This window comes from Battus philenor, unplaced genomic scaffold (assembly GCF_028537555.1).
Source record: "Battus philenor isolate CCGP_79_NKW_IND1 unplaced genomic scaffold, ilBatPhil1.0.hap1 SCAF_16, whole genome shotgun sequence".
Classification (NCBI taxonomy): domain Eukaryota; kingdom Metazoa; phylum Arthropoda; class Insecta; order Lepidoptera; family Papilionidae; genus Battus; species Battus philenor.
In genome coordinates, this window is record NW_027181678.1 from 12977099 (window position 1) to 13121277 (window position 144179).

The 144179-nt window shown below is 33.7% G+C and overlaps 9 protein-coding genes across 11 annotated transcripts in view; 5 read left to right on the forward strand and 4 right to left on the reverse strand.

The window, feature by feature from the left end:
- Positions 1-3327: 3327 nt before the first annotated feature.
- On the reverse strand, positions 3328-44672 carry fab1 (fab1 kinase). Its single transcript, XM_068762632.1, has 33 exons — positions 44316-44672; positions 42159-42327; positions 41639-41772; positions 40973-41133; positions 39317-39400; positions 38363-38505; positions 37701-37799; positions 35627-35683; positions 34257-34415; positions 33360-33480; positions 32118-32226; positions 31215-31467; positions 30048-30732; positions 29364-29514; positions 27758-27875; positions 25484-25673; positions 23840-23971; positions 22706-22796; positions 20449-20651; positions 18951-19069; positions 18436-18570; positions 17270-17395; positions 16142-16198; positions 15450-15485; positions 14355-14443; positions 13102-13226; positions 11488-11605; positions 10486-10618; positions 9621-9728; positions 8050-8169; positions 7290-7487; positions 5394-5549; positions 3328-3564 (listed from the first exon to the last, which is right to left on the reverse strand). Exons 1-33 carry the CDS (start codon positions 44622-44624, stop codon positions 3380-3382), a joined length of 5073 nt encoding a protein of 1690 aa, XP_068618733.1. The 5' UTR covers positions 44625-44672; the 3' UTR covers positions 3328-3379.
- A 638-nt stretch (positions 44673-45310) lies between these two features.
- Positions 45311-49502, forward strand: EMC8-9 (ER membrane protein complex subunit 8/9). Its single transcript, XM_068762375.1, has 4 exons — positions 45311-45604; positions 46069-46218; positions 46822-46927; positions 47476-49502. Exons 1-4 carry the CDS (start codon positions 45392-45394, stop codon positions 47649-47651), a joined length of 645 nt encoding a protein of 214 aa, XP_068618476.1. The 5' UTR covers positions 45311-45391; the 3' UTR covers positions 47652-49502.
- Positions 49503-49860: 358 nt separating this feature from the next.
- LOC137919586 (alanine--glyoxylate aminotransferase 2, mitochondrial) lies at positions 49861-70410 on the reverse strand. The gene is made up of 16 exons (XM_068762703.1): positions 70331-70410; positions 68496-68680; positions 66932-67055; positions 64997-65185; positions 64707-64835; positions 63515-63667; positions 62726-62947; positions 61529-61774; positions 60760-60801; positions 57462-57590; positions 56577-56736; positions 56067-56281; positions 55376-55482; positions 54501-54641; positions 52714-53028; positions 49861-50038 (listed from the first exon to the last, which is right to left on the reverse strand). Exons 2-16 carry the CDS (start codon positions 68579-68581, stop codon positions 49915-49917), a joined length of 2382 nt encoding a protein of 793 aa, XP_068618804.1. The 5' UTR covers positions 68582-68680; positions 70331-70410; the 3' UTR covers positions 49861-49914.
- Positions 70411-72934: 2524 nt separating this feature from the next.
- Positions 72935-77673, forward strand: l(1)G0320 (signal sequence receptor subunit 1 l(1)G0320). Its single transcript, XM_068762702.1, has 5 exons — positions 72935-73110; positions 73804-73995; positions 74583-74860; positions 76198-76438; positions 77286-77673. Exons 1-5 carry the CDS (start codon positions 73050-73052, stop codon positions 77354-77356), a joined length of 843 nt encoding a protein of 280 aa, XP_068618803.1. The 5' UTR covers positions 72935-73049; the 3' UTR covers positions 77357-77673.
- Positions 77674-79142: 1469 nt separating this feature from the next.
- RpS28b (Ribosomal protein S28b) lies at positions 79143-81047 on the forward strand. The gene is made up of 2 exons (XM_068762437.1): positions 79143-79440; positions 80935-81047. The coding sequence occupies exon 1, from the start codon at positions 79239-79241 to the stop codon at positions 79434-79436; it is 198 nt and encodes a 65-aa protein (XP_068618538.1). The 5' UTR covers positions 79143-79238; the 3' UTR covers positions 79437-79440; positions 80935-81047.
- A 9317-nt stretch (positions 81048-90364) lies between these two features.
- bc10 (BLCAP apoptosis inducing factor bc10) lies at positions 90365-91101 on the reverse strand. The gene has a single exon (XM_068762519.1). It carries the CDS (start codon positions 90946-90948, stop codon positions 90709-90711), a length of 240 nt encoding a protein of 79 aa, XP_068618620.1. The 5' UTR covers positions 90949-91101; the 3' UTR covers positions 90365-90708.
- Positions 91102-92008: 907 nt separating this feature from the next.
- On the forward strand, positions 92009-122962 carry LOC137919471 (sodium-dependent neutral amino acid transporter B(0)AT3). Its single transcript, XM_068762558.1, has 5 exons — positions 92009-92695; positions 118495-119166; positions 120298-120659; positions 122371-122634; positions 122776-122962. Exons 1-5 carry the CDS (start codon positions 92009-92011, stop codon positions 122960-122962), a joined length of 2172 nt encoding a protein of 723 aa, XP_068618659.1.
- A 7649-nt stretch (positions 122963-130611) lies between these two features.
- On the reverse strand, positions 130612-133584 carry LOC137919243 (sperm-associated antigen 7 homolog). 3 transcript variants are annotated; one of them, XM_068762261.1, is made up of 3 exons: positions 133369-133584; positions 133181-133278; positions 130612-131834 (listed from the first exon to the last, which is right to left on the reverse strand). In XM_068762261.1, the coding sequence occupies exon 3, from the start codon at positions 131497-131499 to the stop codon at positions 130798-130800; it is 702 nt and encodes a 233-aa protein (XP_068618362.1). In that variant the 5' UTR covers positions 131500-131834; positions 133181-133278; positions 133369-133584; the 3' UTR covers positions 130612-130797. The 3 variants fall into 3 exon arrangements, with proteins under 3 accessions (XP_068618362.1, XP_068618360.1, XP_068618361.1); XM_068762259.1 differs by having other exon boundaries at positions 133181-133291; XM_068762260.1 differs by lacking the exon at positions 133369-133584 and having other exon boundaries at positions 133181-133353.
- Positions 133585-134622: 1038 nt separating this feature from the next.
- The window catches only part of LPCAT (lysophosphatidylcholine acyltransferase), an 87328-nt gene continuing 77771 nt past the window's right edge, over positions 134623-144179 (forward strand). The window contains exon 1 of the mRNA XM_068762520.1: positions 134623-134739. Coding sequence (XP_068618621.1) covers positions 134623-134739 — 117 coding nt within the window. The remainder of the gene's footprint in view (positions 134740-144179) is intronic.

Sequence of the window (144179 nt, forward strand, 5' to 3'; positions counted from 1 at the left end):
AGTGGCCTCTCGAAGTCAGGAAAGGAATTTCATTTCGTCAATACCTATTTATAACACTGCCTATGATATTTATATAGACTGCACACGTTTTTTTTTGCGCCTACCCTTCTTAACAGTAACCAAGCTTTATGCTTCCAACGGGAGCCAGGCCTTTATATAGATATTTCACCAGGTTGTGATGAGGAACAAATACAGTTCTCATATAATAAACAAAAACACGTATAAAGCTTTGGGTAAAATCACAATATTTCGAGAAACAATTATTTCTATATTAAAATAACGTGTAACATCACTAATCTGAAATGATTTTATTATTTATTACACAATCTTATATAAAAGCTATATCATTAACTATCTGCGTTAATAATAACATTTACAGTATCCCGTAAATAATGCACATCGACCTTTAGAAAGAGACAATCGGTTATCTTCGGCTTCATAGAACGCTATCTCTGTCACACAAAATACAAACAGTTCGGTATCTATTAGGAGCTGTTAAAACAAGTATTTTTATTACAATGCCTCATTTTAACAATAGGTATATTGGTGTTTATTATGTACAGTTGTAATTTTCATAAATGACTAAATACGTAAACAATGTGAACATGTTTTTTTTTATTTTACCCCAACCTAAAGTCACCACTTATAGAAAAATTGGTGTATTTTATACAAAGAATAAAAATAATTATTAAAAGAAGCAAATGATACTTGTTTTAACAGCTCCTGATAGATACCGGACTGTTTGTATTTCGTGCGATAGAGATAGCGCTCTACGAAGCCGAAATTACCCGACTGTCTCTTTCCAAAGGTCGATGTGCAATATTTATTGCCGGGTACTGTGTATCTTTGGCGATTATAAACAACCATAAGAAATATATCCTATTTCATATACAGATTGTTCGTTCATCTTACAGTAAGAATGGCGCACATTCTTACAAGATTCCAACTGTAACTCACGTGGTCACTTTTTTCAAGCTAAGTACACATAATTTAAGTTTTTATATAATTATCTGTTACTTAGTTAAATCGGTTCATTTTGATTGTGTTAGCGGACAAAAAAATGAATCCCCTATTACCCACAGTCACGTTACAACGTGAAAACGACTTGACCAATTTCATTCGTCTTTTTGTATAAATTTCCTCATATTTACTAGAAGGTTTATGTCGGAAAAATATTAGAGAATTACAAAGAAATTTGGAATGTTTCAGAAAGTATACTAACTGATACTTTATACATTTGATAGTTAGCTCTGAACTTCACGCGTTTGACTGTCGACTTTGAAATGCCCACGTTTGACAATTGACTTTGAACTTCGCGCGCTTGACAGTTAATTTTAAACTTCATTTGTTTGACAGTAAACTCTGAAATTCGTCCGTTTGAATGTTTACTTTATACTTCGCGCGTTTGACAATTCATTACAAAATTCATGCTGGATTCACTTTGGAATTCGTGTTTCTCAATTCACTTTGAAATTCATGGATTTGACTGTTCACATTATACTTCGCACGTTTGACAGTTCACTTTGAAATTCATGCATTTGATTGTTCACTTTATACTTCGCGCGTTTTACACTTCACTTTGAAATTCATGCATTTGATTGTTCACTTAGAAATTCGCGCGTTTGGCAGTCCTCTTTGAAATTCGCTTTACTCGATGCAGATTCGATTATTGATATCGACATCTGGTCAATTAATAATTAATATTCACCTAAAATATTTTAAATTAATTTATTCTTTTTATTGTAATACGACAGGGCAATAGCTTCTGGTAGTACAAGTCTGTCCATGACAGCCAGTAATGTTGTACTCACTTTCATTAAGTAGATACATTATTTGTAAATATTGAATGTGTTACTGGTGTATTTTTTTAAATAAAAAAAAATCCTTAAAAATCAAAAGGTCACTGTTGCTAGTAATCAATGTTGTATTACATTTTATTTCAATTAGCTGCTAATAAGATTATTGGCCGAATTTTTAAAGCTATCAGATTTCTTTGATCTAATGTAATTTTAAATACGAAATAAGCCATACAAATATATACTAGTGTTATATATTGTTATTGTACAAGCGCCTTAGCTTTTTGCCTAGTTTAAGTGGCTTCACATGAAATGACGCTTTCCTATTTAATATTTAAAAATCTTGGACAGTAACCCTACGCATGCCTCAACATAGCGCCTGTCAGTCTGGAATGATTTTTTTTAAATACAAATGAAATATTATTGTTCATGATCCTATTGTCTGTAGTATACCCAGATCAAGCGATATTAAACTGTATTTTTAAAGTGATTCGATATAATCTAGTCTACTTTATTTTGGGAAAATTTGACCCGTACCCGATGGGTTAGGACAGATATGTCCATAGGCATTCGACGGGTTAAAATTCTGAAGTGAAAACCACGTGTCGATTAGCGAAGCTAAGTTCCTTCACCCAAAAGGTGGACAAACATTGTACATACGCCTCCCCCATAAATGTACAAAAGCCTACTTCCAGCGTCTACCGATGAGTTTAACCCTTAATAGCATGATTTACGAAAGTGATTTTTTTTTAAATATCACTGTGTTTGCTTGAGGGTCTAGATGAAGGGAAAAATAGATTTTTTTTTAATTTCGTTGGAAAGAATATTATACAACAGTAAAATTCGTACAGCCAACTTATAAAAAAAATTAATAGTAATGTAAACATTCGGTTTAAAAGATTGGTATCAAAATTGAAATACTTCGGACCCTTAAAAAATCTATTTTTCCCTTCATCTAGACCCTCAAGCAAACACAGTAATATTAAAAAAAATCAATTTTGTAAATCAGGCTATAAAGGGTTAATAAGCTTAAGTGGTGGTACTTTTTAGTGAAGGTTTTATGCTTCGCTTGCACATGTGTCATCTTCACTCTTAGACCTAAAGATTAATATTTTTTTTTTACAACAAAATAAATACTAAGTAAAAGCGAGTGATATACGTTCAGTGTTTTTGACACACTAAGTGGGATACAGGCGAATTCCAACTGCTCCAATGGAATTTTATGGTGAGACCAATGCCCAGCAGTGAACATCTTACGTTTGAAACAATAAGAGTCTTGTATAAGATTTTTTATTACAAAACTCTGTATAATTTCCATTATGATTACACCTTGCAGTAAAAAAATATAACTGTCAAAATAGCCTGGAACTAATTGAAAACATTATTATATTTATTTTAATTTTATATGTTCTCTGTGAACTTTTGAACGGGGCACCAGCTGAATAAAGAAGAAGCCAATGCAAGTGTAGACCAGTGTAGCTGTCAACTCAAAGACGAGTGATAGTAAGATTAAATGACTTTACGGTGAAATGAGACGATAATGAAAAGTAGGAATAAGATAGAGAAGTGTAAATACTCTGTCTCTACGCGTAAGAGTTGCAGTAGAGATGGTCCCAGTGGGAGGGACACTGCAGGAAGTACTTGCGGCAAGCCGCACAGAACCGCCGCTTGTACTGCTCCGGCGACAACACCGTCGGCTGACCAGACCCGAGGTTCTTCTTCACGAGATGCTCCAACTTCTTATCCCAAGTAAATGTCCTGATGTAATCTATACCACAAAACATAATATACTTTTATTAATAATGGCTGTGTTGTGTTTATAGCTGATATCACCACTGCAAGACATTGGCATTGGTGTTCGGAAGACTGCGCGCAGATTCCGAATGCCGGATGGGCAAAAAGATAGAGGAAAGGAGTATCTCGGCCATCATGCAAAACGAAGGAGAGAGAGAATGCTTCCTCAGCTACTGCAGGAAAGTGGTGATAAATGCCATATGTAAAAATAAAACACAGTAATATATTCAAATAAATTTGAATACGAATAAAAAAGGAAAGCAAACACTAAAATATCGAAATAAAATAAATAAAGTAGTACCAAAAATAGTGCAATAAACAGTATAATATAATATGATAATTATAAAGAAAATATGTGTTAAATGTATGAACAATAAATGTAATGTTGCAAAATAAAATAGGATGGATGTATGGCTAATAGAATGAAAGAGAAAGACTGGGAAAATTGTAGAAAGAAAGAAACAGTACGACAGATAATATGATACATGAAAGAGGAGAATGATAAAAAAATATATGAATTAATTATTAGAAATAAAAAGTCCCTGTCCCACATGAGACAGGGGATCGAGAGGTCCCCAATAGCGGGGACCATAAAGAAAAAAAAGGCATTGGCTTTTTCAAAGATCGTCATGATTACAGGTCTAGCGCTGCTCGCATTCAGCAACTTCTTGCAACCTTTACTATATCGTCGATCTACCTAGCGGGCAGCCTGCCCATGCCGCATCTACAGCCTCCACCACTCTATAACCTTCTAACCCTAAGAGCGTTATATGGCCTTCCAATTTGCTAATCTTCAATGGAATCAGGCGTTATTTTGCGGAAGTCCATTCTAAGTAAATGACCAATATTTAGCCACTTCCGCACATGCAGTGGTAGTCGTGCAACAAAGTGCAACACCCGCCAGCCCGCTGATAAATGCGTATGAGGCAAACAATGCGAATTACACAACTACCGCCGTTAAATCACTCAACACATGTTTCACCCCTCCACGGGGCATCTTCAGGAGTTATGTTACATCGATTACTAATACTAATCTACTTTTTATCTTTTATTTACTTAATTTGCTAATCCGCAGATTTATGTCTATTAGTCTCTTTCTCCTACGAATCTCTTTATTGCTGATTCAATAAAGAAAAGAAATCTCCAGCATAGCTCTTTCAAGATTCATTGTATCACTGTGATAATATGCAGACCACTTCCAACAGATCTTATCTCTCTGGGGAATACTATGCCCAGCACTGAACGTTTTAAAACTGAAATAGAGATGAATTGTACAAAAACTTGGACCTTTGATCCTGACCGATATTAAATATTGTTAAAAAGCACTATTTACAGAACAATTTAAACAATAAACATGGAACTCCAATAAACGCCAAACACAAAAGTGCCGTAAACACGCGTGACCTTGAAATTATTTAAAGATTTTTGTGTGCGATTCTCGGAAAATCTAACAAAGTACTATCGCGATCTTACTAGAACCTTTTCCGTAGTATAAGTAGGTGTACTCCCCACGTCGACAGTTCAGTGTTGTTTTTCAAGTTATAAGATTAAGATCTACGATCAGTGATACAAAGTGACTATTTGGTAAGTTATTTAAACATTGAATTCTTAAGCGATTTGGAAGCGTAGTTTGAACTAAGCGAAAGTATACTTAATTTTTAAATAGAGTGACCATCTGATTAATGAATAAAGGACTCCTTGTGAACCAGTGGTGTTTTATTTCGAGTCAGAACCCACTGTACGTAACGATATTTTAAAAAATAATTGTGGATTAATACTATTAATTGGTTGGAGAATACGCACCGATAACGCCCAGCACGAGGGTGTTGTGATGGACGCCCAGGAGGAGGGAGTAGTCCATGACTCCGTTGGCTGCTAGGAACTGAGTGTCGCGTTCCAGGCTGGCCCACAGCGCGCCGCAAGCCAGCGACGGTACGTAAAGCTGGGTCTCCCACCGCACTACAACCAAACATATCACACTGATCACCAATCACGAGAAGATTTGCTCGTAGGGTGGTGAGTGACACTGTTATTAGAAACAAAACAGTATAGATAAGAAGGTAACAAATAAACTGCACATAAAATAACTAGTCAATTAATAATAGGAAAAATAGAATAAGAAAAGTGTAGTAATGTATTAAGAAAGCACAACCCAAAGAAAACTGTGATAAAAAAATAAAATATGTAAATAATAATAAAAAATGTACCTAGCCACCTAAGAGTAATAAGATGATGGAAGGAAGGCGATGAAAGCAAGGAGGAATGAAAGAACAAAATGAAAGATATTGTGATGGAAATAAGGTAAGAATAAAAGAAATTGAGAAGCATGACAGTGAGTGAAGAATAAAGATGAAAAATCTGAAAAACTTATTTGTAAACAAAGACCCCGATCCCAACTAATTAGGGATACGAGAGGCCTCCAATAGCGGGGGCCATAAAAAAAATCATGAGAAGAATTTCAAAAAAGGCAAATTTGAAAGAAACTAGAATCTTATATCCTTCAACTTGAAGCAAAATTTTAAATTTAAACATTGTCACCTATACAAATAAATAAAATTGGAATGTCTATCTGTAACATTTTTTTAAATTTTTATCTATTTCACTATCTTTCTGTCTTTTTGTTTCTTTATCTGTTCGGCTAATCTCTGAAATGACTGGATTGATTACATCGGGACTCATACTGGTAGGTAGCTGATGTAATAAGCAGTAACTTAGGCTACATTTATTTTTGAAAAATCCTTAAACAATACATATATTCTTCAACAAGAAATTTATGTGTATAAATATACACATTCATATATATATATATATATATATATATATATATATATATATATATATATATATATATATATATATATATATGTTACATAGGGGGGTGTAAGTAAAGGTTGAGTTGGGGCTTAGCACATAAAAAGTTTGAAAATACTGCATTAAGCTATCACTGATTGATCATTATTTATATTTACGAGATATTTTCTTTACTTTTGTTTAGTTATTTCAAATTTCTTTGACATGGGATAATTTGTTATACCATGGATTGACGCAGAAGTCGGGAACGTTGGCGGTGGTTCGTTGGGTGTATATATATATATATATACATATATGTATATACTTATATGTACGCAATGAAATGAATTTAAATATTCTCATTTGAGTTTATAGTTCATTATTTTGGTAATAGATCAGTTAGATTTACTTTTATGAGAGTTGTATCCCTACGACTGTCAAAAAACGATGCACGTCAGGTGAGGTGCTTCCGTGATGTGATGAAGGACAGATGTCATGTTATTTGTAAGAAGAAAATGAAGCATTTTCCCTTGTTAAAGATTGTGATATGCCTCAAATTGAGCCCCATTGCCATATATATATATATATATATATATATATATATATATATATATATATATATATATGTGTGTGTGTGTGTGTGTGTGTGTATGTACATATATATAGCGTAAATCTTTAAGGACAAGAGATTTTGTAAAAATGACCATTGTACACATATGTAAATAAATTTATTTTTTGTGTACTTTAAATGTATTATTTATATATTTTTAATTACTTTTAATGATTAGCTTTAACTACTGTAATATACGTGTATTACACTTACACAGTTCTTTCTTCATTAAAAATCTAATGTTTTAAAAAAAACTTCAAGTCTGTTGTAACATAGTCTGATCAAAAACTGGTACTAACGGTGAAGAAGGTTTAAGTCGACAAGCACGGGCGTGGAGTTAGTGGGATTTGGTGCGTTTGGCGCCTGGTGTGGGGCCAGCCGTGGGCGAGCGGTGCCTTTTAGGTCGAAGCGCGGCCCGCTGGCGCCGTACCACACGTTCTCCATCACCAGCACCCCGCTTCCGCTGCCACCCACGCTGAACACGCCCAGTATTCTTGCTAAAGAAACACCAACTCTTATTAAAATTACTATACTACTACTACTACTACTACTATTACTACTACTACATGTTCAACCTATGTATGATATAGTGTTATACGTATGTATGTGTGATATATAGTAATAGCCCCCAAAACAGATGACCGCTAAAGCCTTATGGCTCTGGAGTTCGCCTGCAAGATGGAGATGACCTTGTCAAGGTCATCTGCAGACGCTGAATGCAGACCACCTCCAACTGGTTCTATTTGAAATCTTTTGTGGAAGCCTATATCCAGGAGTCGATGTCCTATGTTTATGATGAAGAAAAAACGTAACAAATTTCACAGTGGTCACTTTAAATGAGATAATTTTAAATATGTGTAAAAATTTCAAGTTGACAAATGATCTATGTGTTTCCCTTCCAAAGCATCTTCTTCATTTCAAACGATATACCCCCACTGCAAGACATATGCCTCCCCCAAATGTCTATAATGACGATCCTCGAGGGATGCCTATGCATGATGATGATATAGTATTGGCCTAACAGATATAAGTCGTGAGGAATGTGTAACTGATTCTCACCAAGGAGGCTCGGCTGGCCACGTAGGCGGCAGTTGGTGACGTAGCTGAAGTAGTGCGGTGCGAACTCCAGGAACTGCTGCCACTCGGGCTTCGTCATCTCCTTCAGCACATACCGGTCATCTGCACAGATTATAAATATATCATTAACCTGCTCACCTAGCGCCGCCACCGGATCAAACTAAACAGTATGAAAAACAGATAAAAAAAGACAAAATAGAACCAAAATGATACATGAAATTGTGATAGAAAATAATTATAGGATATAAGTAATAAAAATGTAAATTGAAAATGTGAAAAGAAAAAGGGAAAGAATGATAGATGAACAGAGCAAAAGGGAAAGAAAGCAGAAATGTAGCATGAAAGATAGATAATAGACCGAAAGAGAAAGTAAAGTATGAAAGAAGAGAGAGAAAATAAAAAAATTATGTGAAAAAATTAAATTGCCAATAAAGTCCCTGTCCCACCAAAGATAGGGGTACGAGAGGCCCCCAATAGCGGGGGCCAATAAAAAAAACTGTATAAAACTTTTCTTACTAGAAGCTACGCCACATCTATTTCTGCTACTCTTGTACTTTACGGAACTTTAAGAGCGAATTCTTCTCTAAACTGAAGGCTTCTCCATTTTAACTGGTCTGATATTCAACTCGCCTTTAAGACATCGCCACAGCGAGCAACTGCCACAGAGTAATATCATAAAGGGTTCCCACCACATGGCCTCTGGGAACCCTTCATGTTATTATTCCTTCTGATGTATAATATATCAAACAAGACATAGGGAAGCATATCTATAATATAATATAGCACTCTGTGTTTGGAACTAATCGGTGTAACATAACTCCTTGAGATGCCCCGTGGAGGGGTGAAACACGTGTTGAGTGATTTAACGGTGGCAGTTGTGTAATTCGCATTGTTTGCCGCATTTATCAGCGGGCTGACGGGCGGTTGCACTTTGTTGCACGACTACAACTGCATGTGCGGAAGTGGCTAAATATTGGTCCTTTTCTTACTTAGGATGGACTTCCGCAAAATAACGCCTGATACCATTAAGTATATAACATTGTCATAAATAGACATGTAATTGCTACACTAGAGGATTAATATGAAGTTATTTATTTCCAAATTTTCCTTAAAGTTAGTTGATAGTATTTTTTTTTCTTTAATTTGAACTCCACCCCTCTTTGGGTGGAGTCTCCTCCAGCATACTCCATGCATATCTGTCATTTGTCTTCTTCATTTAGTCTCTTCTGCGATTTTTGCCTTTATATGGTCGACTAAGTTCTTTTGCCAATTGGAACTTTTCTATTTCATTGAAGGTTACTTTTAGGTAGCTATACGTACGAGATACGACCGACGGCACGCTTTGAGAGTCGAATCGTCAACTTGGGGTTTACAAATGCCAGGTTTATACCACCACTTCACAAAGCGTTTCGTAAGATTCTTTTTAGATCATTGTTTACGCTTGTGACGTCATTAAACACCAAGATGGTGTGATCAGTGAGAGAAAAATGGTGGGGAACTTTAAAGAAGGTAGCCCCCATGATTGTTCGGAGCTGGTAGAGTGTGATACCAACCTTCGGTCTTGCAGAACGTGGAGCCGGACTTGCCGCCTCGTGCCGCCCAGGGCACGCAGTGTGCCAGCGATCGAATGAACCCCTCCTCGATATCACATAAGCTCTTGCCTGAAGTGTATATTCAAATTTATATATAACACATACGCACACACACACACACACACATATATATATTTATATATTTTTTTTGTTTCTGTAGTCCTGTTATATATATATATATATATATATATATATTTGTATATATATATATATATATATATATATATATATTTGTATATATATATATATATATATATATATATTTGTTTTGAACTTATCATACATTCATACCTTTAAAACTTTTACAACTGTAACCAATTAACCTATACATATACAGTACCCGGCAATAAATATTGCACATAAACCTTTAGAAAGAGACAATCGACTAATTTCGGCTTCCCGTTATCTCTGTCGCACGAAATACAAACAATCCGGTATCTATTAGGAGCTGTTACAACAAGTATCATTTGCTTCTTTTGATAACTATTTTTCCATGAGTGGTGGCTTTAGGTTGGGGTAATATAAAATAAAAAAACACGTTCACATTATGTTTACGTATTTCATTATTTAGGAAAATTACAACTGTACATAATAAACACCTTATACTTATTGTTAAAATGAGACATTGTAATAAAAATAAAAATAGTTGTATTAACAGCTCCTAATAGATACCTGACTGTTTGTATTTTGTGCGACAGAGATAACGCTTTACAAAGCCTAAATTAGCCGATTGTCTCTTTCCAAAGGTCGATGTGCAATATTTACTGCCGGGCACTGTAAGTATGATTGGCATAAGTTGTTTATTTGAGAATTAAAAATTAATTACCATCCTTATCCTTGTTCTGGAGGCAGGTGCAGGTGTCTGGAGCTGGTGAATGTTGCGCAGCGGGGGCAGCTAGTAGTGCGTGTCGCAGCGCGTGGAACTGCACTGCGTAGTACACCCGGCATGCTAGACCCTCCTGTACTCGTGTACAATCATATAAAACGTACTACCCAATCGCGTATATAATTACATACTACATCCCCCCTTTTTTGGAGGGTCGTTTGTGGCAGGGTGTTAAAAGTTCTTGTAAAATGGACTAAAATTTCTTTTTTTATGTTAAATTCACAGCCCATTGCAGAGGCTTCATACACCGGAAAAGTGACATTTAATTTGAAAAATCTTTGTGACGGTTTAAGAATGCCAAATGCGATTTCTTTATGAACATTGCTCCGTCTGTGGAACGAATTCCTATATTTAAGAGGCAAATTGACAAAACGACTGCCGTATGTCAATCTGAATTCAAAGTGCTTTTAAAAAATGCCAAACTGTTCAAAAAGTTCAATTAATTTTTTTTTTTTTTAATATTTGTTTGTGTATATTTTGTCACATAGAAACGTATCTTCTATTATCCCATGTAAATTACCATTCCATATTTGCGGCATATAATAAACATACCCCGCAAATAAAGAGCTTTTACTATATTTCTTCTTTTAGGCTATTTCTGAGAGCTATAAGGAGATAGAGCCACATTTTACCAACAACTAAACTTAGTAAGTAAAAATAGTAAGGAAACCTAGAATGTAGTGGTTAAGGATGGATGTGTGGCTAATGGAATGAAAGAGAAAGACTGGGAAAATTGTAGAATGAAAGAAACAGTACGACAGATAAGATGATATAGAAGAAAGAGAAGAATGATTATAATAAAAAATATGAATAAATTACTAGAAATAAAAAGTCCGTGTCTCACACGAGATAGGGGAACGAGAGGTCCCCAACAGCGGGGACCATAAAAAAAATTAAAAAAAAAACAACTAAACTTTGAGCAATTAAGAAAAGCCAACATACCTTCAGTAGGACTTCAATGTGTTCACTGGACTTAGACGCATTTGTCTTGACTCTCTCTGCGTCAGACCTTTCTCTTCCTGTGGAGTTGTTCGATTCTTCATCTAACTCCGACTGAGTACTGTCAAAGGGAGAAAAAAAAACTGTTTTTTTTTTGTAAATCAAGATGAACTATAACTAATTGCTAGAGTATCCTACAGCATCATGTCCTATGGATTTTTTTTTAAAACCCCCGCCATTGGGGGCCTCTCGTACCCCTATTTGTGGTGGGATAGGGACTTTATTAGCATTTAATTTATTCACTTAATTATTTTATTTTCATTCTTCACATAATCTTTCATTCTGTTCTTTTATACCACAATTCTGCTTTCTTTCTCTTTTGCTCTGTTTTACCATTCTTTCATCCTCTTTTCATTTTACATTTTCTTAACTGTCCTATGGATTGATGCTTTGGTGTAGAAATGCGGACACAGAAGATATATTTGTTTGACAAAAGAAAGTCATCCGAGCTATTTACAACTTCAGGCCGCGAAAGTCCTAGAGAAAGCAATTTAAAGAGGTCAATATTCTTACAGTGACCTCAAAATATATTCATGATAATATTTTGTATGTTTACAATAATATAATTTCAAAAATATGTGAAGTCTAGTGTTGTAATGTCTGTATGAACGCAGCATAGCCAAGTAAGAGCGATAAACTTTTGACTACTTTTTTTGACTATAGCGATACTATCACAATTGTAAAACATATAATTAAAATTACAAATAAAAGTTGTGTTCGTCCAATAAAAATTGTTTAACAAACACAACACTTATATTTACAAGGCACCGTGTAATACTGTCTGTACCAAAAGTGTCGACAACAAAAAATCTATAATTCATTTGTAATAAAATTTCGTAAAACATTATTTAGGCTACCATTTACAAAATTCAAAACGCAAACCAAAAAATAAATTAACAGTAAAAACTTATTATTCAATAAACGAATATTTAAATGATAAGAATACTTGGCAGTGATGTCGCCTGATTATTTTGATTTTATTTAAGCTATATCCGTATTATTAAACTTTATTAAAAGATGTGTTGTTATGAAGTTTCTTCCTACTTCTTCACCACAGCTATACCACCTTGCGAAGCAGAGTAGAGTCATAAATAGAGTTAAGAAGTTGATCACCAATAAGAGTTCTGTTCAAAACTCCAATGTTGAATAAACGAATTTCATCTTTTATTATCCCATCATCTTCACTATTTCAGCTATAGATCGTCTAATGCTAGACCTGGGTTTCCAATAATAACAGTTAAAAGCAGACTTAATCATCAAAAGTTCATCACCGTTTTAAGATCGGACGATATTTTTATAAGTAAAAGGTAGATCAAGTTGCTGTAAAACATGGATGCACAGACCGCGGCCCGCCGGTCGAATACTGGTTGCCCGCCGACAGCAAAAATAATACTCTCGTACATTCGAAAAATATTGAATTCTATTCCAGAATAAAACCAAAAAAAAATATGTTCGCAAAATACCTATACTTCTGGCGGCCGGCCCGCCATCAGTTCATGATTTGCCCGAGTGGCCCCTAGTCTTAATAAGTCTGTGCAACCATGATGTAAAACATACCTGTGTCGTTGGGACTTGAGCGTGCGCTGATAAGTAACTGAAGCGAGGGTTGCTGCGATCACGGAGCCAATATCCCCAGCACGCACCACCATCGGCACAACACCACTCCAGATTATAATCCCACTCTGCACAAAATTTACTTCATAAAAGAACTTATTATTTACAAAAATTTCTTTAATCATCATAACTCACTGTTATGATGATTCCTTTAATCATCATAACTCACTGTTATGGTGATTTCTTTCATCATCATAACTCACTGTTTTGGTGATTTCTTTCATCATCATAACTCACTGTTTTGGTGATTTCTTTCATCATAACTCACTGTTATGATGATTTCTTTCATCATCATAACTCACTGTTATGATGATTCCTTTAATCATCATAACTCACTGTTATGGTGATTTCTTTCATCATCATAACTCACTGTTTTGGTGATTTCTTTCATCATCATAACTAACTGTTTTGGTGATTTCTTTCATCATAACTCACTGTTATGATGATTTCTTTCATCATCATAACTCACTGTTTTGGTGATTTCTTTCATCATCATAACTCACTGTTTTGGTGATTTCTTTCATCATAACTCACTGTTATGGTGATTTCTTTAATCATCATAACTCACTGTTATGGTGATTTCTTTCATCATCATAACTCACTGTTATGGTAATTTCCTTAATCATCATAACTCACTGTTATGGTGATTCCTTTAATCATCATAACTCACTGTTATAGTGATTTCTTTCATCATCATAACTCACTGTTATGGTGATTTCTTTCATCATTATAACTCACTGTTATGGTGATTTCTTTCATCATCATAACTCACTGTTATGGTGATTTCTTTCATCATCATAACTCACTGTTATGGTGATTTCTTTAATCATCATAACTCACTGTTATGGTAATTTATTTCATCATCACAACTCACTGTTATGGTGATTTCTTTAATCATCATAACTCACTGTTGTGATGATTTCTTTAATCATCATAACTCACTGTTATGGTGATTTCTTTAATCATCATAACTCACTGTTATGGTGATTTCTTTAATCATCGTCATAACTCACTGTTATGGTGATTTCTTTAATCATCGTCATAACTCACTGTTATGGTGATTTCTTTAATCATCGTCATAGCTCACTGTTATTGTGATTTCTTTAATCATCATCATAACTCACTGTTATGATGATTTCTTTAATCATCATAACTCACTGTTATGATCCTAGATATGTCTGTTTAAATTAGATTACCTGATTTGCTTGCTGGTTGCTTGACAGCAGCTGCGAGAGGATCTGCTTCACAGTTTTCTTCTCCCCCTTCTCCTCATCTTCCTCAGTACCTGAAGTTATAAAACGAAGCCTTTAAATTCCACGAGGAATGGATTCCAAACCATTTATGTTTGCTCAATTATCATTGCACATGTAAGGCTTTTGTTTTAGGTTATGGCAACGTTATTTTTAGTCGTTTCCTTGTATCTGGCAACTTCTTCATCAAATGTAATTTTGTATAAATTGGGACAATATACAACACTTTGTTACCATATACAAGCTAGTTATAAAAATAGCAGACGTATTATCGCTGAATAATGCGCAAACTAGGCAAGAAGTCTATCTATTTATTATATTAGATATATTTATATTATATATATTTATTATACTACTACTACTACTACTCCGCTGGCTCAGTGACCCAAAGTGGGTCTTGGCCTCCGAAGCGAGAGACTTCCACTTTCCTCTATCTTGCGCCATCGTCTGCCATTGGTTGACATTCAATTCGCGCAAGTCTGCCTCAACGCGATCGATCCAGCGATACCTGGGTCTACCCACTGGTCTTCGACCCCTCGGTTTTTCCAGGTACGCTACCTTCACGCTCTGATCCGATCCCATTCGCTCCAAGTGATTTATTATATTATATATATAATTCTGGACTTTACTTTGCCTAAAAAGTTATCTGCAAAACTATGTAAACATCTAACGTCATTTCCAAGAAACTCAAGAACGTGAGGAAAATCGGATGGTCATAGTGTCAGTTCTGGATTAGGCTCCAGGGAAATAGCTTCTCACCAGAGCACTAGCTCAGACTAAAAGTCTACAAATCGACTCTTAGATAACTTTAAAAATAGAATATGACTTGTATTCTTGTATTAAATTTTAAAAAGTCTCTGATTAACGAAACTTGACTAACTTGTTTTACTTAATAATGTTAATAATAAAATTATATTATTACAAGCAACTTTCAAATTTATTTTAACTTGAGTAATTTAAATATAGAAAAATATTTTTCACGCTAGTGTAAACGCGTCTTAATAAATAGTCGTAAACGAAGATAGCTATATAAATTCTTACTTGGGTGTTCCTTTTCCAACTCCCTGCCGACTCCATCTTTAAATATAGATTATAAATTTATTACCAGTAATTAAAATACTTGGAGATATTTTAGATATTGTTACAAAGCCGAGTTAGAGTACCTTCTAAACAATAAACACGGGTTTCTAGGATCAAGAAGTGCGGTAAACACGCGTGACCTTGAAGTTATTTATAGATTTTTGTGTATGGTTCTTGGAAATTCTAACCACGTAGTATAAATAGGTGTACTCCCCATGTTCACAGTTCAGTGTTGTTTTTTGAATTATAAGATTAAGATCTACGATCAGTGTTACAAAGTGACTATTTGGTAAGTTATATGTACAGTGATTTTTTGAGCGATTTGGTAGCGAAGTTTGAACTGAGCGATAGGATAGTTTATGTTAAGTAGGGTGACCATTTGATTTGCGAATAAAAGACTTTGTAAACCAGTGGTGTTCCATTTTAAATTTTTAAATCCTATCACAGTGTGAAGGATTTTTTAGTTTCAATTAAGCTTTAGAATTAACTACTACTGTAGCGATTTGGTAGCGAAGTTTGGACTAGGCAAAAGTATACTTTGTGTTAAAGTAGGGTGACCATATGATTTGTGAATAAAGGACTCCTTGTGAACCAGTGGCGTTTCATTTCGAGTCAGAACCCACAGTACGTAACAGTATATATAAAAAAATAACCTGAGTTTTCATTTATATTCGCCTCTGCACAGGACTCGTCCGTCTCCTTGTCGTCCTCTGTAAAAGGTGATAAGATTTCAAATATTCATATATTTGTATATATAACACTGTGATAAAAAAATAAGGTGAAGAATCGGGGGACCGGAAAGTAATGTCGTTTCCACACTCGTCATTTTGCACTGTGTTTGGCAGTAATCGGTGTAACATAACTCCTGAAGATCCCGTGGAGGGGTAAAACACGTGTTGAGTGAATTAACGGTGTCAGTTGTGTAATTCGCATTGTTTGCCGCATACGCATTTATCAGCGGGCTGGCGGGCGGTGCACTTTGTTGCACGACTACGAATGCATGTGCGGAAGTGGTTAAATATTGGTCCTTTTTTACTTAGGATGGGCTACCGCAAAATAACGCCTGATTCTATTAAATATTTAATGTCGTTTCCGTCGATACATTTTACAGAAAACGACGAACGACTAATTTTAACCGCTCCGGCATTGATTTTATATACTAAATGACAGAAGGTTGTTGATAAGGAAGGTGAATAAATTGTTGATTAGAAATAAAAACTTGTTAAAAATGCAGTCGTGTGAATTTAACTTCTATAAGCAACATTACTTTCCAGTCCCCCTAATATTTACAAAATATAAATTCTTTATTTATTTTTATAATCAATTACACCCCTTCCATATAATCCTCATCCGATAAAACGCACTTTTTCCAACGCTTTTTCCAGACCTCTAAACAGTCTGAATAGTATTTTCCAACATAGCCTTCAAGGCTTTAGATTCGGTTTTTATCGTCTCAATCGTGTCAGCCATTGACCTTTTGAATTACTTTTTGAATTGATTGAGTTATATTACAGCATGATTGCACAGACTTATTAAGACTAGGGGCCACTCGGGCAAATCATGGAGGGCCGGCCGCCAGAAGTATAGGTAATAAATTTTTTTGGTTTTATTCTGGAATAGAATTCAATATATTTCGAATGTACGAGAGTATTATTTTTGCTGTCGACGGGCCACCAGTATTCGACGGGCTATGCATCCATGTATTATATAATACATTCATGCAATTAAAGTTGTTACACCTATTTCAAATCACCCTGTATATTATTTACTACAGTACTCACGGCTGGGTTCAGGTTGTACTTTATTGTTCTTCTGCGGCGGACTGGACCACTTGTCTTGGGCATCGCGTAGCATCTTCTCTCCAGTTATGATGTTGTCGGACACGCTCCACAAGTTCCTGACGACACCTGTGCCAATTCATACATAATACTCTGTTTACCATAGCATAAGTTCTATCTCTTATTGACGTCAAGTTGGAATATTTTATATTTCGTGTGTAATTCATGAGTAGAATCCTAAAAGATTGTAATTTGATATAAACTAGTACACCAATACCACGCTTTGCGTTTTTTTCGAAGTTGCGTCGCTGCTTAATTAGTACTAATTTTCACTGTGCGTCGTTAGATTTTCGAGGTTGCGTTGTTTTGGGTTTGACTCTTTATTTTTTTTAAATTTTCTTTTTTTTTCCAAAAGATGGCAACACTTTTGTTTCTAATTGCGCCATGCCATCAAAACTCGGGGATTCCCTTTCTAACTAAAAATCAACGCAATTTTAAAACAGTTTTATTTTCACTTTGGAGTTCAGTTTTATTTACGTAGTGTGTTGTGATTTTTTTAAAAAGATGAATAATAAATTTATATAAATTTTAACGTGTTATTTCTGGTTACAAAAAAGGTATATATCTTTCCAATTAATTTATTGGGCAGAGTTATAATATCTTTGTTTTTTAAATGTTTACTTTGTTCAATTTTCTTCTTTGCGGCGTTTCTTTGGAAAGTGACCACGACGCAGTGAAGTATTGGTGTATCAAATGGAACTACTCTTTAATCCTTCACCGTGGGCGTTATTTCACGCCTAAGCAAAAAACTATTGCGGCCAGCGGGCGTGAATTCACGCCCGAGTAACATTATTGATTTTATTTTTAAAGATAAATCCTTTATTTCTTACTGAAATACTATTACAAGTATTTATTATTATAGTTAAGTCTTCTAGAATCCTTTTTATCAATAGTTTATTTATTATCTGTCAAATTCTTGTATTTTTTTTTTGTTGAATTATTATTCTTTATTCGTTATAATCATACGCACGATGACGTCATGACTGCGGGTATTGGCATCTTTTAATCATCCACGATGAAGTTGACTCATTCCTGAGATATAATTACTGTGAAACACACACAAACACATCCCCTCCACAGTTCCACCTATTCTTGCATAAGGTACTTACTGGCTAAAGTTGACTGCTCGTGTAAACTGGCGGAGGTGAGAGCGAGATGAATATGCTCCATGTGTTGCTTGAAAGCTTGATACTCTTTCTCTTTCTCGATCTCTCCTTCCGGGACACTGCTAAACGTTTCATGACCTGAAAAGGACAATCTCAGTTTATATATTCAAGAAAAAGCTTTTTAACAAAATAATCGATATTGTTTTATAGTAGTGTGATAGAACACAATTGACACAACATCGAGTATTACGTTACAACACTCAAGTAAGAAAAAGACCAATATTTAGCCACTCTCGCACATGCAGTGGTAGTCATGCAACAAAGAGCACCGCCCGCCAGCCCGCTGATAAATGCGCATGCGGCAAACAATGCGATTACACAACTACCACCGTTAAATCACTTAACACGTGTTTCACCCCTCCAAGAGGCATCTTCAGGAGTAATGTTTACCCCGATTAGTGCCAAACACAGAGTCTAATAATGAACGGACACAATAATGAAGATCTGGAGTAACTGACCTTTGAGCATCAGGTCGTTGAGTTGGCTGATGAGGGCGTCCCGCATTCGCTTTGTATCGTAGTTGATCGATATCACGTCGGGAGGAAGTTGAATGTCGTACGTCGAAATCTTGCTGTATCTAATATTTTTGACAATTAATATTTTTATTGTAATAAAAATACATTAAATAAACATAATACAATTTCTCTCAAATATGTAAGTATATGCTTAAAAATAAATACAATAACGCGTTGCTCTGAAAACAGAGAAATGACATTTAAATTGTCGATTCCTTTAAAAAGTTTAAAATTATCACTAACATCTTAAGTACCAACTGCTTTACCGACCTGCAATAAACGCCATCATAGCACAATTGTTAACAGCGCCATCTATGAATTGTCAAGGTTAAACAGCCACTGCTTTACCGACATTAAATAAACGCGGCTCAATAAAAAATATAATTAATGAATTAACTATTTTCTTTACATAAATAAATATCTCATTAATTGTACATATGTACAAAGATTTCTTAATTATTTATAATAGGTATTGTAGTAACTTAACTATCGTATTTTATGAATTGCTATAGATAAGGTAAGTATTTAGTTTTAAACTAGTAGCTAATGCTACGCTTTAGTATTTCGATACGTTAAAATCTGGACTTTGTAAAGAATTGGAGGCTTTAATATGAACTAAATTAAATTCATAATTAACTTAGGTACTATTTTTATTTCATGACCTCGGTTTTTCGGAGCCTTTTATTTCCCCTGACTTTAAAAATTTCGGTAAAATGGTATATATATATATATATATATATATATATATATATATATATATATATATATATATATATATATTCTACATTCTTTTTCGTGCTTAACGTTATGTTTTGCTTCACGTTATATCTTCAAAATATTAGATTGAAGAAATATAAAAATGCTAAAGTTATTTTCAACTCTAGAATGGCGATAGACGATAGACCCCCTCCCCCTACCCCACTAGTTGGACCGACGGCATAGTTAAAGTTGCGGGGAGAGCAAGACCGGCCATATTGGCAATCTTTGGAGTAAAATAGTTTTGTTTATTGAAATGTGTGGAACTTGCTTTTATACCAGCGCACTGCCACTTAGGCGACGGGTGGCAGTATTTGACCAACCTACGCCGCCTCTACTGGTATGTGGTAGCCACTTCTTTCTAGAACCTTTCAGTCCCAAATGCCTTCGGTTGCACAATTGATGCCCATCGATTATATTCGTACCAATCTAGGTTGATTACTAAAGAATATCTAATTAATTAAGTCCGTTATTAAACAATATATGGATATATACAGCTTACCTGTAAATAACCACAGATCAATTTGAAAATTCATTGTTTTTCTTTTAATATTTTGTATTATAATTACAAGCGAAGAAGGTATGCCTTATACTACCTACACTAGGTTTAACTTGGTAAGTATCAATGCCTTAATGTCTATTTAAATAAAAAATAATTTGAATTCCAAGTGTAATGTAAGAGTACCTGAAACATGCGGTGGTGAGTCGTGCGACGAATGCGTGCGCGTGTGCGTGCAGCGCATGCGGGCAGAGGCGAGCGCGCGCGTACCGAGTTCCGCTGATGCGCGTGCGCACGTACTGCGCGAGCGAGAGCGACAGCGACGAGCGAGACAAACGCTTTCCGCGCGACGTCGCACCGCACTGCTCGCACCGCGTCCACACGCGCACCTGCACCACTTGCTATTGTAAACTACTATCGCAAGGCAATACATAGACAACGTTTGAGAATAAAACATAAAATCGGAAATTAAAACAGGCTCGGATAAGTAATTTAAACAAGAATGAAAACATAAAAGAGCAATAAAAGTAATAGAAAAAGGTAATAAAATTGAATAAATGAAATAAAGAAAAAGCAAAATAAATAAAAAAATAAAAAAAACCTGTGATAAATATACATCTGTAATATAAATAAAAAACTTATGCTCTAATAAAATAAGAATAGATTGTGATACATTGTTACGGATATATCTAGGCTGTGATAATTGAGGAGACGATGAAAGGTGATGCAAAGAAGGGAACTTAGAATGAATGAAAATGTTAAGATTATGTGATATATGTTGGAAGAGTGAATGAATGATTATGTGTATGTGTATGAAAACCGGAAGAAGAGAACGGAAGTCCTTTTCCCATGATAAACTAGGGATGTACGAAATGCCCCCCCAAGGCATTTCTTCTATATATACATGTATATGTGTGTGTGTAAGTATATATATAAGCGTTCGGGAAGCTCCGAAACATCTCGTCTAAAATACATAAAAGCCTAAAGATGACGGTTTTAGACTATTGTGCTTTGATAATGACATACAGATCCAATACGTGGTCGCTTGAGTCGAGTGAAAAATGGAGTCATGCTTGTAGTTTTAATTACAAATAACGAAAACCCATAGAACAACCAAGGTCACGCCATCAGTGATGCCATTACGTTGTCATATAAATTGCAGATAACCTTTGTATATGTGTAAATATATGGCGTATCGCTTGCGATTAAGTCTTCGATTTTACATACTCGAGAGGTGACTAACTCGATTCATAATACAAGACTTTTTATACAACAATATCAGTATCGGATCAAGGGTGTGCCCCAAGCAGTCCTCGGTCAGGTTCAATAGGTTTCACACCAACGGGATCTCTTGTACCAGGGGTGTTAAGCTGGTAGACCGAAGCCAACGTCGAAGGACGTCAATTTCGGATATGGAGGAACGAAAGTAATCCATACAAAAGCGAGGTTATGCTCTTTTCGAAGCGCGTCCTCTTCCCTGTACCAGCTCCAATCACAATCATGGACCTCCGAATATGATATTCGACTCGAAAAAGTTATCCAGGTATTGTACTGGATGACAAGCTCAATTTTAATGCAACCGTCATAAGCGACCTTCCTCACACACGAAATAAAACCTCACAGTGACATAAAATCACAATCTATAGCCCTAATCAGATCCGTCGTGACCGTTAACCTGACTCCAGGTCATACAGAACAGATTCACTTGGAACTGCCAATAATTAATTACCCAGTTCTTAAAACGCAAATTCACTGACTGTAGCGCCATCTACTATACAATCACATCCGGTACATTCAAACGCCGCATCGTTTTGAAACTGAAACACTTATTGAGATTTCCGAACGACAATAGACAAGCCATATACATAATGTCACCTTCGCTATTAGATCACTAACATGTCTCATAGGAGACGATTGTATATCATAGGGGAAGCCAACTCCCTTCTTTTAACTTAGTCAATATCTGGCTCTCATGGGCACTCAAACTTACCATACTTGAAGCTATAAATAATCATCCAATAACCATACTGCTAAAAAACTTCAAGAAAAAATCTACAGCAGAATCTTTTGATGAGTTGGCCCGGTACGTTGTCCTAAACCTCAAGGCATTTAACGGTCTGTAGGGCTTGGGCAGCGTCTTGAAATAAAATAACGTACCAACTAATACATAATTGAGTAAAACTTCCAAATTGTATTGTTAATATGTATAAATTTTAGCTGTATTTACCCATAAGAGAAAATTGTATAAGAATAATTGTAAATAATCATAAAACGCTGTCGTACCTCGCAGCTGGGAGAAGAAAGATCCGTAACAAATAACGACAACCTTCTCCCAACTGTCTGCGTTTAGAAAAAGGGAAAAAAAAGTGTAAAAAAACACTAGCGATACAAATTAGAATAAAAAAAAAACAAACTGCTAACTAAACTAAAATAGTTACAATACCTCTCTACTTTGATCTTCTTTTGCCTTGTCCACATTGCTATGTCCAATTGTGTTACAGGTGATTGTAATGCAAACGTCGCCGTGGACAAATCTGTAAGACAAATGAGGGTATTCTTAAAAAGTATTGTTGCAAATGGGGGTAGTTGTTGCTTGTCCTTCCCCCTCGCCCCGCACCTAGAGGGCCTGCACCGAGCGTGCACACACGGAACCCCACCACACATCCCACGCTCCAATATCGCCACCACCAGCACACAGGCCCCAGTAAATGAAAGCAGGAACCGGGGTACCGTAACCAATCACGCTCTCTCGGACACGGTACCTAGTAAAATAGCATAGTTAGCTTATAATAATTAGTTGTAACATGTAGTGTAAATACTTAGTTGTTATATTCTTGCGTATGTGTGAATAATCGATAGATGTGTTTGTTTACTTCATCGTTCTGCGTGTTTCTTCTGCAGATCATTAAATGTCAACGTGAAAAACGCCTTCGTTGATCGAGGACGGAGACGCAACAGTAGTCTTGGAAAACTTGGAAAGCTGTTATAGAACTATATATAAAAGGTTTTACGTTTAAAACGTATAATCATCAATATCATCACATACATCTCCCATAGCAGTGGACAAAGTGAACAGATGATCGACATCTCCTATCTGAAATCTCTGAGTGGTTTATGTGCAGCAAATGATGACGATGATGAAGTTATAGTGACATACTTTTTTTTCTCATTTTTTGTTGGCCCAAGCTTTTGGGAGCCTCTCGTACCCCCTATCTAGTTTGGGACAGGGACTCTATTTACACATAATCTTTTCAGAGTTTTATCTTTATTCGACACTCACATTCATACTTCTCAATTTCTTTTATTCTTTCCTTTTATCCTTCACAATATCTTGCAATTTTTTTTTCTTTCATTCCTTCTTGCTTTTATCGCCTTCCTTTCCTCATCTTTTTTACTCTTAGGTGGCTAGGTACATTTATATTTTCCAATCTTTATCTTTATTTTTTTTTGATATTACAGATTTGTTTGGATTTGATGACTTTTTAATACATTGCTAGAATTGTCTTATATTCTATTATTATTTGATAAGTTCGTTTACATGTGCATTTAAGTGATATACATTAGTATCAATACAGACCTTCTGACATGTTTGTTCATAGGAACCTGGCAGTTGGTGGAGGGACAACGGTGATCAGGATCAAAGCAGTGACGTTCCAGGAATGCTCCCAAGGAGATGTCATGACGACCGTACATTTCCATCGTCACTATCCTGAAAACAAGTTTTCATCTCATCATCATGCCACTACAAGCTAAATGCCCCCCCCCCCCTCTCAAAGATCATCACTTTCGCTGCCAGCATCCAGTGACATCCCAACACCTTGACTATTTCGAAGGACTATTTTCATTTGTCCATCCACGTAACATGTAACCCACTATTGGGATATAAATGTCGTAGAATCGTAATCCATCAAAGTGATCTAGTATTATCCATGTTTCTTTTCTCATAACATATGATTCTTTGTCATATTTTCATTCGCCATTAAGCTAAGCACGTACACAAACCACTCAGATAGCGAAAAAGCTAGCGGGTTTTAGGACTTTGAATTGGCACGCGGTTTTTGGATAAGCATGAATTGTGGATCAGCTCTCAGGTTAAGCTGAAATCTAACGATTTTGGATTAGCTCCTAGATTTCGGACAGGCTTGCATTTCGAATGTGCACATATCCTCCGGACTCTTGCATGGATTTTGGTTTACTTTGCGAATTTCGGGATAAATCACGCAAATTTTAAATTTGTCTACGCATTCCGTACTAAATTTGGATTACGATGTGGATTCCGGATTAGACGAGGTATTTGGATATGTCTGTGAATTCTGAACGACTTCTTGCGGATTTTGAATAAACGTACTAATCGCGGATGGGTTCTTGCGGATATTGGAATGGCGTGTGAATTCCGGATGAGTTCTTGCTGATTTTGGATTACCGTACTAATTCCGGACAGGTACTTGTGGATTTTAAATTAACTTGCAAATTCGGGACGATTTATTGCGGATTCTGAATTAGTATGTGGTATGTTTTAGATCCCGTATTTTGTAGAAGAAAAAATGTTACGTTTCAATTAATGTTACTATAAAAACGGCTAAAGTTAAAAAAACTGTAAAAGTTTTAAAAATTAATCAAATACGCAAGCTAAGACGGTAAGCTATGATCTTTAACCACTAGAGCATGGTTGCACAGACTTATTAAGACTAGGGGCCACTCGGGCAAAACCATGAACTGATGGCGTGCCAGCCGCCAGAAGTATAGGTAATTAATTTTTTTTGGTTTTATTCTAGAACAGAATTCAATATTTTTCAAATGTACAAGAGTATTATTTTTGTTGTAGGCGGGCAACCAGTATTCGACCGGCGGGCCGCGGTTTGTGCATCCATGCACTAGACTAATGTTTCCCAACATAGGGCCCACGCCCCGCAGAAAGTAAATTTGAAAGGGTATTACGAAAGTGGACTGGACACAGGTTTAACCCTTTCGCTTTAATGTAAAACATATATATATATATATATATATACACATATATATATATATATATATATACATATATATATATATAGTTACATAGGGGGGTGTAAGTAAACGCCAAGTTGGGGCTTGACACATGAAAAGTTTGAAAATACTGCACTAAGCTATCACTGATTGTTCATTATTGATCTTTACGAGGTATTTTGCTTTTGTTTAGTTATTTCAAATTTTTTTGATATGGTATAATTTGTTTTGGTTTTACCATGGATTGACGCAGAAGTCGGGAACGTTGGCGGACTTATCGCTGTAGCTATAGAGGAGCAGGCTGAGGCGCTGGTGGTTTTCTGGTGCGAGTGGATCCAGGGCTTCGTTCGTCTCGCTCTGCTTCGCACCGGCGTCTATCTCCGTTTCGATTCGCTTAAGCACAGACGGCTTGTACTGAGGGCATTCCGCTAACGAAATTTAAAATTAAATGAAATTTGTAATATTGTACTCGTTTAGATACATTTAATAAGTTTTACAATAACATACAAAAAAGTACAATGGGCGGTCTTATCACACAACGCAATCTCTTACAGACAACCATAGTATGGAAAAGGTAGGAGTATTAATAATGAGTAATTTACGTGTATAAAAAATACATATTTACAAACAAACGAACATAAACATACATACTTAACATACTTAAACACATGTATATAAGATATATACTTATAATAAGGTTTAATACATATTATAAATATAATACAATAATAAATAAAAACATCTAACTGACTTCGATCAGTATTAGTATATAATTAAAGGAGTCATTTTGAAGTGAACGTACTGTACCTGGCGATAAATATTGTACATCGACCTTTGGAAAGAGACAATCGGCTAATTTTGGCTTCGTAGAGCACTATCTCCCACACTATCTGTGTGACGTTTTATCAGTCGTCATATTTCGTGCGACAGAGATAACGCTCTACGAAGCCGAAATTTGCCGATTGTCTCTTTAAAAAAGTCGATTTGCAATATTTATCGCCGGGTATTGTATAGATCATTTGCTGTCAATTAATATATGGTAAATCCTAAGTAAAAGCTTTTTCAAATATCAAATTAGAACATATTAAAATTTATTATTATTAATATCTGTCCCTACAGATGTTATACTGCCAGATGCTCTTAGCCTGTCGCATTCTAATAGGAAAAATGAATCAATGTAACATATTTCAGAGTGATCACTATATACATGATTTAAAACAGGCGTACAAGCTTTAAAACTTTTTGAAAAAATGATTTCTGTATAATTAATCACCCTGTGTAATACACAAAGTATATGTATGTTTAATACCAAGCCTCTACAGGTAGTCGAAAATAAGTGTAAAAGTTTTGTTGCCAAATAGAAATATATTCAGTACCTTAAAAATTTTTACAATTATAACCTATTCTGTATAATGTGAATATGGACTCGAGTAAGGTGCTCGATATTTTCTACCAGCATCCACTGCACCTGCGACACTCTGCACAGCACATCGAGTAATTCATAATAGAACAAAACGCTACTCACTACACTACAACACTTGTTTCTATGGGGCGGCCGCCTGCTCCCTAACCGCGAACAGCGTGGGCGTGCCTTACCTGTGGTCCACGCTGCCGTCCCAAGCCGCATACACAACATCAACACTACACAGCTCTACTCAGGTAGAGCGTTTTACTACGTGCGAACGACGTACTGGAACGCGTCCACGGGGCACGGGGATTTCTCTGAGTACCTTCATAGGTTTAAGCTCAGGGAGGACCCCTCGTGCTTCTGTGAACCGGGCGTGGACCAGACTGCGATTCACCTGGTAGCAGAATGTCCCGCATTTGGAGGGCTCCGATATGAAACGGAATGCCGGCTAAAAGATAGAGGAGGCAACACTTGCCTTCATTATAATGGAAAAGGATGAAAGCGAATGCGTCCTCAAATTCTTTAGGAAAGTTGCACAATACGCAATAGACAGGAACAAAACATAGGTGTATAAAACATTGTAAAGTTATTAAAATAGATTGACTAATATTTAAAAAAAATGTAAAATAAATCCGTGATAAAATTGTACACGAGAAAATAAATAAACCAATTAAAACTGTGATACTGTAATAGAAATAGATAACTGAAGTGTTTGAGGATGTACGAAAGGAATGGAATGATTTAGAAAGTAAGATGGAATTGTAGAATGATAGAAGGAGGAAAAAAAGATATTGTGTACTACGGAAGACGGGAACGAAAATAAAAATTCAAGTGAAAAAATTGTTAAGAAAACATGTTCCTATTCACAATTAAATAGGGGGTGGAAGGAAAAAAAACTGGAACGCGTCTGTCCAGTTTCTGTTTTATTTTTAAGTTCACATACCCTTCCGCTCCGTGTATTCAGTTTCGATGAAGCAATAAAAGCCCCCGGGCTAACAGCATCAACCGAGGATAATACTTCCATTACCGCTTGGCCTAAATGTAGTCTACGCTATAAACCTTAAGAGGCTTCGAATGAAAAGGACAAATGTATATATGTCTCACGTTTGTGTGAACCGTTGGAGAGATGTGCTCCGGTGGCCCGGTAGTGCGCCAGCGCAGCGCGAAGCTGTGGATCGTCGGCCGTGTTCGAAATCGCCATCTTTATGAACGGATGAGTTTCCTGTGACAATAATAGATATATGATTTCAAGGCAGCCATTTGTATTTTTTTATGAAAGTAATAAAAAAAAATTATTATAGTACACTTTGACCCGTTGTCCACGGTACGAAGGCACACCGTAGCTATAGGTCGAGTCATACTTCTTCTTCTTCTTCCTTCCCTTTTCCCTTTATTTTGGGTCGGGTCTCCTTATCAATTTGCACCAGGCCACTCTATCCTGGGTTGTCCCTGCATCAGGTTGAAGGGTTTCCAGTTCCTTTCTGATATTAGACCACCACGTAGCTTTTGGACGCCTTCTCCCTCTGGGAATTCTGGGAGGCTTAAGGCAGTTTTTACCACGTGGTCATCTGGTTTTCGTTGAAAGGTCGAGTCATACGAGAAGGCGATACAAAAATTAAAAAAAAAGAAGCATTATTAAGAAAGAAGCCGTATTATTGAAGATTTTCATTTATGGCTAAATCAAAAACAACTTGCATTTGGTCTATAGCGACAACGTGCCGATTCAAAAGCCGATGAATTTTCAGTTTATTTGTCTAATCCTGTATGCGCTTTAAAAACCAACACATTAGAGGAATTGCAAGATTTAAAAGTTTTATTTCCTATAACATAAATGTACAGTACCCGAAGATAAATATTGCACATAGACATTTGGAAAGAGACAATCGGCTAATTTCGGCTTCGTAGAGCGCCATCTCTGTCGCACAAAATACAAACAGTCCGGTATCTATTAGGAGCTGTTAAAAAAGTATCATTTACTTCTTTTGATAATTGTTTTTTTTTCGTATAGAATTCTGCAAAGAAAATTGATAAGTGTAAGTATTGATTTTATAAGACTTCGACCTCTATTATGAGTGGTCAGTGTCTTTGTTATAATTTTAATTAATTTCCATTCTCATATTTCTCTCTACTCAATGTCTTTTATTCTTTCCACTAATTTCCTTCTTATCTTTCATTCAATACATCGCCTCACTACCTTCGCCTTTGGTCGGGAACTCTACAATATTTACATTTATTATTTTTATCATTAGATTAACAATTTATTTATTTTTCGTTTCTGTTTATTTTCTTATTATCTATGTAAAGAAACTAGTTCCATTAATAATTATATTTTGTGTTGTACTGCGCTTACTTAATGTCGGTAAAGCAGTGGCTGTTTAACCTCGACACTTCATAGATGGCGCTGTTAACAATTCAGCAACAAGCCGGTCGGTAAAGCAGTTGATATTTTATACGTCAGTGACAATTTAAAATATTACAAAATAAACTTTTAAAAGGAATCGAAAATTTAAATAATAAACTTTAAATGTCGTTCCTTTGTTTTTAGAAAACGTATTATTGTTTTTATTTTTAAGCATATACATACATAGTCGAGAGAAATTGTCTTATATCTATATCTCATTTAATGTAGAATTCTAATATCACATCTATTTTATTGCTGTGGTTTATAAACTGGTTTTATTTAATATTCTCTGTTACAAGTTTGTAATACCTTGACGACCAAGTGCGTACGCGGCGGTCGTGTGCTAGTTCGTCGTGGCGGGCGCGGCGTGTGAGGCGCGGGGGGCACCTGCAGCGGCCTCTGTGGCGCCGGGATCACTATGTTTGGGGACATGGACAAAACCGCATCATCCGTTGACCACCTAAAACCATTTTTATACATTTCACTACACATAATTCATTCAATGTAAATAAGTAATTTTATATGACTTGGATTCGAGACACGGTTTCTTAAGATTTGGCTCAATGTCACCCAAAGTGCAATAGAGAGGGATATACTTAGAGCAAGATTTCAAAAAAAAAAAAAAAACTAAAGACTCGAACCCAAAACAACGCAACCTCGAAAATCTAACGACGCACAGCGAAAATTAGTGCTTATTAAGCAGCGACGCAACTTCGAAAAAAAACGCAAAACGAAACGGCGCAAAGCGAGGTATTGGTGTATGTATTCTTCTTTTCAGCCGATAGACGCCCACTACAAGGCCTAGTCCTCCAAAGATCGCCACGATGACTGCTCTTGCGCATCTAGCGAATTCCCGGAACCTTATTTTGTCGTCCCATCTAGTGGGACGCCTACCCACGCCACATCTACCTGTTCGTGGTCACATTTGGTAACAACCTTTCGGCCCCAACAGCCGGTATATATAGACTAAAAGTAAATCAATATATCACTAACCTTTCATTATGAGAATCAGCTTTCAACTCCGCTTCTTCTTTAGGTAGAAACACATCATCTTCCATCGACATCGTCGCACGCAATGGATCACTGAAATCTCTAATAGGCACACCGCAACTTAAATTCTTATCACCATCAACTTTACGACCGTACTGTTTAGGTTTATTCGAATCATCTGTTTCTCTAACATCATCTTTAATTACATCCGATACTTCTTTATCATCAATCACTTCACTTGTAACAGATTTAGTTTCGATTTTATTATTTTTAAATAGATCAATATTTGAATCGTCCATATCGATAACTTTATCGGTTTTATTTACATCGATAAGTTTTGAATCGTTTGATTTTGATTGATCATCACTAAATTTTGTTTCATTGAACAGACTTTCTTTATCATTTGATACTTTATCTTGATGTTTACTTCTGTTTTCTTCTGTATTTGTTTTGTCTGTGTGTCCATCTTCATCGTCGTCACCAAAAGACATGCCGGGTTCTGGTAATACTGCTTCGATGTCTGCGAGGAACGCTTTCTCGAATTTCCAATTATAGAATGCAAGTAGCATGAACTTTGCGACTTTCTTCACTCTTATCAGCTCCGGTAGAGATCCTCCGCGCAGTAAAATGCAGCAGCCCAGGTTCGGTTCGGCACAGCCCTCCAATACCATCAAAGTTTTTCCGGAAACTAAAACAAAAAGCTTAATTTTATTTAACTATGTATTACAGCATGCTATATACATTTTTATTATAATTATTAATAAAACCTGCTAATGATTTGCTTTACTACCAAGAATATTATACAAGTGATCACAAAAATGTCTGAGTTTGATGTGAGCACTTCTCTGATCATCAGTGCGCGTTTACAATCCCGTATCTTTAAGTTTAAGGATGTCATAGAGAGAAGTCAATATTCTTTCATTCAGATTCAAGTTTCTTTCCAATTGTGTTCTTCTGGAATTCTTCTCATAACCTATACAAGTGGTCACTGATCATTGAGTGATCATTTAATCTCATCTGGATGTTAATTTGATTAATCTTAAAGTAACCACGCCAACAGCAGACATTTAAAAATATAGTTAAAGAAATATATAGACATTAACCATCTATGTTAATATAAATATAGATAATTAAAAATCAATAATTGAAGCTATTGTTGTTATTACTTACAGTTCTTGACGTAGAACTCACTGGCGGTGCCCAAGCGTGGGGCTGCGATGCGCGCGTCGACAGAAGCGACGAGGTCTGCGCGTGCGCAGCGGGCGGCACGACGAAGCGCCCGCTCGCGCACGCCAGCCGCTAGCGCTACGCCCGCGCCACGTAAGGCATCCTGGACAGCTCGCGCAGCCCCACCACGAACCAACACCACTCGAGGGCGAAGCGCTGTGATACGAGCAGCGCATCGTACCAAATACTCCTGCTCCTGTACCACAATACCATCATCATCATTTTTGCCATAAAAAAGAGCTATATTGACTAACTATAATTTAAAATCTAGACATTCTCTGTAAGATGATTTTAAAGGATATTGCTTTCGGATGATTCTCTTTCAGATGCTTTTATCTCTTAAACTATACATAAACTAGTAAGAAAATCATAAGAGACAATGAAAATGTGATACATAAGTAAACCAAAGAAAACTTAAATAAGCAAACAGAACTGTATCTATGATGTGAAATTTGTGGAAAAGGTTAAATGAATGACGAATTTGAAAGGTATGTGGAAAATTATAAAGAATGATAGAATTTGTGAAGGAAGAATAAAGAAAATCCGAAATAAAATTGAAACTGAAACAATTATTAATCCTATTAAAATAAAGTTCATGATCATACATACAGGAGTTGAACGAGAGGCCCCAATAACGGAACCATAAAAAACAACTCTCCTTATACCATAAATACGGCTTGTCATTTCTCGCCATACTATAAATTTCTCGAAGTACCCACATCTATATAATGTTGACAATCCTAGTATATAAAAAATAAGTTTCTTATAACTCTGGCAATATCATTTACCATGGCCTGTATAAAATAACATTTTATATTAGAATAACTTTCTACAGTGTAAAGTTACCTGCATTAAAAGTGGCTCCAAAGATGTCAATTTGCCTTCGACCCGTTGGTAGGCGATCGAGCAGTCCAAGAGGAGAATTGTTGGGTTGGAAATCTGTTGTGGCATGCCCCTATATATAATTTATTAATTTAGAAATATCTAGAATTTATTAAACAAAATTATTGTTTCTAAATATAAAAGTTTGAAATGAGTAAATATATAGCTGATTTACTGTCAAATGTATAGTACATCCTATACAAACATGAATTTATTTAATGGAATCAGGCGTTACCTAAGTAAGTAAAGGACCAATATTTAGCCACTTCTATATTGTTATTATGTTATTTATGATTTCTTAACGCATTCGATGCGAACAGCGCCTTTTAGCGCTCGATAGACACTTTCAGTGAACAGCGCCTTCTGGCGTTCGGCTTAACGATTTCTCTCAACGAACAGCGCCTTCTGGTCTCCTACATTTGTTTTATATTATCGTGTCAATAATTGCATTATAATGGTAATTAACTTGTTTGTTAGCAACTCGACAGCTGCATACGCCTTCTGTGCGAATATTTTGTCACGTAACAAGAAATTGATTACACTCTGTGTTTGGCACTAATTGGTGTAACATAACTCCTGAAGATGCCCCGTGGTGGGGTGAAACACGTGTTGAGTGATTTAACGGTGGCAGTTGTGTGATTTGCGTTATTAGCTGCATGGGCATTTATCAGCGGGCTGGCGGGCGGTGCGCTTTGTTGCACGACTATCATTGCATGTGCGGAAGCGGCTAAATATTGGTCCTTTTCTTACTTAGGATGAACTTTCGCAAAATAACACCTGGTTCCATTAAAAAGTCATTACAGTTCATACAGTGCAAATATTTATTTGTTTTATTGAAATATTTGGATAATGGAAATAATTTATTTATCTTGTAAACAAGTAATGCACATGGTAACTTAAACTCGCAGTGTATATTCCAAACAGTAAGTCAACACAAGTTAATTTTTCCTATAGGCACATAAGGTTACTTAATTTTAATTTTTTTTCTATCCATAAAAAGAAATTATGTGGTCTAGTAATCTAAGGTTAATTCGAAAATATATTTGTTAATATAACACCTTCATGTAACTTTTAATAGAATATATTAAACAAACCTTCACGTACCCATGCAAGATGTTATAATACTACATTTATATGAAGTTAAATTAAGCTTTATATTATAATGTAATGATAGACAAGTCTACTAAGTGGAGAAGACTTTCCCACCTGTGGGCGACGTTCTTCGTGAGCACGACACCTTGAACTACACAGCTATCCTGAACATTGTCTCCGGGGACTTTCTTCACCTGAACGTAGTTACGAATGTCTATATCGTTTCCGTACATATCTGTAATCGAAAACCTGAGTGTCAATATCGGCGGTAAGGATGTGTTTACAAGAAATCTGAATGATACCAATTTTGAAACTTGGTAAGAGTTTGCTTTCTAATTTTATCTACTTATATTTGACTTAAGGAATTCGCTACCATTTCAGGAGTTCACAGATTAGTGTAAGTAAATGAAACATGCAAATATAATAAAAAAATTAAAAAGATAAACTTTGTGTATAACGACATAATTATACATACAAAGTAAACAGTCAATAATTTTATTATATGGAGGTTCAAAGCCAACCAGAGAGCAATGGAGAAAGCTATGCTCGGAGTTTCGATGTAAGATCGAATGGGAAATGAGTTAATCACTTGTGTAGCTCGCATTTACGTCTGAATTGGCAGTTTTGAAACAAAAAGGTTCTCATGTGGCAATAAAGAGCCAATAAACGCAGCGTCAGAAAGCGCTCCACTAGGTAGACCGACAACATTGTCAAGGTCGGGGGAGATGGCTGAATGCAGGCGCACTGGTCACCATGTGCTCGTCTGAAATGGCAGTTTCGAGGCCAAAAGGTTTTTAAGTGGCAATCACGTACCAGTAGACACGGCGTGAGAAAGTTTACCACCCTCCTAGGTAGACTGTTGATATGGTCAAGCTTGCAGTGAGGCGGATACGGGTAGCCCTAGATCAGTTATCGTTGCGATTTGGAAAGGCCTTGCAGTGGGCGTCTGTTGTCACACATGATGATTATGATGAAGGAACACCTACAGTATAAGCCCATCTTTCACCACACCTGGCATTATAATGTCGGCTGCCTGTTGGCAGAGTGGATAGAGCACGTCCAGCCAAGCGGGTGCCAGTCCGGCTCGTGCCAGACACTGCCGCATTAGCAGCCGCAGGTGCTCGCTACCGGACTCCTCCACCGCTCGGCACAGCACCGACTCCGAACTACCTGCAATGCAAACCAATGGACATCCTGATGTGTGTGTTCTCCTATCGGTGCAATAAGTAATATGTGTTCACACACACGCACAATTATATACCAAAAGCAAGCACATTGTCTCTTTTTTCTATCATACATTATGTTCGAATAGAAATAAATAACATATAATATAGTGCTCTCTTTACTCAGGATGGTTGTAAATGTATGTAAGAGCCTTAAAACTTTTTGCTAACAAAATTTGCCATACATTTACCTATAAAGTTTTTGCATCTACCGTACGGTATAAGGATATAACTTTAACCCTTAAATTCATAATGATATAAAACTGCATCATACCACTTAAACGTAAAATGAGAGAGTAAATCCATAGTGTTGTATATATGCAACATAAGGTTTTTTAAAAAGTTAGTTTAAAAATATTATATACATTTTAACTTTTTTTGCTCTGCATTTTAGTGTACTTATCTGCAAGATGAATATTTATTTTAAAAGTATAAATAAAAGTCATGCATTTAAGGGTTAAATTATAGTATAGGGTGTCCGGTGGCAGAATTCGAATTTCAAATTCAAATTCTTTCGTAACCGTTAAGCGGGGAGCGGGGTAGAGGTAACGTTGGCTTCGTTGTTCCTGCGGATTTTTTAGTCACGATATCGCATTGGATGAAAAAACAATGCGTTTTCGTATTTAAAAGCCAATAATTCGTTCATCGATACAATAATAAACAGTTTCAAGCTCCAAGTGTAGATCTAATGATTTTGCTTAAAGAATTAAGGTGATGGCTGATAAAACCGAGTGCTCGATGATCTAAATTAGTCGATGATGTAAAATGCTAAAGTGATGAGAAATGTATATAGACTGCATATTAAAAGTTAATTGACGTAAAAAGTTTATTATTCAATAAACAAATATTTAAATGATAGGTATCCTTGGCAGTGATGTCGCCTGATTAATTTCATTTAGGATATATCTGATAAAGTGTATATGTATAAATACACGATAAACTGTATTTTTATTCTGCATCGTCTCCAACTATAACACCTAGCGAAGCAGAGTAGAGTCAAAAATGAAATATAAGAGTTCTGTTAAAAGTTCCAATGTTGAATAAACTAATTTTATTTTTATCTTTATCAATTGTCAATGTATACGTGATAATTCGGTGCGAAATTTTCGCAAATCAAAGCGACTGAAATAGTAAAAATATATGTAAATAAGTACAAACCTTCACTGTTGTCCAAAATCGGCTGCTCCTCTTCACTCGACGGTGAAGATTTATTTTCTGGAAGTGATAATCTTTGTAATTTACAAGTCATAATCTGTCGCTGGCTGCAGGTAGTACAAGGTCCGTCATCTTGACAATTTGGGGGAAGGGGGGGGGGTTATTTCTTGCAGTTGGTGTCTATCGGCTTTTGGACTGGACTATCACTGTTGTCCAAATGGAATTTGTTGATTCCGTTAGTTTAAGCTGGCAGGGCGCAGAGGGCAACTGACAGTACAAGATAAAGTTCACGTAAAACTGAGTGTTGGTATAAGAATAAAATCCTAGCTGAAAAATTTATGCCAGGGGTTTGGAAAGAGCACCCGATCTTCAGAGCCGCGATGCCAAAGACTAAGATCGACCTTTATATGATATCATTTTTGGTAGTCAGGCTTGAGGGCTCCAGGGGGAGACTCGGGTCTTTTACACTACACTACTATATCACCGGATTTGAAAACCGTCAAGCTTTTAGAGTAACTTCGACTGACGCTCCACGGAATGATCACCCCAAAGTTCCTTATGAGGTGACCTTGGTTTAGGCTGTCACTAGTCCTTCGTCTGATATGATGATAATTCTGTTAATTTACACTTCACCATTGGTTTAGACCAGAGTTCCCCAAACTTTTTGTGTCGTAGACCCCTTGCCATGTTTTTCCGTGTAGGGTAGACCCTCTACTTACCTGATATTGATTTCCTGTAAATTTCTAACTGTAGTGAAGTTTAGTGTTCAAAACTTAAAGTAAAAACGCATGTTAATTTATTTATACATTTATTAATTGAATTTAAATTAAAACATCTCAAAATAAAATTTTGTATTGTTAAATATACGTAACATTAAATAAACATAAAATAAACTATAAATAAAATAACATAAGCAATAAGTCAATATTTTTAGTAAGAAGGACGAACCTGATGCTTTAATAATAAATTATCAACATTTGGCGTCAATTTTGTAAGGGTTTATCTTAAATCTCCTCGGCTAATGATGTCCAGTCTGTGAAACCCCATTTTCATTTCATGGACCACCAAATTTTTTTTCGCAGACATATACCCCTTGCAGGTTGTCATAGGCCCCTAGGGGTTGATATAGACCACTTTGGGAATCACTGGTTTAGACACTTGAATGTAATCTTGAAGCATTGATTCCCCTTAACCGTAACCATGATGTTGGTATACCTAGTGAGGAGTATACCCATGGCGCGTCCACCAGCTCGTGGCCACCACTCGAGAACCTTTCAGCCCCGACAGCCTTCGATTGCACGATACCCCCCCCCCCAACTACTGTCACTTCAGACGAGATATTCTTCTAGCTAAGTCCGTGACAGATATTTCAACAGAATAATTAGATATTCATAGATAGAGAATGCGTAAATTAAAATGGATCGTTCGATGTCGTTTCTGCTCGTAGACACCCAATGCAAGACGAGGACCTCGGCCAAAAGATATCTATGGGGAGATATACCTTAACCCTTAAATGCACGACTTTTATATATACTTAAAAAAAATTATCTTGCAGATAAGTACACTAAAATGCAGGGAAAAATAGAAAAAAAATTATAATGCTTTTTATACTTACTTTTAAAAAAAAACTTATGTCGCAGATATACAACACTATGCATTTATTCTTAAGTGTTGTACTCATTTTACGTTTAAGTGGTATGTTGCAGTTTTACATCATTATGCATTTAAGGGTTAATCTAGACGCTTGGTAGGCGGGTTGACGACCACACTATGGTATTATGGTACGCAGAGGTCGCTACTGCCCATGCTCTGGAAACTTGTTTATCAACAGTGGTAATCTTATATAATTAATGCACAGTGTGAAATATATACGATCGCAACGCTAGATTCTCACCGCAAAGAAGAACAAAAAAGAGAAGTGTGAAGGATGAGAAAGAGAGGGTGTATATATGTATACCCCCAAAAACGGGGACCTTAAAAAAAGTTCTGATCACTGTGCTACCACTGAAAAATAAATCGAGGCATGTTATTTAAAAGCGAATGTTAAATTTTATAATTAACAAAATGGTATATTCACCTGTTTTAGTTGCTTTTATAAGCCTGGCGGATTTGTCGTCGAGATTTAGGTCCAAACAGTAAGACGATACGCTTTCAACTAATCTGTTGCAATCTTCGCCTGAAAAAAAAATTTACAGAGGCTTTATAGGGGGCATATCATTTTTGGGAGCCTCTCTTACTACCTCTACCCCCCTATCCCCCTCTACCCCCCATTCCCCGCTACCCCTCCGCTGCGGGGATAACGAAAGGGTTATGCTGCCCTCCTACCGGCTAAAACCTCACGGTCTTCTTGTACGCCTTTTTTTAAAACTACGGGTATGTTTTCGCTTACTATTCTTACTTGCGCTAGATCACCCCAAACACCCACCGACGTCCACGTCTCCAACTGAGGGTGGGGAGCTCATATATCTTTCGAACTCCCCCTATCTAGAGTACATAGATCTCATCTTTCTTCCATCTTAACTCGTAACATATTCTTTCATTCCTTTTAATTATTAATATATTACTTTTAATTAAATGTTAATTAATTATGAACAAAGGTTAAATAAAAATCTGAAAAATTATTTATACTCGAAATGTAACGTCTCTGCCTGCACGTGGCAGGTGAATAAAAAAATTATGATGATAATGATAATGATTCGATTTTATCTATTATATTCTAAAAATGATAATTGTATTTACTGTCAGCGTCGTTGTTGTCCGGTTCGCGCTCATCCCTGGTCATGGGCCGGTAGAGGGCATAGTCCGCGAACTGGGGGGGCTCCGTGACACTTTCCATGTGTCCAGCTGCCAGCAGCGCCTGGCACACGCAGCTCGCCTGTGCCCTGAACAGATTTTAAAACATATAGAACCATCAAAAATATTTTTAATTAAATCTTATCGCAGTATGTAGACCAGTGATTCCCAAAGTGGTCTATATCGACCCCTAGAGATCTATGACAACCTGCAAGGGGTCTACGGCAGCGAAAAAAAATAGGGGGTCCATGAAATCAAAATGGGGCCACAGGACTCTGGACATCATTAGCCGAGGAAAAAAAATTGTAAATAAAGATACCTAGAATGTAGTAGTTAAAAATGGATGTACTGCAAATAGAATGAAAGAGAAAGGTTGAGAAAATTGTGGAATGAAAGAAGTAGAAAGGTAGATTATGTGATAAATGAAAGAGAAAGGTAGTAAAAAAAGAGCGTGAAAAAATCAATAAAAGCAAATAAGCGACCCTATCCTTCCTAAAGATAGGGGTACAAGAGACCCCTAATAGCGGGGGTCATTAAAGTAGTCCGTACTGCTGTTTTGTGCAAAATAAATATAGAAATATCGACGGCACTGTCCCATAATAAAATACCGTAAAACAAAATTCTGTGGTGGTAGCTTAACCCTTAATAGCCTAGAGTGTCAATTTTGATACCAATCTTTTAAACCGAATGTTCACATTACTATTAGTTTTTTATAGGTTGGCTGTACGTATTTGACTGTTATATAATATTCTTTCCAACGAAATTAAAATAAAATCTGTTTTTCCCTTCATCTAGACCCTCAAGCAAACACAGTAATATTAAAAAAATCACTTTCGTAAATCAGGCTACTAAGGGTTAACTTATATCAAGTATATTAGTAACTATTCAAGTAATGTAAACCTTGTCTTATTGTTGGTGTTGTCCATTATCCACTGCATGATATCGCAGCCCCTCCATACTCCACTATACCGGACTAAACGGAACCTTGAACAAAAGAACCCATGGTTACAACCAGCCAAATTGACACCTCAATAATTTACAAAATGTACATTGAATATTACTTCAATTAACAAAGAGTAATTAAAACTTTTACACCCATTTACAATCACCATGTATAAAGATCATCACTTTGAAATATTATTTATATTTTTTTTCTTTTAGAATGCGACAGTAATTTATGCCAGTACATATTTCGCATGGATAGATAATAAATAATAATTAATTTTAATATTATATATATGGGACACCTTTTCTGACCTTACAGTAACACAATTAAAACTACTAAAAAAAACATTTTATTTCACTGCACACTTAGATTACATTGGATTATTTTACATTTTAAAGTTTATTTTGAAGTTCCTTTTGTCATTTATTACTTTTATCAGCCTCTAAAGGGAATTTTTTTTGATAAATCAATACAATGATATATGACAGTCCTGTCAAAATACCACAGTAACTATATTATCATTACATTATTTATTATTTCTGAAGCCCAATGATGTCAGCTCCTAGAAGCTCACTGTAAGGCATGGACCTCACCAAAAGATATCTATATATACCATAATCGCCAAGCTTGGCAGGAGGGTTGGCGATTGCGGTGTGGTATCATGGTACGCAGAGGGCGCTACTGCTCATCCTCTCGGAACTTGTTTGAGAGCAGTGGCAATTCTATATAATTCATGCACAAAGTTTGAATTGTTTATAAGACTATCTTGTGAATCGAATGTGATAGATACATTAGTTGACAGCAAATGAGTACATTCACCGCTCTTAACCATTTACACCTATAAACTTTCACTTATGTAAAATGCGATCCAAATCAGTTTGATGTTTTTATTTATTATTGTATTATATTTATAATACACCTATCCCCCGATTTACACGGTAGATACGTTCCTGAGAAAAACGTGTAAATGGAAAATTAAAAATTTTCAAGTCAAAATCGTGTAAATCGAAAAACCTGCAGAAAATACATAATTTTACTATTTAACAGTTGTGATTTTTTTTTAATATTTTTAGGTGTACACAGAAATAAAAATAAAATGCATTGACAAGTTAAAATATTTAATATTTTACGGAAACACTGTTCTTTTATTTAATTACAATACATTAAACAGAAGAACAAAAAACAAAACCAAACGTGTTTTATTATCCTTTATCACTGTCAGAAATTACTTTTTTTCGGAATCGAAGGTTCGAATTCACTTTCAGCACTCGAAGTTATTTGTGCCGATTCAATGTTTGAAGCAGAAATATTTACATTATGAGAGATGGTAATAAAATCGGTTATTAAAACAAAAAAAAACTTATTTGGAAAACCGTGTAAAAGCGAAAACGTGTAAAACAAGTACCGTGTAAATCGGGGGATAGGTGTATATACCTTATTCATTATACGTATATATGTTATATAAACATGCTATATCATACCATGGTTGTCTCGTGTGATAAGACCGCCCATTGCACTCTTTTGTTTATATTTATAAAACTATTTATTTTTATCCTAGCGTGTACTAAAAGGATATTAAATTAAAAAAAAAATGTGGTACAAATTCTCACCTATGCTGCTGCGTTGGAAGGCTGTAGACGAGCTGACGGAACAGGTCGTGGGGTGACTCCTTCGGTGACACGCGCAGTTCCGACCTCTCGTCCAACTCCCGGGCGAAGACGAAGTTATCCCGACCCTTGGACGACTGCGCCCTATTGTCCGGGAACCTCACCTGGATTTATATATACAAAACACTTTTAGAGCCATATCACTTTTTTAACATCAGTTTATGCGGCGTTTACTCCCTATAATTAAGAATACCAATATGTTATCTGGAATATTGAACCCGGGTATATATATATATATATATATATATATATATATATATATATATATATATATATATATGTGTGTGTGTGTGTGAGATTCGCATTGTTTGCCGCATACGCATTTATCAGCGGGCTGGCGGGCGGTGCACTTTGTTGCACGACTACCACTGCATGTGCGGAGGTGGCTAAATATTGGTCCTTTTCTTACTTAGGATGGACTTCCGCAGGGTAATGCCTGATTCCATTAAATATTTAAGATTGCTTTGTATATCTACAACTGTAAGGTTTAAGAATAAATAAATAAAAAATAAAAATTAATTGTGTCACTTTATAATATTGTAGTAATTATAATATAGTAGTAATTATAATATAGTAGTAAGTATATAGTGTCTATAATATTCCACTAACCTGTAGATTCTCCTGGAGGGTACGAAGGTCAGGAGATATATCTCCTGCAGCGTCGTTCTCGCGGAGGTAGCTCAGCACCACATTGCAGCAGTACGTGCAGACACGGAGTCCACCAGCACACCCAAATATCTGACCTGACCACAAAACATATATACAGGACGATTCATTACAGCTGTATAGCTTTTACAACACCCGGCGATAAATATTGCACATCGACTTTTAGAAAGAGACAATCGGCTAACTATTTTTTATTCTAATTTATCTAAAAATATTCCTGGGTCTAAGGTATCATGCTGTCTCATCGAGTATATGTATCTTCATCAGTAAAAAATAGTAAAATTAGAATTAAAGGAGTAACAAAAGAGTTTTTTGCCTTCGCAATAAAATAAACAATCATAATCTGCCAGTATATGGACAAATAATACTATATCTAAACATATATTTCAATGTAAATAATATAAATGTCTTAAAGGCGTATAGTAAAACTTATTTCAAAGAATAAATAAAACTATAAAGTAACCTGGAACTCGTTGGCTGCAACAACGTGAACAGAAGATCTGTCCACAAACACGGCAATGATGACGACGACGTAAGGTACCGAAGCGTGCAGCGCACTCGTAACATTCACGCGAGATATCGTCTGGCATCCAATAACGAGCTAGTTCAGTGTCAGCATATCTGGTACCACCCTGGAGTTAAATAAGTCTTTAATTATTTTACTGCATTTAAAACTGTGCAGAACACAAGGATAGTTACACAATGGAAAGGACAAATAACAGGCGAAACGGATCTTGGAAGGCCACATAAACGGTGGGGAAATGACATAGTCCAAAACTCCACAGAAGTATTTGATGGACAGGTGTAAGAATATTGAAATGTGGAATCAGTAAGAGAAGGCATTTAACCTGACCAAGATCATATTACATAACTTAATTAAAAACACTAATATCACAAATATGATACTATAACGATATCAACAGGCCACTTAGATTACTGCACTAGTTACATACGTATATATCGATAAGGAATCTTCTTATATGGCAACAATGTGCTATCCATACAGATTCCAACATTCAAGGCATGGGAATGCAAGGCACTAACTACTGAGGGATTTTTAAGAAAGACACCTTATATTCACACTTCAAAGTGGACAGTTAGATTAGTTAACATATAAGTTTCATTTGTAATTTATTCTTACAATAAATAATTATAAGTGTTTTTTTCATCCGGCTGACACAATTGCAATTCATGCTACAAAACTAACAGTATATGTAAATATACCTTTCTCTATCACACACATCTTCCGTCACCCTCACGCAAATGTCACTTGTGATTGGTTATAAAGTAACAATTGTGATTGGTATAAAAAAGTCGGTTCTAGGACTGTAGACCCATCATTGCATGATGGATCCATGAATTGCTGAAAAGTTACATATTTAAAATTTAATTTAAGCCATTGAGATTTTTCACATTACCAACATTTTTCAGGTTCTTAGATTAAGTGATGATAGGCTGGGTACATCATACCTTTTTAAAAAAAAAGGTGGGCATCACTGTTAACAAAATGGAGAGATCCAATCAGGTAAAGGAAATTGGCTGACCTTACATTGAGAGGCATGATTTTCAGAAAAAAGTCAAAGGGATTCATGCGGGAGAAGGTTTAAAAACAAAGAGGTGTCCATATCAAAGAAGAAAATTATTATCAACTATATACTATGATATATATTGAATAGTAAATTTTCAATATCTGAAACTAAATGATTACATTAATTAATTCATTCATAGAGTGGACTTTTTATGCAGTGGACATTATGGCCCCCGTGAGGGCACCTTCACTTGGGTTATAATTAAACAGGTAATCTGGATGTAGTATATATTAACATAATAACAATTATTATTGAAAATATTTCAGCCATTATGTGTACATTTTTGAGGAGTGTATATTAACATATTAGAGGTACCGGAAAGTAATGTAGCTTTCTTAGTTAAATTCACATAACTACATTAACAAGTTTTAACAATTATTTATAAGTTTTCATTTCTAATCAACAAAATATTCACTTTTGTTTTTAACAAAGTTTTGCCATCTAGTATACATATTTTCAATGCCAGAGCAGTAAAAATATATGTTTTTCAGTAAAATATGTCAACAGAAATGACATTTTTCTGGTCCCTCTAAAAATAACAATTAGTGTTCAAAATATTTCAGCCATTACATGTCCACTATTGGGACACAATTCCCTCATTGCAAATAGTAATAATATGCTCCACAATGTTGACTATAAACCACTTCCAAATGGTCATCATGATGGTCTAAGGGATGACCAGAATCAGCAGAAGAAATTATGATGATGATATAGGTCTAGTGGGAATTGGTAAATACCAAAGATAATTAGATTATGAAGTGACATTATTAATGTAATGTTATTTATTAATTGCTTGTAATGTTCACAGACAAAAACATTTTTTTTAAATAAAATTGTAATTCTGAACTTCATTAAATGTAAAGTGTAAAATATTTTAGCATTTCCCTTTACTCTAATTATACAAAAAATTTAGGTACAAATTAGTGTTAAATTATTGGTTTAAAATAAAAAAAAATATTTTAATCATGCACTCAATTTTAAAAGAATCATTTTTTAAGATCATACATCTTTACAGTGAAATTTCCACGTACCCCAGGACCCAGTGCAACCAGACTGCTAATCCTTTTCAGTACGTTAGGCAAACTCCTCGCTTCAAATTCGACCGCATAGCTACCAGCTTCTGTTTTCGTATCCTCATAATTCTGTTTGTTTGCGTCGTCCAGTTTAACGACAGATTGTTTCCTATCGCTAACGCTTTTTTCAGAATCCTCTGTAGTCTCATTAGGTGAAAATAGGGGTAATTTCCATAGTTTATTAAAAAACGTAGTAACACCGCTTTGATTTGATTCAGATTCAAAACGAGGAAATTCAGTTAGTTGAGATATATCGTATTTATCCATGGTAAAAAATGTAAAAAGATTTAATAGTAGGATTAAATATAATTTAACAACATTCCTCCTACTTTGTTTTCCTACATCAGTCGTTTGATGGTGTCAATGCCATTGTCAAATCTAACAGCTGACATGATGACTACATTATTACCATTCGCAATTAATCTTTTAATTTAGGTTTGAATTTAAATTTCTAAATCTGAAAGTATTTAATAGCGAAAAAATAACAAATCTGTAGATAGCTGCCATAGTTGTTTATTAATAATAAGTAAAATAAAGAGACGCCTTAAACTATGGCACAGGGCTGTCACTTTATTCAGGATATTGGATTTGCCAAATATTAGGTCTTTAAGTAGTTTAGGCAGCTCAATGGAAGAACTAGTCTCAGTTAGGATAGGAAAGAATCGATAAGAATGCCAAATGCATGTTGAATAGTATTTAATATGCGTTTAGCATTTCAAATTTAAGCAATGATCCCTTCCGATTAGCCTTTTTACTAATATTTATTTAAAATCAAGTTATCGTCTAGATTCTGGTGAAGTTCCTAAACTTAAAACAAAAAATAAGGTAAACAACTCCTTTGCGGTGCTTTTATTGCCATAAAAATGTAAACTTTTTTATATATATTCCATTGGTCATCTGTAGACATTATTGCTGTAACGCAATGTCATTTATCACTTATAGTGAATTGAAGCTGTCAAATTAATCTTGTAAGATTATTTGTAATATATATTTTCTACATTAAAAATTGAAGATAATATTTTAATTTAATTAAAATGGGTGAGGTTTCCTTTGAAACGACCGCATATGCGAAAATTATCCTGCACGCCGTTAAATATCCTCACTGTGCTGTAAATGGTATACTGCTAGCGGATGGATCGAAAATAAGAGACGGTGTTAAAAATCAAGATTTAGAAATTGTGGACGCGGTGCCACTGTTCCATCACAGCCATTACCTTTCGCCAATGGCCGAAGTCGCATTGACACAGGTTAGTTGATTTTTCAAGTGATATGAAAATTGATGGTCTCTTATTATCGTGTGACTATTGCATCCGAACTTAAATTGTAACTATTTTCAAGTGCCTCTATTTCTTCTTTTTATTTCTAAGTGGCCCTAAAAAAGGGGGCTTTTATCATTGTTTAAAGAAAATTCAGGGTGGAATGGACGTGTTTCCTATCCGGCGTTGAACCTCTTACCACAATATTTTACCATTGAAGGTTAGAATGTAGTCTAGAGACATCAACATATTCCTCACTGCCTTAGTAGTTTAAGTGGGCATAACCTCATAAGTATTAAGGTTTTCTTCCAAAAGCCCTTAATTTGTCCTGCAGAAAATATGTGCTTGTGAAAGCACATATTTTCTGCAAAAACAAAAAAAATGTTTTATTGTTTATGGCAGTATAATAATAAATAAACTATTTTCATTTATTAATTTGTGTGTGTAATGCTCAGATAGACACAGTAGCACAAGCAGATAACCGAGTAATAGCAGGCTATTATGCAGCCTGTGAAAACTTCAAAGATAACACAGTTGAAAAATGCCCGGGACAGAAGATAGCTGAAAAGATTGCAGAACTGTTCCCTTCTGCTGTATTTGTTGTGGTGAGTTCCTTCAGAATTGTCTTTATAACTTTAATAGGATAAACCAAAGACAAATTTTTAAATTCCATAATGTCTCTATTATTTTGTGTTAAATGTTTTATTAGCTTAGGCTGGCCCAGTAGTCAAGAATGCCAACAGACATTTTGTTGTTATTTTAAAAAAGCCTGCATTTCAAAGAAAATAGTAAATTGTTAATAATTACTAGTGCAATTCTGTAATCAAAGAGTAACATGAATTGGCTTACGATAAGTTAATTTTTTATTTATTCTTTCAAATCAATTTCAAACCCTTCAAAGTAATTTCTGTCTGATAGAATATGCCTTTGTCAACTCTTTTTCCAGTCCTCGTAACAGTTTGAATAGTCAATTGTGTCAAAATGATGTCGGACAGTCCTACCAACCTTGGAAAAAAAATACCTGACTTCCTAATGCCTGGGAATTTGAAATAATACTTTAACCTTACTTTATGATAACTGTAGTATATAATGTAGGAAATATATTCTGTGGTATATTATTTATATGGTTTAATGTTCTCTATATACATATATCTTCTTACTAGGGTATGTAATTATAACATTATTTTTTTCCCGGATCAATATTGAAGCTGGACAATAAAAAAGTGATGCTTCATCTTGAGACACCTGCTATGAAAATACACAGGTACAGTGAAGGGAAGTGGAAACTGAAAGATACAAATAAAGTGGTTTTCCGTAAGTACATGTCTAAATACATTAATATTATTTAACTTGATCCAATCCACTATAAGCATATTTTGAAGTTGGACACCACATTATCAGCGGCGGAACCTTTAGTGCAGGGTATGGAATGCACACGGGCGTCGCCATCTGTGTCTGTGAGACAGTTAAGAGCATTGTCTTGGAATCTATTGCGATTCGCTGCTTAGTTTCATAACAGAGGTGTGCTACAGGTTTAAAAACAATGATGTTATTCTGCGGTCATAAGAATAAAGGCAGTAATACCATACTGTAAGCTATATCTATTTATAAAATAGCTTGTTGGAATATGAAAAAACTTTCTTGCTACGACGGCAAAGTTAATAGTTATAGACACAATGGGGTGTCAGGTCTAGGGGGCGCCAGGGTTTCATTGCACACGGACGCTACATCCAATTTTCTTTTAACAGATTGAATGCTTATATTTAAAAATAAGCCAGACTCTTAATAGATATCTATTTACACATAGAAAATTTGTACAAAAGATAGGCTTTGTAACAAATAAAAAATCTTTTCTTTTTCAGAATCTCCGTATGTGTTGGAGACTGTCTCATATCTTTACCATAATAATGTACAAAAGGATCTGGTCGACTTTGACAACTACCTAGATGACCTATCACAGGACTGGACCAATCTAGGCATTGAAAAAGTTATAGCTAGCATCAATGCGTCTAACATTAATGTCCAAAAATATGATTAAGCCTTTTTATAATGAAAATAGTAAAATTAAATGATTCCATTAATTGTACAAATATATGTGAAAGTGATTAATTGTAATTTGGATAGGAAAGGAGGATTATTAGTACAGTACCCGGCATTTAATATTGCACATCAACCTTTGGAAAGAGACAATCGGCTAAATTTTTCTGTAAGTGGTAGCTTTAGTTTGTGGTAAAATAAAATAAAGAAATCATGTTCACATTATGTTTACGTATTTAATTATTAAGGAAAATTACAACTGTACATAATAAACATCATTATACCTATTGTTAAAATGAGACATTGTAATAAAACTTGACCTCTTTGAGAGCACAGATGATGAAATGGAAATAACTGAAAAGTAGAATTATTATTATTTTTTATTTTTCTGGTGTATTTTTTACAAAGAATAAAAATAATTATCAAAAGAAACAAATGATATGTGTTGTAACAGCTCCTAATAGATACCGGACTGTTTGTATTTCGTGTGAAAGAGATAGCGCTATTTGAAGCCAAAATTGCTGTCTCTTTCCAAAGGTTTGATGTGCAATATTTATCACTGGGTGTATATACTTTTTTGTCAAAGGAGAAACTTCAGGATATTCAAGATACCATGCCTCTGGGTGGGAATAGTGTTATGTGGGATTTCTACCCAATTAAACAACCTCTGTGGTCTTTATATGTATATGAGTGTGAAGGACTCTGGTACCAAAGTTAAAGATCACCCACAGTCCTTTGTTCCATGCTATTTTAGATAACCCATCACCGAGTATGCGTTGTTCACATTACCTATGAAACCCTCGTGATGCTATCACAGTGGTTAGGGACCACATCCATCATCAAATTCACCTAAAAGTTACTTAATACTGTGTTAGGATACTTCTATAATTTATTTGATAATAGAAAGTAAACACTTCAATGTAATGGAAAAATCAGAACCAATAAATTCTACAAATTTGCTCTAAACCACTCGACTAATTTATTTTTCTATATTGAGAACCATAGTTGTCCAATTGACATATGCGCTTACTTGAACCATTATGGCGAGATATTGAAATTCTACAGAACAGTGTTGTGTGCTTGGACTAAAGTCTATCTGGTGAAAAGGTAGTATGTAGCAACAGAAGAGGCTCCACTGGGAGTTTTCAAGCTTGGCTACTATCAAAGAATCTTAAACCAGGCGCTTTTTGCATTCTGCCGGTAAAATTGTGTTTTTATTCATACATCAACTACATTTTAAAAAAAATTCTATTGTATTGCTACAATTCTCCACTACAAAAATATTGTTTTTGATGATAAAATTTATATGATGATTAATTTTATTTATGTTCTAAATTTGTAGTTATGAAAATGTTACAAGTTATAAATTATTGATTACCTTTGTACCCTCAAACCTTTTTTTGTATGGTAACATTTTGTATACAATTGACTTAGCGTAAAAGGCACAAGTTATTCACGAAATGAAATTTATATCTGGACCTATATAACAGAATAGCAAAGTAAAATAAATTATTAATTTATTAAATATTGGAACTTTTACATGACTTATTGACTGCCAAAAATTTTAACATATTTTTGACATCACTGCGCAGAAAGAAACTACAAAATATAGCGTTACAACAAAAGTTTACCAATACTGGTTTATGTATATACACATTGTCAGATATATCCTAAATGAAAACAAAATAATCTATTGACATTAAAATATTTCCTTATTGAATTATATACCTTTTTATTTTTATATACTTTAATGTGTTTAAAATTAAATAAATGGTGGTTCAATAACGTTTACGGAATTTTATTAATAAATCTGAGTCCATTTATAAGAAACAAATAAGAGATTTTTTGCAGTTTAATTTTTTTATGATATATATACAAGCATATATTAAAAAAGCAGTAATCCTTAAAATTTATCGCTGTTTATATTTATACGATAATTGAAAAAGTAAAAAGTGCATTTCTTTGTTTATGGATTCAAATTTTTGAAAAAAAGGATTATTATTAAGGTTGTGATTTTCTAGAAGAAAATATCTTTACACAAATATCATATATGAAGTTGTGCGATTTTGATATACAATAACTGTGCTAGCACAAGAAAAGGTTTGATTGTATGTTGTGTGTATATATGTAGTAGATACAATAAAGTATTTACAATTTTATGTTACTAGGAACGAAGGAATGAAAAAAATTTTTTTTTGAAAAGTACCATTGTTTTTATTTTCATCTAGTATCATATGTTAAAACACATGTAATGTCAATTTGTATTACAGATTATTAAAATATTCCTCGACCAGCTTCTTGCATCTATTTATGCCTGACATATCACCCGCTTTACCTTGAAACTTACCATGTTTGAATGCACCTTTCGCTTTCAATAGATCAGTTATTCTGAAAAATTTTAATTAATATCTATATAAAGAAAATTATTTAGTTATTTTTTTGATACCTTTGCTAAGATGATAGCAAGGTTGTTGTGAAGAAAAATAAAGTAAGGCATAAATGAATGGTGAAAAATATTATTTTAATTAAAGGTGTATTTATTATAGATGTAAAAGCTTGTAAATGTGTGAATATATATATCATTGGTTAATAAAAAGTTTTGAAGTTTTTACACCGATTTGCAATAATCCTGTTATGATCACTTAAAAATGTTATAATAATTCAATTTTTATATTGAAATGCTACTGGCCAAATACTTCTAGCTGTACAGTGGGTAGGGACAGATAGTAAACAATAATTATTTTATTGTATTACTATAAAATCTGGATTGTCTTATGTACTCCTTTTCATTGGTCGCCATCTTGGTTTGTACTTTCCCGAAGTGTATGCATATATTTTATTGAAAATTGACAATGTGTTTTTACGTCGTGTTGGTAGGTACCGATAGATGTCGTTATTAGTCGATTGCCTCGCGCTACCGTTTGACGTCGGACAAACTCGAGATTTAATTTCCGAATCTTTCCGTTTCCTGAACTCATTACCGAAGCAGCTGTAAAAGCTTCCATGGCTAACATCTTTTAAGACAATAGTAATAAGGATTAGTTATTTAATAACAATCAACTCGTCATGACACATATGTCAGTGTGATGTTTTTTTTTTATATTATTGTAACGTAGATACATATGTAAAATAATTATTATTGAAGGTAGATGTGTTTATAAATCTTGTTGGTGGGCATAAATAAAGGCGGCATAGAGAGAGAGCTGTCACATGAAACACCAAAGCGCGCGGATCTTTGAAGACATTGTTACACTGTTAGTCATATACACCAATACCTCACTTTGCGTCGTGGTTACGTTCCAAAAAAACACGACGCAAATTGAAACGCCGCAAAGTGAATTAAGATTTTCTATAGCAAACCATGTAAAGATCGAAGATAGGTTCCAGGCTTACGAATACAATTCTTTGAAAAGAAAATTAAACAAAGTAAACATTTAAAAAATAAAAACAATATAACTCTGCCAATAAATAAATTGGAAAAATATTTACCTTTTTGTAACCAGAAACAATACGAAAAAATTTATTATTCTCTTTTAAAAAAAAGCACACTGCGTAATTGAAACTGAACTCTAAAATTAGCAAAACAAAGTGAAAATAAAACTTTATTCAAATTACGTTTTTAGTTAGAAAGGGAATCCCCGAGTTTTGATGGCATGGCGCAATGACAAACAAAATTGTTGCATCTTTAATAAAAAAAAAACGAAAATTAAAGACTCTAACCCAAAACAACGCAACCTCGAAAATCTAACGACGCACAGTGAATATTAGTACTAATTAAGCAGCGAAGCAACTTCGAAAAAAACGAAAAACGAAACGACGCAAAGCGAGGTATTGGTGTACAATATTCTCCGCAACTGTTATAAGTCGGCAAAAGCTCCGGTATATACTTCATTAAAAAGTACAGACTATTTAAGTCACTGTTTCGTCATCATCATTACAAATAGGATGTTAAGCCCTAGACATAAGATACCCATAGATATCCAATAGGAATGACCTGCATCAAGCGTCTACCAATGGCTTATTCGTAAGATGTCATTGCTCTTCTCATGTGATATAGTGGACACATTTTTATATTCTTTATAATAAAGGCTAGAGTATATTTAAATAGTTTCATAATAATAAACAAAAGAGTACAATAGATGATCTTATCACACAAGGCAATCTCTTACAGTATTTAATGGAATCAGGCGTTACCTCGCGGAAGTCCATCCTAAGTAAGAAAAGAACCAATATTTAGCCACTTCCGCACATGCAGTAGTAGTCGTGCAATAAAATGCACTGTCCGCCAGCCCGCTGATAAATGCGTATGCGGCAAACAATGCGAATCACACAACCGCCATCGCCAAATTACTCAATACGTGTTTCACCCCTCCACGGGGCATCTTCAGGAGTTATGTTACACCGATTAGTGCTAAACAGAGTCTCTCTTACAGACTACTATAGTATGGAAAAGGTAGAAGTATAAATAATGTTTAGTTCCCTAGATAGTATGTTTATAGTAATGTAGATATATGAAGATCTATCAAGGTCGTATGTCCACCTTCTTGGAACCCTCCTGAGCTACGCTTACGAATCTGATCTCTACTCCAGAACCTCAATGACCCAGCGGCCATGTGTTCTGAACTTTATGTCCTGCCTATTATCACTTCAACATGCCTATCTCCTAGGCTATATCGGATACTTTCTTTCATCTACGGACCTTCATTTCTAAGCATACCCTCTCCATAACTCTTTGAATGACTAAGTTTTCTAATGAGGCTTGCAGTGATATCACTAATGCCGTGGATCATTACTGGAAACACATTCGTTGACTTTCGTCTTAACCCTTAATAGCCTAGAGTTTCAATTTTGATACCAATCTTTTAAACAGAATGTTCACATTACCATTAGTTTTTTTATAGGTTGGCTGTACGTATTTTACTGTTGTGTAATATTCTTTCCAACGAAATTAAAAAAAAATCTGTTTTTCCCTTCATCTAGACCCTCAAGCAAACACAGTAATATTAAAAAAAATCACTTTCATAAATCAGGCTATTAGGGGTTAATGCACTGAGGATACTCACTGCTGTCCAAGTACACTACATTGTTCTTCCGGACCTTGAATGACAATCTGACCTTCCTTCGGCTTCTCAGGGTCGATGGAGGCGAGGAATATGAACAGGCCATCACCATCTAACCCTTTACAGATTGCACGGTTGAAGTCCGGTGTGGCCTCCTTTTTACACATAAACACATATTTTGGCTTTGGCTGAGTATTTTTAATTCTTTCCACTTCCAACTGAGCCAGCTCTGACAGAACATTCTGGAGGTTTTTGTTGGTTATTTTAAGGTTTTTCTGTAATTTGGAAACTAATTCTTCATGTTTGTTAGGTTCGTTTCTGAAAATATGAAATTTCAAATTATTACTATTTTAATTAAATGTAAGCTGATTGTACATAGGCACTGTAATCTTTTAAGAGATGAACATATATCTCATTAGTAAAATGGTATAAAGCTATTACTCTGATTTTTGTTCAAACTGTACAAAGTGATCATTCTGAAATATTTTACATTAATTAATTTTTTGTATTTGAATGTCACAGGCCGATAACTTTTGGCAGTCAAAGCCTGCAGGGACAGAAGGAAAAAAATAATTAATTTTATTAATATATGTAGTAATCAGAATTTTAAAACTCATTTTTTAACTATATTATCATTACGTTTCTATTTCTAATACCATTAATTTTTGAATTAAGAATATCATACATTAATTGAAAGCAAACGAGTTATACATTCACCCGCCTTTTCGCGCCTATAACCAATCATCCTGTATAAATATTAAAAACCGCCGCAGTGTTCGAATTCCTCAAAACTATCTTGTACTCAGTAAGAAAAGTAATAATATAATGCTACTTCGGCTAGAAAAAAAATGCCGTAGGAAAAACAAAATACAAAGCAGAAGTAGCTATATATTGGTCCTTTTCTTATTTAGGATGGACTTCTGCAAGGTAACGCCTGAATCCATTACATATCTTGTACTCCATAAAATCATAAAAAAATGTCGGCGAAGCTAGTTCATATATTCGCTTAAAAATACTCCCTCTGCTAATTTTCTCTTTTACTTATTATACCCAGTTCTTCGTATTATATCCTGTACATCATCATATTAGCTAATAGACGCCAAATCCAAGACATCAGCCTCCTCCAAAGACTGTCACGATGACCGGTCCTGGGCTGCCCGCATTCAGCGACTTCCCATGATCCTTATGCCTTCGGTCCACCTAGGAGGAAGGCTACCCACGCCGTGTCTACCTGCTCCAAGCGATGTGCTACGCCCACTACCAATTCATAAGAGCAATTCTTAGAGCTACATCAGTGACTGGTTCTTCTACGAATCCATTGCATTGCTCTCTGATTGCTTCATCATCATAAGCGACCACGACACGGATTCGTATGTCATCATCGGCAACAGATATTGGTCTGTGGCGTTCATTAGAACGCACCCAAATTTGCATTTTATATGTCCCTTCTTACACTCGGCACTTCCGCTCTCTTTTTGACGCGCCGCGCTACCGACCGGACGTGTCGCTACAAACGTTGTTCAACAAAGGAAATACTTGTAATTCTTGAGATTTATTGTTCTGTGATATTATATTATAAGTTAACCATCCGGCAAGTGTTTTTCTTTACATCGAATTATCTATTACGGAACGAGGGGCCTGTACTGACGACCACCCCTCAGGTCAAAGACCTTCGTCTTCAAATATTGCGGTATCTTAGACGAAATGTTTCAGTGTTTTACGAAGTTAAATTTAAGTTGAACGTAAGTATCATGTATATTAAGTTTATGTAAATAAAGCATTACACTTACTTCAGCAAACCGGTAAGAAGTTTCTCCCTGTCCAACATCTTCTGGAATGTTTTTGTTACTCTATTGCCGACGAGGAATTTTAAGTTTGTCTTTCCTTTCTTGCCGGGCTCCACGCCGATCAATTTAATTACTTGTAATTGACTGTAAAGTAAGTATTTATATTCTTATAGCTTATATTAAAGTTTTGTTTTTGACCTGACTTGCGCTGCTATCCATGTGACTTTTTCATCGGTGCAGTTTTTTAGGTGATAAGACACCCAAAGAGTGATCAAATTCATAAAAGAAAACTGCTTATACTTGGTAAGAAAAGGACCAATATTAAGCCACTTCCGCACATGCAGTGGCAGTCGTGCAACAAAGTGATGCACAATGCAGTCATGAGTTATTTGACGGCAAATACGAATATCAACTGCTACGGGGAAGTTTATTTTACAATAAAAAAAACTGTTCAGCAAATATTGGACCAAATTTTTGTGTAAAAAAGCCGACTTACGACAAAAGCCACTATGTATTCATCAGAAAGTGATAAATTTTAATTTTATTTCTCATAAAATCCAAATGAATAGTTTGTGTTAATTAAATACGTTTCTTTAGTTTTTTAATTGTTTATTTTTTAAAATTTTGTTTTTAAAAATTATTTTCCTATCTTCGATCTTTAGGTCTTTTGCTATAATTCTTAAATCATTTTGCGTCGTGTTTTTTTTAGAAAATAACGACGCAAAATGTGGGATTGATGTATATCAATGTACGAATCTAATTTCCACTCAGAAAGATGTCTTTTAGTAACATTAAAATATATTTTGTGTTGCCATATTTTTCGTATTTCATATTACCAAATGTCACTAATGAAAGACCTGGAACTACTCAAAACCTACCTTAGATTAGACACATGAGTTCCACAGCACATGTTTTCATCAATACTGCCAATACAAATAATCCTGATGGTGTCCATGCAGTCTTTTGGTAGACCTCTTGTATGTGCCTGGAAATTATAAGTATTAACTGAGTTCGTAACATAACTTCCCACCATACTATTCACGGTTCTAGTGCCTGATCCATCTCGTGGAAGGAAAGGGGCCTGGTACGATGCTTGCTGATGACCCACGTAGCAGGTTTAAAGAAGTCTCAAGTATCTAATGGATTCAGGCGTTATTTTGCGGAAGTCCATCCTAAGTAAGAAAAGGACCAATATATAATAGCTACTTCCGCCAATGCAGTAGTAGTCGTGCAGTAAATCGCACCACCCGCCAGCCCGCTGATAAATGTGACTCTGTGTTTGGCACTAATCGGTGTAACATTACTCCTGAGGATGTCCCGTGGAGGGGTGAAACACGTGTTGAGTGATTTAACGGTTGTAATTGCGCATGCGCATTTGCAGACTTTGTACTGTCAGAAGGTCTGACATATTCCAATTAAAAAATAAATAAGTATTACAATTTTCAGAGTGATCACTTTATACAGGATGTCCGAAAACAGGTGTAAGAGCTTTAAAGTTTTATTTTCTATGTTATACATTCATATTTATAAAGATTTTACACCTAAAATCACCCTGTATATCTATGTTACCTCATCCAAGTCCGGATCATCAGTTTTACAGAACTTCACATTGACTGGAACAGCATCCCGGATGAGATCATTACACCTCGCTTCAGCTTTCTTGATGACATCCTCCCCCACACTTGTTGAATCTAGTTCCACAAAGCTCTCATCAGCACCCAACCACCAGCTGGTGGTTGGTAGTAAGTATTCCTTTTCAAGTATTGCCGATAGAAGGTGTTGCCCTATTGAAAATAATAAATGCTCAATAAAAATATAAAACAATCTTTCCATAAGTGGTATGTGTAAACTAACACATTGTAATAGTAATAAATGTTATGTACAATAAAAGATTTGTTTTCTTTCTAACAATATTTATAGAAACACTAAGTACATAAATTATATATACAAGCAAATTGTGGAATAATTATGGCAATTCTCGCACCAATTAATATGGCTACATTCAAGATATTCAATATCTACAAGTAAAAACTGATTTGTGTTTTAATAAAACCTATATTTTAATTTAAATAGACGTACCAGAATGTTGCTGCATATGATCAAATCTTCTATCCCAGTTTATCTTTTGTGTTACTGATGTACCAATCGGAATTGGTTCTTTTGTGAAGTGGATTGCTTCATCACCTTTACGAATCACTTGGAGCACTTCAATGTGATTCAGCCAACCAACATCATGGGGCTAAAATTAATTATAATTTCTTTGATATAAATTACTCTATATTGTCTCTCTTTCTCTATATCTCTATCTCTACATGTCCAGATATTTTATAATGTCTACACAAAAACTGGATATGCAATGTTTTTTTTGTTTTGATTTTGGATTAAGGCCACTTCTCACAGGCCGCTCTCATAGAGGGCATATATCCAGCAGTTGAAGATGATCAGATGATTTCTATAGTTATCGAATAATGTTCTTAGTTGTGCAGTAAAATTAAAAATGATTTAATAAATGTTTAACATGTAAATAATCAGTAATTTTGGTAGTTTATGGTTTTTGATTAGTAGAGGTAAATACCTTGGTAATCAAATGCCATAAAAATAAAATTTTAGAATGAAAAAGGATGACAGGGAAAAAATTACATTAAATTAAGAGCAATGATTAAATCAGGATCAGTTACAGGATTTTAGGCGCCCAAAGCAAAACAAATTTACTGCAAATAAAACAAAAATAGTGCAAAAATGTATAAATTAACTTTGCACATTAAAAAAGTATAGAAAAAAAATTAAAAAAAAAATGTTACTTACTTATAACTGATGCATAATATATAAGAAATTGCATAGCATGTTTAACTTTAAATGAAATGCTATTCCTGACTAGATTTGCAATGATATTTATGAATAATTTATATATAAAAACATTTAATTTTTATACATGTACAGATATATTCAGAGGATGTTATTTACCTGACCACCCCCAGCAGGAAACAATATTGTATTTTCTAAGACTACTTGATAGCCTTCAAACTTTGTTACTTTGCCATAATCAACAATTGGCTCTTTGGTCTGCTCACATTTCAACACTTTGCTGGTAAACTGTTAATTGAAATTTCAGATAATTTATGTAGAAAGCAATTTATTCAATGAATAGTTGACATAGAAAAGACAAACTAAATATTGTAATAGAAATAAATAAAGATAAGAAATAAATAGTAAGTAGTAGTAGTTTATCATGTATTAAATTAAAAAGTTATAAAAATATATTGAAAGTAAACACATTTTATAGTTTCAGGGATTTCTATGCCCTTATTGGTTGCGACCTCTTAGATCAAGGCACACTTAGAGCTCATGTAGCTTTAATTTGAAGTATGCTTTATAGGGGAGTTCATTCTATGTGGATTTTAACATGTTTAAAATCGACTTTTGGCGACACCGTATTTGTGCATTGAGCACGATATCAAATACTAGTAATGAAAATCGTGTTTGTGTTTATTGAATTAGTTGCGAGTTTCTTTACTTGGTTTTAATATGAATTATGTAACTTATATACTTTAGTTTCTAAATTCGACTGCTCTCCAGACGACGTGCATTTATTTACGGAATTAATGCTATGTTATAACAAACTGATATAATTATCACCGGTGATTAAAAATATTATTAGCAGTTTATTTTTGTAAGTTGGAGGTGGTTATTTTTAAATTTCGCGCATTTTAATTACTGCTTAGTACCTCTTTTAAAAAACTGTCCTCTTGACATTTAAATACCATTTTATCTTCTAGTCATTTAATTAAAATAGTTTTATGATTATGCGTTTTTAGGAAGAAGTCAAATTAATAATATTTTGACATTCTTGGTCTTTGACACTGACAATCACAAATTCTCTTAGAAAGACATAAGGGCGTTCAGAAATTTGGGTAAAAAGTTTTTATGCAGAGATCTGCTTAAGTAAAAACTATTGTATGTCATAAAAAAGATCAAGAACATTTTTAAGACTGTTCCTTTTTGCGTTAACTTTTTAATGAAAGGGATATGAATAACTTTAATTGCGTATTGGTTTTACTGTTGAAAAGTAAAATTAAACACTGAAAAATACATTATTTTTAAAATATTATGTTTAGTATATTATTTTTCGTCCTTTATGCCGTGTTAATATAAGAGTTATTTGCCATTAATCGGCATTTTAAGCATAAAATGGCGTAACCATAAAATAATAATAAATAAGAGATAACAGGACAGCTTTGTATTCATAGCTTTGAAAAAGATTATAACTTAAGCAGCACCAATGAAAGAAATTCGAGGGTCTTCGCAAACTTTATTTAAAATATTAAACTCATTCACCGTCATTCATAATTAAGCAACTAATACACTTATAATAGATTTGCGAAGTATCATTAGTTAGATTTATGACGCTTAAATGCTTCTTAGAGAACAGATACTGCAAAATCCACGTCTTCTTTGTTAATATACACAGGAGGACTTATTCTCAAATTCTGAAAAAACAAATTATTACGACAATATAAAAGTTAAAGCATTAAACAGTCAGTATACTAAAATTTCATCCTAATCGGTTTTAAATTATAATATAAATGAAGGTAGACGACAAAACGAGCAACTTACACAATGTAAAGCTGGATAAAAAGTAATGCTGTTATTTAAAAACAAAACAACGTTTGTTTTTTTTTTGTAATCTTTTCTGGAATAGGTAAAAGGATTTTAAATTTAACCGCCGTGTCATATTTTTTTAAAGTAAAGATGACATATAGAAATGTCAACTTTTTTTGACAAAAGATGTCAAAATAAAATAAATTGTAAGCCAAAGTATCAAGTTGTAATTAAATACGCAATATATGAGCAGTCGTAGCCCATCGATAGAATTATTGAGATTTTCGATCGTAGGTCGCGGTTTCGATATAATGTTATGTTACATTTACGTATTAATTATACCACTGCTTACTAACAAATTTCCACAGGATGGGCAACAGTATTTTCTGAGTACTGTAATACCACACCGCGATCGCCAACGCTAAGCGTGACGATTATGGTATATCAACTCATAAAAGATGCAAGAAGAAAAATAATGAAGAAATCACTGATTAAAATATTTCGTGAACCAAGTCTGTGTCATAGATTACACAGGCGAACGAGAGAAAAAAAAACCTACCAAGCGTAATGATTATGGTATATCCAGAGACGGCTCTAGCTCGTGTAGCGCCCGTCGTGAAACCCCCGCGGCTATAAACATTAACTTTGCCGCGCTGTCTGGCCGCTTCTAAACTTTAATACGTGAAAAAGGGTTTATTTATAGTTGGAACAAAATGTTCGAAAAATAGGACGGCTATAGGGCGCTCGCATTTGATAACTACCGCCACCGCGCTGCTGGCTGGCCGCTTCTGTCATATCATTGTTGTACTAAAATTATAGTATATACTAGATTAAAACAATTTTTAACGAGTTACTCTTCAGTTACAAATTAAAAGTATTTATATATTTTCCTCGTAATCATCGAAAATTTTTATAAATTTTATTTGATCATTAAAAAATTTCCGTTTTTGACGAGAAATGCAAAGAAAACGATGTCGCTATTCGGGATTATGTGTTTGCGAAAAATTGAAAATTTCTAATTAAGGAATTTATGAAAAATAACCACTAATCAAAACTAAATGATACACGACTGGAAAGCTGCATCCTTTACTTACATTTTTAATTATAATTATCAAGTAAAACGTTTTTTTGTTCTTTTACTGTTTTTATTTAATTTTAAAGTTTGTATATGAAATCTATATTTTTCATTAAACATTATATTTTTTTTATTCTGTAATTTATTAAAGATATAGTTCTATAAATTATTAATAAGTGTTAAAATGTGCGGCCCGCCAACATAATTATAAATTTACATTAGCTCGACTAAAAAGGTTGTTCACCCCTGCTTTAATAGAAATTGACAATGTAAAATGCTATATATATTGTAAATGGAATCGAGTGACCATAACGAGGTGGTAGATGCAGCGTGGGTAAGTTCCCCCACTAGGACCGAGGACCGGTTGTCTTGGGTGGCATGATGATGATAAAAAAATCTAAAAAGATCATGAACAACAATTCTTTATATAATTAACATACAAATAAAACTAATTCAAACATGATTACATTTTTATTAAAACAAAACGAACACAATGAATCGAGGAAATACTGACGAAACAATTAAAGTTTATTTTTGGTTTTGATGCCTTTTAAATGCGTCTTCTAGAACTGATATGGTGAAGTCCACGTCCTGCTTGTTAATGCACATCGGAGGCTTTATTCTTAAAACCTGAGGGAAAAAAATACTTATGTCTTTTCTGATCTTATAATAAAATAATAAATTGTTGCTGAAAAAAAAAAAGTTTCTGTTTTAGTACGTAATTACAGTAGCCGGCGATAAATATGGCACATCAACCTATGGAAAGAGACAATCGGCTAATTCTGGCTTCGTAGAGCACTATCTCTGTCTTACACTACCTATGTGACGTTTTGTCAGTCGTATTTCGTGCGACAGAGATAACGCTCTACGAAGCGGAAGTTAATCGATTATTATAGATTAATTTTGCGAAAAATTTTTAGCTTTCAACATTTGATTTTATTTTGGTAATAGATATTTGGTTATATATATTGATTGCAGGACGTAGAGGGCGTTGCTGTGCATCCTCTAAAATCTAATCCTCCTTGTTTGTGATCAATAACAATCCCATATAATTAATGCACACATAAAGTGTGAATTACATAAGATTGTATCCCGGGAAAAGAACCCAGTTCAGTTCTCTACCGCTCGACTACCACTGTCACACTCTACTTTGTATTACCGCGGACTTTGTACTGCCGTAATTTATTACCCTGTCGAATTTCTATAGAAAAACAAATTATCGTTATATATTTCAGAGTGCTCACTTTATACATGGTGATTGGAAATAGATATAAATTCTTTATAGCTTTTTGCTAATAAATGAGCTATAAATTTAGCCGTTTACAGCTTTTACACCTATATAAATGTTTATACATACGTTATTCCATCTTCCACCGCGTCCTATTAATATTCCTAGATCTTTGATGGTTTCGAAAATATTCTGAAAGTCCTCCGCGCACATCGGTTCTTTCGTTCCAGGGATCACCAGCTCCACGGCTAGCATCAGACCCTTGCCCCGCACGTCTCCAATCACAGGGTAGACCTTCTGCAGCTGCATTAACTGCTCGATGAAGTATTTGCCCACGATCTTGTTACTCATTTGAAGACCTTCTTCTTCGATTACCTAAAGTTTTATATCTCTTAAGTTATGATTTTGTATTATGTCTAAAGATCTTTACCTTACTTATCTTAGATCATTTTTATTTTGTTAAATACAAATTAATATATTTTTAGTATCTTCATACCACAGAAGTTACCATACGTGCCTTTATTTCCATAATTTTTTAATTTTGTTTTCGACACCAAAAGAAGAAGGAAGAAGAAGTAGGTGCACGAACGGTTTCACGTCACCCGTGAAACAAGTATAAGTTTAATGTTTTTAAAATAGAGTAGATTCTACATAGACATGATAGGCCAGCGTTCCTAAAATGCTACAGCAAGAGGATGCTATAAAAATAAATAAAACTGAAGGAAGATAAGCAACTGAATAAGGAAGTAGAGAAAAGAAAAATAAAACTGGAATCTAAAGAACTAGGAAGAAATAATAAAAACCCAAAACAATGTTGTGATAATTCGTAAGAAATGATCAGATTAAATAAGAATGTAAAATAGCACAAAATAAATTGAAGTAAAGAAATGTGATATAACCCGGATCTGAGATATTTGAGGAACGAGATGAAGGAAGTGAGGCGATTAATGCACGGAAATAACTGTTAAAAAGATTAAAGATAGAAGATTGTAGAATGAAAGAAGAGGACAGATAGATCATACGAAGAATGATAGAAGAGTACAGGAATAAAAGGAAAAGAAAGTAAAATAATCTTTAAAGAATGTAATATAATAACAAATACATATACAAATACACACACACGCACACACATATATATATATATATATATATATATATATATATATATATATCTATGTGTATGTTGTTATGCATCTAATTAAAAATCTAAACAAAAAGGCAGTTTTGATACCTCAAAAATAAACTAATACTTATATTACATGGCGATTGAATCTATCGAATACAGACGGACAAACACACATTCAGTTATATATAGATTGTACTCACTTCCAAAACAGCTTTTCCAGCGGTTGCCGCGAGTGGATTGCCACCAAATGTATTGAAATACGAAGCCTGTGTGTGAGCAGCAGCGATTTTACTCGTGGTGACCACCGCAGCCATCGGAAAACCGTTTCCTATTCCCTTAGCCAATGTTACTATATCCGGTGTAAAGCCTTGGTTTTCGAAACCCCAAAACGTGTCACCGGTGCGGCCGAACCCAGTTTGCACCTAAAACATTGCATATAAATATATATACAAGGTGTAATTTTAATATTATGCGAAGGTATAGCTTATTTGTAAGACAAAAGCTACGAAGCTTTTTTGAACAACCTGTATGAAATGATCACTCTGGAATATACATTAATTATTTTTTTTTCTACTGGAATACGAAAGACTAAATACTTCTAGTAGTACAAACGCCCACTACTAGGTATAGGCCTCCCCCAAAGATTTATAAGTGGGTTGGCGATTGCATTGTGGTATAATAGTACGCAGAGAGCAAAGTAAATCGGCTCTTTAGGTATTGAATTCATTTTATATTAGTCTAAATCTCTGCAAAAAGTTTATTCGGTTTTAAAATGTTCGCAAATGTATTTTTAAATGAAATGTCTAATTTAAAGTAAAAATCCTGGCCCTGTAGAGTTTGTTGTTAGTTCTCCTCAATAGATGGCGCTTTACGAACTTACCCCAACAATATTAAACTGAAGATTAAAGATTGTAATGATCTTATATAATAAAGATACTTCAACTTGGCTTTGACTTAAAATAAAATAAAGTTTTGAAAGTCAATCTCACCTCATCAGCCACAAACACGCCGCCGTGTTTCCTCACAACTTCACACGCTTTTCTAAGATAACCTTTCGGGAACTGAACAGTTCCATTGACTCCCTGGATGCTTTCCGCGAAGAGGGCGGCCACTCGACCCGAGGGTGTGGAGTTCTCCAAAAGCTAAAAATAATGTACCATCACCATTCAGTTAAAAAAACGTCCACAGCTGGACAAGGCTTTAAAAAAATTCTTTAAATGACGAAGAGAAGAGACTAGAAAAGTAGCGGTAAAAGTAATAAATAGAAACAAAAGTTGGAATATAAAAATAAATGTAGTTAATAAAATAGCAAACGTAAAATAAAAGGAAATGCAAATAGAACAAAATGTGTAAAAAAAATTATAAAAGATAAGGAAATGTAAAATTGAGGAACGAGGTGAGGAATGAAAGGATCGAATAAAAGGGAAAGGTGTAGAAAGAAAAAAGAAAACTACGAAAGAACATAAAATAAATGAAAGAAGAGTGCGGAAATAAAAGTATTATATGATAAAATTCTTGAAAGAAAATAAAAGTCCCTATGCCATAAATAAGATAGGGGTACGACAGACTCCAATAGCGTGGACCATAAAAAGGCTTTATGCTAATAAGCATTAAAAATCGTGATATATATATAAGCGGAAACGTTAAAAAGTAGAGATAGAATATTAAAATAAAAATTGTAAAAAAGCTGTTCAGGATAAAATGGTGAAGGAAAAGTGGTGATATATGAATGGTAATAGAGTAAAAATGAATGAAAGATTACGTAAAAAAAATAGGAATGAGTGAGAGAAATTGAGAAGGACGAGAGAAGAGCGAGAAAATAAAATTAGAAAGTGAATAAATTACTTAATAAATGATCCCTGCGTATCCACGACAGGGTAATGTACGTGAGGCTCCCAATAACGGGGGACATAAGATGTTTTAACAGCTCTTAATAGATACCGGACTGTTTGTATTTCGTGCGACAGAGTTAACGTTCTACGAAGCCGGAATTAGCCGATTGTTACTTTCCAAAAGTCGTGCATTATTTATCACCGGGTACTATATATATACACTTCTACTTCGGACTCCGTGTTGCTATTACCTCAATACCCCAGTGGGTAAAGTTCCTAGGATTAGTATCCTTGGAAGAATCCCACAAAGGTTTCAAACATAAATAAAAAAAACTTGACTTTTCATTACCTCACTTAGTTGATGAACATATTTATCGGAGCTCTCACAGTCTGATGGACAGGAGCAGGAGTTAGGTACTTGCGAGAGAGAGTCCCTGCATCCTCCCCAGATACCTCTGTAAGGGTCTGGTAAGAGAGCCTGAAAGAAAAACGATACCTATTTAACAAATCTGTCATTGGTATCTTTGTGTTAAAATAAACTTCTTACATTAGTTTGACACTGACATTAGTTTGACAGTGACATTAATTTGACAGTGACAAAAGTTTGACAGTGACATTAGTTTGACAATGACATCTTACATTATAGAAGCCCAAAGGTATAACAGCTGGGTTCCTGTAGGCCCGCGTGGAGGTAAGGCCTATGATGCCACTTGAACAGCCGTGGTAGCCGCTCTGTAGAGAGATCACATCTCGATGACCTGTGTACGATCTGGCCAGTATCACTGCTAGATCATTGGCCTCTGTTCCGCTATTCACTAAATAGACCACCTGTTGAAGAATAGTTCCATCACTTTTAAGTCTAAATTAATTTTCTAGGAGTTAAAGATCAGGCAACGTCTTTTGGCAATGTTCACTCTTAAATTTTAATGGTATAGACAGACATGATGCTCAAAGTAAAGTGTATAGCTTAAGATCGTCGTCGTCCACCTTTGTGATAGACGTGGTGACTTTCTATTGAACGATCCCAAACGCAAAACTGAACGCGACTAGAATCCCTGACGCTTCGTCGAGTGCCTCTCGGAATCTCTTCTGAATCTTATTTCTTTGTTCAGGCATTTATTTTAAAAATTATATAACTCAAAATCTCGTTACCAAAAAGGCGCACCGTAAATCGTACCTTTAGTAACGCAAAGATCGCATCTACATTACGCTTATTGCCTGCGCAGGCGCATCGGTTAACTTCGGCTATCTCCGCGCCGGCCGCTCGCCATTATTAGTTATGCACGGACGCTAGACGCACGCTTCTAGCTACCCCGATTTTTGCTAATTCATTTGCAACGACATGCCTTACATTATATTCTTTCGCTTTGCCGTAAAATCGTTTTATTTATTTAATGTTTTTCTCTTTTGCTAAAATTTGTTTCTATCTCTTTCTATATTTTCTGTGCTAAATTCTAAATTAAACCGTTTAATAGTTTATTCATTGTTCTTTCTCATCCAACTAGCGAAGTTATTTGTTAGTGCACAAATAGATATTAATTATAATTTCCCACCAGCGACTCTCTGCATAGGACATCGCGTCATTCACAATAGAACAAAACGCTACTCACTACATCACAACGCCCGCTCTTAGGGGATTACCGCCCGCTACATAATCGCAAACAGCGTGGGCGAACCGAGGTTGGATCCGGATCCCTCTTCGGCTCGCCTGTGGTCCACGCTGCCGTCCTAACCCGCAACCCTAATACTCCAGCAACACACCCTGTCAAAGCTCTAAGCGTCCGCAAAGAGTCTTAACAACGTGGAACGTCCCCGTGCAACTGGCAGGCGCCACATACTTGGCTCGCCTGTGGTGCACGATGCCGTCCCAAGCCGCATACACAACACCAACACTCAGTGGTGTACCAAGAACTTTTGCCGCCCGGGGCGGTCTCCAATTTGCCGCCCCTTCTATTATAATTCAATCAAATAGTGGTTTTTTATAAATTGATACACATAAATAAATTATTAAGTTATTTAATCAATATTAATTAATACACAAAGTAAATTTTTTTAGACATATGTGTATGCACTCGTAAACATATTTATATAATATCTACTCTTCTTTCTAGCTTTCATACTAGAAAAATCGTGTATAATGCTCTCAAAATTAAAATTATTTGTAATTTCTTGTTCTATTGGCAATATTGCAAGAGTTTTTGGTCCTAATTGACTCATTGTAGAACGAAGATAATTTAATTTATTATTCAAGAAAGAAAATAAATATGAAATGAATATGTTGCTTTTTACAACTATAAGTGAATTTAAAAAATGCCGCCCCTAGGTAAGTGCCGCCCGGTGCGGACCGCACCCACCGCCCCCCCCTAGGTACGCCACTGCCAACACTACACAGCTCTACACGGGTAGAGCGGTTTGATACGTGCGAACGTCATCGTGCAACTTGAATACTTCTGTCCCGCTTCTGATTTATTTTTAAGTTCACGGACCCTTCCGCTCCGTGAACTCAGTTCCGATGAAGCTGTAAGAGCCCCCGGGCTAACAGCATCAACTTCAACCGAAACCAAGCAAGTATACCTTCAAGTCTCCCGGGAACTTGGAAGTCAATTTCTCGACGTACTCATAGAGCTTCGGATGACGGTAGATGTTTGTGACGTGCCAAAGCGTGTCGATCTGCTCGTGCAAGGCCGCCGAAACTTTTCTGAAAAAAAAAAACAATATTATATAATTCAGTTCAATTTAATTTCGTTCAATTACCAGTATGGATACATTAGAATAAATACATTTAAAAAACTTTTAAGTTAAACGGTTTTTTGATACCCATATTGTGGTGGTCGTGGAAAAATATGTACCTAGTCCGCCATATTGGAAGCTGTTCCATGGACGCTGGTCCATCTTGAATTTTAAATTTTGACATAATCATCGTGTTTTACTAGTGTAGCCCTTACATTTGATACTCATATTGAGGGGGTTAAGGAAAAATACGTAATCCGCCATTTTGTATCGGCGGCCATCTTAGATTTATAATGTTATTGATTTTATTATATTGTATTGTCATCTAAATTGAATGTGTGTACCAAATTTCAGATCAATCTGACAACGGGAAGGTGCTTAAATTTCAATTTCTAATTTTGATCCAAATAAATTCCGTACGAGTCGAACTAAATAAAACCGTTTAATAATAAAACCGTAATTTATAACGACAAATAAATACTTATATACATTGCCTCCACCACAATACTATAATTGAAGACTCATAACTGACTTCCAATTATTTTTATTATTGATTATCTACAGTAATTAGTCTTCTATATAAATAAATTTAAAAAAAACATGACACTGGCAGCCCTGAGATCGATAAAAAAATGTAGGCCAATAACGTCAAACGATCGACTAAATCATTTATCGATTCTTTTTAATAAATTGTGATTTAACTAAAGAATTTAACACGGTCATACCATTGTGTCGCAAATAAAGTAATTTTCGTGACTAAAATGCAGAAAGATTTACTTATAATGTAACGTGATTGTTATTTGTACTTATATACATGCATGCATACATATATACACGCTTTAAGGGAAAATCAGCCCCGTATGTTCACTCGATTACCAGTCCGATTTGGTCCTGAGTATTGCGAGCATTACCAGTCTCGCTTTGTATTGCTGACCACTACAGCCAACAATACTTTTATGTATAATTTAAAGTTCGAATTCAAATTCGAACGCCGATTTGAATTCGGACGCCATCTTGTGATCGTTGCCGTTGCGTTACTCGTGTAAATTGTAAATAATCTTTGTTCATATATGAATACATCATATTCATCGCACTTGGTTAAGACCTTTCTACACATACTCGGGTGCATTATCATTTTCAATAAAATGTAATTCTGATATATGCACCGTATATATATTCATATGCATGTAGTAAAAAGCTTTAATTTTAATATAACAAACAGACAAACCGGTTTTATTTATTTGTGTAGATAATTAAGATATTAAATTGTAACACTATACAGATGCTCACTTAGGGAAAACTAAAGAAATGTATATTATATCACAATTATTTCCAGCTATAAAACGTCCACTGCTGGGCATATAAAAGAAATATTTCTAAAAGAACAGTAAGTAAATTAAATACATACGGATGGCAGTGTCCCACGGACACGGTGACGATTCCACCGAAGAGGTCCAGATATCTTCGACCTTCGTGGTCGAAAAGCCATTGCATGCTGCCTTGGTTCAATATTAAAGGCTTCTTATATATATCATACACTGCTGGAGGTATATTTTTCGATTTTAACTCATTTGTTTTTGATATAGACGGACCCTGAAAAGATATTATAAATATATCTCTTAAAGAATAATATGATAGTGTAAGAATTATGATAAAACATAGTGAATATATAGCAAACTGAATAGATGACCACTGTGGCCTTAAAGACTTGAAGTGGAGTTTAAGACGTCCAGTTACAATGTGGACAGAAGACCATGTTGAGGTAGTCGGAATACCCTGGAGAAACATGACAGCTTTGAACACTGCCGGCGAGTAGCAAAACTGACAATTTTATTTTGGACAAGGGACTGCCAAACTTCTCGACCTTATTTCACCATTAGTTTCTATCCACCACGTTTGTCTACAGGACGAGTAGGAGCTCAACCCTCTACCAGCTTTACATGATGGAGTTCCCTTGGAGGCGTACTAACTCGATTCCCCGTTTCTGATCCGCACAGCCCAAGTACGGAACAATCAATCCGTGATAAATGTAATGTAAAAATAGGAAACTGAAGAATAAAGGATATATGAATAAATTACATTGAGAAGGAAAAAAGAAGAGAACGCATATATTTGTGAAAAAAAAAATAGTCCCTGTGTACCCAAGACATGGGAAGTACGAGAGTGCCCAAAACAGGGGCCTTAAAAAAGTATGGAACGATCCGCCGGTTTCCTTATTTCCTGAGACAGATAACCCAGGTTTCTTCAAGGTCAGTGTGAACAGGTTCTTACTGAGTCAGTATGCTTCATCTTCGACGACATCGTGGCTTTCCAACAGGCGACTTACTAAATAAAGGCAGACTAGTAACCGTTAAAAAACCCTGCTTTCAATCGGTTCTATTAAAAATCTATAGCGAAGACGTGTTGAGTCGTGTTGTGTTGAACACGTGTTGAGTGATTTGACGGTGGCAGTTGTGTAGTTCGCATTGTTTGCCGCATGCGCATTTGTCAACGGCTGGCGGGCGGTGCACTTTGTTGCACGACTACCTCTGCACGTGTGGAAGTGGCTAAATATTGGTCCTTTTCTTACCATGTCTAGCAGTCATATGTCATGGTATAACTGAAAATGCAAATTCGCGTCGAAAAGGCTAGTGAGACTGATGTATTGTATTGTTTCTGAAGATGTTAATGCTGTTAGCCCTAAGGCTTTTATAGCTTCATCGGTACTGAGTTCACGGAGCGTAAGGGTCCGTGAACTAGATTTAAAACTAGAAATTAAAAGCTGATGGGGCGCCTACCATACCACGGGGACGCTCGCACGTTGTTAAGGCTCTTCGCGGTAGAGCTTTGACGGAATGTGTTGCTGGAATGTGCTTGCGGGTTAGGACGGCAGCGTGGACCACAGGCGAGCCGAAGAGGGATCCGGATCCAACCACGGTTCGCCCACGCTGTTCGCGGTTAGGGAGCGGGCGGCCGCTCACTAAAAACGGGTGTCGTGGCGTGGTGGATGATGTTTTGAGACTGACAATGTCCTGCCTATATATCTCGTTATGGTTTGTTGGCTCATTTACATGGTTGATATTATAATTAAACTTCATTTAAAAAGAGCAACTGTTGAGTTTCTGGCAGCTTACTACTTATAATGTTAAAATTATCGACGATTCAAAAGCGCATGTAAATGCCTACTTAAATAAAGATATTTTGAATTTTTATGTGTCAAATATTTTTATCACGTAAAAAAAAACAAGTAAATATTTCTCATACCTTATATTTTTTCGTAACAAACTCATATTCGGGTACAGCTGTACTGAAACGTCTGATATATTGACTTAAATAATATTTCACTCCTGCAAGGAATAATGATTTCAATATCTGTAACTATTTTTCATTAAAAAAAAACTTCAAATTGACATTTGAACTAGAAAGAAAAATAATATATTTTTAACCTGTGTTAGCCATCGCGTTATCGCGGTTAGAGTACAGAAATAAACTAAATAATTATTGAACATTCAATTGTTAGAACGCGACCGTTGTAACCCTCGTCATTGATTTGCATCGATTATTTACATAAAATTGTATTATATTAGATTTATATGTATATATATTTTAAACTAGCTGTCCGGATAGACTTTTTACTGCCAAGTATTTGCTGTGTGTACACGCGTTCCAAAAAAAAAAGATTGTCACCGCAATATCAGGTCGAAGAAAATCATAAGTTATACATATACACGATAAGTCTAATTTATATATGTAAAGGATAATTTAACCAGAAGGTATTCCACGGTATTCAAAATTACAAATAAATATCAAAGTAAATTTCAGATATAAATCAGTTTTATAATAACTTTATTGCACGACTACTGCTGCATGGCGGAAGTAGCTATATATTGGTCCTTTTCTTACTCAGTTTTATAATTCTGTTTATATGATATATTGTCTTAGGATAATTATGTTTATTTATTTATTTAGGAACCAGTAGTACACATCAGTTTAAAAAACAATAAAAGTTACAATAAAAATAATGATTCTGTTGTGTTCCCTTCAAAGACAGGTCAGACCACATTAAATAAAAAAAGATTGAAGAGAAAAGTAATCGCACGTAAAAGGAAACATATATCTTTTGATTTTATACGCCAAAAGAGTTCTTAATTTAAAAGTGTTTCCTTTGGCGTGCATTCTTCTTCAAGGATGTGAGCTTAAAAATACTCAATTAAATTTTAAAAATCTGTTATGGACGCGAAAAATATCGATGGCACATAATTGTTCAATATAGTTGATGTTGACTCGTGTAAAGTTATCTTAATATATATAAATCTCGTGTCACAATGTTTATACTCAATGGACTTCTAAACCACTTAACCGATTATAATAAAATTCGCACACCATGTGCAGTTCGATCTAACTTGAGAGATAGGATAGTTTAAATCTCAAATTATAGTCGCAATTTTAATTTATTGCTGATTATTGTCTGTTATTATTTGACAGTCACAATTATCTGTTAACTCCAAATGATTCTAACAGATGTCGATACCTTTCGACTGGGTTGAGTAAGTAATCAATAGATGGCGCTGCTATGGTAAATCTACGAACGTGTCATATAAGCTACATTTTAACAGCATAATTACCACGTGTTGTTGACGCTACAAAATTAATTAAATTTATTTTGTAGTGAACGAACTACCGTATAATTCAATTATTTCCACTTTTTAAATTTTCACAGCAACGCGTGGCCGGGTCAGCTAGTATACAATAAAGTCGAACAGCTCAATATTTCCAATGCGAGCTAATTTCAATAAATATATTTTTTAAATATTTGCGTGTTTTTAATGCGTATTAAATTGCGGCTCGCGAAAAATTTTAAATTTCGAATAATGGTTCGAACAATCAAGAAGATTGGCCACCCCTGGCATTACGTATGACCAGAAATCAGCGTCTTCTAACAACCTTAACAAAATCGTGAAAGAACCGGTACTAATGGATTTTTTGGGGGAGACCTTACGGATACCGTACGGTACAGTTACAAAGTACATCTAAAGTTACCAAATGTACGTATATATTCATAGAATGTAAACAAAGTTGTAAACGTCTATTGTATGCAGATATATGACGCGTTTTCATGAATCGCATTATTGAATTGATATATACATTAATGCATTGTCCTTATGTAGATTAATGAAATCATTTACAAATACAAATTTTTAGCAACCTAAAATAATTTACATATGAAATAAATTACGCAATTATATTTTGGACGTTTTATTTATTAATGGATTCTTCTATATCATATACATTAAGTATTGTAAGAAATAATTTGATAACATATTTGTTTTATATATAAAAATGATAAAATGGTATAAATATATTCTATTCAAAAATATTATACTAATGTTAATTCGTCAAATTAAATGTTGATGATCACTCGGGAAGCTGATTATTGTTGCGCACTCTGTATAAAACTATATTTGTATAGAGCAACTGTCGACTTTCTCGCCAGCTCTCAGCAAAATTGCCTTCCGAGCCGGTGGTAGCTTCTTATACGGACAATAATGCCGACTTTATATGCTGATTGATAACTCTTTACAATATTTAAGACAAAAATTAAAGAAATATATTTATTTCAATTAAAGAATCTAAATGTTTATGAGATAAAATTTTAAAATTATATAATTAACTCAAAGAAATCTCGATTTTTTTTTTTGAATATTCAGGTAATTATAATATTCATATGATATTTCAAAAATAAAATTTAGATGATAATTACTTTTTAAAACACGGATTTTAATAACCGGTAATAAGTTTTATCGGTTGGACCACCACTGATGACAAGAAATACGTTCCACGTCAATCGAGTTGGAAATAAAAATTGGCATTGGTTGTTAGAGTCATCAGAGGTGGCTGCTACATATCGTTAGTGAATGGCCTCATAGCGTTCGCTCCTTTAGTCACAATTCCTTCACATACAAGAATAAAACTCTAGTTAAAAATGAAGATTTTATATTTAACTTTCCTTGTTTTACCCGCCGTGTTACTGTGCTTCCAGAGCCGTGAGTATTTTATAAAATATTTATTAATTTTCAATGAAAGTTGTGTACCGTAAGTACGTGGCATTAAATGATGCAGTTTTATGAGTGAAAGTATCAAAAACAGTTACACTTTTTCAAGATTTACGTCTATACGGCTAATATCGCTTAAATATTAAATTTATTAACGCCACAAATGGTTTTAACGTAATCTGTATAACCTAGATGTATTGTAAAAATTTCGCTATTTCGTAAACATCCGAAAGTATAGATTATTTAACTTGAATTTATTTAACATGAACCTAATTAAAATTTTAATAGCTTCTTTTAACAGCAATATATCTTAAATGTATACATTAAATTAATATTTTCTATATTTACATAACAAGTCACTTTCTTTATCATATTAAACATATGCTTTATAGACATAAATTTTATGGTGACGAATCGTTCATACATGTCCTTTGATCAAATATCAGATTAGATGCATGCTTAGAGTTATTTTTTGGCTAAAATTTTATGACGGCGTCTTGCCCAAATGCCATCCAAACAGATGCTCTTTGTGGTGAAGATTGCCCCCATCATTTTAATATAATTTATTTTATATGAAATACCTAATACCCATAATGACATTATCGGTTATGAAATATTAATAAAAAAACATTAATTCAGATTTAGATATTTTTCTCAAATAACATAAAATGTTTGTTTTTCCAGCTAACACAATTCTAGCTCATGCTGAAGAAGATGAGCTAGATGATGTGGTGGATATCGAGGGTGAAGATAGCCAAGTAGTGGGCGATGATGCCTTAGGTGATGATGACGATTCTGTAGTTAAGTCCTCGCAAGATGTTGATACCACTATATTGTTCACCAAGCCCATACCCAACTTTGGAGACAATGCTTTTGGTGAGTACTGGTTTTGTGTGGTTCTTACACTTCATATATAATTTAATTTACTTAAATACAAGTTCTAATTACTTTAACTAAATGATGAATGCTATTAAATCTTTTAATTTACTTTTACTTAATTGTTCACTAAATGTACAATATTGTCATTGTAAGTTGTGACAAATAATTTAAATTGTCCTATATAGCCTTTCTCTTTGGTAATCTATGGGGGCGGCTTGTAAGTTGTGGACATCCTATGGTTGAAGTGATAATGATGAAGCCTGATGCCTTCATCCTTTAAAAATTACTCTTACATATCCTAATATAAGAAAATACATAAATTTTAATTCTTAATTTTATAATGTTTAAAGTTATAATTGGAGTTCATCATTCCAATATTAATCATATCTCTATGATCTAACTAATGCCCACAATAGACTTTCCTAGCGGCTATAACATTCATTTTTACTTATGTTTTATAATCTATTCGTGTTTCAAAAGGTGACAATTAAGAAGATTTTTTTAATCATAATAACCATCTTAATATTTATTTTCTAGTAAACCACATGTATTCTGTTTCTTTACAAAAATTCTTGTCTTTATAGATTTGCAAGCTGGTTTCCCTGTTGAATTCCTCGTTGGCTTCATCAACAAGGGTAGCGAGGATTACGTTGTTGAAACTATGGAAGCCTCATTCAGATATCCAATGGATTACACATACTACATCCAGAACTTCACTGCACTGCCATACAACAAAGAAGTCAAGCCGAAACAGGAAGCTACCTTCGCTTACTCTTTTATACCTAGTGAAGCTTTTGCTGGAAGGCCTTTCGGATTAAATGTTCAGCTTAACTACAGGGATGCCAGTGGCAATTATTATCAGGTTTGTAATTATTTTTAAATGGTAACTTATCTCACAATTAATGTTATGCAACAGAGACAGGTAGTGTAAGTAATAATAATAGTAATAAGTCAATATGTTATTAGTATATACCCAACCAACTTGCTGCTCAGGGTAAAAGCTGACCAAAGAAAGACAGTGGAGGATGTTCTTGGAGGCGTTTGTCTTAAGGCGCACACTGAAAGAGATATTTTATTGTTAACTAAATTTGTAGGAAAAAAAATTGTAAATGTTCTGAAATTAAAATAATAATATCCCTAACCACATATTGCATGTTATGTACTGGTCTGAATTAAAGTTCTTGAGTCTTCAAGTGAAGTTATGTAGAGGAGATTAAGTTTTATTGTCTTCCGAGTTCTCCGTCAAAGAACTTGCAACATCTGCAAAATAAAAAATATACATAGGTTTTAGATATACAGGGTGATTGGTTATGGGTGTAAAAGCTTTTTAGCTTAATAAAAGGTTGATACAAACCTATACTTTTCAACTTCAATATATCAAGTCTCTTTTAGCTGGAGCAGCTAATTTAAATTTTTTGTTTAGCAAGTAACATATATTAATAATTTTAAAAAGGTCAACAAAACAGAAAGATGAATTTACTTGAAGTTTTTAATGAGAAATTTGTTTATTTCATACAAGATAATCCAAATTAAGTAGGTCGCAACATGTACACAGCTTTCTAATTGCGCTACACTTAGTCTTGATTGGTGAACATTTTTAATTAATTTTTTTGGTTTAATATGTACTACTATTTTTTTATAGTTTTCTCAATGTTTAGTTTATATGAACCTATCAGGGGAATCGGGGACTATGTTTTTTTTCACAAGTTTCTATTTCTAATCAACAATATATTCACCTTCATTATCAACAACCTATTAAAATCTATTATACAAATTTTCAATTCTGGGGCGGGTAACAAATCAGTCGGTTTTTCTGTAAAATATGTCTAGAGAAATGACATTACTTTCCGGTCTCCCTAATAAATATTTAATCTAACAAACAGGTGTTAACATACGCTTGCACCAATTATTTTCACCATTATAAAAAGGTCAATGTAGTCATTCCATAAGTAAGCTACCACCAGCTTGTAATGCAAAGAAAACCTGGGTAATTACAATTGCTCTTCATAAATAAAATTTTTAAAATTGATTTACACATTATTAAATCTAACTTGTTAAAACTTAAATTCTATAGTAAGATTTATTCAATAATATACTTTTAAATTTAAATGTAAGAAAAGAAAGTTTTAAGAAATATTAACTTTACACATTTAGACATATAAAATATTTGCTAAAGTGATAATTATCTTTTGTTAACAGGAAGCTGTCTACAACCAGACCGTTAACATAGTGGAAGTGTCAGAAGGTTTGGATGGGGAGACTTTCTTCCTGTATGTGTTCCTCGGTGCTGCCTGTGTTCTCATCCTGGTACTAGGCCAGCAGGCGCTCTCGTCGTTGGCCCGTCGTCGTTCCCCTCGCGCCGCACCCAAACCTCTCGAGACTGGCACTGCCAATGACGTTGATTATGACTGGCTGCCTAGGGAAGTTGTCAACCAGCTCAGTAAGTACATTTAGAAATTATAAATTCAGATTTAATGTTGAAATTTAATCATCAATTTAATATTTATATCTGTATTATTATTTATATACAGGATGATTGGTAATAGATACAAAATCTCATTAGCTGTCAATTACCGTATGTTACACCTTATCCAAAAATTAATGTTAGCAGAAATAATAAATGATGTAATGGTAATATAGTAAAACAAAGCCTTTTAAGTGTTAATTTATTTTTTTAAAATTCCGAGAATGTTTTTAAAATTTTGCATTAATTGGGCGGTTAATGAAATAAATACTTTTTCCTCGACAAATTTTACTTCTACATACTTCATAGTAAAAGTGTGCCTTCTTTTTCTGGGATGAGCCAAAATAATAAAGTAGCGAAGCTATAGGGTTCCCGGGGGAGCCTCAACTCTGGCTGCTACATAGTAATATTTTAGTAGTAGATTAAAAGGCTGCTATGCTCTTAGATTGCTCCATGGAGTGGCTAGGCTCAAGAGCCTCCACATGGGCTGTCACTTCTGTATAATACCCGCTGAGCGTTCTAATACAAAGGGTACCAGAGAGGACTCAACTAGGTTGATTGCTATAGCTGACTAATATCTCTTTTACCACTTCTGAAAGATTAAGCACTGAGAGCAGCGGGGGAAGAAGCAGATCTACTCACTTCTATTTTAATCGCCTTATTGTTATTGATATTGTTATGTTATTTATGTGGACATGAAGATTAAAGCTAGCCACAAACAATTTATTTCTTTGTATACATTTTTTCAGTATAAGAAATAAATATTTGGTATAACAGAAAAAAGTAAATAGTTCAATGATCAATGTTTCCTTTTTTGTTACAGAAAAATCTCCCAAGACACCAAAACAGTCACCGCGTATGAGGAAAGCTAAGAGATCTGCTGGTGATGATTAATAAATAATAAAAAATAAAAATCAGAGAACACCAAATGTTGCCTTGTTCAGGCTCCACAACCTGCTGGTATGACTGTGTTTAAATAAAATAAGAATAGGCTGTAATACAGAATAAAAATGTGTTATTGCATCAGGCAACACCAGTATTGCTGTCTTCCAGCCCTAATCTTATTTTAGTATAGTTCCAAGTGTACAGACTGTGTGGTTTTTAGTTGCTAAGTGTTGTGAGAGTAAATTATGGAACAAAGTGTGGACAGCTTTTTAATAAAATTTGAGATAATGAGAAGACATTATTTAATTAAAAATGTTACATTTTTATTGTTTTATTTTTATTTGCTTATATCCTATTTAAATACTATGTTTTTATATGCCATATTATCAAGAACATATTGATCTTATTAATGAGTTTCTTTAATATGAATCTGTTCCGAAAAACTGAAAAATGGTAGATTTTTTTTAACTTGCAGAATTTATGTCGAAAATGATCTTAGAATTAAAAACGGTAAAAGTTTAGTGGTTAAGAATGTCTATCTTGTTTAAATTTTATCACCAAGTAGACATATTGGCAATCATATAAACATTATCATTTCTTGAAAATTATGAAAGAAATATGTGTACATTGCATTGGACAAACTTATCTTTATCATTTCCTCATTTATTACTTGAATTACGACACAAGAGAGGTTTCTAAGCAATGAAAACATAAAACTGACCAAAAATTGCTACAATACATTACTTTAAAACAAAGTGAAAGTACACTGTAATACATCTATGTGTTGATTAGAGATATATAAATTAAAAAAATAGGAATGATATTGAGGGACGAATGGAGATGTCTATAAGATAAATAAAAAATTGTGAAGGAAGAAGAAAATGAATTAAAAATATCCTGAAAGAATTATTTAATCAAGTTCCTAAACCATATGAAGGGGTGAACACGAGGTCCCCAAAAATGGAACCATAAAATTAAAAAAAATGATGTAATAAACGTGTAAATAAAATACCTAAATTTGACTACACACATATTTCACGTACAAATAACAAGATTGGTAATACAGGTGGTACTTTAATTACATTAATAGACAATGAAATTTAAAATTAACAATCATCATGTACACGTAAAGAGAATCGACAAAAATTACTTAAAGGTATTTTATTTTTATTAATGTTACTAAAATGTTATCTTTTATATATGTAACCAAAATTTATTAAAAGTGAATTTAATTTTTACATATATAAATGTTACGCTTTTATAGTGAAAAATTAAGTTGTCTATGCTAACAATTTAAGCTATGAACATATATGTTTAGCTGTGAATTACAACTATAAACATTAACACGTATTGTAATTGAAATCTATAATAAAGTGTTTTTTTACAATTTAATATAGTAATATAATGAAATAAAAAATTCTTTTTTTAAATGCAATTTTATTAAAAACCTTTGAATAATTTTTGTTCGTATTGAAATTTAACAGAAGATTAAATCAGAACTTATTTTATTTTTAAAAAAGATAAAAACTTAACACGAACTTAAGCGTGTAAAATGTTTTTTTTTTTATTTTAAGTCATAACAGTAGATTAAATTAATACAATTCGTTATACTTTAGAAAAAAAAACACTAAAGAGAGTCAATGTAAACTGAATGACTTTGAAAAAAAATTATATTACAATCAATTATTAAGATTCAGTTGTCCAAAATAATAATTTACATTGGAAATGCATTCAGTGGTCGGAATAATACGGTATGATGCTGGCAACCGACTGTACATCACTAGACATATCAAAATTTTAAGTGTATAGTCTGTGGCATCTTTCCTTTTTCTCGTACACGCTTTTTGCGGCGCACGTGTATTTTCAATAGCGTTTTAATTTTTAAAACAAAATGGATAAGCCCAACGTACTCGCTCGCGTCGTCAAGGTTCTGGGCCGCACGGGCTCCCAGGGGCAGTGTACCCAGGTGAAAGTCGAGTTCATCGGGGAGACTAGCCGCCAGATCATCAGGAACGTGAAGGGACCAGTCCGTGATGGTGACATTCTGACCCTACTCGAGTCGGAACGTGAAGCCAGAAGACTAAGATAAAATGGTAACTTCTATTTAAATCAAATCTATCTGTTTTAAAACCAACCTTAAAGCGAGATTGTAAAAGAGGTTATATGCCATTATCAATTTTTGTTAGACATTTTTTTAAATTTCAGTTAAAATAAACAAATGAATAATCAAATTTATCTCTTCTTATTCAATTTGTGATAACATTGCATATTATTCAAAGCAATCATGAATAAATATTGTTTTAAAATTGTTTGGCGATAGAATTATTGTAGGTCTATTATTGGTTGAAGATCTCTCGACAGATTTCCTATAGAGAAATCACCATGTCCTCCTGTCATCGACCAGTAACCAACTCTTTTTTCTCATTTGTGATATCATTATAAGGCTGTTGTGTTACTTCTTGAGATTATTTTGAACTGGTTTTTTAAAATATTATGGAGACTGAAAATTAATGTCACTTCCTTCATGAGTTTAATTCACACATATACATTTTTAGCAAGTTTTTATTTTTAATCAACAATATATTCACCTTTATCAATAACCTTTTTGCCGTCTAGTACACAAATATTAAATTCTGGAGCGGTAAAAATCGGTCTTTATGTGTTGACTAAAACAACATTACTTTCTGTTGCCCCTAATATAATAATAATGGAATATTTGGACAGGTCGATTTATGATACAGGTTTTAAAGCAAAAATATTAAATTAAATAATTTAAATGTCTGTCTGATTTTACTCAAAATTACATATATGAAAAGTCTGCCTCATTGTTTAAGTTTAATTTACTGTCCTTTGCTCTATAAATCTATACACATACTATAAATACATGCATTAACAAGCAAGGAATAATTGTGTAGTAATTTATTATGACACTTATATTAATTTATTAATCTGTTCCATATTTTAAATATTAACTTGTATATAAGAAGAACAGTGCTTTCTTCTGCAAGTCCTTCCAATTATGTCAAGTACAGCTTGACATTGTCATCTTGTATATTCATATTTATAATAATTAACAATGATAACTTAAAAAAAATAAGCCCTGTGGTCTTTCATGATTAAATTAAGTGAATAAAACACAAAGATTTTAAGGCAAAGGTGGTATATTAAAATACCATTATTACAATAGACAAACTAGACTGATGGCGGCAGTTAAAATTAGCTAATGTTTAAGGAATGTTGGTCATTCATCCTCCGAAGCTTGTGATATGGCTATGGGTGTCAGAAGAGAAATACTTTAATATATATATATATATATATATACAATATCCCTCAAGGTTGTGTTAATAATAAAGCTTTTAATTGATTGCTATATTAAAGGATTTTTTAATTGTTGGATACACATAACAGAACAGACATAATAACAACATATCAAAATATAATCATCAATCTTTTTGCATTGCATGATTTATTAGAAAATCTTTGTATGGACTAAAAATATTAAAATTATTAAGAAAATTCCAAATAATTATAAGTTTTTGATGAAATATGTTTTTAGTTTTTCTAATTCTTATAATTTTTTGTTACAGGTTGGAGATATTCATAGGTTAAGGCTCTATTTTCTTAAATCTAATTAATGTTATCTTAAAACCGTCAAAGATGACCATCATTGTCAGCTGCTGAATAAACAATTCTCCATCAACCATGTCTTTCATTTATTACAATCTCGCTGTCTTTACAGACTAGGCTGACAAAAATACAAACCCAGGTGGTCTATTGTAATATTTTACAAAGGTTGTAATTCATAACAATAAATTTTAAAAAAGTTATGGTAAAACACTTATATCAATAGACTGGTTTCTATATCTAGGCGACATTGTGCTTGTTTTGTGTTGAGGCTGGCAAGTTTAAACAAGATAACTCCTTGATAAATGCAAGCAGACGCCATATGTCAATGATACACTGGAGTAGTGAACAGCAGGCTCTAATAGGAACTGTGTACTGAGGACTGTCTGTGACACCTAGACAAATGTTAATAAGTCCATGGAAAGTAAAGATCTGTTCTACAAGACATGCTGGGCCATGAAAGGCAATGCAGTTTATAATAGGCATTGCTTTGATGGCATTTCTTATGGTATGTCCATTGTTCTGTGTTGACTCCTCTATGCTTCGAAATCTGGCCTAATTTAGTACTAATTCATGCATAAATTTGCAGCATGTGAATTACTAAATCCACAAAATTCAGAGACCTTTAAAGTGCTTTAAGTTATTGTCACAGTGAGTTTTTTCCGGAATTAAATTATTGATGCTTACTCTGCATCAAATGCAATGAATTTTAAGTTGAATCTTTTTCAATTTTTTTTTTTAGTTTTTGTGCATATCATTACGATTTTGCATAAGAACCCTTAACAAAGTATTGATAGTTTTGAAAAAATGGCAATAGTTGAATAAATGAAGTTACTAGCTTATAGATAAGAGTGATACAACAAATTTAAAAACTACATTATTTTTATTACATAGGGAAAACAGGAAAATTTGTATTAGTTTAAATATAACTTTTTATCTATGTATATATACATTTCCAACATATCCTTCCCAAAGACACATGTCCCGTTGTGGGCAAATTACAGCTGAAATGATAAAAGATTTTCACCTACTTTCTGCCTCCACACGATATCGCAAGGTTTTTCTTGTGGACAGGACTGTCACTGCTGTCCAAATGGCATTTGTAGATTTAGTAGGTTTGAGTTGGCAGTGCGCCTAGACTAAGATCTCATAGTCTCGGAGACATTAAATTTAGTAGGAATGTTTCTTTTCGCCAAGAAGAGATTAGCTAAAAACGAATTTTATGAGATTTCATCCGCAAGGTAGATTGAGGGGGCGTTCAAAATTAAATTTCTCTATTTTAAGTCACGCGAGTGGGAGAAAAGTAGTTCTTTATAAAGATTTAAATTGGACCCGGATAACGGAAAATACCGAGGAATTTGTACGAATTATTAAAAACGCTATACAGGCTGATAGATTTTATATGTATAATTAATGTACATTACACCCTATAATAATATAATCATAATATAAGAAAGTATAAATAACGTAATTATTATATATTAAGTAAAAACGTTCACTATCTAGTTATAAAAACAGCAGACGACTTTTTATACTTTTCTGTAAAGAAAAAAGTGCAAACTAGACAAGAAGTTATATCTATTTCTTAAAATTTACTTTGGCAAATAAGCTGTCTGCAAAAGTTTGTAAACATCCGACTTCCCTTCCAAGAAACTCAAGAATGTGAGGGACATCGGATGATCATTTCTGGATTAGGCTCCGGAGGAATCGCCGCTCACCAGAGTACTAGCTCAGACTGTTAATCACAAAATCTACTCTTAGATAAGTTAAACAGTATAATAAGACATATATATACTTGTATAACTTTTTAAAAAGAAGTCACGGATTTTTTAACTAACTTTTTTTTAAAAACTTGACTATCTGTCAATGTCAGAAGTCAATGGCCTGTTGCATTCCAATAAAAAAAAATTTGTTTATCTGAAATCAGTCTCAGACAGATTTCATTTTACTTTGTCTCTTTTAAAATAATCCTGGCAGGTGACACCTATCATTTAAAAATAAATTATTGTAACATATTACATTTTATTTAAGATTATTGAAAATAGGTTAATAAGCTTTAAACCTTTTTGCTGACATATAAGCTATACGTTTACGCAAAGACTTTTATAATTATTAACATACGATGTTATCTGTGTTATTCTTGTTTGTATATTTTATCCGGTCTCATTTTGATTCTGGGGTAACTGCTTAAATGACATTTCAAGTGTCGTTATTAGCAATGGTTTGCCGGATGCCATTTAGTTCCACCAGGCATAAATTTCTGGTACTTTTTTTTAGCCAGGCTTAGTGAAAATATATAGCAATGCGCCAACCGTCGTATTTGACATTAGACTCTCGTTAAGAGAATGCTTTTAGATTTATTTAGATTATGATGTATGGTGAGATGTTAGAAATTACGATAATAATCAATAAAATCATCAAATAATCATTAAAAATATACCTTCAACTATAGATGTAAAAAAGCCGATTTAAAACGTTTAAAACCAAAAGCGGCGGTTTAAAACTCGCCTACTAAAATATAAGAACAGTGTTTTTACACATCATTATCGACAATACTTGGTCTTGTATTAGTTACCTTTGCAGTTTATACCTATGTAGGTAAGTATATTACATATAAAGTACTATAATTATAAAGAAACAATATTACATACAATAGATTAAAATATGTACCTAAATCATAAAGAAATTGTGGATAGGAGTTTTGACCTTTATTTCCAAGTAGTTAAGATCTACTCAAAGGTCCACTCCTCAATTTCTGTTCAAAGAGTTTGCCGACAGAGAGCCACCGCCGACTGCTATGCACACACACAGTCTGTCAAGAAAGTCATGAAAAGAAATAAAGTGTTGCCATATTTAATTTTAGGACAGAAATGTCAGTCAGTTTTACAAAGATAGTGGCGCCTCATAAATTTTCTTGACTTTCTTGACTGTATGATCATCATGTTGTCGAGTGGACTGTGTAAGATTAGCCAGTTTTTTTATTACTTTCAAGAAAAAGTCGGGTACCTAATAATCTAATTTTATAACAGCTCATTACATTTTAGTTATTTAGTAATGTTTGGCATATTTGGTACGAGTACCTTTATATTGAATCCAAATTTGTACATTTTTTTTACAATACTAGCAACACTGACATGTTCGCACGCAACACGCTATGTATGTGTGTGTGTGGTGTGAAGTCGACGAGCTGGCAACGTTGCATCTTCACGTCTCTCCGCGTGAGAAGTGCAAGTGTGTGAGTTTGGTTTTAAACCGAATGAAACTGATTGATAAATCTTTTCAAAATAACCAATATAGTTAACTAGGTAATAGTTTTTCAACTTAGCTAGGTAATGTCTACGCTTGGAATAGATAATGTGTTTATATTTAAGAAAAACATAGTCGTCAACACTAAACGTTTAAAATCGAAAAAAATGGCTTTTTTCGGTTTTAAACGGTTTTTTTCGTTTTAAACCGATTGGTTTAATTCGTTTTAAACCGGCCTTACATCTATACCTTCAACACAAAACAGGTTATAAAATAATACCTTTCGTGTTTTTTTTCTGACCTGGTTTACACCGCTGACCAAGTGGCATTTGAAGGTTAAGCGGATTCGAGAAGGCAGAGCACAGAGGGCGTCTAGACTGCAAGCTCCCAAATAGCAGACTACACACCCTTAAGCATCGTCATCGAGTTGCCAGCTTATCAGTTTTTTATAGGATACACTTTGGAGAGTGCTCGAAAGCTCTTTTTGAATTGATTGAGCAATCTCCATTCCTTTATCGGACTACTAGGTGCAGGCAAATGTTTCATCCATACGTTGTTGACATACCCAAAAGTCGAAATAAACGTTTTGACAGCTCGTTTTTATTGAGAGTCGCCAAGATTTGGAACGACCTGCCTGGGTCTATTTTTCCTGATGAATTGATCTCTGGAGCCTTGAAGAGGAGAATGATAAGGTTTTTTCGGATGGGCGTGTACCACCTTCGTCTTCATCTACACTTTCCATCAGGTGAGATGGAAGACAAACGCCTATTCATTACAACTATATAAAAAACCTCTTTCGAGGATATGTGATATAGAATAAAAACAAAGAAATCGTAATAGTTAAGGTATGAGATAAAGAAAAAATGATATCGAATAAAAGTGAAAATGGATATGAAAGGGAAAGAAAGTAGAATTTTAGAAAGAAAGAAATTAAATAAATGAAAGATCGGAAAATAAAAATATTACATGAAAAAATTATTATAAAAAACATAGCTGCTGTCCCACAACTATAGATGTAAGGCCGGTTTAAAACGAATTAAACCAATCGGTTTAAAACGAAAAAAACCGTTTAAAACCGAAAAAACCCATTTTTTTCGATTTTAAACGTCTGGTGTTGACGACTATGTTTTTCTTAAATATAAACACATTATCTATTCCAAGCGTAGACATTACCTAGCTAAGTTGAAAAACTATTACCTAGTTAACTATATTGGTTATTTTGAAAAGGTTTATGAATCAGTTTCATTCGGTTTAAAACCAAACTCACACACTTGCACTTCTCACGCGGAGAGACGTCAAGATGCAACGTTGCCAGCTCGCCTACTCCACACCACACACACACATACATAGTGTGTTGCGTGCGGACATGTCAGTGTTGCCAGTATTGTAAAAAAATGTACAAATTTGGATTCAGTATAAAGTTACTCGTACCAAATATGCCAAACATTACTAAATAACTAAAATGTAATGAGCTGTTATAAAATTAGATTATTAGGTACCCGACTTTTTCTTGAAAGTAATAAAAAAACTGGCTAATCTTACACAGTCCACTCGACAACATGATGATCATACAGTCAAGAAAGTCAAGAAAATTTATGAGGCGCCACTATCTTTGTAAAACTGACTGATATTTCTGTCCTAAAATTAAATATGGCAACACTTTATTTCTTTTCATGACTTTCTTGAGAGACTGTGTGTGTGCGGTAGCTCTTTGTCGGCAAACTCTTTGAACAGAAATTGAGGAGTGGACCTTTGAGTAGATCTTAACTACTTGGAAATAAAGGTCAAAACTCCTATCCACAATTTCTTTATGATTTAGGTACATATTTTAATCTATTGTATGTAATATTGTTTCTTTATAATTATAGTACTTTATATGTAATATACCTACATAGGTATAAACTGCATAGGTAACTAACACAAGACCAAGTATTGTCGATAATGATGTGTAAAACCACTGTTCTTATATTTTAGTAGGCGAGTTTTAAACCGTTTAAAAAGATTTATTTGGGGTTTTAAACCGCCACTTTTGGTTTTAAACGTTTTAAATCGGCTTTTTTACATCTATACCCACAACAGATAAGGGTACAATAGGCCACCAATAGCGGGAGTCATTAAAAAAAAACCTCTTTCGAGGTTGCAAAACTCATGTCCCCCTGCGAAGCCTCGGAAAAGGGTCGCTACAATTTAATTAGATTTACACATACTGGACACAATGCAACTCTTAGATTGCTTAGGCCAGGATTGGATTTTAGCATGGTAGTAAATTTTGAAATTTCGGGTTAGAACTTAAGACCAGATTAGAAATTTGATAAAAAATACAGATTCTTTTGTTATAAATCGAGTAAAAAAATTTAATTTCTGAATCGTCCGTCGAAATTCTTTGATCACATTTTCAGACAAGGTTAAGGAGCCTTCACGAGAGGATCTGGGCTTTGGCTGTCAGTTGTCAATAATACCTGTTTATCAGTCCAAGTCAAGGGTGCCCGAGGTAGCCAAACCTCAACTTGGTCGGTTGCTATTAGCTGGCTAACATTACTACCATCTTGGAAAGAATTATCACTGGTTGAAGTGGCGGAAGTAGCTCCAGCAACTATTCTATCTAGAATTTCTCCATGTGCTTACATTTTAATAAGGAAATATTGGAGACATGGACTTCTGGCTTGCGGTCATTGTCCTTATACGCTGTTATAGCTAACGGTGTTTTATTATCTAGGTTAAGTTAACAAAATTTTAATCTATATATACAAATAAATAAAATTTGTGTGTCCGTTTGTTTTATTAAAATAACCAATTTTTATTTGCATATGATGTATTTGAAGTTATGCTACTAGCCAATCTAGGCTTTGTGCAGCTTCATCGATATTGAGCCAGTGGAAACAGAGGTCCACGAACTAAAAAATTAAACGCTGGCTATCATACCCCAGTTACAACGAAGACGTCCACACGCGGAGAACTATACCCGTGTAGTTGTATAGTGCAGTGTGTGGGGTGTAGTGTGTATAGCACGAAGCGAGGACTACTCGGCGGTCGGAAGAGACACGGGCCTCTCCGGACCGTCCTTGCATCATGTGAATGGTGCATGACCGCCAGGGCTCGATGTGAGGCGTATATCCTGACGTTGGGACGCCACTTTTTACTAAAGACATATGATTAAAATTACATTCATACATATATAATTATTTACAAATTTCTGTCTATTTGTTCCGGCTAACCTCTTAAACGGCTGGACTGATTTTGACAGGACTTATACTGATAGGTAGCTGATGTAATAAGGAGTAACTTAAGTAACTTATATATCAGAAAAAAAAACCTAATTATTATCTGTTAAATTCCATGCGAACGAAGTCGCGGGCATAGCTAGTATAAATCATACTCCGTTAATTAAATTTAATACTCTTCATCTAATATATATTTCCTACATAATATGATAAGATTGTTTAACATTGATAATGTGCCGAAAGTCCTCTGCTATTATTATTCGGTTAAACATATATACATTGACCGTAATTAACTGTTATGTTATATTATGGGATTGTTAAATGATTTTTTTAAAGAAATAAAAATATTATATAGGTTATTATTCCCGCCGAGACGTTAAGGTTTTATGGTAAACGTTTACCCAAAAGGTTGATAGACATTATTAAAGTCGTCTAATTTTATCATGTACCGCACAAAAATATCGACTCATCACTGAAATTAGTACTAACACGTTTAAACTGGATATGTCAGTTGTAAAGAGTAGCATCAACACCAAAAATTTTCATGACTATTGCTAACTGAGGATATAAAATATCATACAACTAAAATTCTCAGGTGTTTTCATATTCGTAATGACATTGATGTAACTTTTAAGTTCCCGCCAATTTATGGAAATAAATATAAGAATCATTTAATATACGTGGAGATATAAGTTCCATTTTCGAATTTTACATTTATATTTTTGCTATTTTTAATATTTCCGTAACGGTTTTACCGTTATGGAAATATTAAAAATCGTACAATAAATTTATTTATTCATTAACTTCATTATGACGCTGAAATATATTTATTTAACTTCCCGCCAATTTGTGTAAATGACAACAATGTAATGTTTGTGAAATGATAAATAAATAAAAAAGTTTTCTAATTATAAAATTATTTCTTAATAATTATTTTTAAACTGGCTTGTACTAAATTACAGTGTTATTAACCTATTTTTGTGCAAAAGTATTTTTAAGCATATTTACTTCTTTCGTGTTAAATATTATTGGGCTTCAAAATTGTTTATACATAAAAATTTCACATTTGTTTATATTCTTTATCGCTTTGTGCTAATGACGAGAAGAGTATGTGGTATATTTCCTGCCAAAAAAATAATACATAATACTACCCGTATTATAGATTTTGTAATATAAAATACTGAGCTATTCTTTATATCTCTCCCAAGACTCCAGATAATCTGCTATATATATTTAAATATATATATATATCTATTTATTTATATATATATCATATATGTGGATAGCTATCTGTCTTTACTATTATACTCTTATATGATGTCTTATATCTTCTAAAAGTAGGGCCAAAATATCTATAAGAAGCTAAATATTTATTAATTATTGAAAATATTAATTAAGAAAATAATTGTCAATAGCTTGAATAAAATATTTATATGTTTCATCAAATATATTTACAAAGAATTCATACCTCTCTTATTTAACTTGCCAACACATTTGCATGGCAGATGAAGTAGCAGTGGGTGTTGTAATTGGCCTGTAGGTAGTTAGAAAGTCAATCATTTTAATAATTTTAATCACTTTATATTCTATTCATATAGCAACATAGATTGTTCGGGGCCAAACATTCCTACTTATATTTAAATTTCAATTATCTTAAATCTCCGTTTACTTATATCACAATTAGCATAGAATTAACAATGCCTATGTTAATTAATTAAAACTTTTCCTATTTCTACAGTAATTACTACCATTGTGTATTCAAATATATTATAATGAATGAATATAAACCAATGATTAACATTCAATTATTTTCTAAATTTTCACTATATTTCTTTAAGTTGTTGTAAAATACATTGTGATTTCTAAATATAATTTCTGATTTAATATACCATCTCTGGCAACTAAACTTAACAACTGTTTTAAATCACCCTTAATGCAGTATTACTCTTGTTTTTAAATATAAATACATGGTCGCTTTCAAATATTTTTATAAGCTTATTTTTTATCTGTAAAGTCACACCAATCTCATACAAACATAGACTTCTCATAAATAACAGGGTATGTCGCTAGAAGATAATGACCTTGTCATAGACCAATCTAAATTTGTTTTTAATCTTCACAAATGAAGATTATGAAATTGGCATTAATAATTTGGTTTTTTTAGAAGGTATGGCTAATTATGAAATGAATAAGTAAATAAGTCTATACTTAAAAATTACTCAGTCCTGTATTCAAAATATACAAGCTCTAGAATAATATTAAAGAAAACAGTGGATTGATAAAATCCATCCATTTTATTTTAATACACATGATGTTAGTAAACTAATTAATATATTAACATTCATTATTTTGATTTTTATTATTATCTATTAAGAAGTAATCAGCAATAGAGAACTAAGACTTGTCATTACAGATTGCTAATTCATTTCCTCCAATTCAATCTTATATAATTTACACTTTGGGCATTAATTATATAGGATTGCCACTGTTCACAAACAAGTTTCAAGAGTATGGGCACCAGCAACCTTTGCATACCACAATGTGATTGCCAATCTGTCTGCCAAATATGGTGATTATGGTATTTTCCACCCTAGACATATTAGAATGAAATCTATGACTTGCAGTGGACATTTAGAGGCTGTAAAGACAATTCAGATATATAAATAAAATATAATTACAGCTACCAGTATATTCATGTGGTATGGATGTTGAATAATATAGTAACAATTAAAATATATATTTATGGTTAAAATTTTTGTAATTTTAAACATTTTTTGTATCAACCTAAAACAGGTCTCTTCTCCAAGTTGACCGGTACAGTTTGTTCCATAATGCAAGATGTTCAGAAAAGAATAAAACAATTTGCTTTTTATTATTGGCAGCTAAATTTGTCGTTAACTAATTGCAATGAAAGGCAATTGTCACTTTAAAGTTTTATTTCTCATTTTATGTCATTAACAATAACCATACATACCATCATCACAATATTTCAATAAACAACAAAACTCATGATACAAACGTAAGTACTGACGCGTGTCGACATTCGACTATAATATCTATACACAACAGTTATGTAAACAAAGAAAAAAAAACATTTTATTTACAAAAATATACAAAAAACACGTTTCGATGGCTCGCGCAAGAAAAGGCGGCGTCACCGACATCGTACGCGGGTTCTCTGCATGCGATTTTGCCGCCATCTCTGCGACAGGAACACTAGGTTGCATTTGAGCACTTTGGAAGTTAACTCTGGAAGAATGCAGGGATGCACTAAGTGTCGTACTTTTCGCCTTCACACTGACTCGCCCAGAACAAGCAGTTGCCGATACCGCTGTAGCAAATAAGGATGACCGCAGCGAGGAAAACGAAGCTGCACACGGTACACGGCTTCCGTTCGAGGAAGAAACCAATTAAGTACAGCACCATGAACATGACGTGGGTATTCACTAGCGCCGGGTTCACGGGCTTCGGTATCAGCAGCACAGGAATCAGCCATTGCAAGCAATACATTTCGTCGGCGGCTTGTCTGCGCCCGTTCTTTTATCGAATAAGAATGGCGGGGTCCACAAGCGAAATCGCTGTCGACATGTTTCGCACTTAGACTTCCTTATCTGAAGAAAATGACATACGCGAGATAAAAATAAGTATTAACGTCGACGCAAACTATTTTGACAGTGACAGTTACTTCGATTTTAAAGCATAGACTATATATTAAAAATGTTTACTGGAACTATAAGTATAAATAAAAGTCACGAGGTTCAAGTGAAGAGAATATGATTAGGTACCAGTGATTTATTAAACAAATAATAATAATTTTAAAAACTTGGTACATATTATTTACTTGGTATATTAATGCTAATAATCATATAAAAAACGAAAAATCAATAAAAATTGACGATTCGCAATTGTATTTCAATATTACACATTTATTTTAAAAGGGTCTTGTTTTAATGAAACGCCTTAATGTTTTAGTATTTAATACACTCGTGGACATTAAGTTAGTAGTTAGTTAGCTATGCGTGTAAATATAATACTTTACTTATAAAATTAAACAGAATAAGTATTTATTTCAATAAGTTATATTACAGCAACATTTATTTCTAGGAAATATGTGAGATAAATATATTCTCAATTGAAAAGCCTTTCATTCTTAAGCGTGAAGTGTTTTGAAATGCGCATGCGTGAATGAAATGCCTATACTCCACCTCTCAATGTTCGGCTGTTTCCCGCCAGTGACGTTCAACAATCGGACCGATCGCCACCCAGCACGCACCCTAAATCATCATAAAATTGACACCGTTAATTCTAACCAAAATTGTTACTGTAGAATAAATAAGTGCATAAAAATTGATTCTAAAAAAAATCATAATGTTCCGATTTAATTTAGATCAAACGCGAAATATTATTGTATTACGTGCTGTTAATGTAATTTTATTTGTAAATTACATAATAATGATTATAATGTGTCACGACAACGATAACGAGTCGGTCTAAAACAATATATCTATTAAAATAATTGTACGACAATAATAAAAGTAATTTTGACAATAATTATTAATAATATTTCAAAATGGCGAATACCGCACATTTAATGAGGCGACAGAGTTCGCGAGACCTTTATGCTCAGCGATCCTTGGACAGGATGGAGATGAAAGAGCTACGTGGGCGGTTAGTGACCATGGAAAATGGCCATCCTTCGCATCGGACTCACGTCATGTATGGGGCAACGAACGAGGCCTTCGAAGATACTAGCCCTAATAGAAGGTCGTCCGAGACTCCCACCAGCAAGGGAAGTTCTGGGGAAGAGAGAGTTTTTAAGCCCGAAGGTGGAGAATGTGAGAGAGAGTCTTGGGACAGCAAGTTGACCTTTCTTCTTGCTACCGTTGGTTATGCTGTTGGACTGGGTAATGTTTGGAGGTTTCCTTACTTGGCCCAAAAGAATGGTGGCGGAGCGTTCTTGATTCCTTATTTCGTGATGTTGGCAATTGAAGGCATACCGATATTTTATTTGGAGCTTGCCATCGGGCAACGGCTGCGAAAAGGTGCGATAGGCGTTTGGCATCAGGTTTCTCCGTACCTCGGGGGCATTGGCATCAGTTCGGCTGTGGTATCGTTCAACGTGGCGCTTTACTACAACTCCATTATAGCATGGTGTCTCTTCTACTTCGCGCAGAGCTTCCAAGCTGAACTACCGTGGTCCGAATGCCCGAAGAAGTACTTCAATAACGGATCCTTCATCACCGAACCCGAATGCGCAGTAAGTTAAACTATAAATGCTTTTTTCTCATTATAAAATCTCTTCTTTTCATTCGTGTTTTTGACAGGTATCGTCATTATGGAAAATCTTTACATGACCTTTTTAAAAGTCTCCTAACATTTTTCACTTACTGAAATATTTCTTACGCCCATATTAATGGATTCCGTGAGGGTTTATTAAATTATTAGTACGGAACTTATTGTAGTATTTTATGGTCCAAAAGCGTACCTAAAGTTTTCTTGTGTATTGATATGTATTGATTTTTTACATTACAATATTTAAGAGTTCCAATAAAAAGAGACATTATTGTCTGTGCTATTAAATCTGATCTTTACATAAATTCAGAAATTTGTTGAAAATGGCTCATGCAATTAGAATGATTGCGTATTATTTTTTATTTATATAAATGTTGATTTGGTGATGTCAGTAATATTAATAAATAAATTTCAACTGGCGATGTAACGTATTATTAATCGTTTTTTGTAAAATGGAGAAATTTGTGACATTTAATAAATAACGTGGCAACACACGGATTAGAAAAATAAACAGATTATATAAGAACAACATAAAGGTAACGCACTAGCATTACTTAATATTGAATTAATAAAACGAAATAAATTTAAAAAGAACTAAAATTATTAAAAAAAAGCAGTTACTTTTTTTAACTAAGTCATTAACCTACGATCTGACAGTTGAGATCGTATATCTTCCTATTTTGCTCCTGTCATTAAAAGTTTCAGAACGCTTATCCGTAGAATAACATATTCATTAGTCAATTTAATTTATAAATATTTATTTTTCTTCAAACGTACATACGAGTAGAAACATTAATCAGTGAAATATATTCTAATTCCTAGCTAAAGTAGATCTTGTCAATGTGACACAAATCACGCCATTTTAATGTTTCATGAGTTTAGTCGTCTAGAAACCTTAAAAATATTTTTTTAATTATATAATAACAAAAAATATTACTAAAAATTATAACGTAGGGTTTATAAATACTATCAATTATTTCTAATGACATCAATTAATATTTCGATTTGGTGTTGCGAGAGAGAAAATTTGCGTTTAAAAGTTATAATAAGAATCATTGATTAATATTATATAACGCGTTCAGATCTAATTTATTTTGATGATCGTAATAAAATTAGATCCGATGTCAAATTAAGATAACCGATTCAATTACACACACCAGCGGGTTTTATTCTAACATTAAAACCTCTGTCGAGAAGTTTTCATAGATCTTTACAACGATCCTCTAATAATAAATTTAATTCCGTATCGATTTTATCTATATATATAATTAGACTTTTGCGGCCTGTATCCAATGTTCCCCGACGCCCTTAACAAAGGCGTCTGACCTTTTAGATAGACGTCCTTTGCTGTGCTTGCCGGTTCATGGCATCAACTCTAAAATTTTAAAGTCAAATTGTTCATCCATTCTTCGCACTATATGTGCTACCTACTACTAATTCGCTGAGCCATGTTGTTTACTTTCATTTGTCCATGAATGTCCTCATTCCTGATTCAATTACGTAGGGGAAATCCCGATCATAGCTCTGTTCATGATTTTTTAAGCGACAGTAAACTTTACAATATGACCCGAAGTAGCCAATTCTTCTTATTCTTTTCAGCTGATAGAAGCCCACTGTAAAACATAGATCCTTACCCAAAAATCGCTACGACTAGTATATTTAAAATAGTCCAACTATAGAGCGTGAAAGGTTATAGATGAAAAAGCTTTAAAAATGTAATATAGCTCATTTATCAGCAAAAAGTTTTTAAGCTTTCCACCTATTTCCAATAACCATGTAATTAATTCATTTATTTTTTCTATTGGAATACGTCAGTCTTATTGGCCTATTGGCGTTTTAGAAGTTATTACTTCTATAATAAACAATAATTATTTTTAAAATGTATTAATCGGTATTTCTTACTAGAATACCGTTACATTATTTTTTAATTTTGATACCATTGATTTTTGGATAGGGTATACCATATATTGCACTGCAAATGAACAATACATTCACACATTTAAAGCTTTTACATCTAAATCCAATTATCCTGTATAAATCTTAACTGTGTAAATACACGACACAGCGGAAAAGCAATAAAATGCAACAATATTTATTTCCTAGTTCAATACTGTATTGCGAGAACTTAGCGAGGCGCGCTTGTTAGAGCTAGGGAATGCTTTGTGTTTCGCATTGTACCCTGATATCTATTTCTACCCTCAGTATCGCTCGCGTTACGACAATTGGTGTTCAGATATATTATACCAACATTTAGATATTGTGAGAAAATAAATATAGCAACATTTTTTTATACTATGGAGTATACAAAAACTCCTAAATATTAAATAGTAATTATTAAAGGTACACAAAAAATATTATTTTGTGACAGTTGTGATTTGTGAGTCGTCCAAAAACTGTGTGACGCTATCAGTCGAAAATAAAAAAAAATTGCATTAAAATTATGCTGTATTAAAAGTGTATTATATAAAATTGAATGAAAAAGATCTTTATTTTAATATTTAAAGCTTGACATATGCATTTAACAACCGTCTTCTACTTCTCTGTTGCATTTTACTGTTCATGAGAAGCCTATTATGCTTTAACCTGATCTTCATCTCATTGACGTTCTTGAGAATATGTTCTTCTGTATTAATATCTTTCTGTTGTCCTGCATATCTGAGGTTCTGCAAAGAAGTGGTGCTGCAGAACATTGCTCGGAACAAGAGCAAGGATTAAAAAAAAATAAAAAAAAATGTTTGCATCCGCATTGTATCATCTCTGCCTCAAACAAAGCAGGGGAATGAGTATTCAAGAAAAAAAAAACGACGCCGTAACAATGTCCAGTTTTTAAAATAAAGGTCCTATTGGATACGTATGAAGAAGGCCTATGTTCAGCTTTGTACCATGATAACGATGATGACTTTTTACTTTCGTGTAACATTTACAACACGAAACTTAAAAAAAAAATTCTAGTTAATTATAAACGACAAAGGGTGAATCGATGGGGCTGAACTGATTTCGCCGCGGGGAATTGTAAATTTATTTGATTAAACTATCAGACAACATTTTCCAATTTAGATTAGAATGTGAAATAAATTCGGTCACATCTATTTATTTTTAATACGAAGTTCTAAATTCAAAATTAGATTCTAAAAAATATCGATTTAAAATATCGATTTTATTAACGGGTAAGGATTTTTAAATCAATAATATTTCTTTAAAAAATTAATCGGATATATTTAAAAATCAACTCCTATATTTTTAGTTCATATTTAAAATTTACTTATGACTAATAATAAACTTATGTGGTGACGGTGAGCGATTACATCGTCGATCAAGCAAGAAAGTAAAGATACGTGCACGGGTACCCACCTTTGATTTGTTCCATCTTCGATTGCGAAGAACAATCAAGGCTTATTGTGATAGATATACTGAATTTACGTATTTACAAGAACTATTTTATTTTACATATATATATATCATCGTTATAGATTCAATCATTGATATTAGTTGCTATGCTATTGATTCTTGTACTAATGTCAACAACTGTGTCCAACACATCACCTTGATCACATCTGACTTTTCTTCGCCTTTAAAAATGGACCAAGCAAGTGCACTAGTGGTTGACCCATCGCCACACGTATAATGCGTATGTGTAACACAATATTATGTTATCGACCTTTATAAAATTATTAAAAAATATTTTGTCAAGCCGGTTGGTCACTAAATGTTTGGGACTATGCGTTTATATGTTCTTTGCAAATAATAAAATAGTATAACCTCCTAGAGTAAGCTGATCCAGGAACCTGTGCGTCTTTCTCCTTCCAATTAATTGTACTAGATCAGACTCGAATGTCCAATGTTACCTGTATTAAAAAAAAGAGAAATAATATATCCAATTACCTTATATTATATTACATTTATAGTAAATTATTCCACCTTTAATTCATTTATGTCAAGTAAACAATTATAATACCAGAACAATATTAATTATCTAATTTACGTCACTTATGAATCTTCAAATACTTCTACACAGAAGTGCTCTTAATTTCGACCGACCTCGCTCATGTTGAGCATTTTAAATTTGGAATTAGGAGAAGCACGCTCCGAGTGGCATCCATCTAGATTTTTCTAGAATATTTTATTTAACGCGTGACGTCATGCTATGAGAAAGGAATTCAGATCTTATATCGTGTCATATAGGTATGTTTCTAAATTGTGTTATTAAAATATATATGATTTACTTTGTTTCGTTACAACTTGAAGATGATAAAATAGTTTTTATTTCTCATTTTTTATAAGTTTTCTAATGCTTTGTAGAAAGTTCTAATATTAGTTACATCGGATAGAAATTCCTTAACACACTAATAAATGCAGGAGAGACGCACTTAGACCAGGGGTGGTCAAACAGCGGCTCGCGAGCCATATGCGGCTGTTTGAACGATTATTTTTGGCTCCGATTGTTTGTCGAATTATTTCAATATTTAAATTTATGTTACCCATGTCAGCTCTTGAAAAATTTGAGCAAATTACTGGTGTGAAAAATTATTATTATTATTCCACCATAAAATTAGATCATAATTAAATAACCGGCATCTTAAGTATAATTAACAGTGCTGTCATATACGTGTGCAATTATATCTAACTTTAATACACATATTTTGTACTTTTGTTTAAATAATTTCAATAAATATGATTTCTTTTTAAAAACATTCTTAGGCGTGTTTTAAATGCGTATTCAATTGCGGCTCGCAAAAAATTTCAAGTAAAAAAAAAACAATATTTAGCCACTTCCGCACATGCAGTGGTAGTCGTGCAGTGACGTGTAGTAATTCTGTGTTTGGCAGTAATCGGTGTAACATAACTCCTGAAGATACCCCGTGGAGGGGTGAAACATGTGTTGAGTGATTAAACGGTGGTAGTTGTTTAATTCGCATTGTTTGCCGCATGCGCATTTATTAGCAGGCTGGCGGGCGGTGCAGTTTGTTGCACGACTACTACTGCATGTGCGGAAGTGGCTAAATATTGGTCCTTTTCTTACTTAGGATGGACTTCAGCAAAATAACGCCTATTTCCATAAAAAAAATTCAAATTTCGAAAAATGGCTCGCACTATCAAAGAGCTTGATCACCCTTGCTATATATAATGCCTTAGAATAAACTGGATATATAAAAACAAAGTTTGTCTGTATGTCCTTTATGGAATCGTAAACTATGTGTTTGATCATGTGATAATTTTTAGCAAAGTTGTTGTACATGAGCCCACGAAGGTTTCTAAGTTGGTTAGTTTAAACAATAAGATGATTCAAAATTAATTGAATATTTGTATAATGTATCCTTCAAATTCATTTTAATAGGTGTCATAGCAACACGCGTAGGGTATATCTCATGCAATAAATTTTAAAAGAATTATTATAAAGGGTGATTGGTTATAAGTGTAATATCTGTATAGGAGTGGATTAATACCTTATTAGCTGTCAATTAATGTATGTTACACCTTTTTTTTTTGTTTCGGTGAGGGAAATCTTCCGGTATTCAAGATGCCCTGTCTCTGGGGGGAGGACAGGGGTATGTGGGATTCCTATCCACTAACCCCCCCCACCCCCCGGTGGTCGCCCTCTGCGCTAAACGGGGGACCGCGGTATCTCCCGGTCAGGGATCGCCACGCGGTCTTCCCTCGCGCCATGCTATTTTTTGATAGCCCGTCCCGTGGTATACGTGGATACGCTACCCCCGAAACCCTCGTGGTGCTATCACGATGGTTCGAGACCACGACGAACCATCGTCCGCCTCAGAGTCGCCGAAATGTATGTTACACCTAACCTAACCTAACCTAACCTACACCTTATCCAAAAATCAATGGTTTCAGAAATAATACCACCACACCCACCACACTTCAACCTATAGAAACCCGACTTCCTGCCAACCTCGGTTTTTTCTTTGCCGTTGCAAATCGTTCAACGTGCGGGGTATACGTGGGTCAAACTGGTCGAAGTTTTAACATTCGTTATAAGGAACATATTTCCGCGTATAGGAATGGTCGCCCTGAAAGATCTCATTTCTCTAAACATTTATTAGAGTCGGGACATAGTTTACCGCACGGTCATTCCTATGACGTGCTGCATGCCTGTAGCAAAGGATTGCGGATGGACGTGTTGGAACGGTTAGAAATAATAAGACACGAAGGTATTGGAACTATATTTAACGAGTAGATCAATGTTTCCTGCTCTCCATTATAGCAAGTTTGCCAGGGGACTATTACGTAAAATCGCAAATATAACTAACGCGTAAGAGAGGGTATAATAAAAATAGCCCACGTGATCAGTCACGTGACTTTGAGTGGAAGTGGGGGAGGAGGTGGCATATAAATAACAAAACGGTGACTGACTGAGCTCACTCTGTGTTTGGCACTAATCGGTGTAACATTACTCCTGAAGATGTCCCGTAGAGGGGCGAAACACGTGTTGAGTGATATAGCTGTGGTAGTTGTGTAATTCGCATTGTTTGCCGCATGCGCATTTATCAGCGAGCTGGTGGGCGGTGCACTTTGTTGCACGACTACCACTCCATGTGCGGAAGTGGCTAAATATTGGTCCTTTTCTTCCTTAGGATAGACTTCCGCAAAATACATTAAACCGCCTGATTACATTAAATAATCATATTATACAGAATGATCACAAGTGTAACAATAGAGTGTAATTAATAACATCACTGCATTCCCCACCGCTACTTTGTTAGCAGGTAAATTACGACGTAATTAGTTTCTATTCACTTAGCGTTTACGGAATAATTACATTTGTGTGAATATTTTAGAAGCCTTTCATTAATATAGTTAATGAGGTATAAACTATTTTAACTGAGAAGTTGTTATTCTAAACTAAAGCAGAATTAAATATAGAACGGTCATTTATTTAATTTCATATGGCGCAATAAGCAGATCCGACTATCGACGCCATCTTTGATAAAGGCTTGTGAAAAGAAACAGAATAAGCTGTTGTTTATTATGAGATTGGAAAGGCGTTGTTTATTATTAGCTTTTTTTTAATGGCCCACGCTATTAGGGGCCTATCGTACCACTATCTTTGGGAAGGACAGTGTCGTTTCTTTCTTATTAATTTTTTTATTGCGTTTTTTTATTTTCACTCTCAACTGTCATTCTTCACACAATCTATCATTCCATTCTTTCATTTCGCTCTTTCGTTCTAATTCTCGTTCATATATCGCCTTCTTATTTCTCTATTTTATAATTTTGTATACATTATTTCACATTTTTATTTACAGTTTTATGATTACTCTGTTTTACTTGTTTATTTTTGTAATATATCAGCTTTATTTACCGCCAGGAAGAATAATCGATTTTTACATTCTCGTTTCATAAACTTTCTGCCAGACTACTATTTAAAAATCTACCACCAAGAATGTTTCAAATCATTGTGTGGGATTCTTCCTAAAGCCGGTGGGTTTTCGAGGTCATCATGAAGTCTGAAGTAGAAATGTGTATGTTCACGAACTATATTCGATTGGTGCTGGAGGCTGTTACTCTTTTTGGTTTTTATCAGGGCACGCGGAACCGAAATCCGCGAAATAATCAATAAAAAAAATGTTTGTCAGATGCGTGGCTTGACGTATTGTATATACTAATTGATATCAATCAGGTTTTCAGAGGAATTTGTGATTCTCTGAAGACATTTTAGCTGAATCGATACAATAGTGCCACACTCACCGGCGTCTCAAATCGATTCTCTCCAAACTCCAATATCGATTCTGTGTATATTCATTTAAAGTTAGCATATATATATATATGTATATATATATATACGGACTTAAAATTATGAAAACTATGTTCAGCCAATAAAAATCGTCAGCCAATAGTAAAAAAGTATTGTAGAGTGCTCTCTTTCGCACGATGTATATAAAGAATTGTTACTGTTGGTTCTGACTCGGAATGAAACACAACTGGTTCACAAGGAGTCATTTATTCACAAATCAGATGGTCACCCTACTTTAACACAAAGTATACTTTCGCTTAATCCAAACTTCGCTTCCGAATCGCTCTAGAAATCACTTTCCTAATAACTTACCAAATAGCCACTTGGTATCACTGATCGTAGATCTTAATCTAATAACTCAAAAAACAACACTGGACTGTTGACATGGGGAGTACACTTATTTATACTACGGAGAAGGTTCTAATAAGTTCGCGATGGTACTCGGTTAGAATGTTCGAGAACTGTACACAAGAATCTATAAATAACTTCAAGGTCACGCGTGTTTACGGCACTTCCTGATCCTTGGGTTCCGTGTTTATTATTCAGAGGGTTCTGTAACTCGTGTTTTGTAACAGAATTATTATATCTGTGGAATTCCCATTTTAGATGTACCGATGACGTAACTTTTAACATTTACTAGAGATATGGTCAAAACGTCAAAATATTTTTTGAGGTTATATGAATACCATACAAAACTGCGTTAATATTATACTTAAGGACACTATTAAAGCCCGTAACTTTTTCTAGAACTCATTTAACCACAGAGTAAATTTCATTTATCACTTGAATGAACGCAATCGGATGAATCCGATGAATAATGGCCGTGTCAGTCGTGGAAGCTCGATTATTTACTGCAAAATAATCTGTTCATATGGTATTTTCTTTTATTATATTTATTTATAAAGGAATACAAAAAATAATGAATTTATATTAATTTAAAAATATTAACGAGTCAAAATTTTATGTAGGACTATGAACATAACAAAATAATAGTAATTTTTTATTATAAAAATGTTTTATAATCTGTAGACGTTTCGCGCCAAAATTATTGTCTTAGCAATGTCATGTTTATTTTTAAATAAATCGAATAATATCTAACAAATCTTTGATTTTCAATTATTTATTTTTTCATATAGTAATAATACCAGTAATAACACCTTAAAAATCTACCGACCCTAGGAAGAGTCCCACAGATTATATTTGTAAGTCATTATTAAAAAAATATTAATATTTTTTATTATGTGTTCTTTTCTGATTACACGTTGTTTGGAACCCTAGTAGTTTTAAAGTTATGGAGAAGCCCAATTTGATTTTAGTTTCTATTAAATTGCGGCCCTTGATTAACTTCAGATTACATGCACAAGTTTCTCAAAATCTTTCAGAGCGATCTATAAAACTAGAGTTTTCCACACTTATTGACATATTTGTATTATAGGAAAATTTTGTGATTTCTAGTATACAATTTTCTGCGGCCAATTAGCGGAATCAAAGAGACTTATACGATAAAATTGAGAGAGAAGGCCATATCATGCACTCTGTGCAAATCACATAACCTGAAGCATTATGAATTAAGTTGTATGTTAACTATTAAGAAATTTCTATTTACTGGAATGTAACATTAAAAAATAAAATCATTAAATCAAATTTTGACCAAATTTTTTTTTTTCTCGACAAAGACTTCTCCATAGATTTTTCTTGACATGAAAACATTTTATTTTTAATATTTAAACATAGTCTACATTATTATCAACAGGATTTTTATTCGATCACCCAAATGACACATAATTATTATTACTATCCAGAACGAAACGCTATTGTTGATATCATAAATAGCGTATAATTTAGAATTACACTCACGTCTTGGTATTATAAACCCGCTATGAATTTATCTACCGTGTTATACACATGTACTCGAAGCTTAATCGAATTGCGGTTTCTGAATAACCTATTGAAACCTCCATGTCTGTGTTATTGGAAATGTAGCTCCGTATGGAATATGTGTGAGGCGTAGCCATATTATCTTAAAATGATGTTATACATGTTTAAGTATATATCCACACAAATATTTAAAATATATCATAAATATAATAATATTATAAATATTTTACATGCATAATAAACACATAACATACATACATACAAACAATGACAAAATATGTAATACACAGAAAACATCTAATCATTAATTTCCAGGTCATGACGAACTGTACTCTCGTTGTCGTGTGCATGTCGTGTCGATGTCGCGTCCATGTCGTGCCCACGTCGCGTCGATGTCGTGAGGTGAAAAGTTCCTCTTCGCTGGGAGAACAATAGACGACTCGTGCGCAAACACTCACTACTACGCCTAATTGTTTACGTGCTATTTTCTATCATCTATATTTCTTCTGTGTTCTTCTTTCTGCTTATCTACTGCTGTGAACTGTATCTTCTATGTATTTCTTATGATTTCAATGTACGAAGCTATGCAAACTGTTAGTGGTCAGTGTTATTATTCTAACAATATTTTTACATATATCTATATAAGACCTCTATATGTGTGTGTATTCATATATATATATATATATATATATATATAATACTACTAATACAGGATGATTGATGTATTATAGCGCATTTGTTGACATTTAATGTATGACATTATCCAAAAATCAATGGTTTCAGAAATAATATATGACATGTTATTATAATAAAAAAAAATGCCTTTAAAATTCGGATTGTAGTATTTTAAAATTAATTATTGCCCACTACCTATCTCTGTAGACTTTATACTTCCAGAAGTTGTTAGCTTATCATATTCTAATTGAAATAAAACTAAATTACTGTAATATATTTCAGTGATCACTTTATATAGTTTTCGGAAATAGATATAAAAGCTTAAAAGAAATATATTATAATACTTTTTTATATTGCAATGCGACATGTAGATATAAAAAAATCTGCAGGGGACAGATATTACAATAATTTATTTTTCTATGCATAAATCTGTATTTTAGTAGTCTTTTTCATATCATATAATATAATCATTACGTTATTTTTTTTCCTGAAATTGATTTGGTTAGATTAGGTTAGGTTAGGATATACCGTATATTAATTGACAAAAATTTTAATATACAGTCACTCATTTAAAGTTTCTCACAAATATATATGTACATATATATATAAGAACAAGTAATAGACACTAGTTTCACACGATTATTCTAACCCAGAGTTCCCCAAACTTTTTTGTGTCGTAGACCCCTTGCTATGTTTTTCCGTGTTGAGTAGACCCCCCCTACTTACCTGATATTGATTTCCTGTAAATTTCTAACTGTAGTGAAGTTTAGTGTTAAAAACTTAAAGTAAAAACACATGTTAATTAATACATTTATTAATTGAATTTAAATTAAAACTACTCAAAATAAAATTTTGTTAAAAATAAAGTTTCGAAATATAATTACGTAAGAAACGAAATGTCTTTTCTATAATTATTATATAGAATTTAAAGAAAATATATATAAACGAATAGCTAATTTATAAATATTTATTAACCTATTTAATTACATGTTTATTAGTTAAAAGATAATAAGTAATAGTATTTATATTATATATAACTGAATCGTTATAGGTGTAAAAGGTTCAAGCATGTGAATGTAAATTACATTAGCTGTCAATGTATGGTACACACTATCCATAAATAAATAGTTTCAGAAATAATAAATAACATAATGTTTGTAAAGTAAAAAAATCAATATCATATTTCTATTTCTATATACACTTTGAAATATGTTAGAAATAATAGACCTATTTCATACTAATTGAAAAAATAAATCACGCTAAACATATTTCAGCGTAATACCCTTATACAGGGTGATTGAAAAAGAAGTGAAAATCCATTTTTTTTTGTTGATAAGTATACTATACATTCACTCATTTAATGCTTATACAATCATTTCCAATCACCCTATATTGGATTCAACCAAGGAAGTGGTGCACTCCCTGATTAGATGTTCTATTCTAGGGAGAACATCCCGTAAACGAAACACCCTGTACCTGACTCACATCCAAGCTGATAAACAAGTTTTTATTAGCCAAGGCACTGTACAGATACAGGTTGAAGAACGCTCACCATCCGCAAGACTCGGGGACTAAAGAGCGAGGCGGTGATCGTTGTCCATCGAAAAACAGACATCCTGTATAACAGTGTCCATCACGCGGCGGTAGCAATATCACGTCACACACGTGCGTGTATTGCACAGACGAGACTCAAGATGGGATCGCAAGGTTCATCGAAGCGAACACGATACTCGCCACACAGATACTGGCGCACAACCTGATGATGGCTACATGGAGTAGGGATGAAGAAGTAGTCTAACCAATCTTAAAAACTGGACATTGATAAAAACGTGAGAAAAAAAATTCGGACATATTAAACGTAAAAACAAAGGCTCGGAATTTATTGTCTGTGGAACATAGATCCTAATATAATATTAAAAAAAAATTAAAAAGTAAAAACCATGAATAGTAGAATGTATGTATGAATATAGAACGAGCTGAGACTCCAAAGGAAGTTTTATATCTGTTCTACATATAAAAGACGGTAGACTGATATTGCAAATGTCTGTTGAGCATATTTAAATTTCGAACCGCAACGTTTAAATTTCGAAGCAGCGAAACGTGTTCTATACCGGAAGATATTTTCTGCCGGTCAAACTCTTTTTAGATCACTCTTGAAATAAATTTAAAGATAAAACGCTTTGAAATGTAAATAAAATATTTTTTACTGTTTTCGTTAATTATTGGTGTTTGTGTCGTCGGTAGAGAAACAATAAAGAGAATAATGCATTAAGTTAAAGTACGTAGCGGCGTTGTCTCCATTTGTCGGCGGGTGTGGGAGGCGCGTGGGTTGTTTTGAAACTGCGGCGTGGGCGGAAGCGGACCGGAGCAAAATTCATTTGCTATTGACAATATTTTATATGACTTTAAAACTTTCATTATACAGAGTCATTATTATAGATATAAAACCTTTAAAGAGGCAGTTAAGGATACATTTTTAAAAACCATAGATAATAAATATTTTGTGAATATACGCGTTTATTTTTCATTTGTTAACACGTTCACTGCGGCTTGAGGTCGATTCAGCTTCATGGTAGACTTTGCACTAGTGCGGCGCGTAAAACTCGTGTTTTCTCTCTAATGCGGCGGCTGTTTACACTCAACCGTATGAGATATGACAAAGACCAATATAGCTTTCTTTATGTCTGCGAAGTGACTCAATATTGTAAAAAAATATTGATGAACATGAGGCAGAAAAGGCCTCAACCGCACTACTAGGAAGTTCAGCTTGAGGCTGATTCAACCTCAGCCGCACCAGCTGAAAGTTCTTCAAAATTGGGCCCGCAGTGAACGTGTTAATGACAAATAGAGGAACGAAGGATTCTTAAGTGGGAATACATGAGCCGGCAGACGTGGCGTGGTAGGCGTCATAGTACGTGAACCGACGATATAGTAAGTGTCTAGGAAGGTGACGGATGCGCCTGCGCAGGACCAATCATCCTGCCGATCTTCAGGGAGAGACCTTTGCCTTGCAGTGGGCATCCATCAGCTGAAAAGAATAAGAATAGACGAAAGTAACTAATCGAATTATTCCAGCGGATTGGAAGCTGATGTGGCAATTGGCAGAACAAATAACTGCAAGGGTCTTAAAGTTCTGGGGTGAAATTATCGGAAAATCCACCATTAAACGTTTACGCACAAGCACGGTGTCCTGCAGTTAAAATGATGATGAATGCTGTTGGCGTTTACAGCTCCTCCAGGCTTTCTAAATGCTGAAAATATTCATCCCCGATCATGTTACAGTGACCTCCTATATTGGCGACCTCAGGTTCATCTCTATCTTGGATGGGACAGGATGTTTTTTATTTTTTATTTAATGGAATCAGGTGTTACCTTGCGGAAGTCTATCTTAAGTAAGAAAAGGACAACGCATTTATCAGCGGGCTGGCGGGCGGTGCGCTTTGTTGCACGTTGCACGACTACTACTGCATGTGCGAAAGTGGCTAAATATTGGTCCTTTTCTTACTTAGGATGGACTTCCGCAAGGTAACGCCTGATTTCATTAAATATTCAAGATACTTTGCCCTCTGTGGAAAGGACAGGGTTATATAGGATTACTACATAACACTTTTACTACATACGTGCACTTTGTTGCACGACTACCACTGCATGTGCGGAAGTGGCTTAATATTGGTCAAAGTATCTTGTGTTTGTCTAGAAGATTCTCTAAAACAAAAAGAAACTCTCTAGACCTCCACTGCAAAGTATAGACCTCTCTCTAAAATCGATACAACGATCAGTCTTGTAGGACTTTTATTATATTCGGTAACTGTTATTTCAATGATTTTTTCTTATCATACTTGTTTTCTTCTTTCATTATCATCATCTCATCTTTCACAATTTCTATTACCACATCTTCTTTCATTCTTCACGTTTCCTCTAGTGTTCCCTTTTCTTTCATTCACAATCAATTCATCGCCTTTTTTCTTTCGCTACATTCATTGATTGATAGTTGACTTTCGGTGACTTTGACTACATAGTTGACTACAAATTGGCAGTGGCAATTTATACGATCAATTCCAGCTGCTTCGGTGACTTAGGTTGCCTTTTTTACATCTAGCTACGTTTCACCGCGACTAAATCAATATCAAAATTTAAATACAGCCAACTGTGCAATACTCGGAGCGAATGACCCATGCCCGCGAGGGTGGGACCACGGAATAATTACGGAATATCGATTAGCTGTGTAGAATTGGCATTTCAAAGTTCTTTTTTATTCGGAATATAAATATATATATATACGATTGTATTGGATTGAATAATTCTCTTTGTGATTTATTATTATTTTAAGAGCGTATAAATTTCAATTTTAATCTTTTTTAAATAAGTATTTATGTTTTAGTCAATTAATACACGGTACAATCTATCCAAAAATCAATGGCTTCATAAATAATAACGTAATGGTGACATGGTTTGAAAAAAGAACGTTTTTAAATTTCGAATTTCTATGTATTAAAATTAATTTTTGTTTACTACCTATCCCTGCAGATTTTGTACAGCCATGAGTTATTGCTTAGTCTAATTTCAACTGCAAAAATACATTGATATAACAATTACTAGAATGATCACTGTATACAGGTTGATTTGAAATAGATATAAAGGCTTTAATGGTTTTTGTTTATTAATTTAAAAGCTTTTTATATATTTTTGTATAACCGCGAACTTAAAGCCGAAGGCATTCTCTGCCAATTAACCTTCAGGCGGTGTAGAAATAAATTAATAAAGGTAGTTGAAGCGAAATAATATCATTAAAAACGAAAAATGAAATAAAAAAGTAAAATCAAATTGAGAAGGAAGAAAATCACATAAAAACACCTTAGATAAATATAGTAATAACTACTACATGATTATATATAAATATACCATGGCATATATACATATATAAATATCTAAATATAGAATTTATATAAATATAATAAACTGTAAAATCTAATTATCGTGATGATTACGTCAGCTTGTAAAGCGACAGCTTTTGGACCTTCGCTTTGAATGCGCAACGATTCCTGATCATCCTGATATCGAGGGGGAGCGCGTTCCGGAGAAGAATAGGTTGTATTGCGAAGGAGTGAGTAAAGTCGGTACTATGGGGGGACATTTAAGCAGGGTGTTTTTACTGATAAATTACCCATACATTCACCGCTTTCAAGTCGGACGATATTTTACATTTAAGGTATTGAAAATCATCTTTTGGACCACAAGTGTGTTCTGATAAGAAGCTTATATAAAAGCTGACGTATTGAAATTGTTTCAAGCAATTTATACCATACTTACTTATCTTTCAAAAGTTTGTTTGTCCATCATAAAACATTAGTAAAAGTTTGCGAGTGCAAAGTGTCATAAATTTTGAAAACCTCTTTCATGTCTACTTAAGTTTTTATATATTTAATGGAATTTCATATTTATGGAAATTCACAAATCGGTGTAACATAACTCTTGTGATGCCCCGTGGAGGGGTGAAACACGTGTTGAGGGATTTGACGGTGACAGTTGTGTAATACGCATTGTTTGCCGCATACGCATTTATCAACGGGCTGGCGGGCGGTGCACTTTGTTGCACGACTACCACTGCATGTGCGGAAGTGGCTAAATATTGGTCCTTTTCTTACTTACGTTTTAATGTTGGAGGACTACGACTTGCGATCGTAGACCGCAGGTTTAATTACCTGGACACGAACTTATTTAATTGACATTTACATTAACACGTTCACTGTGGCTTGAGGCCGATTCAGCCTCATGGTAGACTTTGCACTGGTGCGGCGCGTAAAACTCGTGTTTTCTCTCTAGTGCGGCGGCTGTTTACATTCAACCGAAACATGAGGCAGAAAAGGCCTCAACCGCACTACTAGGAAGTTCAGCTTGAGGCTGATTAGACCTCAGCCGCACCAGCTGAAAGTTCTTCAAATATAGGCCCGCAGTGAACGTGTTAATTTTACCAATGCTGGTTCAAGTGTCTAGTGGATGGGAGCAGTGCTTACTCATCTGTCGGGCTTGGTGATTATGGTATATCCCCATAGATATCTTAGGAGGAGGTCTGTCTCATTCAATAGGCGTCTATGGTCTGAAACAGCGACGTAACATGTGCTTAGTTTTTAAAAAAGGAACTTTGTTTACTATTTTATTATAATAATGCTACATGGTCAGGCTATATATTGCGCTAAGCAGACGGCCACTGGGGCCTTGAGGATCTGGAGAAGAGACTATGAATCGGTAGCGTAGGACTTCCATTCACGAGGTAGATATACAACCATGATAAGGTATTTGAAAAAACATATAAGAAAGGGCTATGTTCATAATAATAGTATATTTATAACACATAATACATATAGACAAAAAATTGCATTAATTACAGATAAAAACTAAAAGAGTAAATAAATAAATAAAAAAATCTTTATTTTTTCGATATTTTATTATCTGCAATCATTCGTAAAGCTATATAGCAGTCACGCTATATATTGCTGGTCAATACGGCCGCAGTGTTTTTATAATAAATGATGATTTTTGCGCGTTCGAAAATCGAACGCTGAATTGAATTCGGTCGCCATCTTGTTATGTGAGTAGCCATTGCTTTAATGTAAGAATTGAAATTTGTAAATAATAAATAAATAATACACCTTTGATCACTACTAGATTGGTTGTTGACACTACTCGTTAACTGCGTATTTATAAAAAGATGTGTTATTGGGAGGAGTAATAGAGAGTTGTGGAAGCAATTCGTCGTGTTATCGACCGAAGCTTTCCAAGAAAATTGCAACTTTCAGTAATGAAAGTAAACCACAAAGGAGAAGAAGAAGCCCTTGCAATTTTACTTTCTTCTTCTTCTCTGACGCCCACTGCAAGGCATATGCCTTCTCTAAACATCGTCATGATGACCGGCGCAGCCCAAATGCAGCAACTTTCTGCGATCTTTAATATGTCATCAGGTGGTAGGGGGGTGGTAGTGGGGGTGGTAGTAGGGGTGGTAGAGGGGGTGGTAGTGGGGGTGGTAGTGTACTGGAGCAAACAGAGCGACATTTCACGCAATAATTACAAAACGTATTCATGTTTAAAGAGGATGTTCTATTTTTATTCACAAAGTGATAATGTGTCTATACCTTTCAATGTGCGTTGTGCGTGCTTCTTTCAAACAATAACTACCTTTTATTTCTCATAGGTTTTATTAATGTAATGTGGGATTCTTCCTAGGGCCTGTACGTATTGTGGTATCAACAACACGAAGTCCAAAGTAAAAGTGTGTATATGTATTGTTTCTGAAGATGTTAATGCTGTTAGCCCTAAGGCTGTTATAGCTTCATCGGTACTGAGTTCACGGAGCGGAAGGGTCCGTGAACTAGATTTAAACTAGAAACTAAAGCTGGTGGGCCTACCAGCTGCACGGTGACGTTTGCACGTTGTTAAGGCTCTTCGCGGTAGAGCTTTGACGGGGTGTGTTGCTGGAGTGTGCTTGCGGGTTGGGACGGCAGCGTGGACCACAGGCGAGCGGAGAAGGGATCCGGGTCCAACCGCGGTCCGCCCACGCTGTTCGCGGTTAGGGAGCGGGCGGCCGCTCACTAAAAACGGGTGATGTGGCGTGATGGGTGATGTTTTGTTTTGATATGTAGAACGCGACGACCTATGTAAAGTGTTGCAGGTGCAGTGGTTGCTAATAAGTGTGTATATTCGAGCTTCGCCCGTATTTATATCGACGTAAAAAAAGAATTATATTTATAGGTTATTCCCCGTTTTCGATGCGCCGTTGATGATGTTGCCCTTACATGTGTTACCTAAAATAAATAAAAAAGTGTAAATATTTTCTTGGAATTTTCTTCGAACATCTGAGTCTAGTTGAAGATTAATCAGTGGATACGGACGTAATTACTTTGCTTTTCTTATTTTCCCTGTTCCCACTGCGGAGTCGTGAACTTTTAGATCGATATAGACCGTTCGTTGTGCTCTCATATGTCTCGGTCTAGGCGACTTTCTTTTTAAGATTATTTCTTTATACTTAAATTGAAGTAAACAATTTGAATATGTTTGGAAAGTTCTGGAAACGTTAGGTGTTTTTTTTTTAATATGTTGGCCACTGACTAGATCGCTTAAAACCTCTTTATATTCTTATTTTTTTTTATACTTTTTATATTGACGTTTGTGTAGCTATGCATTTTGTTTTCTTTTGTTCGGTCAGTCTATTATTACGTATTATTTTACTGTTATCAAGATTTGTAAAATTATAATTAAATTACCATCATTATTTTTATTTATATATCCGTTTATAAAGTCCACACGCTCGCCAACATTTATGGCAGAGATCTTACATTTCGAGTACAAATAATTTTTTAAATTTTTTTTTTAATTTTGCTGGTCTTTCCGCCCAAATTCTTTCTCTCTTTCCTCACATCCTTCACAAATCTTTTATTCTTCACATTCTGATCTTCTTTCACACATCGCCTCACTTCTCTCATTTAGATTCGTGATTACCTTTGCTTCTTATGTCACAGCATATTTATCTGTACTTTGTATCTATTATTTTTCCATAATCACCGACAGTTGACTTTACTCTTTTATTACGTTTAGCTTTTGATTTCTTGTTGCCGTGCTTACCCGACACCTTATTTTTTAACTTATTTTTGTTCTTAACGATTGTCTTTTGTGATATAAGACACATATTAACCTAAAGTTTTCTAGGTTATATTCCAATTCGTCATGACCCATGCATGACACGACTCGAAGGCTACATGTTATTACGGCGAAAGCTTAGAGCCTTCCACCACAACAGAGTCACTGCGCAGCATAAAACTCCTCACGTGGTTAAGTTAAATAAGCAATAAAAGAAAATTAAACAATAAATAGGTAACTGACGAAATTAAGTTAAGCTAAATCGCATGAGGGAATAATGAAAACAATTTTGACATGGCAATACCGAAGTCTTTTAATATTTTTAAACTCTATGTATATAAAGTAGGAAACATTTCCTGTACAAAATGGACGGTCGAGTGCGACCCCGGAATGAAACTTTCATTTATAAAGCTTTCTTCGAATGTCTTTTAAAGAATTTTTCTCGCAACTTCTTTTGATCGTTTCAACGAAATTGGGTTTCTTTACTTTTTTTATTTCTGTATAGCAGTTAAGAAATTTAATATTGGAATAGTATTATTAGGTTTATAATGTAGGAAAAAGATTTTAAGATTCTAAATTTAAAACCGCAGATAACTACTCTAATCTCACTTAAGCTCGTTTGGGAATACGTCATGCGTTCACTGCAATACCAGTCTGAGCTCTAGTGTGTTCGATTAAAGGAAAAACACAACCATACTTGCTTTGCAAAAGTCGCTCTGGTGTATTAGATTACTATTTAGAATATACTGCGGTTTTCAGCATAAAGTTTATTATTAGACTACTTGATAATCCGTGGAACTTTTTTTTTCTTAGCTCGTAGAAAGCCTTCTCTAAACAAATGATAATCTTTTGGATGCAATATAAAGTTTGAGGTTAAAGATTGTAATTTTCGAAGGTTGTAAGGTTGAATCTGATCTGAACACACTATATATATATACACCTATCCCCCGATTTACACGGTCGATAGGTTCCTGAGAAAAACGTATAAATCGAAAATTAAATTTGCTATTTAACAGTTGTGATTTTTTTATTATTTTTTGATGTACACAGAAATAAAAATAAAATGCATTGACAAGTTAAAATATTTAATATATTACGGAAACACTGTTTTTTTATTTAATTACAATACATTAAACAGAAGAACAAAAAATAAAACCAAAAGTGTTTTATTATCCTTTATCATTGTCAGAAATTACTCATTCTTTTTTTCGGAATCGAAGGTTCGAATTCACTTTCATCATTCGAATTTATTTGTGCCGATTCGATGTTTGAAGCAGAAATATTTACATTATGAGAGATGATAATAAAATCTGTTATTAAAATAAAAAAAAAACTTATTTCGAAAACCGTGTAAAAGCGAAAACGTGTAAAACGAGTAAATCAAGAGTAATCGATAAACGTGTAAATCGAGGGATAGGTTATATATATATATATATATATATATATATATATATATATATACATATATATTAGATTATTATAGAGGGCGATTTATCATTGGGACAGTCTGTGAAGGGGTGAATGTTTACCTCAGCTGTCAGAAAAACGCTTTAAGATTTCAAACCTATTTCCAATTATCCTATATAAGGTAATCACTTTCAACAACTTTTAAAACTTTTACATCTAAAACCTATCATTCTGTATATAAATAGTGATTCCTATTTTCTATAGATCTAGTCAACACATGATGATTGATTATAACAATTCACGCGAATATAATCCACAACGAGGATATTTGCATGCTAGCCTACCACTTAGAAAAGTGGGTCTGGACACTGTCCTGGTACAAATGTTCACGGTTCACGGGGGAATCCCGGAATACCTTCACAGGTTTGAACTCAAGAAGCGTCTCTTTTGCATCTGTGACCGTACGCAGGATCAGACCATGGTGCACTTGGTAATCAACTGTCTCGTATTTGAAAGGATTCAGTTAAAATTGGATCCCTGAGGTTTTGCGGAAAAATAGTTGAGATTGCAATAAGTAATAATAAGTCCAGAAGGTCCGGTAAGACCCAAAATACTTTACAAATTTTAATTATGATATGAAGTGTAAAAAGAAAAAGTAAATAAAGAAGTTTATAACTAGTAAAGAAAAGGGATAGATATAAATTATAAATAGTATGTAATTCTTTAATCTAATATATAAAATTCTCGTGTCACGGTGTGCGTGATTGAACTCCTCCGAAACGGCTCGACCGATTTTAGTGAATCTTATCGTACATATCGGCCAGGGTGGAGAATCGGACAACATCTATTCTTCATCCCCCTAAATGTTAAGGGTAGTGCACCCCTAAATTTTTTTTTTGCTTTTTAGACAAAATATTTTATTTTTATTTATTTATTATATAGCATACAAAATACACACAACCCTAAATTTTCATCCTCTACAATCAACATTATTTTGATTTGTTTTTTAATGTTTCCTAGAAATAACATACATGGCTAAACAACGTTTGAGGAATCAGCTAGTATTGTATAAAAATCTTCTTAGAAAACTATGATATCCTGGGAATAATAGTGAGGTTTTGCCTTGGGAAAGTCGATGCTTGAAAGGAAGGTAAATAATACTAAGAATGACAGATATTGTGATGAAAAAAAGAAGATGAAAAAATAAATATGTCAATCATGGCAGATGAAAATAAAATAAGCAAAATGAAAAGATTATTAAATCGCAAATAAAGTCCCTATCCCAAATATAGAGGGAAAAAGAGACCTTAAAACCTGGACCAAAAAAAATTAATAAATTATGAAAAAAACATCAATACTTCATATAACAGTGTTTTCTTTCATTTAAGATGAGACTATCTTGCAACTCGTATGGTTTTCTATACCATAACTGAAATTAAAATATTGTCACACATAATAACTGTATTTTAAATTACTCGTTAATTGTAAATTTATTATCTGCGTAAATGTCAATTGTCGTTTTTTATCTGCGCAATAATTAAATTATAGCCAGAGTTACTCTGTCAAATTATTATCTGTATAATTGTGGATTTATTATCTGTGCAGACATCAATTTATTATGTGTCTCACGGTTTCCCGCCGTTTAGTAGCGAAGCGTTAAACTCTAGGTCTCACAGAAAGTTATTCATTATTAATGTCTGTGACTTAATTAGTCAAAACGACAACGTTGCCTGAATTAATTAACATCTGGCGAAGGCTTTGGATAATCTGCACGGAAAGTACCTTTTCTTGTCGTTTTGTCACCACTAACGACTTGATAAAACTTATAAATTACTAGCTGAAGCTTGAACTTTGCCCTGTTAATAACGTGGGTTGTGTTCACCCCTTTTTTATTTGCTCTAGTCCTTCTCCTCGCGTCGCTAAGGGTCGTGATCTCCACAGAACACACACAAGAATCTCCGCTATCAGTTGCAATTGGCTACGTGTGTGGCATCACAATCTTTACTGTCAATACTGCTACAGATTATATTTCTCCAGCGTATTGGTTGAATATTATTGAAGTTAATAGATGCCCCGTGGAGGGGTGAAACACGTGTTGAGTAATTTGGTGGTGGCGGTTGTGTGATTTGCATTGTTGGCCGCATACGCATTTATCAGCGGGCTGGCGGGCGGTGCATTTCATTGCACGACTACCACTGCATGAGCGGAAGTGGCTAAATATTGGTCCTTTTCTTACTTAGGATGGACTTCCGCGAGGTAACGCTTGATTTCATTAAAAAGTTAGTAGATACTAGCGCCATCTATTGTCGAGATACATTAATAGGAATAGCATACGAACGCCCTCTGTGAAACAATACATATACTTTTTAATTTTCATGGTGAATTAATCAATTATCAGTATATTTCATAGTGACCACTGTATTTTTTAATTAAATATAAAATTAATTATTTAATATTTTGATCAAATTAACTATTGAATGTCAGTATTAATTAGCACTGCGTAATATCAAACGCGCGAAGTTCCAATTGTACTGTCAAACATGCGAAGTTCATGGTGATATGTCAAATACACAAAGTTTCACATAGTCGTGATATTTTTTGAAGTTATTCGCGTTTCCAAGCAGTTCACAAGTTTTTATCAGAATTTTCTAAGAAGTGTAGATATAAAAAGATTAATGAAATCATCTGTCGTTCTCAAATTAATGGGTGATTAAGGAAAATACGGATTCATTTTTATATATAGAGATGATGAGAGATGTCTTTAGATAGAACAGTTTTTATTTTATGTATATTTTAAATTCTAAAAGAGAACAAGCATTCGTACAAATTTCTCCGAGATATTTGTGTACAAATAATTTGAAAATTTTGAAGCGTTCATGCTCCATATCGCGACATCCGACATATCCACGCGCGTTCGAATTTAAATTCGAACGTCAATTTGAATTCCGACGCCATCAGCGATTTCGTCGCTTCTGTTGTTAGATTCGTGTAAATTGTATATACACCAATACCACGTCGTTTCGTTTTGCGTTTTTTTCGAAGTTGTGTCGCTGCTTAATTAGTACTAATTTTCACTGTGCGACGTTAGATTTTCGAGATTTCGTTGTTTTGGGTTTGAGTCTTTCATAAATTTTTTTTATTTTTTTTTCCAAAAGATGGCAACACTTTTGTTTCTTTTTGCGCCATGCCATCAAAACTCGGGGATTCTCTTTCTAATTAAAAATCAACGAATTTTTAATACAGTTTTATTTTCACTTTGTTTTGCTAATTTTGGAGTTCAGTTTCAATTACGCAGTGTGTTGTAATGTAGTGTGTTATGTTTTTTTTTAAAAGAGAATAATAAATTTATATAAATTTTAACGTGTTGTTTCTGGTTACAAAAAAGTATATATTTTCCAATTTATTTATTGGCAGAGTTATATATTTTTTTAATGTTTGCTTTGTTCAATTTTCTTTTTATAAAGTAGTATTTTGTTGACCCTGGAACCTATCTTCGATCTTTACATGGTTTGCTATAGAAAACCTTAACTCACTTTGCGGCGTTTCAATTTGCGTCGTGTTTTTATGGAAGTTTTAGAATATTTTTATATGTGTGATCATACCATGTTGATCACTAGGCAATCATCTTCATCGCCAATGTGCTTGGGCGGTAACTCATCACCTACTTATCTCGTATAAGCTTATATTCTACACTATTTCATACTAACTCTTAATCTCAAAGCCTTTAACACATGCTTGACGAAGATATTAATTATCTTCATAATAGAGTTGGGATAAGATTTGGTGGAAGGCCTGTTATCAATATAAGAAATATAACGACATACATAAAGTTTTATTAATAAAATACAGTAATATAGATAAAATACGTTTATTTGTCATTTAAACTTCTAACAGAATATTTATTGATCGCCAACTTATTATTATTTTTTTAAGCTGTGTTTATGTAAGTTTATTTGTAAATACGTAACATAAAGGTTTGTACACGTCAACTACACATTATTAGTACTTTTACATTTTCCATACTATAGTTGTCTGTAAGAGATTGTCTTGTGTGATAACACCGCCCATTGTACTTTTTTGTGTATTATTGTGAAACTTTTTAAATTTACCCTAATATGTAGAATAAAGAATATTAAAAAAAAGTACCTTCGTATTATTTGTATCTTCATAATAAATAGAGTAAAGGACATTGAATGTCTACTTACCTACTTATGCAATGAATCACTATGAAGTACGTTTTATATTTATTTTTTTGTACCGTGCCAGTCTAGTAACTTTTGACAATACGAAATCTAAGTAAGAAAAGGACCAATATTTAGCTACTTCCGCACATGCATCGTGCAACAAAGCGCACCGTTCACCAGCCCGCTGATAAATGCGCATGCGGCAAAAAATGCGAATTATACAACTGCCACCGTTAAACCACTCAACGCGTGTTTCACCCCTCCACGGGGCATCTTCAGGAGTTATATTACACCGATTAGTGCCAAACACAGAGTGGGCTCACTCTGTGTTTGACTCACCACTACATGTGCGGAAGTGGCTAAATATTGGTCCTTTTGTTACTTAGGATGAACTTCCGCAAGGTAACGCCATTAAATAAATACGAACTCTATCAAAGAAGATATATATAATAAAAATAATATCTTAACTAACGACATATAGTATGATTTCTTGCTACGCAATTCGCACCCTCAAATATCCTTTGCAATCGGTCGGGAGCACGTAGAGGGTATATAACAAAGAACTTAATATAAGGCGAAGGATGTCGCTCGATCGCAGACGAAGTTTCTAGAGAAAAATTGGAAGATTTTTTTTTTAATTTATATTATTATTATTCGAGGCAAAGATGTTTATTGCAATGTACGATGGTTTAAATAGGGTTATTAGTTTCACATTGTTCGGGCGTGTTGAAAAAAATATAATTTAAAATATTTTAATGTTTAAGAAAATACTGTAATAACTTGCTTTAGTGAACACTAAACCATGCAAAGACGTGAGCAAAATTTTTTCGGAAATATTAAACGTAAATCATATATATAATTATATCAAATAGTGGTCATTAGTACCTAGTATAGCCATAAGTTCTATTACAAATAAAATATCCGTAGATTTAAAAAAAAATAATGTTTATATGTGATTAAGTAGAGTGAAAAAGATATAACTAAGAAAAGGACCAATATTTTGTCACTTCCGCACATACAGTGGTAGTCGTGCAACAAAGTGCACCGCCCGCCAGCCCGCTGATTAATGCGTATGCGGCAAACAATGCGAATTACACAACTGCCACCGTTAAATCGCTCAACACGTGTTTCATCCTTTCACGGGGCATCTTCAGGAGTTATGTTACACCGATTAGTGGTAACACAGATCACCGTGTCTGGCTGGAATATGATCATGAATAAAAAAGAATCCTTTTGTTTCAGGCAAGCAGCCCGACACAGTACTTCTGGTACAGGACAACCTTACAGATCTCCGAAGATATAAATTACCCGGAAACATTTAACTACAAGATAGCATTGGCCCTCGTCATTGCCTGGATCCTCGTGTACTTGTGCATGATCAAGGGCATAGCTTCATCCGGGAAGGTTGTATACATAACCGCAACATTTCCGTACATCGTTCTAGTAATATTCTTCTTCAGAGGGATCACTTTGAAAGGCATGAGTGACGGTTTGATTCATCTGTTTACGCCGAAATGGCATACGATTCTCGACCCTGTTGTCTGGCTGGAAGCAGGCACTCAGATATTCTTTTCGCTTGGACTCGCTTTCGGCGGGCTTATTGCCTTCTCGTCTTACAATCCTGTGGATAACAACTGCTATAGAGATGCTATTATGGTCTCTATGACTAACTGCTTAACGTCCATGTTCGCTGGCATTGTTGTGTTTTCAATAATCGGTTTCAAAGCTACTATGGTTTATGAAAAATGCTTGAGCGATAGAAATGAAACGCTGTTGGAAACTTTCGGTTCTTCTTACGCATCCATGGTGTTCCCTGAGGAAGGCCAGCCTGTATCGGTGGATATGAATGGAAACTTGACCACAATACTGATGCCGCATTTACCTGAATGTGATCTCCAAAAGGAATTGGACAATGTAAGTATTTCAAATTGAATTAGTATGTAGTATTAGTAAAGTGTTTGTTTTATTTTTAATTGTCAACATAATTTAACATTTCAAATTTTTTATTTTCTTTTGGTGTGGACCCCGTCTGGCTGAATGAGGTCTCTTTCACATTTTCGGATTCTCTGTTTTTGAGCAAGGATCATCTAATTCTTCTTTGCTTTTTCAACAATATCACCAGCCCACTGTTGGGCTGCTCTGTCGACATTTCTTTTTCCTATGATCCTTTCCGACGTGTCACTTTTATGATTTTATTGCCATTTTAATTCGTAATGTTATTATCAGTTACTAAAGTTTTTCTTGTGAAAATTTCTGACCGTCTTTTGTGTATCTTAATCAGTGTTAGTGCACTTCTATTCTTCTATGTGGACTTAGACGAGAAGCAAACAAGAAGAAAGAAGACAGATTTCAAATAACTCTTTTCTTCGTTTGTAATGTGTAGTCTCCTTTTAAAGTTACCTTTTGGGATTCAAATTCAAAAAAAGTAGAATTACATATCGATATTAACCTTTACTTAATTTTTTATGCTTTGAAAATTAAAATGTTAATTATATATTTACGTACACGGCGATAAATATTATTCATCGACGTTTGGAAAGAGACAATCGGCTAATTTCGGCTTCGTAGGGCGCTATCTCTGTCGCACGAAATACAACGACTGACAAAACGTCACCTAGGTAATGTGGGACAGAGATGGTGCTCGACGAAGCCAAAATTAACCGATTGTCTCTTTCCAAAAGTCAATGTGCAATATTTATCGCCGGGTACTGTACACATTAAAAACTTTCAAATAAACGAAGCTTGATTAAAACTTACCTTGTGTAACTTATTATAATAAATCATTAACGTATGTATACAGGATGATTGTTTATAGGTGTGAAAGCTGTGAAAGAATATATGTATAGCTCTTTTAAAGCCTTTACACCTATCTGTCTGTATATGATTGAAATTTATTTACATTTTTAACAGTTAATTCTTTTCTCGAGCTCTTTTATTAATCGAAACAAAATGATAACAATTTTAACGAATACTAATTAATATACTAATACAATATTATTAAAATTAATATTGTTATTTAATGTTAAACTTTTATTCGTTTCACAGACTGCATCAGGTACAGGTCTTGCGTTCATAATCTTCACGGAAGCTATCAACCAGTTTCCAGGAGCTCAATTCTGGTCTGTTCTATTTTTCCTGATGCTGTTCACCCTGGGCATTGACTCTCAATTTGGGACGCTAGAGGGCGTGGTCACCTCCATTGTGGACATGAAACTGTTTCCTAACCTTCGGAAGGAGTACCTGACTGGTGGTCTGTGTCTGGTCTGCTGTTTGCTGTCCATGGGGTTCGCGCATGGCGCCGGAAGCTATATATTCCTGCTCTTCGATATGTACAGTGGGAATTTTCCATTGCTGATTATCGCATTCTTCGAGTGTATTGGAATTGCTTACGTATATGGTGTAAAAAGGTAAGTTTTATCATTTTATTATTTCTATTAACCCTTAATAGCCTAGAGTTTCAATTTTGATACCAATCTTTTAAATCGAATGTTCACATTACTATTAGTTTTTTTATAGGTTTGCTGTACGTATTTTACTGTTGTATAATATTCTTTCCAACGAAATTAAAAAAAAAAAACTATTTTTCCGTTCATCTAGACTCTCAAGCAAACACAGTAATTTAAAAAAAAATCACTTTCGTAAATCTGGCTATTAGGGTTAAGAAAATCCATATTTAGATGTTAAACCGCATTGTTAAATAAAGGGCCAAAAAAAGGAAAGAAAGAAAGATTTTATTGTTGGTAGGAGTTACATTACGCCATCGTCAGCGGCACAGCAAACAGGGGAATCCCACGCCAGAGCGCTCTATATTTACGTCGTGTGAAAGAGAGCGCACTACATTACTTCCCGGCTCGTGATTGGCTGACGGTTTTTATTGGTTGAATATTGTATTAACAGTTTTAAGAATCGGTAAAAAACATCGGTTGAGTTTGATCAACATACACACTTCTACTTTGGACTTATGTTGTCATTACTTCCAAGACCTATTTGTCACAGGAACGTGAGGATCCCACAGGCATATTGCCTACGACATGTTTTAGGCGTAAAGTTAAAACAACGTTTGTACGTTGTACAAAGTACAAGTACAAAAAAAGACAAGGCTAAAGCGAAACAACGGCCATATCCAGGTCTAAGACACAGACGTGTTCACCCTGAATGTTTTAAAAGAATATTGTATCTGTCTACTTTGTATATAGAAACTTAAAATAAGAAAAAATAAACTCGCGGCTCGACGAGGGACAGTTACGGATGCGGTGATGGTGAAGTTTCGCTTATCTCAACAGCCTTCCTCAGTGATCCATTCTAAATTTATAAACAAATATAAATGGGAAATTAATCACAGATTTTCAGGGCGTAACATATATGTACAACAGACTTTACATAGTTATGGAAACGAAAGCTTGATGATCCAAGTTTATTTTTCTTTCTTTTATAGAAATCAAAATGGCAGATGTTTCTTTATTCTAAACTACCTATATTATTGTAAATATACAGGACATTTAATGTAATCAGGCGTTATTTTACGGAAGTCCATTCTAAGTAAGAAAACGACCAATATTTGGCCACTTCCGCACATGCAGTGTTAGTCGTGCAACAAAGTGCACCGCCCGCCAGCCCGCTGATAAATGCACATGCGGCAAACAATGCGAATTACACAACTACCACCGTTAAATCACAGAGTGACTCTGTGTTTGGCACTAATCGGTGTAACATAACTCCTGAAGATGCCCCGTGGAGGGGTGAAACACGTGTTGAGTGATTTAACGGTGGTAGTTGTGTAATTCGCATTGTATGCCGCATGCGCATTGTTACAGGACATTGTTATAAATATACTATTATGCGACCGTTGGTATGTCTGTTTTAATAAATACGTACATTAGCGTATCTTGCGCTCTGACATTAAAAATTGCATGAATTTGAATGCTCTTTTTAAAATAATAAACATATTTTCAATAGCAAAGCCTTAACATATATATTCATGTATAACAACTATGATAACTAAAATATACTTTATGAGGACTATGGAATTTAGAACTATATTGATACGAACAGAAGGTATATGAAAGGTTTTTTGTATGATAAAAATGACGGTATTAAAATGGGTGATCTAATTTTCAGATTCGCTGATGACATAGAGCTGATGACGGGCCGCAGACCTGGTATCTACTGGTTGATCTGCTGGAAGTATTTATCACCTATGGCGATGCTCTGCATTCTTATCTCGTCGTTTGCGGAGCTGGCGGTGGAAGGAGCAGGATACGACGCGTGGATAGGTTCCATAGGCGACACCCAGCGGAAGCCATGGCCGGTGTGGGCAGTGCTCTTAGTGCTGGTGCTGGTATTGGCTTCAGTCCTCTGGATTCCAGGACTCGCCATATGCAGGTCGGTTAATATACATTATGATTGGTCATAAGTATACATATATACATATATATATATATACATACTCACAAATACATGCGAGCGATTATGCAATAGGTAAAAGAAGTGAATAAATACGCTGATAATTCTTCATGGTTCCAGATACTTCGGTATACCGGTCATCGAAGACGAGGAACGTGCGTGGTTCCCGGCCGACGACCTTCGTGACTTCCACGGAATCGAGCCTCGACCTGTCACCGCTGCAGAGACGCTGCTGTTCTGCACACGCCCTGACGGCACCGAAGGCTGCTGCTGGCCTGGATGCTGTGAGACTGACGACGAGGAGTAAACCATATACCCTAGAAGTTTCAAAAGCTATAAATTCTGCCGCTACTATAGGTAATATGTAATACTTAAATAATCTGGCAATCATATTGGCTTCCAGATATTTCCAATAGGACAGGTTGGAAGTCTACATCCAGTATCTTCCGACAACCTAAACAATGTCATTTGTCCTAGTGGGTAGACGTATCATGCTACACTATAAAGCTTAAAACTTAAACATGCGTAAAAATATGTCAATTCTTTTTATTTGCAGAGAAAATAAAACTTAGTGAAGGTAAATAGAATTCATATTTAAAAAAACTAATTAATGACGCAACACTTCTAGTTCGTTCGAACTCAACACTTTTAACATACAGCTTTCTTAAAAGTATAATACTTAGCTACACTCGTTGAATGGAGTCTTTGCGACACTAACGCCCTCTTCTATAAACTCAAGATCTCACAAGTAGTTTTTCTTGTGTTGTTAAATGACAATAAAATAGAGCAGTATACCTTATAAAATATCGTCTTCTATCTCTACGAATGATTGTTGTTTAAACGTTAATGTTTACGTAGTAGATAAATTTGTAAATGTCCATAACAGTTTAGGATTTTTTATAATAATATATATTTACAAAATAGTACCTTTGAAACTTTTTGCATACTTACGTATTAAACCCAGAATAGTTACGGATTTGGCGGGTTTTAATGTCAATCTACACGCCTAAACTTTCAAATAAAAACAATTTGATTTTGGCGTTAATATGTAAACACAAAGTTTTGTATAATAATTTAATTATTTATGAATTATAAGTCGTATTTCAGAAACTACAACACATTTCAAATATATAAATGTTTTTAAAATAATAATTAATAAAATTTATGCAAAGAGAAATTTTGATAAAAATTTTAACGAATATAAAGACAATAAATAATAATATGACAATAAAATGGCCATCTTTATTGTAAATAAACATGGCGTAATGCTTTTAAATGTTTCATAAATTCCCGCTCAAAATAATAATTGACATATGACACAACTGTAAACATATGATAAGGCATATCAACTAAATGTCAAACATATCTTCGTAAAACTTTTGTAGTAATATTTTAACACATTTGAATCAGTTTATTTTAAAACTCCTGTATATCATTAATTTAGGTGAAATTATTAATATTATTATGTAATGATAACAGACTTTTATTATATTAATAAGATAAAAATCACGAATAGTTTAAATATATATCTATATAATTTTTTTTCTAACATTTACAATATTTAAATAAGTTCATAATACCAGACAATATTAATTATTATTTAAGAATTAGTTACTTTATACTAACACATTTATTTTTATACCTTAGTTTTTAAATTTTAGTGTTACCGGTTATAAATTATTATATACAAAGACTGTGATTATTTTATATTATTTTACAATTTTTTTTATAACTTCTTATAAAATATTTGTATACCCAACGATTTCGTGCGTAATAAATTTCGTAGAAAAGTTTAATGACAATATATAACTTGTAGAATTTTTAAAAGTTGCTAAAAGACTAAAGCATTTAATTCATCGGTATTAAAAATTTAATATTTTTTGGGAATAGAGGCCTTTAGGTTTAAAGAGGTTCTTTATTCTAAAATTAAATATTGAAATAAAAGACTGTTGTGTGGCGTAAAACACATGACACATGAATGTCATTCTGTTGTGCTTTAGGCGTCACTTGAAGTCTGTCAACATGACTATTCTCTCTTCGGTTTGTCGTCGGTCAGAATTTGCAGAGTTAGCAATTAGGCTATAACATATATAGCTTCGAGTGTGGCAGCTCTTACATTGTAAACAATACATATAGTTTCATAAGAAAACTATGTAACCTAAATAATCTCTGATGATTTTAAGACTTAATTTTTAAATTTAAAAATACGGAAAATTGACGAAAATTCATCATTATTTTTACAGTAAAAATAAATAAACCTTTTTATATGAGTAAAAATCATATAACCTTCATAATAATTTCGGACAATAATCAATTGACGTTATATTCGTTTTTGAACGTACATATATGTTGTTTTAAAAAAATTAAGATTGTAGTCTGGTGTTTAAATTTAGTTAATAAGACAATGTAAATGAAATATCTACATTAAGATAACGGTTTTACACACAAATCCCAATTCGGTGATACTTGCATGTAGCGGCAAGAGTGGAGGTTATTTAAAGAGCCTACGATATTCGCTACCGTAAAATGTTTTATGATAAGGGCCACCACCGCCCTGCCACCTCAAATCGCGAAATGTGTAAATGTCATTTGGGCAGCAGTGAATAGACAAAAACTATTCTATGATGCGTGGCAGTTAAAATTAGATAACATTCGCGGTACACGGTCGAACTGACAATTCAGTGAAATTAGTTACGGGGTTGCCAACCTGAATAATCTTTAAACAACCATTACTCTACATATGTTAGCCTATAAGTGGCATTTCTCCTACAAGATAATAAAATAAATTTCTCAAACTTGTCATAACAAAATCGTTTGCAAATTTGTAAAAAAAGAGGGTACGCTTGGGTACGCTTGTAAGGGTACGCTTTCAATGTTTTATCTCATTTTAGGCTAAAAGTAGCTTCGAATAAGACAAGGACAATAAAAATACAATAAATGTACTTGACAATAATTGTATAGATATTAACATTTTATTTAAAGTACTCCATTTATCTTTTTTGGAAAATATACAGCGAAGATAGTCTATTGTATAACTATAAAATTTCATTAGTGTGTGATTACTAGAAGTAATATTTTAAATGATTCAATGTGATATCATTGTTATGTTCCTTAGTATAGAAATACTTCACGATATATGATTTTAAGGTATTTACATGTCAAAGTAATATAATATACGAAATCGATTTTACTCCACAAATCAATAAATAATAGATATTAAACTTTCACTTGTCAAATTTGAACATGTGTAAAGAGTATAATGCATAACAATGTTGCTATATATATAAAAGTTAACACCAAAATATTGTAATTTATAAACCTAAAGAATTGAAATTTGTCGTTAAAAATTATTAATATCATTATCACAAATATATTTATTCAGATGCTATTGTTCATATCATAAATTGTATGCCAACGGTTTCTATGTCAAAGTGTAATCGATTGTAAATGTTATCTAAAATGTTCATTGCAAAGGCAATATTTATTCTTTTACTCACATTCATAACATATTAGCAGAATTTTAAATTACATCTTAAAATTCCCTAATAATTCACATTTGATAAAGACTAAATGACAATAAATCTGTTGTAATTTTGAGATTTCACTTATGCTAATGGATATTGCAACAAAAAATATGTTATATACTCTAGCTGTCACTAATTTTGTAACGACCTTTACTGTATGTTACCTTTAGTGTGTAAGACTTTCTTGTACTGTAAGAAATCGGCCTCATGTAAGGAAAATTGTGCGCACAGAGTGTAATTGTTATTGAGAAAATGAAATGTAATGCCATGGTTTATATTAGTCTTAGATGAATAATTAAATATTAAGGATCTATTTCAAATTATTCTGAGAATAATTTTTTTTAGGTTTTTTATTTTCAAATAAGTATAAACGGACATCTTTAAAATAAAATTCATTTTATTTAAGTTTTATTAAAGACACTAAAACTTATGATTGTTTAAATTGGGCAAGTCAATTAAAATAATGTAACGAATGAATATTTTGACTTTAGAGTTTTATATATATTTTTTTTTACTTTACCCGTAAACTATTTCGTTTAAAAATTTACTACAATGTTGCCATTAAAAATATTTTTGTTAAAATTGTAGATTTAAAAGCTTTTTATGTAATAAATTAGAGTTGCGTCCAGAACTTATTATTAAAAATTGTCTATAATTTAAAAAAACATTTCAAGAGAGAAATTATTAAATGTTTTTCTACATACAGCACCTTCGACAGAATATATAATCGATAACATCTTTTGCTATAGAGTAAACAATTTCTCGACAATTTTAACTGGTTTATATTTATCTCTGTTATTCTTTTTATATTGTACATTTTATTTTTAAGTGTTTTAGTACGTAAAGCTTACATAATCTTGTTGTTTAGAATTACTGATGTTTAGCACAAAAATATATCCCTAAGTATTAGTATTTGTGAAGACTTGTTGTTCGCGTTGACTTATGTATATTACTTATTATACGTGTTAATCGTAAATAAATGTTCGAAAAGCTTACTTTTATTTTCTTTATTTGTACAGGAGTGCAGAGTAAAAAAGAACTAATACAAATTTGCACGGAGGAAGGATCATTTCGGAACGAATATTTTAATTCAAAAACACGACCACTGCGTTTGGAAGTTCTTTAAAATATGTCACGTACTGCTGGAACAAGATTCTACCGCCATGTCGTGGTAAAAACAAACTGAGTTTTAAATATCTATATAAACATTATTTATTACATCTTTAGAAACAATAATCAACCAGTGACAAATATTATATATTTGCATTTTATAATCTTATTTATATTTTCGAATTTCATAAATTGCGATTAATAACCACAGGACATAAGAAAAAGCAGACTCAGTTATTTGATTTTTGAGAATTATCTTATAATCAACGCTGTGATTATAGTTAAGCCCTACTGAAGTACTTTTTTGAAGGGCTTTTATTTTCGATATTTATACTTTCTATAGTACGTTGCCTGTAGTTATTTTAATATTTTAAAGCATAATTTACTTGTAATGATTGTAAGTCGAAGACGAATTCTTTCTAACGACTTCTTTTAACACAGATATTATCAAACTGAAATGTTTCTGTCGTGATCTGAATGAACACATTTAAAAATTAAAATCGTTGTTACTGATATCTTAGTCAATTAAGCCCATAGACACCCACTGTATGGCCATAGGGAGGCACTACTAGGGAATAGACCTCCCAAAAAAATATCTATGGGTGGTGTACCATAATAGCCCAACTTGGCGATCACAATGTTTTATTACGGTACGTAAAGGACACAACTGTCTATCCTCAGGAAACTTGTTATGTGAGCAGTGGCAATCCCAAATAATTAATGCACAGTATAAACTATATAAGATAGTAAATACCACTACTCAGAAAATGCTATATATATAAAACATTAATTTTATAAAGCAGTGATGCTCAATCTATTATTCATGTGCCACAAACACGTATTAATGAGTGTTGAGTCGAAAAAAATTGAAGTAATGATCTTTAAGTTTGACATGATTGTTACAAAGTTAATTAAAAAACTGTAAACGGGTTCAATCACCAAAAAAATGTTGCAATGGGAAATTTTACACACAACAGTAATATAATCACATTTATTCAAATTGAATTCCTTATCTATTTAGTATTAAAATAATTGACAATTTATAAGTGCGTATTAATGCCCACTCTACCATCCCAATAAAGATATTTTGCATTGAATTGAATTTCGTGTCCAAATTATTTAATATTAATCGATAATACAAAATAAAACCACATTATTTGTCACAGTCTTTATTTTTATGATAATGGTTTATTGTTAACACATCTTCTTTTCAAACTAAACAACTAAAATAGGTGGGCAGTCTTTTAAAACATTTACTGTTTACACTCAAACATTCTCTTGAAAAAGAGTATTTAACTAAACAAAGCCTAACAAAATATAACAGATGTTTGTCAAACACATATTGATGAAGGGACATTTTAGTGAAGGCTCATACATACATTTAAATATATAATAAAATAAGAATAAAATTCAATGTGATTGTTTTAACCAAAGCACATACACTGCTGGGACATAGGCCTCCCTCATTGATTTCCTAAAGGACTAATTGAAAGCATCCTGCTTACATTATCTACCGAAGACTTTGTGAGATGATTGTGGGTAAACATAACAGACCTAATGGCACATACCTTCCAGAGTATATATTTGCATAGACTACTTATTCTTTGTTGATGTTATTGCTGTTAGCCCGAGGACTTTTACACCATCATCAGAGATGAGTTGAAGTAGTGAAAAGGTCAGTAAACTTAAAAATACACAGAGCTGGATGGGTTCGTACCCATTACATGAAGTCATTGGCATGTAGTAGAACTCTATTCAAGTAGAACTGTGATATGAGTAAAATCATATAATAGCATTACACCATAGGATCAGTCATAGCTTAAAGAAAATTGCCAAACTCAAATTAAATAAACATAAAAAATGAAGGTGTACAAATGTCAGCTGAAGTCTAGAATGTTTATAACAGCAAAGAAAATGTAAAAAACATCCTTGATTAACCTGTCGAATGCTTATTGACATATGTCTGAACTCCCAGGGTGTGTACACGTAAGACCTGCCTTAAATAAAGTAGGCTACATTATATCAAAGCCTTAAAATTGCAGTTTAAAATTGCTGGCTCCATATGCACTATAGACCATAGGATCATGAACTATGTTTCATATGTCCCCGACACTGACAGACGCCATGTTGAGGCAAAGGGTTAATCCTCTAACTTCCTCACAGCAGTAAGATTTCACTTGACCAGAGAATTAGGAATGTGACTGTCTACATGGTCATTTAGATGGGTTAATTTTCCCTACAGCCAATAGCTTGTTGAAGTTATCTGGTTGTCTGCAAACAATATCGCCAAAAATAACTCTGGGCTCGGTAGAATATTTTGGAGCACCTAAACTTAATCTTGGGCTGGTAGAGAATGAAATAGCAAATATATAAACATAGCAAAATGAGTGCAATCTCTTGTTTCCTTAAACCATCACTAAGAGACATAAGACAGTAAATAGACAAAAACATTTGGTCTATTGTCCCTCACAAAAATGTCACTTCATTGATCTTTGTTGAATAAAATTTCTCTCAATAATATGTCTGGAGATGTCATTAAAAACATTTTATCTCTAGTATTAAGTGCCTTTAAAAAATAGTTGAAATATATTTAAAATGCCTATCATATTAGTGAAATAACACAGATCGGTTGTCCCAAGTTATTGCTTCGTACATCTAAGCCTAACATGTTTTAAAACAATTCAAATGACACTTTTAAAAGCACATTCACAATCTAAAACCAACTATTACACAAACTAATTGATCTAAAATAAAATAAATTAATTGAATCAAAAATTAATTCCAATTAAAAGAACACATTATTACATGGCATCCCCATATATTTGACTTATATGTTATAAAAACATATATTATTTTTTTAAAAATAAGGTTAATTACGTATTATATTTTTGGATGATAAAACGTAACAACAAATTATAAGATGACTTTCAGATTTTTTTTAATATAACTCATTATGAGTTATATTAAAAAAAATCTGTCAATATGATACCAGGGGTGGCCAACCTGCAACTCGCGAGCCACATGCGGCTCTTTGAAGGATTTTTGTGGCTGTCGATAAATTTACACAAACTGCCTTTTTATTTTGTGTCATAACATTTCAAAATTAATAATGTTGCAATTATTGATGTTCACTACAATCATCTGCCCCTTTCATTTACGAAGTGAGCAATAATGACAGTTACCGGCAAATATAGTATAGTACCTTCATTCTTGGTTCAATTATAATATTTTTCAGATGATTAAACATATCTGATATTAAGGGTCTATAAAAATTTCTACATAAAAAGCTATATTTATAATTTAAAATATTTAGTAATATGAAAATCCCTAAAACAGGTCTCATATGTTTCAAGGATAAGCTTAGATGATATAAATTAAAATAAAATGATTTCTAAGTATTAGGGGACCCCATGCCATTTAAAAAAAAATTACTAACCAACCAACCATTGGTATTAATAAAACTATGACATCTTTGCAATTGCAGTTTTGATATCGCATCAAATATTTGCTAATTATTGTCTAAGCTCTCTTTATTTGTTTCTGCTTTACGCATTTTCTTAGCTCTGATATCAGCCATTGTCTGCTCTATGGATCTCAAATCCTTTTTATTCTCACTGGGTACCTCTCCATAGCTTTTATTTACATTTGTTTTGTGTGCTGCATCTAATGCAGCTTCCTGACCTATAAGATGCGCATACTTTTGCTTATAAAATGTACCGCTTAATTCTTCCTTGCCATGCTTTCTCTTTCTGTTCTTCTCCTCCTCATTTTCCAAGGCTGCTTGCCTCTGCATTTCAATATGCCTTAACGCCATTTCTGCAGCTTTATCTTCGCTCCAAACACCACCAGCTCTACGCACTGTAAGTTCATCCTCAGATGGTCCTCTATCTTTTGTATAGATAACACAATACCTGTCAATACCTTCTTGTCCAAATGAGAATATTTGGACACCAGCTGTCTCAGCTACATCTCGTATTATAGACCTGTATGTCTGTTCCATAGGATCAAATTGTATATAAGGTTTAGTACCTTCTTTAATAAAATTACCTATTTTTTCTTCAACCCTCTTTCTGAATCTATTCAGCATGTTTTTTTCTTCCTTTTGTTTACGCTCAATAGCCTCTTTCTGTTTCTTAATGGCATTTTTCTGAGCTTCGCTAGCTGTTGGAGGTTTTTGCATAGAATTTAAAATTGAATCTAATAGGTCCATAGTGCTATACAATGTTTTCTGAACAAAATGATGTGTACTGCAGTATTTCTGTTACTCGTTTTTGCAACTTTGAAGATATTTTAAAGTTGTCCACCTGGGATTCGCTATTAGGTCCCTCCAATGCTAGAACATTTAATGATGATTCTATATGTGCTGATGCTTGACTACCATATGTAATGCTGTCATCGACAAAATCAAGAATCTGCTTTAATGGTGGTTGAAGTGGCGTTCCCTTTACCAAGAGTGTTTGATCTGACAAATCAATATCTTTGCAGTTGTCTTTAAGAATGTTGGCCTTATGACACAATTTTTCAAATAACTCTTCTGTAACTAATCTGAAATGTAATAATTATGTTTTAATTATTTATCAGCCTAAAGATATAAATAAATTAATAGCTGTACTTCATAAGTTTTGGTGCTTAACTAAATGTAAATTTAAAATTTAAACCTGATGTATTATATATATCAGAGGCGGCCAAGTACTTTCAGAGTGCGAGCCATTTCTTAAAATTTTTGTAAGCAAGTATTAATATTTATTAAAAAGATGATGAATGATGCAAAAATGGTAATATTTTATCCATAAATATGATACTTAAAGTACAAATAATTTTACTTCTCTAAAATTCATGTTCATTTCTTGGAAACTCTGTCATATGTTGGTTGGTTAATAATCATAGCTTCAGAATTTTCATATGGAATGGTTTATCTCCTTACAACAATTTTTTTAGAAATGAAACTGATTAGACTCTACTGCCCCTTATACAAGAAAAAATAATCTATATAATATTTATTAATAATAAAATATAATGATTAATTTTCTATCTCCCTTATTATGCTTCTTGTGGTATAAGGTTGTAATATTTAGTTAATTAAAGATATTAATTATTATAAGCAAGAGAAAGCCAAGACAACTGTGTTACATCAACATTTAATCTAGAAGTAATTTTTTTCTATAAACCAATGTTTATTTATTTAAATTCTACATTAAAATTTTTACACTTTAATTACACTAATTTCATAATAATACAAGTTGATTCACACTGAACTTACATACAATGTGTAATGCATGTAAACAATAATAATAAACAAAACAAATTTGCTAATATCAGGACAAATATACAAATAATCTTTACTTTATATTGATTACCTAATAACAGTTTTGCAATCAGAGCAAACGAAGAAAATATAAGAAAGAAGCACCACATTGGTGAAATTTTTGAGATAATCAATCATAATCAATTTTATTTCCTGATAAACTGATAAATTCTAATAAAAATTCCCAAAATTAAATTGTTGTTGTGAAACTAACCACTTACTATGGTCAAAAAGTAAGTAATTTTTTATGAAAAATATTAAACACATGGCGTACTGTATGTAGTAATAGTATAAAGATTAGTCCTATATTCAGTAATTTTTTTTCGTAAATTTTATTTGTATAAAAACATTAATATTATACATATAAGATAAGATAGAACAGATAAGGACGAAATATTAAATAATTTTACCTGCATTATAACCTTTAAAACTATTATTTACCAGTTGTAAGAGAAATTGTTTACTTTACATTAGTGTAAACAATATCAAACATTTTTTTAATACCATCTACAATCTAACACTAAAAGCAGAGTTTACATATGGATTTTAAAGAGGTTATTTTCTGACCAAGTGGTCTATTACTTACCCCTGTTTCCTAATCTCGTTGATTTCTTTAGAGATAAGGTTAAACAAAGATGTTGACAGTATAGATTGCAGATCGTCAAAAACTTCTAATGGCGTATCCTTCAAATCGGCTCTGCAAAACGTGACGCATTCATAAATATAATCCCACACTAAATACAAGAAACATATTAACAAATGAACTGTTATTACTCTTTTATATTGTTGTATCGCTTAATACACTTATTTATAGAAATTGCGCAGGTTTGGCAAACTTTCAAACACGTTTTCGTTGTGTTATGAAACTCTTCAAAACTTGAAAAGTAGTCAATAATTTGTTTCTGCACTTTAGATTCCATTATACAAAGAAATATGCATTTTCTTTTATTTTTAGTCAAGAAATAAATGAAAAAACGAAAAAAGAATATATTGGAAATCAACAAATACAGTCATTCGTTAATATTAGATCACTATACCGTAACATGTCACAGGTTAGACATAATAAATTAGAGAAAATTTTTTTGAATTATATTTAAGGTAGTATACCACCGTACGTAAATTAATTTGAAATTTTAATTTATCACATCAGTTAACATAAACAAATATTTAAGTAAATTTTATTTTAAATATATTTTTTGTAATATATCCATAATACCGTAAATTAAGACAAAAAAAATTTGATAAATAGAATAATAAAAAAAAATAATTCCATTGTAAGTCTATAAATGAAGCATCGCTAGATTACAACATTGAAATAGTATGGTGAATTTAAACAATATAAATTCGTCTTAAGGACTTAAATTTAATGGTATTATTTGTATAAACCACAACAACAACTTTAAAAAAAATTAAGAGAGTAATTAGTAATTACATCCATCGTTATTTACATTGTGAGATTTATATAAATAATAGCGCATACACATATTCTTGCCTAAAAATAATAGTACAGTAACTACCTTCAAAATTTTTGTGTAATATTTAGGTGCACCTGTTATTACATTGTCGTAGTTTTTTAAAAACAATTTTTTTAACAAGTTTTTAAAAACATTATTATTAGTTCGAAATTTAAACTTTGGTACAAATAAGTAAGTAAGAAAAGAGGCATTATCGGAAGAAAATAAAAAATGTGCTAATACCCTAAAAAATTTTTTATGCCAGAATGATGATCTCATGAACTATAAAAAGTCTTTAATTCTTTTTTAGATGTATAATGTATATTTTCAGAGCATTAAATATTATATCAGATAATGCAGCAACACCGCTACACTTTAGAAAAACGACAGTCTTGAATTATATCCAATAGTGGGTGCTTGTGAATGTTGTTGCAATTATTTTCTCATAATAGAACGTAATACATGCTTAATTTGAGACTATTAAACATTATGTGCTTTTTAGTTAAAAAATGAACTTAATAGTATAAACGTATTAAATTTTTGTGATTTATTTAGTAATTGTGTTACTGTGAAAATGAATGGTAAAATGCACAGTGAAACCGGCGCTTTCTCATCTGACGGCATCCGCGCCGAAATATTGAACCCTTTCGTTCATAAATTAGAACTAGACAACACTTACGACAAAATAAAGGTAAGATGCTTCGATAGCTTACGTAGTTATATATTTAATTAAAGCATCAAGTAATCACCTTGTAAATAGATAGGTGTTTTTGCGCAAACTCCGTATACCAGGACACATAATTCAATAAAAGATGTATGTTTTTGTTATGTATTCACAGATTCATAATTTAAGACCAATTTTTACTTGTATTAAAGAATTTTCCTCCAATAAACATTAATTTGATATAGTTACACTAGGAAGTAATAATTATGATGATAATAATAACATTTTCCCACGCTACAAGTTATTCTGGCTTTGAAAAATCGATATTATAATTATATTATTTTCAAAATGGAGATCATTTTTAGAATTATATTAGTTATTGTATGTAGAAATCAATACGAGATGTTTAAAGCTTGCATTACATTAAACCTAGGAATATAATGGTTAATTTTTTAAGTGTTTATATAGAATAAATTTGGGAAAATTTAACTAATTAATTAAACATTTAATTTGTAACGTGATTACATGGAATCGCGTGTGTATAACCCTGGCTGTTATCGATATTTTTTTATTTTTAATCTTGTCATGTATGCTCGTAATACTCGAGTGACTTATTATGATCGATTTGTTTTATTTTAACTATACAAAATTTTATTAAAAATTCTTTCCCATTAAAGTGATATAAATGACTTCACAACTGTTATATTAAAATTAATAAATTTTATTTCAAAATCTAGCGAGTTCATAGCATATAAGTTAGTAACAAAATTTAGTTAAAGGCTATATTAGTTATGGATTATTATGTCATACAATTTAACTATCACACTAATTTTAAAAAAGTCGCTTAATATAAAAACATAAAGTATTTTTTTTAATAGTAGTGTTTATTTTGTCATTAACACTCTTGTGTAGGTTTATTCAGTGGTGATAGAAACCACTTTCGTACACACGCGTGACCAGTTAAAATATTATTGCTACTATTACATAGCCTGTTCCACTCACTAGCTGGTCGACATCGTATGATTGCGTAGTTATCCGGAACCCTGGCATCTGCAAACATGCCCTTGACGCTCCAATATCTGCGTTATGTTTTCTTTTTTAGTTACGTTTATGTTGTAATAAAAAATTGTTCATGTAATTTCTTTTAAATATTATCATTTCAAGTGTAAATAGGTAGGATATAGTACGCAGAACAAATAGCCGCTGGTACCTTATGTCCATAGACTGTCCAGCCTTGGAGGTCCTGGCTGAAATTTTTTACCAGTTTTTTTTTCGCCATGTGTGAGGTGGCAGGGCGGAGGAGAATAGCCTGTATCTATTTATACAAATAAGCTAGAAGGCTTTGGTACTAGACTCTGTTAGGTTTTTGATAATACTATGAGTATTTTTATTTATTTATTTATACACGAAAAGCTATTCTAAACGAGTAAAACTTAATGTATACAAAAAATTGGTGTCAGATGGTGAATGATGAGGTATCATCTGCCGACCACCGTCTTAAACGAGATAAAGAGATAGGAATAATTCTACTAAATTTGAGACTGATTGTAGATAAAAAAGAATATACAAAAAAATATGATTTTTTGTAGGTATTTCAAGATTTATACAACTGTAAATATACACTTTCATTTAATGACAGATTATTATGTAATAAATTGAATAAGTTTCATAAACAAAAAAAAAAATGATAAAAAAGTCTTTAAGAGTGTGAAGGGTTACTTACGTGACAATAGAGCTAAAATGAATCGCACTTTAAATATGAAGGTCATTGTAAAAGTGACCCTAAAAAAAACATGTCTGATTTGTGGACTCTTCAAAGGCTCGCATATGACGAAATTAGGATGCAGAACAGCACCATCATCATCATTATAATATAAAAAACCTTTCATATATTGTCTGTCCGTACCAATAGGTCTAAATTCTTCTACAGTCTCCGCATCTTTGGTATATAAATTGAAAAAAAATGCTTAACTACTAAGATAATAGAATCGAAGTCACCACAAGGAGCAATCCGTTGCAAGGAGCAATGAGTAGCTTTTTGAGGTTCTTCTCAAATTGGCGCGTGTTTGGAACCTTCGCAGCTTAACACGTTAAACGCTGTGGGGGTCATCGGTGACCCCCAGAAAAAAAAGTCAAAATCTTTGTTTATGAAGTTAAAAACTTTTTAAACACTTTTAATGCCTGATGGGTCACTTGTAATTTTAATTAAAAAAATGTTCTTTACCTTTTATGATGAAGTTATAGACCTTTTTAAAAACATATTTGATTACAATATACTTAACACAACAAAAACCTGCGAAGGCATGTTGAGAAGTTTTAGTCAAAAACCCGCGGCGTTTAATGTGTTAACTTTGAGAATATCATTATGTCAGCTCAATCTGACACTTTTTTAATTATTAGAATCAATGTTCTACAGACATTAGCGTCGGCGACTTTATTTTACATCTACGTCTATTTATTTCAGACTTTTGTTTTTTCACGTTATTACATGTTCCAGTGTTTAGGTAAAAAAGTAGTTCCCTTATCTATCTTAATGACTACTAATAACCAAAGAAAAAGTATAGAAATAGAATTGATGAAACTACGCTGTGATAAGAAGTATTTTACTGTATTTTAAGAGGGAAAGAAAAATAAGGAACGTGTTGTGTATAAGGAGACAAGTAAGGAAAGAGAGTTTAAGGTATTGTGATGAAAAATAGATGATGTTTGTAGGAAATTGTAAAGAATGTAAAGAGAAACAGAGAAATAAAAATAAGAACGTGTAAAAAATATTTAACACAATAAACAGATTCTGACCGTCTCTAGTTGGAGTCGAACGACAATATACGTCTAAACCAGAGTTCCCCAAACTTTTTTGTATCGTAGACCCCTTGCCATGTTTTTCCGTGTTGGGTAGACCCCATACTTACCTGATATTGATTTCCTGTAAATTTCTAACTGTAGCGTTGTTGTTAGTTTAGTGTTAAAAACTTAAAGTAAAAACACATGTTAATTAATACATTTATTAATTGAATTTAAATTAAAACTACTCAAAATGAAATTTTGTATCTGTTATGTAAAATATACGTAACATTAATAAAAAATTTTTTCGCTGACGTAGACCACTTGCAGGTTGTCATAGACCCCTAGGAGTCGATATAGACCACTTTGGGAATCACTGGTCTAAACAATGTCCAGTTTTTAATATTATGTATCGTCCGATCACTTCCTCATACCTACTCCATATCGCCATCCTCAGGGTGTGCGTCAGTATCTGTGCGATGGTTGTATTCATCACATCGATGAATCTTGCGATCGCTTGTGTCTCATCCGTGTGATACACGCACGAGTTAGTGTGACGTAATATTGCAACCACCGCACGGACACTATTATACAGCCCTAGTGTCTGTTATTCGACCAACAACGTTGACTTCGCTTATTAGCTCCTGAGGTTCGTGGACTAATTTGTTATTAGTCTATGATTATTGACTATTGATTATTTTTACGATATATTGGGCTCATCTGACATTCTTCTCGTAATGGTCAAGTGGTCACTGTAAATGAGCATATAGATAGCGTCGGTAGGCCCCCCCTAGGGTCCGACGATATAGTCGCTGGATACAAGCAGGATCCGTGATCGTGGCTAGCTTTGGCCGATGCCTATGCCTTGTAGTGGGTGTCTATTTTGCCCAAAACAACAAAACAGTATAGATAAGTAGGTATCTAATAAACTGCTCATAAAATAACTAGTCAATTAATAATAGGAAAAATAGTATAAGAAAAGTGTAGTAATGTATTAAGAAAGCACAACCTACAGAAAACTGTGATAAAATAAAATAAAACAGAATATGTAAATAATAAAATAAAGAATTTAAAAAATGTACCTAGCCACCTAAGAGTAATAAGATGATGGAAGGAAGGCGATGAAAGCAAGAAGGATTGAAAGAACAAAATGAAAGATATTGTGATGGAAATAAGGTAAGAATAAAAGAAATTGAGAAGTATGACAATGAGTGAATAATAAAGATGAAAAATCTGAAAAACTTATTTGGGAACAAAGACCCTAATCCCAACTAATTAGGTGTACGAGAGGCCTCCAAAAGCGGGGGCCATTTAAAAAAATTGTGAGTGTCTATCGGCTAAAGAGAAGAAGAATATAAGCACTTGTTTGTGATGGTTTTCTAATTCACAAGGTCGCTTGTTACATGGGACCAGACCGCGAAGATCTGGGTGACTTTTTGAATTAGTACGTCACACACGTTTTGGATTCGATTTAAGTGTCCGTTAGAGCTGAAGATAGACTTCAGTTGCTGTTCTCCTGACAGATAAGTCTTCTAGAGTAAGAAAAGGACCAATATTTAGCCACTTCCGCACATGCAGTGGTAGTCGTGCAACATACTGCACCGCCCGCTTTTTTATATTTTAGACAATTTTTATGTTTTTATTATTTTATGATACAGCATACAAAAATACATAAAACCCTAAATTTTCACTTCTCTACGATCAACCTTTATTTTTTTTAATGTTTCCTAGAAATAACATACATAATATACAACGGTTGCGGGATCAGAAGGTATATATATCATTTATCACAAAATAACACTGCCCTCAACTTGCTTAAGCATTTAAACATGAAAATAAAACATGTTTATTAAAACTGAGAAATGAAGGTAAAAGTTTGTAATCATTTTTCACTTTACATTTTGTGGGTAGTGGTCGTTTCAACCCGTAGACACTCACTGCAAAGCATACGCCTTACCCAAAAGATATCAATGGGGGATATACCATGATCGCCACGTTTAGCAGGCGAGTTGGCGATCACGGTGTGATAGTACGCAGAGGACACCACTGGCCATCTTTCGGAAGTTTATTACAGAGCGATTTATATAAGATTGTATAAATCGAGAATTGAACTCACTATGATTGTGAGTCCCAGTCCGCTGTGCTACCACTGCAAAATATTAAGTATTTATTTTTAAATAATAATATATATAAAAATATATACGAACGACTTAATTCAGTGCATATATTCATACTGTGTTTACGTGTCTTCGACGCCATCTATATGTAATTCAGAATATCAATACGTCATCTGGAATATTGACAACGCGTCACAGGAACAAGGAAGGCTAATAGATGGCGCTTTAAGGATAAACAAACAGTTTAATTTAAATGAGATACCGTAGCCAACTCCTTGAAGAAAATGTTAACCTCTTTGGTGTAGTGACAGCTAATTTTTTTTTTAAAACAATAGAACATTTTTGAATTTAGAATGACGTTTGTTATTAAACAATAAGATAATTTTGTACTAACTAGATAGCAAATAACCGTCACAGTTTAAATTTAATTTTACTATTCTAGAATCAAAATTTATTATAACATTGTCAATAAGCAGAAGTATATTGATACTAAATTAAACAATGACAATTTGGTCTCTCTTAACCCTTAAATGCATAACTTTTATTTATACTTTAAAAAATATATATCATACAGATAATTACACTACAATGCAGGGAAAAATAGAAAAAAAAGTATGTATAACATTTATTATACTACCTTATCTTGCAGATATATAACACTGCATTGACTTTTAAGTGTAGTACTCATTTTTCGTTTAAGTGATATGTTGCAGTTTTTCATCATTATGCATTTAAGGATTAATCAATTTTACGTAAATATCTAAGCAAATTTTTAATCGCGTTTTGGCAATATGACTGGATTATTTCGTTCGATATACCATCACAAAGAAATACATTCATTTTGATGGTGCTTATATTAAGCTATACCTTTAACACACAAATACTTGAACAAATTACACCTATCCCCCGATTTACACGGTACTTGTTTTACACGGTTTTTCAAAAAAGTTTTTTTTTGTTTTTATCGCACTCTACTAAATGCTACTGTGATTGAACACGTGTGCCGTGTACACACACACATTTCACGGGGTATCCCGACCTTATATGCTGACTTGCTGCACATGCACACTGTGTCTGTATTTCTTGGCATAAAATTAAAGTTTTATCTACGGAAAATTGTATTTGAGTGAAAGTTTCAGTTTCAGAAAGATTTTATTTTCCATATTCGTAAATTATAAATGCATGCATATTTACTGTGTAGGATAATAAAACACCGTTGGTTTTATTTTTTGTTCTTCTGTTTAATGTATTGTAATTAAATAAAAAAACAATGTTTCTGTAATATATTAAATATTTCAACTTGTCAATGCATTTTATTTTATTTCTGTGTACACTTAAAAATATTGAAAAAAAAATGACAACTGTTAAATAGGAAAATTATGCATTTTCTGCAAGCTTTTCGAATTACACGGTTTTGACTTGAAGATTTTTAATTTTCGATTTACACGTTTTTCTCAGGAACGTATCTACCGAGTAAATCGGGGGATAGGTGTATTCTTTAATCTTCCTCTTCGCCCTTCAGTCAATTGCAAGGCATCAGTCGCTGCAAAATATCCCTACGACGACCGATCTTGCGCTGCCCGCATCCAGCGATTTCCTGTGACCTGAACTAAGCCGTCGTTCCACTTAGTGGGAGGCCTACTTACTCCACGTCTTCATCTTCTTTCATCTTCTCAGCTTTCAGAATAATTCTTCGAACTGGGTCGATGATCATGTTTCTTCTACGTATCATCATTTATGATTCAATCTCGCAGTGAAGTTTCACTCCGAGCATAGCTCCCTCCATTGCTCTCTCGGTGACCTTTAGCCTTCTTATGAGGTCCGTCATCATATCGCGAAATGGTGACCTCAACTATGTCTGAATATACACACATACAGATACACATCGATCTTTGAAAAGAGACAATCGGGTAATTTCGGTTATGTAGAGCACTATCTCTGTCCCACACTACTTATGTGACGTTTTGTCAGTAGTTGTATTTCGTGCGACAGAGATAACGATTGTCTCTTTCCAAAGGTCGGTGTGCAATATTTATTGCCGGGTACTGTATACTATGTGATGAAATAGTAAGGTGAAATTGTCATTTAAAACTTCCGGGCATTAGGAAGGCAGACATTTTTTTCCTATGTTGGTAGAAATGCCTATAGCAGGGGTGGTTAAACTGCGGCTCGCGAGCCATATGCGGCTCTTTGAACGATAATTTTATCTCCGATTGTTTGTCGAATAATTTCAATATTTAAATTTATGTAACCCATGTCAGCTCCTGGAAAATCGAAACAAATTACTGGTGTGAATAATTATTGTTATTCCACAATAAAATTAACGAAATCCAAACACAGGTCATAATTAACTAACCGGCATCTTAAGTATTATTAGGAGTGCTGTCATATACATGTACCATTATATCTTACATCAATACACATATTTTGTACTTTTGTTTAAATATTTACAATAAATATGATTTTTGTGGAAAAAAAAAACATTTTTTGTGTTTTTCGTGTTTTAAATGCGTATTAAAATTTCGAAAATGGCTCGCAATATCAAAGGGCTTGCCCACCCCTGGTCTATAACATTTGCCAAGCGTGTTTGTAAAAATTTTGAATATCATTTTCCTCAACCCAAACCATTTGAAAGATATTTTGTATTTGAAACGCGTCCTCGACTGGTCGATGTCATACTGCATTGGTTTTTCTCGATTATTTTTGCCAAAATCTTGAATATATTCGCTTGATTTAGCACCGTGCTACTTCAGGCTATTCAGCAAAATCAAAATGCCTATACGGGAACGACATTTTGACACGATTGAGGAAATAAAAACTAAATCGCAGGTCCCGACTATTCCGCATGTTTCGAGAATTGGAAAAGTTGGTATTTGCGTTATATATATATATATATATATATATATATATATATATATATATAAAATATATAATTACAGTATTACATACACAAGTAAAGATAATCACTTCAATTATTCCAATAATAAGTCACGAAATTTCTTTTTAAACATCAGGCTTGCTGGCTTATGATAAATAAGCTGATACCGAAGGTATCTGTTATATCCAATATAGAGGAATCCTTATATATTTAATGTATAGAAGAACGTATGCATGGCCGCCATGTAATTGAAGGTGGTTATATAAACGAGTTACGTGAATACGGCTAGAAAGCGTTGATTCAGACGGAAAACATTTCAAATTAGTATGGCATTCAACCTTTCTAGCCCATACTTTCTTTTGACGTGAAATTTCACAACGCGACAAGTAATGGTGTTTGTTCGTTCTACTTTGATTTATTTTCCTAACCTATTATAGCACAATTAAAAAGAAAAAGATCGAGCTGTGGTTGCCCAGGGCTGTGAATTTCGATCACAGGTTGTTTCGATACCCGGGCTACCTTCATATGTAATGTGCACTGTGCTTTAATAGGAGGACCGGAAAGTAATGTCGCTTACTTAAGTTAAATTCACACGACTACATTTTTTACAAGTTTTTATTTCTAATCAACAATATATTCACCTTCGTTATCAACAACCTTTTGCCATCTAGTATACAAAATCAATGCCGGAGCGGTAAATGTCAATTGGTTTCTATGTAAAATATGTTGACAGAAACGACATTACTTTCCGGTTCCCCTAATATACATAAAGGAGTTCATTAAAGATAAAGTTACTTTTAAGTGTTTACTTATTCCTTCATAAACGTAACTTATTTGTCACTTTTGTCTTCTTGTCGTTTAACCATCAAATCGATGTCATGAAAGATATAGAAGAGGATTGTTACGCGGTTCCTCTAATATATACGACAGCCACTGCTCATAAAGAAGAATCCAGAGGATGTACAGCAGCGTCCTCTGCGTAACATAACTCCACACTGCGATCACGTACCTGCCAAACTTAGTGATGGTCTAAGCATTGCAGTGGGCGTCTATGGGCTGAAACGACCACGAATGGATTGTTTTACTAGTATAGTAATGATATCGAAAAAGTGACCACAAGAAACCCAGTCTGAGTTTAGTGTGGGATCGTCAGAGCTAACTCGCATATCCCATAGATATCTTAATGGAAGTTCTATGTCGTGGTAGTCAATTCTTCGAGATTTCTTCTGTGGATCTCCTCATTTTCAAGCATATCCTTCTTTATTACTCTCTGCGTGACGTTGATCTACCAGTAAATAATATCGATGAACCTGTTTGTGTTTGGTACGAAATAATTTGTCGTGACGAGTGTACCTATCAGGAGCGTTCTCAGCATTATAACTTTTAACTACTATCTCTATCTTCTATGTTATTTCTCTCTTCTTAATTTATATGTCTCATTTTTATAAACCATTATAAATTGTCCAATTATAAATTGTCGTAATAAGAAACAATAACTTGCGATTTATCTTCTACAATTATGACGTATTAAAATCAAATAATAAACGACTGTATCACAATAGTATAAAGTATGTTTAGGCTTGACACAAAATTTATTGTTGTAATTAAATAATAGCAATAAAAGTTTTATTTTGTTCGCGACTGTACTCACCATTTGGATAGAAAGCGCTAACGGTGTAATAAGATTAAGG

Excerpts from the sequence above, each read along its gene's own strand:
- fab1 (XM_068762632.1), bottom strand. The coding sequence starts at position 44,624 with ATGGATAAATACGATATATCTCAACTAACTGAATTTCCTCGTTTTGAA. Across the intron at positions 41,134-41,638 it reads CCCTCCAGGAGAATCTACAG|GTGAGGTTCCCGGACAATAG; the intron begins GTTAGTGGAATA and ends ATATAAATCCAG. Across the intron at positions 8,170-9,620 it reads CACGTTCTGCAAGACCGAAG|ATGACCGGTATGTGCTGAAG; the intron begins GTTGGTATCACA and ends TAATCTGTGCAG.
- EMC8-9 (XM_068762375.1), top strand. The coding sequence starts at position 45,392 with ATGGGTGAGGTTTCCTTTGAAACGACCGCATATGCGAAAATTATCCTG. Across the intron at positions 45,605-46,068 it reads CCGAAGTCGCATTGACACAG|ATAGACACAGTAGCACAAGC; the intron begins GTTAGTTGATTT and ends TGTAATGCTCAG. Across the intron at positions 46,219-46,821 it reads CTTCTGCTGTATTTGTTGTG|CTGGACAATAAAAAAGTGAT; the intron begins GTGAGTTCCTTC and ends TCAATATTGAAG.
- LOC137919586 (XM_068762703.1), bottom strand. The coding sequence starts at position 68,581 with ATGCAATGGCTTTTCGACCACGAAGGTCGAAGATATCTGGACCTCTTC. Across the intron at positions 62,948-63,514 it reads GCGTGTTTGTGGCTGATGAG|GTGCAAACTGGGTTCGGCCG; the intron begins GTGAGATTGACT and ends GCAATGTTTTAG. Across the intron at positions 60,802-61,528 it reads GCGGTGGAAGATGGAATAAC|GTTTTAAGAATAAAGCCTCC; the intron begins GTATGTATAAAC and ends TTTTTCCCTCAG.
- RpS28b (XM_068762437.1), top strand. The coding sequence starts at position 79,239 with ATGGATAAGCCCAACGTACTCGCTCGCGTCGTCAAGGTTCTGGGCCGC.
- bc10 (XM_068762519.1), bottom strand. The coding sequence starts at position 90,948 with ATGTATTGCTTGCAATGGCTGATTCCTGTGCTGCTGATACCGAAGCCC.
- LOC137919471 (XM_068762558.1), top strand. The coding sequence starts at position 92,009 with ATGGCGAATACCGCACATTTAATGAGGCGACAGAGTTCGCGAGACCTT. Across the intron at positions 119,167-120,297 it reads TCCAAAAGGAATTGGACAAT|ACTGCATCAGGTACAGGTCT; the intron begins GTAAGTATTTCA and ends TTCGTTTCACAG. Across the intron at positions 122,635-122,775 it reads CCAGGACTCGCCATATGCAG|ATACTTCGGTATACCGGTCA; the intron begins GTCGGTTAATAT and ends TCATGGTTCCAG.
- LOC137919243 (XM_068762261.1), bottom strand. The coding sequence starts at position 131,499 with ATGGACCTATTAGATTCAATTTTAAATTCTATGCAAAAACCTCCAACA.